Source organism: Diceros bicornis, chromosome 4, assembly GCF_020826845.1.
Source record: "Diceros bicornis minor isolate mBicDic1 chromosome 4, mDicBic1.mat.cur, whole genome shotgun sequence".
Lineage (NCBI taxonomy): Eukaryota > Metazoa > Chordata > Mammalia > Perissodactyla > Rhinocerotidae > Diceros > Diceros bicornis.
Window position 1 is genome coordinate 4,320,144 of NC_080743.1, and position 121,800 is coordinate 4,441,943.

Here is a 121,800-nt window from a genome sequence, read left to right on the forward strand (position 1 = left end):
GAAAGTGTCTTGCTTAAAGGCACACAGCTTGTAGTGATGGAGCTGAGATTCAAACCCAGGCAGCCTGGCTCCAGAGTCAGTGTTCTAAACAACTATACTGTGATTTGAAAAATAGAACCTATTTGTGCAAAGTGTAACCGTAATTCAGTCTGCACCCAGGGCTAGGTGCCAATTAGATTCGTGGTCCTCTTGCAATAACTGTTATGGAGCCAAGGGCTGCAACCTGGAAACTGGTGGACTAGGAGATTTTTAATGTCTGCTTGACTCTAAAATTCATAATCCCAGCAGAATTTTATAAAGGGGGTGGGAGTTAAGGCTCTCTCAACTTCAGCTCCTGGAACCAGAACAGGCCAGCTCACCTCAGCTCCCTTCTCAGCAATGAGCTGAAGAGGCACCCACCTCTGACCTACATGCAGAAGAAATGTAACAGAGGGGCTGTAACCAAGTCTGAGTCTGAGTCTCTAGTGAAGGAACATGTGCTTGAAACTGGAGGACAATGAAACGAGAAACATATGTTCATGCTTTACCATTCGGCCACTTCCGAACTTTTTCCTCCCCACCCTTTTGACTGTTACCAATGAATGAGATGGACTTTTTTAAAATGATAATTTTAGCTTACAGAGGACTCATATACCTGCCATAACCTGTAATTTTTTCCTTTTATTAAAAAAACCTGTTTCCCCTAGTGGTCTCATCCTACTGCTCTGGAAGGGAGTCCAAGACACCAGTTTGACGGACAGTGAACCTCTCCAGAGCTTTCTTCTTGTTGCCGTCCTGTCCGTATACTTACTGACACCTACTGCATGTGGGTGCTGGTGCTGGAAATAGAGACCACCAAGTCACAGCTCCTGCCCTTGAGTGACTCACAGATGAGTAGGGGAGACAGATGTGTACAGAAGTCATTGCAATACGGTGGATGTATTAATATATATACCACATGCTCCATGATATTTTTAGCCTGTAGACTTTTGTACATGCTGTTCCCAAGGCCAGGAATGTGTTTCCTTGGCAGGCTGATTCCTGTGGGACAGAGCATAGAGCGGGAGCCCCTAACCTAGTAGAGGGACATCAGAGAAGGCTTCCTGGAGGAGGAATGTGTAGGCTGACTCAAAGGATTAGCATAGCTTGGATGTCAATGTCTCTGGTCAGTCTTCCCGATCTCATTGGCTGAGTGGGGTGCGCCTCCTTTGTGCTCCCCAACCTCCTGTCCAGACCCTCATCTCAGCAAGAAGTAAATATTTGTGACTGCTAAATAAATAGCAGTCATCAATGTCTTGTAATTGTCTATAACCTAGTTACCTTCTCCACAAGACTGTGAGCTCTCTGAGGGAAAGGAGCGGGCAGGGTTTATCTTTTCATCTTCATCAACAAGGAAAGTGTCTGGCCATGATAAGCTGTCACTAAGTGTCTTCCGGATTCAAGGGTGGATGGAGGCACGGATGGATGGATGGGTGAGTGGGTGGGTAGATGGGAGTACTGCGGAGAGAGTAAACAACTGCCCAAATGGAGGTAAGTGGACAAGATGTGTGGGAGGACCACTGACACGTTCACGGAGGTGATGACTCTGAGTGGCACCCTAAAGAGTAATCTAGTGCAGTGCTTTTCAAACTGTGGTGCACTTAGGAATCACGAGGCGATCCTGTTAAAATGCAGTAACTAATTCTGAAGGTCTGGGAAGGGGCCCCGCCTGCTGCATTCTAACAAGCTCCCAGGCGAGGCTGCTGTTGCTGGCTCTCAGACCGAATTTTGAGTCCCAAGGATGTTTGGAGTGTGTGGGTTTGCGGAGGAAAACAGGAGGAAGGGAGGACGATCTAAACAGATGGAACTGTTGGGAGCTATGCTGGCTCAGCCACAGGGCAAGCAGGGACCTCAGAGGCGCAGACTGGGGAGGAAGATGAAGAGAGAGGCGACGGCAGAGGCTGGTGGACACATAGGACCGTCTGAAGGTGTGGGAAACAGGCTTCCGTGGAGCATCAAGTGGCCTGAGGCCATGGCCATGGCACCTGAAGCTGAGAGGAGTGGGAGGCAGCAGAGAAGAGCACCTATGCTTCCTGAGTATCTGTGTGTCTCTCTCTATCCTAGTCTAGATCCATACCTGCATCTATGTGTCACATGGCATTTTGTCCTCAACAGCCCTGAGGAGATGCAGAAAATGGAGAACCTTCCTCCCTCCCTCCCTCCCTGCCTTCGTTCGTTCATTCCTTCCTTCTTTTCCTTGTTTTAAAGTTGGTTTGTTCACTACGGCATCATTTTCTCAGTGTGGCATAGGCTGCAGCTTCAATCCCTGTTGAAAGTTACACAGAGAAACATTCTTCTGTTGTCTTCATTTATGCCATTGATCACAGAGGAAGAGAATCATAAATCTTAAGTACTTGAAAATAAATAAAATATATTGAACTAAAAAAAGAAAATGAAGATTCAGACAGCTTAGTTTCCTTGTCCCAAGTCTCACGCTAGTGACAGAGGGCTAAGTATGGTGTGAGGACCCAACTAAGCAGACAGAGGTTCAGAGCAGAGCTCTCAGCCCAGTGAGGAATTCAAGTATAACTGAGAAATTTGGAGCCCTTATGCAGTTGCAGAGGCTGTGTCAGTAGGTCAAGATTCTGGGAGGCTGGAATCTGAGGGTGGGCTGGGGTAGGGGCCCAGGGCTCCCAGCAGATTCAGGGAGCAGCCCAATCCCAGATTCCCAGACTCTGGCAAAGCTAGGGCTGAGGTTCGAGGAGCCGCTTCTGTCCGGATGGCTAGAGGACTCCACGAAGAAACCCACGAAGAAACAGGAGAAGAAGCCCACGATGAGGAGTAAGGAGGTGAAGACACGGAGAGGAGTGGGGGAATATTTTATTAACTGGGTAAACATAAGAGTGGGAGAATTTAGAAGCGAGAAAGGGCCTTACTTAAATTTTAATAGATTTTCTGTCTCATGCCATAATAAAATCACAACATTCTTGAGACATACATGGATTCTTTCTGAGCTACTCAATACAAAGGCTCTCCCCACCTCCATCCATTCATTCATTGGTAAATAGAGACTGCCTATTTAATCTCCAAGGACAGCGGCTTTCAACTAAGAAGGATCTAAAATAAAATGTTTGTTTTAGGAAGGGAATTGATTCACTTAATTTGTAATTGGCTGTGTTATTCCAGCCCACTACTTTATGACTCATTTAGTCCCTTTATCCGAAAATCTGAAGACATATTAAAAAATCTATACTTTATAAATAGCTCTGTACAAACTAGGAATAAGTAGGAACTCCCCAAGTGATGTAAACATACACTGTATTCCGTCGAAAGTCAGAACGACAGCGTCTAGAGTGTGCCCCATGCGCAGGAGCTCCCCGGAGTGGATAGAGAACATAAGTCAAGGGAGGAAGAGACGAGGACACTGGAAGAATCAGTGGATAAAGAAGTCACAGAATTAGGATGGGAATAGTGTTGGGGAGAGTCATAGGGCACCAGGAGCTAGCTCAGGGCGCTGGAGATGCCTGCACGAGGAGGTGGGGGCAGCGTGGTCTGGTGACACGAGACGCTACCTGTGCTGGGGCTTGTAGGGTCTTTGAAAAGTCCTTTCATTCCCTTCACTAAGAGGTTTAAAATAGAGACCTGAGGACAAACAATTAGGAGAGTTATATTTATTTTATTTAAGCTTATTGTGAATCAGGCATTGTTCTCGATACTTTTACAAATATTACACCATTTAATCCTATGAGGAAGGATTATGACTATCCGCATTTTACAGACAAGGAAACGTAGACACACAGAGAGCCTAGGTCACTGCCTGAACTTTAAGAAACATGTGATTCTATTGGGACACTAAAGCCCAAAGAGGGGGAAATATTTGTGCAAAGCCAAGGAGAAGCAGGGAGGTACGGGAACGCGTGTCTCTGAGTCTCAGCTCGCTGCTCTGTAAGCAAGACATCTTGCCCCTGGCTCCCACGTAAGGTTTTAGAAACAATAGGGTCACTTCTTTGTCGTCTTCTCCAGTCCTGTGTTGCTCGACTGTCCCGTGCACATGCCGTTTACGCGCTTACCCGCGGCATGCGAATATCTATGCTCTTGTCTTGCCTGCTAGACTTTGAGCTGCTGTGGGCACCAGCCACGTGTCTCTCCTTTCTGTCTGGGCAGCAGCTGAGCGCAGCACTGGCATACACTCGGAGCTCTGTGATGCTTATTGAAGAAGTGATTGGACTCAATCCCAAACACTCACCCTGATTCTTTCCTGACTGTGGGTGCTGTGTTGCCTGGGGTTCATCTTTCTGACGCCGAGGAAGCCTCACCTGGAGGCATCACGATGTCACCTGCCCTACCCCATGGCTCCCGTGCCGTCAAGGTTTCAGACCAGGCTGGTTGCTTGTTCTGGTCCTGGCACTGTGCCGGGGAGATGTCAGACTGGGTAGTCTTGGCAGAGAAGTGTCAATATTCTATTTCTCCAGTTGCTTTAGTTCCTTGGGTTCGTATAAGCACCAGGAGCTTCATATATTCTTCTTTGCCTCCGCTTTTCAGACTGAATGCAATGTCCTTGAGTGATTAAGATGCATATATAGTGGAAGAACTTGAGATAGAACTTTTTTTTGAGTAAATTAACAATTTCTCTGGCCGGCCCCGTGGCTTAGCAGTTAAGTGCGCGTGCTCCGCTACTGGTGGCCCGGGTTCAGATCCCGGGCGCGCACAGACGCGCCGCTTCTCCGGCCATGCTGAGGCCGCGTCCCACATACAGCAACTAGAAAGATGTGCAACTATGACATACAACCATCTACTGGGGCTTTGGGGTAAAAAATAAATAAATAAAATTAAAAAAAAAACAATTTCTCATGCATTTCTTATGTGTTAGGTACCTTGCATCCATCATCTTATTTAATCCTCAGAAAATTTCCGTGAAAGAGGTGTTATTATCCCCATTTTACAGATGCTGAAAATGGAGGCTCAGAGGGGCTAAGTGATTGATCCAAGGCTCCACAGCCAGTAGATGGTGAAGCTGAGATTCTCTGCCACGTATGTGCGTGGCCAAAGCTTATCCTCTTTCCACTACAGCACACTGTCTCTCGAGGCATAAAATTAAAACAAACAAGCCTATTTTACAAAAATAGTTTGGGGAAGACCTGCCTGGCTATGTGCCAGTATTTTTTAAAGTCTTAGTGATTTGGGTGACAGTGAACTCCGGTGAGCTGTCAGTGTCAGGGTGGCGCACTGCCAAGAAAGCTAGCAGTGAGCTAGACTGCCTTAGCCAACTTTGAAAGCATCCAGAATGAGGTGAGAGAGCAAGACAGATACATTCTTTGCTTTCTTGAGCAAGACGGATACATTCTCTGCCATGATGGAGTCTACAGTTGAGTAGTTACTGTTTTCGGTTCTGGCCATGACAATGCGGTTGGAAAGCTGACAAATGGGAGAGTGTACAGAGAAGTAGGACCAGGATGGTGAGAAACAGGAAGGAACAGGTGAAAGAGCTGAGAACAGATAACAGAGAAGATCTAGAGATTAGATATATTCTGAGTGGCCCTTGAAGGTATAAACACGACCAATGGTTCTGCTGTCTGGCTTCTCTTCAGAAGAATTTTCCTTTCAGCTTTCTTCATCTGTAAGCCAGGAGAATGAAGCCCTTTCCTCCTAGAAATGTTATAGGGATTACAAGAAATGACAAAGCACATGGTTGATAGTCAGCCCTCAGGAAATGGGTCAAGTATTGTTAGTATATTGGTAGAGGTGGGAGTAGATGGCCATTAAGTCCCTTCCAAGTACACTCTTCTCTGGTTCCACGTTTACCAAAGAGTTTGCTCCCCAGTGAAACTGTACTAAAATGGTTTCTGAATGTCCATGATTCCTACCCAAATGCCCTGGCTGGGAGAGAGTGGGAGAAGGAAAGGAGAGGAGCCTTCCCATGTGGGCTCTCAAGCCCCGCACAAGCTGTGATGTAGTTTGTTTTGATGTAGAAGAGAGAAAGGTCTGATTCTTTTGGAGGATGCAACTTTCCTTGCTGAGCCAATAGTTCTTCATATTTGTTTTGCCCTGACTTCCTTCCGCACTTAGTATAGCGATGGTCATCCATGGTACTTCTCTAGGGCGTTTACATTTTAGGGAGAAACACCTTCAAACTTGAAGGTAAAAAAAAGAAAAGAAAGAAAAGATTTCTAATGGTGAAACCCAGGGCCTGACCCAATGAACATGCTCCCGTTATGAACAGCAAGGGCCCCAAGATCTTCCTGAGTAAATAGGGCTCTGCCTGTAGGAAATGTGATCTGATTTTTCCTCTTCCTTTGCCATGGAAAAATTCCACTCCCACCACTAGCAGCTCCTTTGGCGAAGAGCCAAGAGGCAATCAGGCTGCCTTTTTCTACTTTTCTCCTTCCCTGGAACACAGAGTTCCGATGGACCATTCCAGAGCCTGGACTTCCACAGCCCTCAGGGCAATCATGCAGCAGGCTGGTCATTTAAGAAGAGATTTATGCAGCCCAGCCAGAGGATTTTAGCCTCCTTTTTTCCCCTTTTTCCTCCAGGGGTACTATTATAACAAGCTAACCAGGGGAGCCTTTAGGAAGAGTCAAAGGGATCCTGCTTGTTAGAATGGCTTTTAGCCTTAAAGCACCAGTTGAGGACTTTTATCTTTCAAGAGGGTATGTGTGTACAATTTGGGTTTTCATTTTGACCTGCAAAAGTAATGCCAGCTTGAGGCAACAAATCAAACATCAGCACTGTGTAAAACTCTCAACAACATGCCCTTCTGCTTAATCCACCTCCCCCTACCATAACAAATGTGGACATTTGGGTGTATATCTTCTCACACCCTATATCTATGAGTGTGTGTGTGTCTATATACACTGAATTGCATATAGGTATGCATATATATGTGTATATGTTCACAGATCTAGATATTTTTGTAATACTCTTTAAAAATGGGACTTGCAACTCATAAAAACAGGGGCTGACCCGGTGGCATAGTGGTTAACTTCCTGTGCTCTGCTTCAGCGGCCCGAGGTTTGCAGGTTCGGATCCCTGGCACAGACATACGCACGGCTTATCAAGCCATGCTGTGCCAGATCTCCGATGTATAAAGTAGAGGAAGATGGGCACAGATGTTAGCCCAGGGCCAATCTTCCTTGACAAAAAGAGGAGGATTGGCAACAGATGTTAGCTCAGGGCTAATCTTCCTCACAAAAACAAACAAAAAAACTTCATAAAAACAACTTACTTTTTTCACCTGTGTTTCATTCAACCTCTCCAGGTAAATACACATTGATTTAACTCATTATTTTTGTGCATGATACTCATTGTTTGGATATGCCATATTTTATTCATGTATTCCCTATAACAAGCATCCAAGTGGTTTCCAGTGGTTTTTTTCTTTGGCCACTTCAAATAATATTGCAAAAAAGATTTGTGTATCTATGTTCATATTTATTCATACTTTTAGTTTAGTAGAAGAGATTTCTAAAAGTCAAACTTCTGGGTTCACCGAAGGATTTTGGATATCACCAGAGAAAGATTCAGTGCCTAGCAAAACACATAGCCCTTTGGTGACAGCTTTTCCCTCTTTATTGGGAGAGAGGTCTGGAAAAATAATGTCCCATTCTCTTCCTTCACCGCACCATTATTCTCCTGCAGTAGAATGGACAGGGATAATATATCCTTTGTAATTCAGCAAGGAATAAGAATGACCAGTTTGCCGGGTTATTAGAGGATACAAGAGAGGCTCAAATTAAATACCCACATCTTTCTCCAGCAAATCTTTTGCTCTTTTTTTTTTCCTTCATGAAAAGGCAGATAATAAGGAAGAGGAGTCAAAAAAAAAAAGATGATTTGTGCATTGCTGGGCTTTGATAAGCAAACAGTTCATGATGGCACCTGCAAAGCCCTTGGCTTATTCCTCGTTCAGGGTCTGAATATGTCTTTCTTCTCTTTGCAGATCAGAGGAGAGAGAGAGTGAGATGAATGACACAAATCACAATAAAAGTCCTCTCATTATTGTTTCTGAGTTTCCCACCTCTGACTCATCAGAGCTCAAGGTTGGAAGGGGACCTAGGCCATCTGGTCTGTTCTCCCCGTGGTGTCTGGCCTCAAGTTGTTCCTGTTTCTGCATTCCTCCTTAATACAGTGTGTTTGGTTATTTCTTCCTCCCCTCCATGTCATCAAAAGAACATTTACTGAATGCTTACTGTGTGCTAGACCCCAACCTAGGCTCTGGGGACAAAGAAGAAAGACACAGACCCTGGCCTCAAAGAGCTTACAAATAAGGGGAAGAAAAATCTGTGGACTTAAAATTATAAGAGAATGCCAGAGATGTGTGCAAGTACCAAGGCAACACAACACTGAGGAAAGCACCTAACGTAGCAACAGCTGGGAGTATGGGCAGTGAGAAGAGGCTAGTGAGATTAAGCTGTGACTTTAAGATTGAACACAAGTTTGCCAGCAATGACTGTACAGAAGGTACAGCATTTTCAAAGGCTTAGAGATCAGTGAGAACGTGATATATTGAAGTCGTGATTATAATTGATTTAGAGTAGCAGAAATGCAGGGTGCTTGTGTGGAGTAATGGAATATGAGGTTGGAGAGGTAGGCAGGGGTCAGATCCCTTGATAAGAGGGTTGGGTTTTATCCTAATGGAAATGGGGAGTATTTTAAGCGTAGAAGTGACAAGATCAGATATACATTCCATAAACATCATTCTAGAGGCAGTGCAGAAGATCAGATTGGGGTAAGAGACTGGAAGCAGGGAGACCAGTTGGGAAGCTGGCAAGTGGGTAAGAAATGGTGGGGGAGGGTCTGCATCAGGTATTTGCATTGGGCATGCAGAACTAGAGAGTAAATAGAATCGAGGGATCCTGTGACTCTTCAGACATGAAGGGAAAAGAAGTGGGGGGAATCTTGGAGACATTTAGGTTTCTGGCTTAGGCAACTAGGTAGATAGTGGTCCCACCAGTTTAGATAGAGAATACCACACTAGAAGCTGCTTTAGGAGGGAAGATGATGAGCTCATCTTTAAACATACATATTTAGTTTGAAGTTCCTGGGAGATATCCAAGTAGAAGTGTGCATAATGGTTAGATATATGAGTCTAAAGTTTAGAAAAGAAGTACGGATTAGAAGTACAAACCTTAGCTCCATCAACACTGAGTGGTAGTTGAAGCCAAAATCATGGCTGAGATCACTCAGCGAGAGGATATAGAATGATAGAAAAGCAGGTCAGAGATAAACATAAAGCTGTAGGAAAATAGGGCCCATGTTTAAGAATTAGGTGCCATTTGTGACAACATGGATGAACCTTCAGGGCATTATGCTAAGTGAAATAAGCCAGACAGAGAAAGACAAATACTATATGATCTTATTTATATGCAGAATCTAAAATTTTTTTTTTTAAAGAAGCCAATTTCATAGAAACAGAGAATAAAATCATGGTTGGCAGAGGTTGGGGGGGTGGGAAATGGGATGATGTAGGTTAAAAGGTACAAATTTTCAGTTACAAGAAGAAGTTCTGAAGATCTAATGTACAGCATGGTGAGTTAATAACACCATATCGTATATTTGAAAGTTGCTGAGAGTAGATCTTAAGCATTCCTCCCCCCTCAAAAAGAGTTAACTATGTGAGGTGATAGATACATTAATTATCTTAATCTTGGTAATCATTCCACAATGTATATGTATATAAATCATCCCATTGTACACTTTAATAATTTTATTTATTTATTTATTTTTCCCTCAAAGCCCCAGTAGATAGTTGTATGTTGTAGTTGCACATCCTTCTAGTTGCTGTATGTGGGACGCGGCCTCAGCACGGCGGGAGAAGCAGTGCATCGGTGTGCGCCCAGGATGCGAACCCGGGCTGCCAGCAGCGGAGCGCACGCACTTAACCACTAAGCCACGGGGCCGGCCCCCATTGTACACTTTAAATATACACAATTATCTTTGTCAATTACTCCTCAATAATGTTCAAAAAAGAATTAAGTAGAGGATGAGGAGCTCAAGAACAAAAGTGAGATGGGACAGACAGAGGAAAAGCAGGACTGAGGAGAATGGCAGAGCAGAAGCCAACAGAGAAAGGATTTTCAAGATGGCTGGAGAAGTCAACAGCTGGTAAATGTCACAGAGAGTCAAACAAGTATAATATTGAGAAAAGCCCTTTGATTGGAATTAGGAAGTAGGAGTCCATTCTCCCTTCTCATTTGGCTCTTTGCCTCGAGATTTTAGCATTTGCTGTTCCTCCTTCTTAAACTCCTCTTAGCCCCAGATGTTTGCATGTCTCACACCCTAACTTTGGTCAGATCTCTGCTCAAATGCCCTCTTTTCAAAGAGGCTTCCTGGACCACTTTGTCTAAAACCGCACCTCTCTCTACTCCCTTATCCAGGTGAATTTCTCATCATGGCACCTATCTCCCCTGGACATTAGAATATTTATTAGTTAATTGTCTGTCAGCCCAATGGGAATGGGAAGTCCGGAAGTATAACGATTTTGTTTTGTTTATGCATATATTCCCAGGGCCTGGCACAGAGTAGACCTTTAATAAATATGGTTGAGAGAGGCGGTAACTGAATGGTCATCTTAATAAGAGGAATTTCAGTGGGGTGATTGGGGCAGAAGTCAGATTGCAATAGGCTAAGGCACGAATGGCAGATAAGGAAGAGGAGACCTGGAGTGAACACAATTCTTTCTGGAAGGGAAGGAGAAGGAGCTAGAAAAGGAGAGAGGACTCAAGTTATGAGAGACTTGAGCTGACATGTATCATTAGAAAGGGAAAACAGTAGAGGAAGAGGTGGAAGATACAAAAGACGAGACAATTGAGAGGATGGGATTCAGAGCAGTGGTGGGCTAATTCACTTTGTATGGGTAAAGGGACTTCTCTTCCCCAAGAAGAGGAAGAATGACATAAAGGTGAGTGTGATGTAGGTAAATTTGGGAGACACGGGTAGTTCTGGAATTTCCTATTCAATTGGCTACCATTTATTGAGCACTTACTATAAGCCAGGCATTGTGCTTCCGTCTTATCTGATTCAAACGTACAACTATGCAAGATTACCATTTCACCTCCAGGAAAACTGGGGTTGAGGAGTTAGTTCATGCAGTCAGTAAGTAGGTGGCCGAGGTGTGACTCAAATTGGAGTCTTCTGATTAAGACTTTATTTCACTTTACAAAGGTGCCCTTTGGTAAACCTTTCCAAAGTTGGCCACTACCACTCCAGAGTCCTATTCTTTATTCCCTTCTCACCTGGTGGGACATCTGCCTCTTCATCCTGGGATCTTTTACCTAGTCCTGACTGTGTCCTGGATCTTGTTAGTCCTCATGGACTCTTGTTAGTGTCCTGTTAGTGTCCTGAATTAAGTCTGGCCATAAAAATGTCCAGACTTCCATCTGAATCTGCATTTGCACCCTTTCCCCCAGGGCCTGGTCCTCTCCCCTGGATGGATCTAGTTCCGGCTTCCAATTCCTCACTACTCTGAGTAAGTGGATTATTAAAAAATAGAAGTCATGGGCCGGCCCCGTGGCTTAGCGGTTAAGTGCGCGCGCTCCACTACTGGCGGCCCGGGTTCGGATCCCGGGTGCGCAGCGACGCACTGCTTCTCCGGCCACGCTGAGGCCACGCCCCACATACAGCAACTAGAAGGATGTGCAACTATGACATGCAACTATCTACTGGGGCTTTGGGGGAAAAAAAAAAAGGAGGAGGATTGGCAATAGATTAGAGCTGGTCTTCCTCAGCAAAAAGAGGAGGATTAGTATTGATGTTAGCTTAGGGCTAATCTTCCTCACACACACACACAAAAAATTAGAAGTCATAATAGCTAGATGTTATAGTGTGTCTACTTTATGCACTAAACATCTATTATTTCTAATCTTGACAATTCCAGATAGGGTATAGAGAGACAATGGTCTTCAAACTGGGGTATGTGTACCCCTGCAAGTCAGGAAGATTTCCAAGGGGGTCACTGGCATGGGTAGTTTTAAAGAAATAAATTTTCAGATCCTGAACTTCCCTATGTCCTGGTCCCAAATTGATCTGCCTAAGAAAGCGACCCAAAGGAGGTGCAAGTCCTCTTTTCCCACATGGCATATCACAATCAGCCCTCTTGCCACTTCAAGAAAACAAAGATATGCATCCCACCCGTCTTATTGTGGTGCATGACTCTAAGGTGTAGAAGATCCAAACAAAGAAGCAATTCAAAGTATAGTGAAGGTGTTGAGAACTGAATGACTCCAATGACTGGATATCAATTCCTTTTTCAAGTCAGATGGTTTCTAATTCTTTGTTTTTAACAAAACTGAAGGAGACCTAATCAAGTGAATAGTTGATAGACCATTAAAATTATTTTTGATGACAGGTAACTGTGTGTTTCTTGACATCCAACTCAGAAGGAGTTCAAAGAACTGAGTGACATTGCCATCATAAAACCCCTTCCATTCCCATCTACTTATTTATATGAACAGGTTTCTCAACTCTTACATCCATAAAAACAAAAAACAGGAATAGAATTGAAACACAATCTTCTCCATTCTACCAATAGTTTATATTCTTCCTTGGATCCATGAACTCATTGAAAAAACGAAAAATAAAAACACAACCAGCTCATTGAAAGGTGGATTTCCAATAAAATTTTGCTTTTAATGTGTAATAATTATTTATCAAAATTTAAATATATATGGTTTAAAAAAGCTATGGGAAAGGGTGATCAACAAATGACTTTCATACATAAAATTAATCACAGTAGAATACAATTTTGAGTGAGAAGTGAAAGAAAAATGTGAGTCCCAGGATAAAAGAGAAAATTTTCAGCCATTATAGACCTGTTCATGCACTTGTAAAATAGATAATATGAATACAAACTCACTTTTGGTTTTAAATTCTACTGGATATATCTTAAAAAGTGATACAGCTCTTCCTCTCCATCCCATACTGAACCCAGTTGAAAGAGGCTAGTCTGGTCTCAAAATGGAGGTAAAACCTCTACCCGGTCACCCCCAGCCAGACTCCAGCTGCTGTCAGAGGTCCGGGAGCCAAGGAGCCAGAGCAGTTGAGAAAACTGTCTGTTTGTGGTCTGAAGTTTGAAACTATAGGTGATAGTTTGAGAACATTTGGAAAAATGGGGCACTGACATACATTGTATGGTGATAAGACCCCCAAACAAAATGTTCCAGGGGCTTTGACTTTGTGACTTTAAAGTTGAAGAGGTGAATGTAGCGATGTGTCTAGACCAGGTTGATGCGCGTGCAGTAGAACCAAAGAGGCTGTTTCTAGAGAGGATTCCCTAAAGCCTGGTGCTATCTAACAGTGAAGAAAAAGTTTTGTTGGCGGTATTAAAGACAACACAGAAAAATATAATTTGAGAGACTACTTTGAAAAGTATGGTAAGACTGAAACCATAGAAGTTATGGAAGACAAGCAGAGCGGAAGAGAGGATTTATTTTTGTCATTTTTGATGATCATGATACGATTGATAAAATTGCTGTTCAGAAATATGACACTATCGGGCTGGCCCCGTGGCTTAGCGGTTAAGTGCGCGCGCTCCGCTGCTGGCGGCCCGGGTTCGGATCCCGGGATCGCACCGATGCGCCGCTTCTCCAGCCATGCTGAGGCCGCGTCCCACATACAGCAACTAGAAGGATGTGCAGCTATGACAGACAACTATCTACTGGGGCTTTGGGGGGAAAATAAATAAATAAAATCTTAAAAAAAAAAAAAGAAATATGACACTATCAATGGGCAAATTGTGAAGTGAACAAGCCTCTTTCTCAACAAGAAGTCTAGTCTGCTGGGTCACAAAGAGGTCGTAGACGGAGTCTGGCAACTTGACGGGTCACGGAGGGAGCTTGGCCATGGCGGTAACCTCAGTGGAAGAGGAAGCTGTGGTGATGGGAGTGGTGGCAGCACAGGTAGTTATGAAGGACACAATAATGGATACAGTGGATTTGGAAGTGATGGTGGCAACTATGGCAGATATGATCCCGGCTATAGTAGTTGAGGGGATGATGAGCCAGGATGTGGAAACCAAGGTGGAGGATATGGTGGCAGTGGTGGAGGATATAATTGTTACAATGGAGGAGAAAATCTTGGCAGTGGTAACTATGGTGGTGGTGGGAACTATAATGGTTTTGGAAATTATAGTGGCCAACGGTAATCAAATTATGGACCAGTGAAGGGGGCAGTTTTGCCGGAGGAAGCTCAAGCAGTCTCTGGGGTGGTGGTTATGGATATGTGGGTAGAAGTGGTGGATATGATAATAGAAGTTTCTAAAAATTCAGCAGAAAAGGGCTACAGTTCTTAGTAGAAGAGAGAATGAGGGGTTATTAGGAAAGTTGCAGGTTTCTTTGAGACAGTTGTCCCAAACATGTTAGAGGAACTACAAAAATCTGTCACAAAAGGACCAATGATCATCAATAACCAGAAAAGTTACTGCAGCTTAAACAGGAACCCCTGTTGTTTAGGACTGTCACAGCCAGTTTGCAAAAAGTGCAGCTAATGATTAATGCAATGTAGTGTCAATCAGATGTACATTCCTGAAGTCTTTTATATGTCGTAGATTTTTCTTTTTCTTATATCAGGCATATTGCCCTGATTTGTAAATTGTGGTAGTGATATCAGGAATAAAAAGTTTTAACTCCCCCTCCAAAAAGGTGATGCAATGGTCTTGAAATGTCAATATTTATAATACCCGGGAAATTATAGCTTTTGAGATTACTTACACTAATGATAAAAAATTCTAGATGTCAACATGAAAAGGTACAAGGTGAGCAAAAACATTTAAAGACCACAGGTAGAGAAGAAAGGGCGAAGGCTTAGGAGCGAGAAGGCTGAGAGGCTGATTGTTGGTTGCGCGTCCTGGGGCAAGTTACTTGGCTGCTCTCAGTTCAGTTTCCTCCTCTGTGTATGCTATCGTTAAAATAGATTTCATAGTAGCACACACTTCCTAGGGGGGCTTTAGCCAGATAAGACACATACAAGAGCCTGAAACATGATAGAAACTCTATAAACATTACTTCCTTCCTCCTTACAACCACGCTGCAAGAAGGTATTGATTGATTCATTCACCAGTTATTTTTAGCACCCATGTGTCAGCCGCTGTTCCAGGAGATCAGAGGTGAACAACACAAACAGGGACTGGAGGACACGGGCCAGAGTGAGGTCCTGGGGCCAGCCTGTCTGGACTTGAATCCACTCTTTACTCGCTGTATAATCATTGACAACTCACTTCATGTGTCTTGGTTTCGTGACCCGTAAAGCAGGGATAATAACAGGGGCTGGAAGGGGCCGTGTGTTGAGCTGTGAAGAGTTAGCCACGTGCCTGGCACATGGTGAGCACTCAGGACGTGTTAGCTATTAACGTTATTCTTCAGGAAGCTTGCAGTCTAATGTGCAGAGAAGGGGGTGAGAATATTTGTCTACATTTTATAGGTAAAGAAACTGAAGTTCAGAGAGGTTAAGTAAACCGCCTAAGTCAAATAGTAGGGGTGGAGGTGAGACTTTGTCCTCTGTTCCACCTGACTGCAAAGCTGCACTCTCTCTGCCAAGCTGAGTGCACTCTTTCCCGGCATGTCTTCTCTAGGACATTCCCCACTACAAATTCTGTTGTTGGGGGAAGGAGTTTTGAAGGGTTTTCAATGAAGGACTTAGAAAAATCCAAGAACACAATTTGTAAGCTTCCGGAGTCCTTCATTATCTTGGCTCTATCCACCACAAAGTCTAGCTTCTATCCCTTTGAGTAAAACAGCATCCCTCAAACCTTAAAACAAGTCATCTTGGGGCGGCCGGTGGCGGAGCGGTTAAGTGCACGCGCTCGGTTTTGGTGGCCCAGGGTTCTCAGGTTTGAATCCCAGGCTCGGACGGACTCACGGCTTGTCAGGCCATGCTGTGGCAGCGTCCCATGTAAAGTAGAGGAAGATGGGCATGGATGTTAGCCCAGGGCCAATCTTCCTCAGCAAAAAGAGGAGGATTGGTAATGGATGTTAGCTCAGGGCTGATCTTTCTCACACACACACACACACACACACACACACAAACAAAAAACAAATCATCTGGAAGGAACTCAGAATGAGTCTCAGGAGACATGCCACACGTTAGATTCAATATAATATCAACTGGCCCTTGTTTGTTTGTTTGTTTGTTTGTTTGTTTTAAATTTTGAAACTGTGCCATGTTCTAGGCACTTTCATACACGAGGAGGACATCAGGTCGAGGAGGACAGTCTCTGCCTCTTCGCAGGGAGTGGAGTCCCACACGTGAAACCAGAAACCCTAGCACTGTGTGCTGTATCCTGTGGTAATGACGACATGGAAACCCAGCAGTGGGACTCCTGGGAAAGAAGTGACTAATGGAGCTATAGGGCCAGGCAAGACTCCAGAGGCATGAGTAGGCACTTTCTGGTCAGAGAAGGGGAAGAAGAATATTTCAGGCACTGAACAAAGATCCAGAAGTCTGAGAGGGAAGGAGAGTTAGATGGAAGGGGCTGGGACACTCTGTACAGGAAGGAATTCTCTTATGCAGCAAGAGGATGGAGCCCCACGAGAGCAGAGGCTTTCCTTGTTCACTCCGATGCCTAAAATGCCACCTGACACATAACTGTTCTCATTAATTACTTGTTGGCCAGTTGAATGATAAATCCTGTATCTACTCCCAGATTCTGACTCAGAGGATATGGGATAGAGCTGGGCACTGGTATGTTTTAAAAACGCCTCAGGTGATTCTAACATGCTTCTAGGTTTGGTATCACTGGAATAAATGAATGATCTGAACCAGTGGGAATGAGAAAATTTATATTTCTAGTTTTCTGTGGGTCAGAATCCTTACTTCTTGAAAACACCTTGGATGAAGGTATGGTGGTACTTTCCTGTTTTGTAGAAGAAGGAAATGTAAGCTGCCAAAGATTTGTTTAAAAATAACCCTGGCTGGTATGGTAAAATACTAATGGTGGAATCTAAATGATGGGTATGCAAGTGGGTTTATAAATTTTTTTCAATTTGCATGTATTTTAAAACTTTTTCTTAATAAAATGTTGGGAAAAATAATTAGTTTGAGCCAGAGATACAATATGCTAATTGAGTCTCAGTGAGAAGTTGACAGAAATTTGAGTGCCACTTAATCCAGCAGTCCATGAGGAGGCAGTGAGGAGCAGCAGAGGCCTTCCAGGTAGAAAGGCAAATGGCGCTGAGGTGGCGCGTCAGTCTCTTGGTGGAGCAGAAGCAGGGGCTCTGCCAAGAGAGCCCAGGATTTCCATCCAACTGGGTGGAGGTGACCTTGGGTAACTGGCGTAATGTCTCTGCAGTTAGTGTCCTCATCCGTTAAACGAGAGTCATATTAATAGCTGTTTTTAGTACCAAACTCACAGAGCTGTTGTGGGGAACAAATGGTATAAATCAAACGGTTTTCAAAGGCAGATACAGAGACTTTCCAAGAGATGTGATGGCGCAGATAATTCTGAGGGAATCAGGCTCTGGGCCTTGATTTCCATGTGTAATTCTGCTAGAAAGGATTTCTCTGAGAAAATGTTGAGTGTCGAGGTATTATGCCAGTTTTCCTTTCTCAACTCCCCTTTCATTATTACCCTCATCCCATTTGACAAAACAACGAGGTATACTTGTTGCCATCTCATTATGGTACCTCGCACTGGATGTAAAACCCGCCAGGGCTCCAAAGAGACCATTCAAAATACTGGGGTAGGCCAAACCTCTTCTGATCCAGGCTTGAATTTTTTCCTGACTTACACAGGACCTGCGAAGAATGGAAGGTGGTGTCTGGAATGGACTATTTTGGCCCCTGTTGGGATGTTTTAAATGCAGTTACACTGTAGAATGGAGTAGGGACATGATGACTGATGACAATTTTTGTCTAACAATCTCAGCCTTTCCACCATCTGATTATTGTCAAAGCATCTATCACTTCTGATGAGTCTTGTGATAGCAAAAAAAACAAAAACCAAAAAAACGAAAGGGAGTACGGATAAAAAATATGAAATAGAATGGTACTTCACAGACTTTATCTCACTCAGGAACAAATTCTCTCTCTCTCTCCCTCTCTCTGAACTCAGAAGTGAGATGGTTGTCATGGGGATGTGTCTTAACATGTTTATTTGAATAGAAAAATGTAGTCAGATCTTTTCTGACAGAGAAAAAAATCTGATTTGGCCGGTCAGTTTGACAGCGAAGGCTGACTTTGCCAGTGAGGTGTTAGGTGGATGTTTTCCAAAAATCAAGTGAGCTAAAAGTACAGCACCAAGATTTTTGAATAAAATATATTTAAGTCACATGATTTAGGAGACAAAAATTCCTTGTCAAAATTTTTATTACCCAAGGTATTTTGAAATTAATAATGTTTTTGTTTTCTAATTCTGTCTGAATGTATCCGGTTAGTCAAAATGCTTCTAGGTGGAAAAGTAACAAGTATGATTTAATAATCACTTGATAATTCTTGAGACAGCCTTTTTGATAAATTTTCCAGGAATCCAAAAAGTGAATGGCTCTCATGACTGAAGAACAAACCCTTTGCAAGTCAGATGCTATCTAATTCTTCGCTTGCAACAGAATTGAGAGAAGAGTCAAGTTTCAGCTAATAGATGACTAAAAAATGCATTTTAATGATAGATTACTCTGTGGTTTTTGGAATATAACTTGGAAGGAGTTCAAAGACTTGAACGATATTGTTGCAACAAACCTGCTTCTATTCCCATCCTCTGATTTACGTGGAAAAGCTTTCTCAACACGTATCTCTAAAAATGGAAAATAGAATGGAATTAATGTCAGCAATAATATTGAATATTATTATGAATATATGAATATGAACTAATTTTTAAAATTATAACTTATCTCAGTAAGAGAGGCATTTATAATAAAATATTAATTTTATTAGTATAGCAGAGCTGTTGGGTCTTCACCCAGATCCTTAAGATCCCCTGAGATCACCTGCAGGCAGTTCCTATGCACGCAGATGGCTTCTTGTATTTTTCTGCTTGAGGGACACCTCAGGAGCAACATTCTACCAACGAAAACAAGTTGGTGGACTCATCCCAGAAAATTCTGAGATGTGTTCCACACAGCCATTCAGAGGGTCCCCGTGAGAACGTGCTCTGGTTGCCCCCAGACGTGACCCACTAAGTCATGTATACTCTATTGGCTTTCCTCTTGTTCCTTCTCTACATCTCCTCCCCCTCACCGTGCTTTCTAGGATCATATTGCAAAGAAACGACTTGCACCCAACTTCTTCTCTCAAAAACTGGGAGAATCCCAAGCTAAGAAAACCAGGTTCTAGGGATACAACGGTGAGCTTTCATACATACCTTCATTATATTTATTATTTTGCATGAAAATAGTAATGTAAGTTGCACAAGGACAGAGATTGTTGTCTGTTTTATTCATTGATGTATCACAAACATCTAGAACAGTGCTTAAATGGTACTGTTGAATGAATAGTGGTAATAGCTAATATTTAATGAGTGCTTACTATGTGTTTGATATATGATTTTTTCAGAAAGCATTTAATCATCAAAAAAATTCTTATGAAATAGGTATTCTTCTTCTTTTTCCTCTTTTAGATGCAAAGGAATTAAGATTAAACAATGGATCCAAATCGCCCAGCTTGTAAATGGTGGACCTCAGTTTCTAATTAAAGTCTCTTTGACACTAGACCCCATTCTTTCTAATTTTTTGTTTTTATTGTGTTGTATGTTTGACTCCCCCATTAACCTTAAAGTTTGTTAAAGGCAGGGACCCTAATTAACTCTGTATCCTCAACACCTAGCCCAGAAACTGGAATATAGTAGGAACTCAGTAATGTTTGTTGAATAAGTAAAATGAAAAGTGGCTTATTTATATATATTTATGTTGAGAAAGAAAAGAAAATGATGTTTTCTGGAGCCAATTGGAAGAAAGCCTTGAATATAACCTGAGACATGGTCTACTCTAAGACAAGGCGTTCTTACCATGCTCCCATTTCAAACTCCCTGAGATTTTTGACTCCACAACCAACTCAACCTGGATGCCATTGGCTAGCGTTTGGAGGTGTCTTCCTTTTTGAATTTTCCTTCATCTGAAAATTTAACCCATATCTCTTTCTTTCATTTAAATGTTTCCTGACTGAGGTATTTAAACCACTTCTGAACCTGAATTTCTTGTATCTGATAATGTGTAAGTCAACAAAAATAGGGACTCTTTAGACTACCATTGTATCCTCAGAGCTGATTCAGTGCCTGGCATGCAGTAGGCACTCGAGAAGTACTGTTAAATGAATGAATGAGGCAGAATTTGAGAGTGGGAGTTGTCTAGTTTCTAGTGATTATCCATGAACAATTTTAAAAAATGCTTCAAGATTTTTTGTCAGTATAAGTTAATACTTACCGGGTTTTCCAAACAACGAACTTCAATTTTAGGTTATATAAAATTTTAACAAACAGTCTTAGTTCTTTAACCATGACGTGAAAAATTGTAACTTTTAAGTTATTCTATGACTAAAATTAATATTTATTATGAGCCTATGTCAGGATGCTTTAACTGTTGGGCAATAGAAAATCTAACTCAAACTGATTCAAACGATAAAGAATTTATTGGGCTAATGTAAGAGAACGTCCAAAAGCAGGGAGGAATTCGGGGTTGGTTTAGAGGCTGAATTATGTCATCAAGGACTAAGTTCTTTTCATCTTTCTGCTCTGCCATCTATGCTGTTGGCTTCAGACTAATGCTGGTCCCCCTCATGACTGTAGGGTAGCTGTCAACAACAGTTGGGCTACAAAGACATCTTGTTTGAAAGAAAGATTGATTGGCTCCTATTGGTTCCTATGAACCTTTCTGGAAACTTCCATCAAATTGCTTTTACTCATAATTGCTTGGAATTGGGTCACTTATCCATTCCTGAATTAATTAATGGCAAGGGCTGATTGAAATACCCTCGGACCAATCAGGTATATTGCTTGAGTCAAGTTCATTATCCAAGCTTCACTGCTGGTACTCAGTGAGGGAGAGAAGCAGTAGCGGCTGGGGAGTCAATACAGCGTCCAACCCAAAACATCTAATTTGCTAGGTGGTAAAAACTTCGTCTCAGTCAATTCGATATCTCTATGCTTTGCTCCCAGTTTTGGTTGAGACTGGGGATTTTGAAAGCGCCATAACTATCCTGGTCTGGTTGTCACCCATCCACATCAGAATTCACTGCAACACTGTTATTTACATCTGGTTTCCAATCGCAGGTGACCTGTCCTCTTTCTGTCACACCACTCTCTTGAGTAAATAGAATTACTCTGCTGAGGCATATGGGAAACCATGTGGCATTTTTTCCTGTCTATATGTCTAGTCAGAGATTTTAAACTCAGATGCCTTTAGGGGCAGGTCAGTACAGTAGGCCAGGTATAAGATAACAGGGAGCGAGCCCTGGAGAACCTAGAGACGGAGTGCTCCACTCAAAGTCATTTCAGATCAAATTGTTTAAAAATCCTGTGCTTGCCAAACTAGACCTGCTTGTGGACCTGATGCAGTCTGCGATACACTTTGCTCTGGTGTCTTGCCACTTCTCTAGGTCCTACCCTATCTCCGTCTAGCAAAAATACTCATGTGAACTCATCCTTTCCTGCATTTGGATCCTCCTAATCTCTCTGTTGTGTCTCTCACCGTCCCTGCTGGGCTGAGTCCCGGGAAGTATGCAGGCATGCAGGTCCTCTTTTTTCCAGGGAATCATTTCCACTTAAATTCTCCTCTGACTCTTCCCTCTACCTAGCCCAGAGGATTTTTCATAGTCCAGGGTCTAGGGAATAGAAACCATTTGAACCATTTGCAGACTCTCAAATCAATTGTATTGTCTAAGCACAAGTATTTTTTCCATTTCTTCTGAGGGCTTAGCCCAAAACTCAAAGCCAAGAAAAGACTCTTGGTTTCTCTGTTTCTCCTGCATTATCTCTTCCTTCAGACAATGGGCATAAAATTCCTTAGCTGTTGCATGAAGAGGGAGAAGGATCATGGGGTGAAATATGGGAAGAAATATCGTGTCCAGAACAAGGGACTTGTTCATCAGACTGCACCCGACATGTCTTATGTGTTGCTATGTGTCTCACCTTGGAAGGAATATATTCATCCACAGGAGACCCAGAGGGTAAAGGGATTCTGAGTCACATTATACGAGTATAATCAATAAGACTTCTGTACAACATCCAGCATCCAAGGCTGAGCAGGTAACAGTCAAGATAGGCTAGCTTACACTGTAGTAATAAATGACCTCAAAGATCTTGGTGGCTTACAACAATAAAAATTTATTTCTTGCTCATGTTACATGTCCATCATGGTTCAGTCTTTTCTAGGGAGGTGATCTTTACTGTGGGGCCCAAGTCATTTGCTGACTATTGTGGCAAAGAGGAAAGGGATGAGGGGAACGCTGGCTCTTAAAGCTTCTGCTTTCATTTGCCAAAGTACATCACGTGGCCACTCCTGAGATGACAGGATGGGGAGGGCTATTTCATGAAGGGAAATAAGAATATTTCATGGACAGAAATATAATCTACTATGTAGGAAGTCCTGTATCATCCTCTTTAAGGATCCTCTGTGGGTCATCTAAGAACCCCCAAGGATTTGCATAGTTCAAATGAGGTCTCGTACCTGGCATAGTAATAGTCAATACATATTAGCTATTATTGTTATTATTATCAATATTCCATTAAGAAAGGAAAATTCTTTCCATGTGTTACCTATCTATAAATCTTTTGAAGATGAACAAGAGAACTTTCCAGTGTTTCTTGCTTAAGCAGCAGAAGACACACTGGTGTGCTAGTCTCCAGCAAGATACCATATTACATAAGGAATGGCTGAGTAATGCAGAATATTTAGCACGAAGAAGAGAAGCTTCAGGTGGGACAAGATGGCTGTTTTCAAATATATGAAAGCCTTTAGGTGAAAAAAATTACACAAACAACCCAAGAGGTCTCAGAAGACAGCCCTGGTAGTGGAATAAATTTGTCTGGCATGGCTTAATTCTTCCAAGAACCTGCCTTTTCTGCCATAAAGCACATTAAACTTTGTGATGGTTGAAGAACCAATAATAATGAAACTTACACTGATTCAGTGCTTACTACATGCCAGGTGTTGTTCCATATTTACATATACTAACTCACTTAAGCTCACAACAACTCTGTGAGATAGGAACTATTACTATTCCCATTTTTCAGGTGGAAAAAATAAAGCACAGCTGAAGGAACTGCTAAAGTCACACACCTGGTAAGCGGTAGCGCCAACGGCTGGACTTGTCAGTCTGCCTCCAGATCCTTCCTCTTAACCCTTGCACTCTATTGCCTTTCTATACTTGGAATTCACTTGGAAACCCTCATTTAATCAGTCTGTCTTACAGCTGGTCATCACACCTTTGATCTTTGTTTCTCCTCGGGGTCTTCTTGCAACTCTTCAACAAGACCCACCTTTAAATTATACTCTCTTTCTACCCGTTTGGTTTGTTTCTCAGAATGACTTGTCCATAGTGACCTCTCAGACAAGTGGGGTCTATGACCTGGCCTGGGGATGTGGGAGCCAAGTTTGGGACTGGTGTGGTAGAGAGGTGGTGGTGGCGGGGTGGGGAACTGGACCCTGGAGTTGGGAGGCTGGCCCGTGGTCACGGGGTGAAGCACAGAGTGGGAATGCCATTTGAGAGCCAGATCAACAAGGAGCCAAGTGTCAGGTCAAAGGGGTCTGGCAGCAAGACTAAAACCTGGGACACAGCAATGATTTGGCAACAGGTTGGCAGCAGGAGGCTGACAGATGAGCTGGCAGGTCCAGCAGGGATGATGTAAGCCAAAACCTGTGGAGATTCCTGAGAGGGAGGGCCTAGTGTGAAGGACCCTGGTTGTCTCACCTGGCTGTGGTGGGGGCCAAGCCAGTTTGGACGAGAGTGACTTTCTCTTCACTGTTAGTATTTCTCTAGAGACCAGCAATCTGGTGCAGAGCTCTCCTAACAGAGTCTTAGGAGCCTCTTCACTCAAGTACTGGGGACACAGGGTAGGGTGCAGTGGTTATGTGCTTTGACCCTGATGCCTGGGTTCAAATCCCAGCTCTGCTACTTACTGGCTCAATGACACTGGGGGATAAATTGCCTACCCTCTTAGTGTCTTAGTTCCTTTATCTGTAAAATAAAAAGATCACGGAGTTACCCTAGAGGTCTCTGAATCAGCATAGCACAGTGATTAAAGGGCATAGGCTCTGGAGTCAGGATGCTTGATTTATGTCCTTAATCTTCCACTTATGTCTAGGGGACAGTTACCAGATGTCTAGCTTCAGTTTTAAGGTCTATAAAATGGACACACAATAATAGGCCACCTATGGCATATGACCATTGTAAGAATTAATATTATATATAATATACAATAATAATATAATATAATTATATAATAATAAATAAATAAATTATAATTATAAATAAATAAATAAATATATACAGAGAGAGAGAGAGAGAGAACTGGCCTGGCAAATAGCAAATACTCGATAAATATTAGTTATCATCTTTACTGCCCTTATCGGAAGACCAAACTTAGCAGGCCCCCACAGGGGGAGCCCCTTCACCCACCCAGCCTTGATGAGCTGGACTCGGGCAGAATAAACTCAGTATTCAGTTCCAGTCCCTTTATCCAGCTGGAGGGAAGAAAGCCGAACCCCCCGGGCAGTTAACTTTGCACAGATGACAGACACACCGAAAGGCATCTGATCCCCAGACATGCCTACCAACCCCAGGCAACTTCTAGAAGGAATTCTGCTATTGACTGTGGTTAGGAAGGTGGGGTGAGGAGTGGGAACGACACAGTTCCGTCCATCCTCACTACCAGATGTACAAATCAGAGCAAAGTTCTGAGCAAGACTCATTATATCATTCTATTTGGAGAGTAGAGCACAAGGGACTGGTACCTGCTTTCCAATGTTTCACGGAGAAAAGACCTGTGGTGGGAGCTCGACATCTTCATATCCGGAGAGAGCACCTCCGTCCCAGACTGTTATTCCAGGAGCGAGTTGTAAACAGTCTGTTGCTCATGGAGAATAAGGGGCCCATGCCAGGTAAACATGAAGAATGTTGATTTCTTTCCTCCCAGTTCCTTTTTTAACTGCTTGGGAACTTTTTTTTTTTTGTCTGAGAGAGCAGGCTTGTAAAATAAATGCTACTGCCTCTTTTCATGACTGTTAAGATGTTATAGGTTAACAACCATGGGAGCTAGTAACATTTGGGGATAAGATGATTCTTTCACTTGTAAAAACGTACTATTGTCACAAATAATGCCACATAAGTCCTTTATCCACCATTGATTCTTCTCTCAATACAACCTTTTAGCTTCTTGAGTATGTAGTGAGTGCCTACCGGGAGAAGGGAGCCCGGCACACTGGGACTGATATCTTGTCCTTTCTTATCCTGTCATTTTCCAGCTTTCTTTTCTGAATCTTGCCAGGTCCAAGTCACTAGCCTTTCTTCTGTCTGTCCAGAAAAGCTTCACAGAGGGCAAAGAGGGAGATAACTTCCTCCACTCATTCATTCAGCTGGAGGCAGTCATTCAGTAACATTTGCTCTCCGTGTCTGGACGCTGCACTCAGCTGTGAGGACACTATGATGAACAAGATGAAGTCACTGTGTTCAGGGAGCCTCAGTCTTCATCAAACACAACAGAAGTAAGTCTGAAGTGATGACAGAAAGAGAGTGACGGAGAGGCGATGGCTGGAAGAACGGAGGTTCATTTTTGAAGTGGGATCAGGATCCTATCTGGGAACTGTGGTTGGGGTGATCACATTGTTAAAAAAATTCCCGTAAGTTGTATTGAATTACATTCCAAAAGTGCACTTTGAAATACATTAGGGTATGCGACATGCATCCCTGACGATGTGAGAGATCATCTGACATGGTGCTAGAGATGATTCTAGGTGGTGCGCGGATCTGGCTAAGACAATATTAAACTGACTATTGAGGAAGTATTCCCTTTCGAATTCTATCCTGAGCTCTGTGATTACAGATAAAGAGTCCATTGAGATGCCGTCCTTCTTAAACACCTCTCTCACACTTGTAAGCAATCCCTTACTTTTTTTTTTTTTTTTTTGTGAGGAGATCAGCCCTGTGCTAACATCCGCCAATCCTCCTCTTTTTGTGCTGAGGAAGACAGCCCTGGGCTAACATCTGTGCCCATCTTCCTCCACTTTATATGGGACGCCGCCACAGCATGGCTTGCCAAGCAGTGCATCGGTGCGCGCCCGGGATCCGAACCAGGGAACCCCGGGCCGCCACAGCGGAGCACGCGCACTTAACCGCTTGCGCCACCGGGCCGGTCCCACTTTTTTTTTTTTTTAAGCAAAGATAAAGCTCAGAAACTCAACAGGCAGACAATCAGTAGGTTCCAGCTGGAATTTGGTAACCTTTTTTTATTTTTCTTGTATTTATTTTAGTGTATCCTTTTATTTATGGTTAGTGAGTTATATACAGATTCTTTTTCAAATAAATTATTTAGACAAATTGAGTCAACATACAGAAACATGATAAGCAAATAAGAGCCAAGGTGATACAAGGTTATGGCAAATGGTGAAAGCAGTATGGAAATAACTTAAGTTTAGTAAACAAGAGTGCTATGCTCATGTGAGAAAATCTGGGTCTGAGTCCCTGTTGCCCCACAGCTAGCTCTGTGACCTTGGGCAGTTCACCCAACCTCTCAGAACCTTGGTTTTCTCCTCTGTAAAATAGGAACAAGAATCTCTACCTTCTTTGCCAGCTTGTGACACTCTGATGAAGACATGTGTGAAGTGTTATCCAGCGCAGACTTCGGATTACCATCTGGTGAAGTTGCAGAGGCAACAAGGCGGGATGCTGAGTGTGTGGGGAGGAGGAGGGAGAGGGGCCAACATGCAGAGTATTTATTACAGGCAAAGTGCTATATATTTTTGAGGATAGAAAGATGAATAAAATTTGGCCTCTGCCCTCAGAGTTTACTTTGTCCACAGCGGAGACAAACACAAATGTATATTATCTCGCAGACTGAGATAAATATTATAAATGGGTTTAAAACTCTAGGCAAAGGAAATAGGAAGATGATTACGTGAGTGTATGTGATAAGAACAGCTACCGTTTATGGAGTACCTTCCAAGGGCCAGGGAGCCTACAAGGTACTTGGGACATTATCTCATTTGTTCCTCACCATTTGGGAACTGAGCTCAGAGAGGCTCAATAATTGGCCATGGTTAATAATGGTGATGATGTTCATGACCCAGTACTTATGATGTGCCCAGCATTGTTCTGAATGCTTTCTATCCATTGTCTCATTTAAGCTTCCTCACAAGCCTGTGAGATAACTGTAATCTCCTTTTACAGATAAGCAAACTAAAGCTCACACAGATCGGGAGGCTTGCAGAGGTAGTGAATGGCGCTGGCGCTGTCGCAATTTGATCCCAGGGGTGTTTGACTCCAAAACCCATTTCTTCCACTTCCTCTGCTTCCGATCAGCAGCTGAGCTGCGGGACCCTGAGGTGGCCCTGCTCGGGGAAGGTCTGTTGAGGACTCTTTTGTGCAATGCCGCGTTCCAGTCCTGGCTGGGTTTCTCTAACGAGTTTATCTATGTCACAACTCCTTTCTTTGTTTCATAATCAAAGCTCCTAAACTCCTAAAGTGTGAAGTCCTAGGACCATGTGAGTAGCTAGCCCTGCTCATGATACTATAAGCTGATGTTGGTAAAGACATTTCCAAAGTACTCAAAAGAACCGGGCGATAGGGCAGGTGGGGTACAGTTCATCTACTCTGTGAGGTAGGACCTGTATTTCCTGTGGGAACTTACAGAATCCATTCCTGATAGCTACAAAGGGACCTCAGGATGTACTAAAGCCACCTCCTCATTTTAGAAAGAGAAGAGGTTGAGGGCCAAGGTCCTACAGCAGGTAGAGGAATCTAGACCGCACATCGCCCATGTCTCAGTGCTTATTTCACCAGAGCACTGGTTTTCAGTGTGGTCTCCGGGCAAGCAGCCTCAGAGTCACCTGGGAACTTGTGAGAAATGGCCACCTCAGACCCACAGATTCAGAAACTGTGGGGTGGGGCTCAGCAGTCTGTTTTAACAAGCTCTCTGAGCGATTTGGAAGCATGCTCAGGTTTGAGACCAACAGCAAAATATTTGCTAGATATACTATAGTTATATAGCATATATTATACAGCATATACGGCAGCAAGAAGATGGGAGATTTAAGTAGCACCCCGTCCCCCCAACATTAGAAGCTCTTCTCCCTCCTTGTTCGCAGGTGAAGGGCTGAAGGGACTCAGTGCAACAAACTCCTGAGGTCTACAGCACACTCTGAGATATGTTAGACAGGGGAGGAGCCCATGGCACAGACGCTGGCCTGGCATTGGTGGCCTGGGTGTGCTGCCAGGTAGGCAGAGACTAGGCGCTGTCTGGTTGTCTGTGTGAGGAGGAGGCAGTGGGGGAGAGGGGCTGCGCTGCCAGGCTTCCCCTCAAGCCACCGCCCCGACACAGACAAGCAGCCAGGAATTTAGAAGAGGCTCTTCTCCACACTGTCCCCACTATCTGTGTCCCTCTGCATCTGTGAGCCATGGGTGGTGACTTTCAGAACTGGGCAATGGATTTCCCCAGAGGCAGGAGGCCTGTGGAAGGAGGGCAGAGGAGGGGAGCTGGTGAAACGCAACGGTGTTTGGAAGGCACCTATCTATGTGCCCCTGCTGAAGATTTTTACGTTATCCTGAACCGGGACAATATGTGAGGCGGGGAGATAATAGGAATGGACTTGCACTTCAGCAGTATCTCTGGCAGCTGCATCGAGGATGGACTGGCTGAATCCGGAGACTCATGGGTGGTTATCGCACTAGTCTGGGTGGGAAATAAGGGCTGTGTGCAGGCGGGAACAGATTTAGGAGGACACGGATTGGAATGTGCAGGGAAGGGGAGGGAGCAGACAGCCCTATTTCGGCTTGGTGAATTGTAGGTGCAGTGCCAACACGCTGGGCCCTGCCGTCCTGGAACCACCTGGCTATAAGGTCCTGAGTGCAGGTGAATGATCGTCCCCTCCTTTCTTCTTCCCCAGGAGGGGGCTTTGGAGTCAGGCAGATGAGGGTTCAGAACCCCCGCTGGAATGTAACCCCCACGAGCGCAGGCTTCCATCTCTTTGGTTCACAGCTGTATGCCAAGCGCCAGCAACAGTGCCTGGCACACAGTAGGTGCCCAAGAAACACCTGCTGAACGAATGAGTAATGGATGAGTGGCCCTACTCCAGCCCCCGTTCCTCATCTGTGAACACCCTACCCGGAAGGGCTGCTGCATAAAGAAAGCTCCTGGCCCCGGACTCGACGCACAGTAGGCGCGCAACAAGTTGTATTTTTCCTTCCCCTTCGCAGTAGGCGAAGAAGAGCCCCTAGGCGACCGCAGAACAGGGGCTTCTGTCCCTCGCGCCTTCTGCACCTCCCTTCGCCCCGGCGGCCGCGGCTGGGTCTGCGGAGCACGTGGGCGGGGAGGGCCGGGTGGGCGCGGCGCGGCGCCGGGGGCGGGGAGGGGGCGCGGGGCCGCTCTCCCCGCTGACGTCAGGCGCGAGGCCCGCGCGGCCAGCCCCGGCTCGGAGCGGGGGCGGGCGGAGGCGGCGCCGCCCAGCGGGATCCTGGCTGGACGCCTCCGGGAGCGCCGCGTCCCGGCCGAGAGGTGCGTTTTTCTGGCCGCTTGGTGGGGGAGGCTCCGGACTGCGGCTCCTGGCGGCGGGGAGCGCATCCGTCCACCCTCGGCGGAGGTGGGCGCTGGGCCGCCTGCGCGGGCGGCGGGCAGCGTCGGCCGCGGCGACTCCGGGGATGTGACAGCCGCCGGGGAGGGGCTGAGGCGCGGACTGAACGCTGCCCACGTGCGGGGACCCGGGCAGGGGCTCAGCCCCCGGCCGCCAAGGCGCGCTGGCAGTCGCCGCCTCTGCCGCTTCCCCCGCGCGGTGGAGACGGCGTGGGGCGCGATGGAGGGAGGGGTCGCGTGGGACTGGCCGGGCCGACCTCTGAGCCCGAAGGCTGGCCTCGCCGGGGGCGGGGGCTCGGAGTTCCCCGATCGCGGCGTGGGGGCGAGGAGGCGGGGAGGTGTAGCTTGGCGCCTTACTCCGCCTTCGAGCCGGCCCCGCGCGGGGCCGAGGGGAGGGGTTGTCTGCGAAGTCTCTCCTTCCCCTGCAGGGGCGGCCGGCCAGTCCCGCGCGAGCCCAGGGTGTCAGCGGCGGGGCAGAAGGAAGAAAGTTCCTGGGGCTTCTCCGGGGCTGCTGTCCGGGTTGCCTGTCTGGCCGCCCCCTCCTCTCCAAGGCCATGGCTTCCAAACTCCTGCGCGCGGTCATCCTGGGGCCGCCCGGCTCGGGCAAGGGCACCGTGTGCCAGAGGATCGCCCAGAACTTTGGCCTCCAGCATCTCTCCAGCGGCCACTTCTTGCGGGAGAACATCAAGGCCAACACGGGTGAGGGGGTGCGGGGCGAGGGGCGGGGGCGAGCGGAGTGGGATGGGTTTAGGCCGGGGAGACGACCAGCCGGAGGGGCCGGGGCTCCTCTGTCCCCGGGCACCCTTCCCCCTCCCGCGTGTGGTCGCGCAGGCTCCTACGTGCCGGGGCGCATGCAGCCGGTGGCCCGCGCCCGGGCGGCTTAACCGCGCCCGGGGAGGAGGCCAGGGCTCGCTGGGAGGAGGCTGGGAGGTGCGCGCAGCTCCTCTCTCCGCCCGGGGTCCTCCTGCCGCGGGGAAGAGCCGGTAAGCACCCAGCTGAGGGAGCCAGAGGCGGGCACTGCCACCCCCGAGCTCCCCTCTCGCCCTGCTTCCTTAAGGCAAAGCCATCCCCCGCCCCTTTGCCTCTCCCCGCTGCCCGCGTCCCTGGGAGCCGCGGCGCCCCTTCCCCTCCCCGAACCCCTGGGCCGAGCGCCGCCCACCTGTGGGAGTCGGCCCGGCAGCGCGCTCGGGAACCTGTGGCGCCGCGGGGCTCGCAGCGCGCGCCGTTCCAGCCCCTCCGCGCCGCCTCGGGCCTCAGGCTGAGCCCTGGGTGGCTTGAAAGGCCTGTCTGTTCGCTGCCGCCTTCTAAGGTAAACTCACACTAACTCCCCCTCCTCCCCAAGCCGGGGGCTGGCCGTTAGGAGACTAGTGGGAGACTCGATCTGAGAAATTACGTTGAATCCAGCTTCCCTGGAAACGGCTTCTTGAAAATGCCTCCCTTGGCTCGCGTGAAGAATCTGGGGATATAGGTCACCGGATCTCTTAGTCTCTCCGTCCGGCCCTTCTCCCCTCTCTTTCCACCCCACGTTCACACCAGTTCATAACGAATTGGCATTAAAAGGCGCGAGGTGGCAGTGGGGCTGCTGCGAGGTACAGAACCCTCCTGGGATGCAGATGCTCGCAATTAGCAGCTGCTTTATGGAAACTTGTGATTGCAGAGGGGTGCTCTCCCATCGCCGCTGTTCTCACCCGTGTCCGGGGTGGTTATTGCCCATTATGGGCTAATTATCGAGGGATCTGATCTTCCTTACAGAAGCACAGATGAGTTTGAAGAGGTGGGAGGAGGACTGCTGGAAAACAGAAAACTTATAAGCTAGGAATTAAGAAGTATCTCAAAGGCGGAGTTTTATTCATTATCTCTTAAGCCGGTTGCAAAAGATTTTACTTTGATTTTCAAGAATACTCTCCCCCTTCCCCCATCTCTCAGAAGGAAGAGTTCTGTGTACCAGATTGCGCCTCGAATTTTCTCTTGCCGGTATTGTTACCTCAGTTGGGTCTATTTTAATTTTAATGCCACATGCAAATGCATTTTATTCTTTCTGTGTTTGGAATGCAGCTTGGGAGGAGAGCTGTGTGAGGGGGAAGGCTGGCTCTCAACCTAAGGGTTTTGTGATTGGGTCGGCTTCTCCGTGGTGGCGAGAAGGCGACGTAGTGAGGGGAATTCACGCTAGGGTGGGGCTGAGCCTTCTCTATACCTGGCGCGGTGACTTGTTTTCTCCTGGCAGGAAGGGCTTCACACCATCCATCCGGGATCGGATTAGTGGCTCTCTCCATCTTTAAAGAGAATGTGATGGGAAGTGGCTTATTTCTGCACTTTCTTAGAGGTTTTGAAAACTTTCCACTTGCTGTTTTCCCTTCTCATTTTTTTTTTTCATTTTAACTTTCCTTTGTTCTGAATTTTAGTTTTTGTTCTCTTTAAAATGCCTTCATTTCCCCCCAGTGTTTCTCCCTGGAGTAAGAAGTGATTATGAAATGTTTAGATTATCTTTTTCTGTTGAGAATCAAGTAGTTTCTGCATGAATTTAAAAACTGTCGGAAAGAAGAAAAATAAAGGACAGTGATTTGTTTTGCAAGTGGCTTGTTTCTAGTGGCCTTGGAGGCTGCTCTGGATTATTTTTCTCTCTCAGAAGGTCTAAGAGTCTTACAGGCCTGCTGCCTGGTAAATAACACATTCCACAGTATTTATTTTCTGTTACCTGCTGTTTGCTTTTAGCTAATTTCCTGGTAGAGAAGCACAAGAGCCCCGCTGTCTGTACCCTCTACAGTTGGAGGTAAAGGAGATGATGAAGCACAGCAACACCCCAGGAAGTAAAACCTTGGTAGGCATTTGAATTGGAAAGTAGCTCAGGCCATCTGCTCCAGCCTGGATTCCCGGCACACGCCTGTCCACATGGCTCCCCCGAAGCCACTGCCTGGTGAGAAGCTGCTCCTCCAGGGTGAGGCTGCTCATTGCTTCTGGAAGTCTTCCCTCACCGGCCCCGGCAGAATTCCTCTCTTCCCTCTGCGCATAGCTTGTGGATTCTGTTGCTGCTGTTGCATAAGCTTAGCATGCAGTACAGCAAATGTCAGTCAGATTCGTCCCGTAGATATTTACGGAGTACCTGCAGTGTGTGAGTGTTCTAGGTGCTAGGAGCTAGAGCAGTGTTTAAGATAATCTTGTGCCCCTTGTTGTCCCTTCTACCTTCACCGTGTTTCAGTTCCCACTGAGAGACTTAGAGGACAGGGATCTGGCAAAGTACTTAACGCATATAAGGAGTTCAGCAAGTCTGTTGAACGCATGGATCGTCAACTCTGTCTACATCTTACCCTCCCGGCGATCAAGTCCATTCTGCTTAATTAGCTCTGATTTATGGTCAAAGTTTGTACTTATTTTGGATCTGAGATTAGCCTCATGAAAGCTGTCACCCATTGGCTCTGCCTACTCTGCCTGGAGCAGGGCAGGCCGAGACTTATCAAATATCTTATTTGAAGACCCACCCCCACATCTTTGGCTCACATTTTCTTTAGCACTTTGCATGAGTAGATAGAAGGCAGTGTTCTCTTAGGTTGCCAGGAGCTGGGTCCTACACTGTGTTGTAAGGAATATTAACTTCTGTGTGTGTGTGCATGTGCGTACATATGCATACAAACACACACGCACACACACACACAGGGCTGACATTCAGTAGTGAGTCCCATTAAACCTTTTTATATTTAGTGATGGCTTCTTTTGTTGAGTGATGGATGACTGAAACCTCCCTTGAAGGATGTGAGAATCCTGTTTTGAGGGTTGGACAAATCGTGGTATTTTAAAAAATCACATTCTTCTGTACTGGATCTACTATCTCAAGTGCAGGAAAATCGGCAGATTTTCATATGGAAGCGTCCTGGACTCGATTGAGAGAAAAGACGTTCAAGAACAGACCTGTTTCGGCTCTTAATTAAATTAACTGGGGCTCTTGCTGGGGTTTGCTATGGGACTAGCATTTCAAATTAGACTATGGGCTGAGCGTCTCTCTGAAAAGATGACCTAGTTCAGAGGGCTCAGGGTTTTTTTCGGTGCTCATTAAGTATAAATGTGTGTCTTTTCTTATGTAAGAGTGAAAACTTCCGAGAATTGGAAGATGGAGAGGTTATGTTAGACTTGAGAGACAGTTCAACAGTGTAACTAAAGCAACTTTAAATAGTTACTCTTTTTGTAGATCATACAAGGTCTTGGCTTATTACAGGATTTCTAGAATATGCTATATTCCATTTTTTTCCTAGCTTGGTGAGATTTGGCATATAGCCTAGGTCAAGGGTTTGACCAGTTTTGAGGCATCTCTCTGGTCCTCAGGTCCACACCCATCTATTTTTTCTGGTTTCTTTGTCTGAAGGTTTTCACGTGTATTTGAAGAGAGCTGTTTGTGACTTGACTAGGGTGTCCCATGAGAGTAAGTCTGTCTTAGCCACATGCATAGCCGAATCTGAGCATTCTTCCAGTGTGGTAGTTTTTTAAAAGTTGCTTTTTCTGATCAAAGTCATGCCTTATAGAAAATTTGGAAAATGTGAAACTGTGGAAGAAACTGAAGAGGCAGATAAAAATTACCCATGATACCACCCTAACACTTGAAAATTCTAACAGAAGTTATTTTGTTTTGTGCTTTTCTGCATATTTGCCCCACTACCCCCCAACAGACTAACTTGGCATTATATTAGTTGATAACCTTTCCCCTTCCCACTTAGATATGTATTGTGAGCATTTTCCTGTGTTCTTAAAGCTTCTTCAAAAACATTTTTAATTTCTATGTAATATTCCATTCATTCACTGGATACTTTTTGAGTACCCACTCACATATTCCTTTGTTCTTAGAGGTGAGCGTCCACAGCGAGGTGAGGGGACGAGGGGTTGAGGGGACAGAAGCTGAGCGCATATGGAATGAACAGGATAGTCTGCCATAGAGGTGCACGTGATGAAGGAAATGAAGCCTCGATGAGTGAATGACCAGGGCCCCGGGGGCTGTCCTAGGTTGTGTGATGAGGGAATACCTCTCTGGGAGGTAAGTAGTCACGAAATGCACACGTACTGATCTGGGAACAGAGTGTTCCAGAGAGAATCAACAGCAAGGGCCAAGGCCCTCAGGTGAGAACAAGCGTGACTCATTTGAGGAACAGAAAGAAAGGCAGTGTGTTCGGAGCCTAGGGAGCAAGGGGCATGTGGACAGAGGTCAGGAGAGAGAGGAGCAGGTAGAGCCTTGAGGGTTCTAGAAAGATTGGCTTCTGTTCTAAGGGCACTGGAAAGCTGTTGAAGGGTTTTACATAGGACAGTGACATGAATGGATTTACCTTCTACAGATCCACCTTTGGGATGCTGTGTGAAGTGACTCCACGTGAGCCAGTGGCACCGGGGAGACCAGTGGATGAGGAGAGTGGACCATGGCTTGGACTGGGTGGTAGTGGCGAAGGGGGAGAGGGATGACAAGCTTTAGGATGTGTATGAAGGCAGAGCTGCTTGGACAGAAGGAGTTGGGTGTGGGTGATGGAGAGAAAGCGGTCCACAATGAGTCCTAGGATTTTGGCCTGAGCGCCTGGGTGAACGTGCCTTAGAGTTGAACTAGGGTGTGTCTGACCAAATGGTGTGGAACATTTGGGTTATTTGTGGTTTAATAATGCTCTTATGAATGTCACTGTGTGTAAATCATTGGATACATAGACTTTCCTTGGGATAGGTTACTAGGAATAAAATGACCCGACCAGAATAGTTTTTAAACCGCAGCAGAAGAAGGGAGTTTTAAATGCATCTTGTGAACATCCAGTCAAGGTCTGGGTGTGAGAGCAGCTAACGCGTGCGGCCTTATTCACGCTCTTCTTGATCTTACTGTTTTATTCGAGTGTAGACATAGAAACACACACATTTGTATGTATGTATTTCAACTCTTTCCTTGTTTTTCTGATGATAAAAATAGTATGTGTAAGTTATCAAGAGCTTAGAAAGCCAAGGGCCAGCCTGCTGGTGTAGTGGTTAAGTGCGCGCGCTCCGCTGCTGGTGGCCCAGGTTCGGATCCCGGGCGCGCACCGACGCGCTGCTTGTCAGGCCATGCTGTGGCGGCGTCCCATATAAAGTGGAGGAAGATGGGCACAGATGTTAGCCCAGGGCCAGTCTTCCTCAGCAAAAAGAGGAGGATTGGCATGGATGTTAGCTCGGGGCTGATCTTCCTCATAAAAAAAAAAAAAGTTTAGAAAGCCAAGAAAGATAAAGAAAACACTTATAATCCCACTAACTGGAAGGGAAAAAGACTGTTAATACTTTTATATACCGTATGTCCTTCCAGACTGTTTTTCAAGAATATGCTATGTATTACTGTTTTGAAAATTGCTTCCTTTTTTCCACCGTGTATCATTTAACATTTTCCAATGCCATTCCCGTCTGTCCTTTAATGTGAGTTTAATACCCTTGTGTTATTTAAATATAATTTTTACTCTGTTGTTGATTTTTTTGGAAAGGTCATACATGCATATGGTAAGATTTTCAAAGAAGACACGAGGAGTGGAGTGGGGGGGTCTCCCCCTCCCTGGCTCCCCAGTTAGGCTGCACAGGGGTGCCTGCTTTTTGCTTTTCTTGGATGTTCATCCAAAGAATTTGAGCATACATATATATATGGTATGTGTATGTATAGCAGTGCGTCTTTAATGTACACATTTATCCTTCGTTTTGCATTTATCTTTTTAAACTTAGCAGTGTGGCTTAGGCATTGGTTTCCACTACCATGTATCAGTCTACTCCATTCCTTTAAAAATGGCTGCGTGCTCTTTTATTGTACAGCTGGACCACAGTTTCTTGTTTTGTTTTTATTTATTTCTTTTTTGTGAGGAAGATCAGCCCAGAGTTAACATCCATGCCAATCCTCCTCTTTTTGCTGAGGAAGACTGCCCCCGAGCTAACATCTATCGCCAGTCCTCCTCCCCTTTTTTTTTTTTCTCCTTTTTCTCCCCAAAGCCCCAGCAGACAGTTGCATGTCACAGTTGCACATCCTTCCAGCCGCTGCATGTGGGATGCCACCCCAGCATGGCTGGACAAAGCGGTGCATCGGTGCGCGCCCGAGACCCGAACCTGGGCTGCCAGCAGCGGAGCGCGTGCTCAACCACTAAGCCATGGGGCCGGCACCTGTTTTTATTTTTTATTGCAGTGACATTGGTTTATAACATTATATAAATTCAGGTGTACATCATTATACTTCTATTTCTTCATAGATTACATCATGTTCACCACCCAAAGACTAATTACAATCCATCACCACACACATGTGCCTAATCATCCCTTTTGCCCTCCTCCCTCTCCCCTTCCCCTCTGGTAACCACCAGTCCAATCTCTCTCTCTCTATGTGTTTGTTTGTTGTTGTTTTTATCTACTACTTATGAGTGAGATCATATAGTATTTGACCTTCTCCCTCTGACTTATTTCACTTAGCACAATACCCTCAGTGTCCATCCATGTTGTCACAAATGGCTGGATTTCATCGTTTCTTATGGCTGAGTAGTATTCCATTATGTATATATACATCTTCTTTAACCACCTAGGTTGCTTCCAAGTCTTGGCTATTGTGAATAATGCTGCAGTGAGCACAGGGGTGCATGTATCTTTACGTGTTGGTGTTTTCATGTTCTTTGGATAAATACCCAACAGTGGAATTGCTGGATCATGTGGTAGTTCTATCCTTAATTTTTTGAGGAATCTCCGTACTGTTTTCCATAGTGGCTATACCAGTTTGCACTCCCACCAGCAGTGTATGAGAGTTCCCTTCTCTCTACATCCTCTCCAACACTTGTTGTTTCCTGTCTTGTTAATTATAGCCATTCTGAAGGGCATGAGGTGATATCTCATTGTAGTGTTGATTTGCATTTCCCTGATAGTTAATGATGTTGAACATCTTTTCATGTGCCTGTTGGCCATCTGTATATCTTCTTTGGAGAAATGTCTGTTCAGGTCTTTTGCCCATTTTTCATTTGGGTTGTTAGTTTTTTTTTTGTTGAGATGTATGAGTTCTTTATATATTTTGGATATTAACCTCTTATCAGATATGTGGTTTGCAAATATCTTCTCCCAATTGTTAGGTTGTCTTTTCATTTTGTTGATGGTTGCCTTTGCTGTGCAGAAGCTTTTTAGTTTGATGTATGTTGATGGGCATTTAGGTTATTTACAGTCCTTTCGTATACAAGCATGCTGCAGTGAATGTCCTGGTAAATATGTCTTTCAACAAATGATTGAGTGTCAGGCAGTGTTGGCTTGTGGGATCCGAAGAGGTGAGACGAGGTCTGTTCCCTAAAGGAGCTGCTAAGTTTACTGGGAGAGGGAGGCGGGCAAACAAGTGTAAAGTAATGGAGGCTGCAGGAAGTGTGTGGTAGGTCCTGGGGGACCCAGAGAAGAGGGGGCCCACCCAGCGTTTAGGAGGAGGTGGGATTAGGAAAAGCTTTTTAGGGGAAATGACTCCCAAGCTGAGTTTTGACAAGTGAGTCCAGCTACCAGGTGAGGAGATGGAGTGGTCGTTACCACAACACACCTTGAACTCCTCTTCTGGGACTTGTTTGTGGTCTGCAAGAGATCTTTGCTTTTGTGGCTTGATCACACCTTGTGTGTTACCATTTTAGTCCTCATTCATCTCTTAATTATACCGTCAAAGGAAAGGGTTATTACACCTGCTCCGTGTTCCCTTTTCCAGCTTCTACTACCTTTGTTTACCTTTAAGATGCAAACAAATGTAGTGGCATCATAGTTTATGAAACTTTTAAACTTCTACTTCAGACTTCCTGGAACTCAAGTGATGGCAGCGGATCATGAAACTGGTAAATTGGACATGGACTATTAGCTATAAATCTATGCATTATGAAGGGCATATCGAATTGCCTGTTTCCTTGAAAATTGACCAAGTAAATTGTTAAATGGTATTACATTATGCTAGTCTGCTCTTTAGCACTCTGTGTAATCCAGGTTGTGAAAAGATTTAAGTACTTGTAAATTACCCTTTTTTGTAAAGTTTTAGATAGCATGCTTCCATAGTGGGTCAGATACCTCAACCCTGTGTTGCCTATTAGCAAACTAGATGCTTTTTGAAAGCCTGAGCAGATAGTAGAGGCTGTGGCTCACTCTGTGCCTTTCCCCCCACCACTTGGTGTTTAGTTCTCAGGTTGGCTTTTGAGATGTGGTACGAAAGGGCTCATTCGTACAGCTCCATGAAGTCCAGTTAGACGGCCGACGTTATATTTTAACAGTCTCACTTCCAAGTTCCAAGACTTCTTGTACTAGTTAAACGACAGATCCGGCAGCAAGCATCCTTTCCTTTGCACTGAAATAATGCAGAGTCACTCCTGCTCATCAAATTCCCAAGAGGCTACAAATCAACTATTTTCTATTCTTTACCACTTTTTTTTTTTTTTGTGAGGAGGACTAGCCCTGAGCTAACATCCGATGCCAATCCTCCCCTTTTTTCTTGAGGAAGACTGGCCCTGAGCTAACATCCGTGCCCATCTTCCTTTACTTTATATGGGATGCCACCTCAGCATGGCTTGACAAGCAGTGCGTCGGTGCGCGCCTGGAATCCGAACCTGCGAACCCCAGGCTGCCGCAGCGGAGCGTGTGCACTTAACCGCTTGCGCCACCGGGCCGGCCCCCACCACTTTTTTTTATTGACCATGGACCTGTGACCCTGGCCCTTTGTAATTCTTGGGACTCGGTCATTGGAACTAACGTTTGCGGGGGGTCAGGCGTGTGCCAGGCCCTGCACTAGCTAAGGTATGCATATTGTCCTCAGTCCACACACAGGTTGACAGAGCAGTTGTTAGTACATCATTTTACAAATAGAGAAATGCCCTCAGAGAGGTTGACTTACTTGCCTGAGGTCAAACACCTAGGTAATAGAGAAGCTAGCCTTCAAACTCGGGACTCCAGAGCTAGGTTAAACTTCCCATTGTGTCATGCTGCTGTCCGGGTACTACAGTACCTGTGACACATCCACTTCATGTCTTAGAAATGCCACACTGGGCCGGGGGTGGCAGGGAAACAGTGCAGCTTAGTTCTCCACAGGCACACGGAGATTTAGCAGGTGCTTGAAGGGTGGGCTAGAGGTATGTGGTTTGTTGTTGTTTTGTTGTTCTGTCTCTAAAACATTAAAAAAGAAATCTAAAAAAAGAAACACTGACTTCTCCTCCCTCCCCAAAAAAGACCCCAAAGGTCTAAAATGCAAACCATATGTAATTGTGAGGAGGTAGAAATTGGTTTTCGTCATAATGGTAAGAGTTCTAGAATCACAGTTGAACTTGTTTCCTTACTCATTTGCCAGATGTTTCTGTGCCTGCGTAGGGTATTGGAGAGGCATGCACAAGCACCGTCGGGGTGCGTCCAGTCCAGGGTTCAAGTTCCAGGTTGCACGTTAGTTCCCGTGTGTCCTGGGTGGGGAGGTGGGGTGTGGGTGCGGTGTTGAGGTTGTGGACACGGCGGGGAGGGCGCTGTTCAGATGGGCCTTTCCCCCGGAATGCCTTTCGCACTCTGTTCATCTCTCCAAGTCTGTTTTTGGTCTCACCCGTGAAGCTTTTCCACGGCTGTTGGCAGCTGCCTGTCATTTTCTAATATGGCGTCCGTTGTCACCTCCCTGTAAGACGCTTTGATTCATGACCTCAGTTAGAGTCTCTCGCAGTCTGAATAGTAAATTCATTAGTGTCAGTTCAGTTCAGCGAATGTTTTGATAGCCTGTTACGGAAGGAGGCGAGACATGCTATAAACAAGGGAGAAATAATCAAGAGAACCTTGTATACCGCAGGCCCGATACCTCATCTCTCGTGTAAGTACTGTGCAGACCACATGAGGGTGCAGTGAGGGAGGGTGACTAGATGACTGCGTTAGATTGTGGAGTGGGACAAGGCCGCTCTGCAGAGATGATGTTTAAGCAGAGCTCTGCTAGCTAGGAGCCAGGTGTGTGAAGATGTGGGGGCAGAGGGAACAGCATGTGGAAAGACCCTAAATGTAGGAGAGCTCTCCATGGTGGAGAGGTGAGGAGGCAGGTGTCTGGAGCACTGTGAGTGAGGAGGAGGTGGTAGACGAGGAGGCCGGAAAGTAGGCATGGGGCCTTGAGGCATGACCAGGAGTTTGGGTTTCAATATAACTGAATCGGAAGGGATTGGGGGTTTTTTGGTTGTTGTTATTTGTGTTTGTTTTTTATGTGTAACAGCTTTACTGAGACATAACTTGAGCATACAATAAAGTTCATCCTTTTAAAGTGTATAAATAGTGGTTTTTGGTATGTTGTATAGAGTTGATGCTGTGCGCATTAGCAGTCACTCCCTGTTCCTCCCTCCCTCCAGCCCCTGGCAATCACTGATCTACTTCTGTTTGTGTGGATTTGCCTACTCTGGATATTTCATATAGATGGACTCACGCAATATGTGACTTTTTGTGTCTGGCTTCTTTTACTTAGTATGTGTTCAAGGTTTAACTATGTTGTGGTGTGAATCAGTACTTCATTCCTTTTTATTACCAGGAAATATTCTGTGTATGGCTATATCCCATTTTGTTTATTCGTTCATTAGTTGATGGACACTTGAGTCCTTTCCTGCTATGAACGTTAGTGTACAACTTTTTGTGTGGATATATATTTTCATCTCTCTTGGGTATATACCTAGGAGTGGAATGGCTGAGTCATTTGGTAACACTATGTTGAACATTTTGATGAACTGCCAGCTGTCTTCCAAAGCAGGTGCACCATTTTACATTCTTACCAGCAAAGAATGAGAGTTTCGGTGTCTTCACATCCTTGTCAACACTTGTTATTGTCTGTCTTTTTGATTTTAGCCACCCTATTGGATGTGAAGTGGTATCTCATTGTGGTTTTGATTTGCGTTTCCCTCAGGACTAATGATGTTGAACATCTTTTCCTGTGGTATTGACCATTTGTATATCTTCTTTGGAGAAATGTCAGTTCAGGTCCTTTGTCCATTTTTAAATGGGCTCATTTGTCCTTTTATTGTTGAGTTCTTTATATATTCAGACTACAAGTCCTTTATCAGATATGTGATTTGAATATATTTTCTCCCCTCCTGTGGGTTGTCTTTTTACTTTTCTTGATTTTGCTCTTGGAAGCAGAAAAGTTTTTAATTTTGATGAAGTCTGGTTTATCTATTTCTTTTCTTTTGTTGCTTGTGCTTTTGGCGTCATAGGTAATAAACCATTGCCTGATCCAAGGTGCAGCCATTGTTTTTAAATATGGGAATGACAGCCTGATTCATTTTCAATAGATCACTCAGGCTATTTGGAAACTGGATTGGAAGGTTCTAGAGTGAAACTAGGAAGAAGAGTTAAGAGGTTGTTACACTATCCACGGACAAATGGGTAGACTTGAAACATCAGTAAGTACTTGTTAAATCAGTATGTTCCAATAGCATCCTATTAATAGGAATAAAAAATGGTCTCCCCCTTTAAGGAATTGACAAGGTAAAACATACACTCAGTTATTTTCTAAGCCAGATTATACTGAGTGCTATAAAACAAGGAATGAATTTTTTCTATAAGAACAATGAAGAGAGAAGTTACTTGTGTAAACCTTTATTGAGTTCATTTTTATATCTCCAATGTCTAACATACAGTCAGTGCTTAATAATTGTTACACTTCTGGAGGAAAGAGGAAAGGAAAGCTGTAGGAGAGATGGCTTAGGACCGAGCCTTGAAGGATGGCTCAGGTGCTGGCAAGTGGAAAAGTGGGAGCAGGGTGTTTTCGATGGAGGATCATGTCTGGGAGTAGGTGATTAGAATTAGGGGTATTTTGATTGACATCTGGAGCTGGAGGAATTATAGACCGGGAAGCTGGAAATGGCCCTTGGGGCTTACATGTAATTCCGGATTGAGTTTATAAATAGGCAGGCTGTGGGGAGTCAGTGCCTTCCTCAAACTCCTTAAAGGCATGATTGTTCTTTTTCATAGCAGTGTGGAGTGGACTGTATTGGAGACAGAGTGGAGCACAGCTGAAATTGTGTCGCAGCAGTGTAGATCAGGTGTAGGGTAAGAGGAACGTTGGGCGAAGTTGAGGTAGTGATGACGGTGCCTCATAGGACTGTCCATGGATGGGGATGGTGGGGAGGGCTGAGCCAACTGCAGCCGTTTGAAGGGTTGAACTTCAAGGATTTTGAGGAAAAGTGGCATCGTTGAACAGAAGGAGGACAGTCCAGGGTTGGGGAGGATAACGAGTTTCACGCACCTGGGGAAGTTCTGGGTGGCAGTATCCAGTGGGTTTTGGCGTAGAAAGTGGTAGGCACAGGTGTTGGCACTATGGCATAGAGGAAATGTAGTTGGACTTTGGAATCGGGCATTCCGCCAGCTCAGCCTCTTACTGGCTTTGTAAATTTGGAGGGAAGTTAACTAACTTGATTTCCTCCTTTGTAAGCATTCCTTCCCCACAGGGCTCTGGGGAGGGTTGGATGGCGTCATCTATGGAGAACGGAGAACGCCTGGCGAGTAGGAGGCTTCTGTCTGGTTTGTTCCCTTCTTCCCTCGAGTCATAGGCTTTGATTTCATTTAAAATCTTCCCCCAGTGAATGTGGTGCTTTGAATAGAATCACTGGCATAATCCAGTGGGGTTTAGGCAATGTGTGTGTGTGTGTGTGTGTGTGTGTGTGTGTGTGTGTGGTGTACCACTCAACCACTCAGCAGGGACTACAAGCACTCTCTAACTTTTTAAAACTCTTTATTAGTTTATTTAATTATAATTAAATTAATTTATTAATTAATTGCATTGTCCTCCTATTTTCCTTTGATTTTGCCTTGTTTGCATTCTTGTCCAGACAAAAATATTTCCATTAAAGTCTTAAAGTTCAGTGTGTAACCTGACCTCATTTGGAAGACCCTCTCAATCCAAAATTGCTTTAAAAAATTGTGTTGTCTTGAAGATGGACAGTGTTCTAACTTGACCTGTTTGTCTGGATAGATTTTCTCAAAGTCTTTTAATGTCCTGGGCTGCTGATCTCTCTGATTCGACTTTTACTTTGCTCTGTTTTCCTAAATTCTAACTCAGCTGCTTCTGTATTTTTTTCTTCTATATGACCCCTGTAGATCTTGCTGAGAATAGCCAATGTGGTTTGCAGGAGAGCTATATATCAAATATTGATTGCCTGTATGAGTACAGTTTCCCAATTTTCTTAAATGGTGGTAACTATAGCTACCATATCAGGACATAATTTAGTTTTTCCAAAAAGGAGATTGATTTTTAACTTGCATTATATCAGTGGCTTAGTTTTTAGGAAAATCAAGAATCTTGCTTGGAATAAGATGAAAGTACAAGACTTCCTTTCCATTGAGATCACAGGTTTTTTTTAGTTTTCTGGGGTTCTTAGGAACTGAACACTGTGCATAACAATAATGTGTTAAGTTTCATTATTTGTTCCATTTCTTAATGTCTTAGAATTGGAAGGGATTTTAATGCCTTCTGTCCAAGTGGCCATTCTGTGCTAGATCCCTTCTATAGCAGCTGACAGCTAGCCCGCCTCTGTTGGAGGCTGGCTCTTTCACTGCTGGACAGGTCTAATTGTTGGAAGATTTTTTTCTCTTATACTGAGATGAAAGCCAGCTCCTTGAAACTGTTATCCATAAACTGTCATCCACTTGTCTAACTTGAGTCTTTGGTGTCACATAAATTAAATCCACTAGCTCTTCAGATAATTGAAAATAGTTGCTAGGCACCACTTCCCTGACTTAAGTTGTCTTTTTTCCCGCAAGAAAAATAGCCTTAGTTCCCTCAACCATTCTTCCCACGATATCATTTCTAGATTCTTTTTGAGTCTGGTTTCACCATGAACCTTTCAAGCTGCAATGGCCACCAGCAGTAACTGGCTGAAGGTGGTGGGACCACTGTAGCTGTGGTGGCATTACTGCTGAATTCTACTCTCTTTCTAAGTGAACACATTCTTTGGGAGTGTTTCTGAACACGGTCCTGCAGTGCACACTGCAGCTCAGTGAGCCTCGTACAGCTGACAGCATTTGAGGGTGTCTCCCAGGGTCATCTTGGGATCTGAGTGCAGACACTGGCTGCTCCAGGCTACTCAGATCTGTAGTCCTGTGCTTTGAGTGAGAGGCCAGATATCATCTCTCTCGGCTCATTCGAGGGTTAGGATGGCTAAAGAATTGGGGACAAATTAGAAATATTGCAGGAGTTTTGTGGAATTAACACTTAGCCTAAATATTGTAGGACATTGATCAGTGATGAACAAGTCATGACTAAATTTGCCCAAATTGTCATCAATTATAGTTTATTTAGATTGTTTTCCACGTATTATTATTTTCTAAAATCCAGGACTATATAGATCTGTGTGGAATGCCTTCGTGATGCAGAGCTTGGAGACGAGTATGCTTGTCTTTAAGAGTCTGGCCTCTGAGCCGCAGAGCTGGGCTGGAATCTGACTTGGCAACCCTGGCTCTACGATCTTGGGCAAAGTAGCCAAAATTTTTGGGTTTACTGCTTTATGAATGAGAGTAACGATAGAACCGCCTTCCTAGGGTTTCCTTGTGAGCATTGAGTGGATGTGTGTGGGCAGAGCTGAGGCTGGTGTGAGGTGAGTGTGAGGCACATGCACATTCCTCGAGGGAAAATATGTAAAGGGGCACCAAAAAACTCAATAATCAAGATAAATAGTAGTTTAATGCAACAAAATACCAAAATTTTAAATAAAGACCAGATGCAACGGGGTGGAGATTAGGGCAAGGTGGATGAGGGTGAGTTGTCAAGTGCAGGGTTGGAGACTGTCTTTATTTAACATTTTCACAGATTTTCATCATGGATTTTTTGCATTAATTTTGATATTTTAAAATATTGAATTAAAATATTATTTATTTTGATTACTAGAGTTTGTATTTTGTTGTGCCTTCTTCATTTTCTGCCTAAGGTCGGTGGGCCCCTCATCTTGCCTGGGTTGGAGGCCTCTAGGTTGGTGTGTGTTGCTAGTAGTTGATTGCAGTGATGTTAGTTTTGCAGAGGAAATGAATTTTAAGAGCTTGTGGAAGGACTTAGTATTCCAGCATAGATATTTCTGTTAGGTTGCCTGAGAGTGTCAGTCCAAATCCCATAATCAAGGTCAGTTTTAGGTTTTGAATGTCATGTTTCAAACTCTGCTGGAGCCCAAACCCCAGAGGATAAAAAATGCGTGCACTTCGCTTATGTCTAGAGGAAGCTAGCCAAACCAAGCAGCCCTGAAACATGGCTTCTCCTCGACGGCCAGGATTGTGAAAGACACCCACAGATGGTGGCTGAGCCGGAGCTGAAACCACTGTGAGTCGGCACGAGACGTTCTAAGTGACAGAAGCCAGGAACCCATTGGTGGCGTGGGAAAGTGGTGTTTCCTGAAGTTAAATTATGGTGATAGAATCTTTCTGTAATTCTGGTTCTGCTCCAGTTTGCCTATAGTTCTATAGACCTGATTATAAACATGGCTTGGAAATCTGTTTCATAGTTAGTGGCCAGTGAAAGGCAAAAAAAAAGTTGCAGAATCATTTTTTTAAAAGCTTTGCTGTTGCCACTCCAAGTGTTACACAGGCAGGACGCCTGTGTGTTACGGCATCTCCCGGGTGTAGTAGCCTTTCTTTCTTTCTTGTTTTGGTCTTTTTTCTTTTTGATACAGATTTCTCCAGTGTTGGTTTCTGCATAAAGTAGTAGAAATAGTCGCTCTTAAAGGGTCACATAAGCTGGAGGTTGTGCATGTTTTGCATAAAATACAGAGAGCTGAATAAACGAGTAATCACCATAGCAGTTATCCTTGGCTTTGCTTAGGTTTAAATTTACCTGAAGGTTTTATTATTTTGTTTTCAGATTGCAAAGAAGTGGAATCCAGTTATATACTTGAGAAGTGGGGTGAATTTAAAACATAACTTTACTTTGTCAGCTGCTGCCAGACATTGCTGCCTTGCCAAGGTTTGATCATTTTTAGAGACGCCAGGTATCTTCCAGCTTAGCATTAAAAAAAAAAGGAGATGGGAAATTCTTATCTCAAAAGAATGTTTGTCACCTTCTTGGTACCAATTTTTAGAGACCAGCTGTGGCAGCTGCTGAACTGTATACGCCTGCTTTGTTTTCCTCCTCTCGTTTGGCGGGCAGAGAAAGCGTGCAAGTTTTAAAGTGAGTCTAAGATCAGTGTATGTGGTGGGGCATTCGATTTCATGTATATGCTATTTGGAATAGCAATCTTTAGCAGAAGAAGATGTAGAGACTTGGGTATAGAATAAGCTTTGAGGTTGAAATTGAGGGGCCGTATACTGCTGCAGTTTGATTCATGGGAGAAGCAGCCTCAGATATCTAGGAACTCATGTTGGAATGGAGGCACCTGTGGGACTAGATTGTCTTGCCCTGAAAGTGATCCTTGGTTTAATGGGCAGCTTGATGTTTCCTATTGGGTAATTTTCCAGCTCATCTTTAGGTTAGTCAGTGAGTTGAGACTTCCAGAGTCACAAGATGAACTCTAGAGCTTTCTTCTCTTCCCCCTCCATATCACTTCTGTGTCTGGGCCCACTTGGACTGAGTTTTAAAGAGATCTGGGAACCACAAATCCTGGTCGTTAGTATTGAGTCATTATGACCTGTGGCAGGGGAGAGAGTGCACTGTGCTCTCACAGTGGGGTGACTGGTGACACTGGGTAACAGGCTGTGGCACTTGGCTGGTCCTCCAGCGTTATCTGTTGAGTTAGGAAGACTCGGGCCCTCATCACCTGCTCGGTGGGTACACGGCACTCCACTCCGCCGGCGAGGGCACTGGCCACTCTCCCTAGTCACCTCTTTCTCAGATTTCGTGCTTCTCTGGAATTCTTCCTTGCCTGCCCTTCAATCTTGTCTTGTAAGGGCTGCCCTTCTCTACGTTCCTTCACCCTGTATTGGCCTCTCCCTTTACTCTTCTCTCCCAGAGGAGTCCAATGTGAGGTGGTGGTGTTGCAGGTTTGGGGGTGATGAGGATCGGAGGCTGGCACAAGCAGCTGCTGGGCCTGGCATGTTAGACGCCCCTGTCCTACACACCCTCCGGCCCTGCCTGCCACTCCCCTTGCTGAGAGCTCAATCTGTTACCTTCTCGCTCTTTCTTTTCCCTTCTGGAGAGTTTGCCCTTTTCTGTCTCCCAACTTTCAGTCCTCCAGTACCTGTTAGTTTCTTATCCAGAATGGTTGACCTCTTCACCATCAACCCCCCAAAATAAATCCTAGCCCTGACTTTGCTGACCTAAAAACTCGTTAAATTGCTGTCCCTGAACAAGGCACCGGGAACAAAGCATAGACAGGTGCTTCAAAACCTTAGTGGGTGTGTTTTTAACCTGATTAAATTTTTAGGTAAAGTTTCTTATTTCCCCTCAAGTATCTCTCAGAAAGAGAGGAGTGTTATTAAGACTTAGTTTCCCTTGGCCTAGGACAGACCAAGTGTCAGGGTTTATTATTTTTTTCTTGCTACATTTTATTTTGCTTTTCTTTTTCTTTTTTTTTTTTTTCAGATCTCATCTTTATTTATTCACTTATTCAACTTAAAACTGCTTGAAGAAATCCTTTGCTCCCTGAGGCTTAGTTTAAGTCACTCAGCTAAATTAAGACCTGCCCTTGAGGTGATCTTGGTTTAGAAGGGGAGAGGGCAGATGGTTGAATGAAGGATTCCAGTGTGGAGGGATGGGGAGGGAGTGGAGGAAGGCCTTGGAGGCAGGCTTGGGAGGCTGCTCTGCAGGGCGTGAGTGCAGGTCTGGGATGGCACTGCCTCAGAAAGCCCTCTGGCAAGTTGCTCAAGTGCTTTGTGTCTCTAGTTCTTGATTACAAACCAAGAATAATGGTACTGTCTCCTCCATTGTAAGAATGAAATGAGGTAATGTATGTAAGGGATTAGAATAAGGCTTGGCCCAATGTTTAATTTTTTTTAGTGTGACCCATAATAGTATTGAAATAAATTTCTAGACCCAAGATGGAACCACTCCTGTCCAGGGTGCCATGTCAGCAGACCAGAACTTAGGTCACTTTTGTGTCCCTGTAGATGCTCTGCTTGACCACAAACACAGTCGGTCCAGTTGGCCAGTCCCCGCCACCAGGCCAGCTCTGGGCCTCCTCAGCCCAAACGGCAGTGACTCTGGCCCCAGCCAGTCAGATATTTTCTATTTTTCTCTTCCTCGTTCTTTATTCTTTGTCCTGTAAAAGCTTCCTGCCTTCTACCCCATTTGGGAAGTGTTAAATGAAGTTTGTTTGTATCACCTAGATTGTCTTCTTTAATTATTTTTTAACAGTAGGAATTAGTTTGACCTTGCAATTAAGTTTATACATACAAATACATAAAACTGACACACACTTTAAAATTTACAGTATTCTCCCCTTTTGTGTACAAAACACTTTTTAGTTTCAAAAAAACAAAACAGTGACCTTAACAGCAGTTTGACAACCACTGGTCCAGCACTTAATAAGTATTTAATGCCTGTTGCCTCTGGTATTTTTTTTTCTCCATTTTACTCTATTTATTTGTTTATTTTTAAGTGACCTGCTTTTATTTATTTATTTTTGATTGAGGTATGATTGACATACAACGTTGTATTAGTTTCAGGTGTACAACATAGTGATTCATTATTTGTATATATTGCAAAATGATCACCATATTGTTAACATATGTCTAGTTAACATCCGTCACCATACTACATAGTTAATAGAATATTTTTTCTTGTAATGAGAACTTTTAAAATCTATTCTCTTAGCAACTTTCAAATATACAATACAGTATTATTAACTATAGTCACCATGCTGTACATTACATCTCCAGGGCTTATTTATTTTATAACTGGACGTTTGTGCCTTTTGACCCCCTTCACCCATTTCGTCCACTGCCCAACCCCATCGCCTCCCTCTGGCAACCACCTCCCTGTTCTCTGTATCTACGAGCTTGTTTTTTTTTTTTTTCGTTTTTTTAGATTCCACATGTAAGTGAGATCATATGGTATTTGTCTTTCTCTGTCTGACTTATTTCACTTAGTGTGATACTGTTGAGGTCCGTCTATGTTGTTGTAAATGGCAGGATTTCCTTCTTTTTTGTGGCTGAATAATATTCCATTGTGTGTACATACCTCACTTTCTTTATCTATTCATCTGCTGGTGGACATTTAGGTTATTTCTATATCTTGGCTATTGCAAATAATGCTGCAGTGAACACGGGGGTGCAGATCTCTCTCTGAGTTAGTGTTTTCGTTTTCTTTGGATAAATACCCAGAAGTGGAATTGCTGGGTCATATGTAGTTATATTTCTAATTTTTTCAGGAACCTCCATGCTGTTTTCCATAGTGGCTGCCCGCTGGTATTGTTGCTTTTGTTCTTGCTGGGTGTTAAAGGATGATTGCGTGTCGGCCTGCTCAGTGGACCTTATGACCCCACAAGGAGCCCCATCAGAAAAGAGCCTCAGCGTCAGCTGTTTCCCTCCTTCTCTTTCCCTTTGTTCTCAGGACTGTCTGCTACCAGTCCTGGGAGGCTGGTGAGCATGGCACATCTTTGGTGTTCTTGCTGTGGTTCTCCACCAGAGTGTTGCCAAAAAGCTGTGACACAGGGAGGGAGGGAGGAAGGAAGGCAGAGGGGAGAGAGAGAGAGAGAGAGAGAGACAGAGAAGGATCCCCCATGGACAGCAATGGCAGTCCATCCTGTTTGAGCAGATGGTACTGGAGGAAACAGCAGCTTCCCTTGTGCTGATCTGCAGCCAAGATCCTGCACAGAGAGGCAGCTGACAAGATGCCTGGCACAGCCAGATCCACACCCTGGGCCTTGTGCAATGGGAAGGAATTCCTTTTTATGTTGCTTTAAAAGTGAAATTCCTCCCTGTCCTCTGAATGGGGCTGGTAGTTAGGCTGTGATAAGGTTACAGGGGAGGCAGAGAAATCTAGAGAGCTCATGAGATCTGAAGTATGAACCTCCTCCTCAGGGCTGGAAGTGCCCGCTGTGCTGGGTGCCAAGGCAGACCCGCAGAATGTGAGCTTGAGGAGTCGGTTAAACACTCTGGGTCTAAAATTCGTCTGTGACTTTGGCAAGCCTTTCAGATCACTTGCCTTTCCCCATTAGTTCCCTTGCCTGACTTCTGTTGCCCCTGTCCCAATCTGCTGTCTCTCCTCTGCTGCTTACATAAGGCAGCAGGTGGTACCACGCCAGATGTTCATGGTGTGTTTATAAATGCATGTGTTCCTATCTGGGGCAAGAAGGTACTCGTGATGTAGGACGTCCAAAATTTTTTGGCTTATGGAACTCCAGTATCTTTTTCTTTCATGATTTATTTAAAGTCTTAAAATGAGGTTACTGCACTATTTTATTCTTTGAATCAGTGTGGAGGGTCAGATAATAATTGATCTGCTGGTACGATAAGAGAGCTTAAGGGTGAAGAATCTGCTGGACATCTTGGTGCGTGGACACTGGATCACCTTCTTTCTCAGGGATGCCAGCCCCTCCCCTACCCAAAGTCATGGCCTTGGTCCGTGCATATTTTTATCTCGGCTATTAGAGAAACACACCAAATGCCAACACATTTCTGGACCCAGGGTACAAAATTAGACTAAGTGAATGTAAATATCCAGTCTGGCTAGAGAGAAAAGAGCAGAGGCCAAACAGAGCAATGGCCCTTATTCCCAGGAAGTCTTCTAGGCAAGGTATGACAGAGAGCACCCTAACCGATGACTCAGGCCTGAGTTCTGGTCCGGGCTCCGCTCCTCACATCTAGGATGGGTGTAATGCTCAGTGCCTTGGCTGCCCGTGAAAGCAGGGAGCCTCTCCTGACTGAGTCTCTGAGGTCCCACACCTCACCTCGGAGGTGGACTCTCAGTGGTTGAAGGGGCGCTGGTGTGGTTTGAGGCATATTGGAGAAGCCAGTCCTCTATCCCTAGATATGTCACACAGCTAGCTAGGTACAGGTAATGAAACATCTACCTCTGAGATGACAGAGGTAGAAGAGTCTAGCTCCCTCATGCAGATGAGGAGCCTTGAGGCCATGGTAAGTGAAGGACATGGATGTGTTTAGCTCTGTGGGCAGTGACTTAGAAGCAGAACTAAGAGGGGCTGGCCCCGTGGCTTAGCGGTTAAGTGCATGCGCTCCGCTCCTGGCGGCCCGGGTTCGGATCCCGGGCGCGCACCGACGCACCGCTTCTCCGGCCACGCTGAGGCCGAGTCCCACATACAGCAACTAGAAGGATGTGCAACTATGACATACAACTATCTACTGGGGCTTTGGGGGGAGGGGAAGGAGGATTGGCAATAGATGTTAGCTCAGAGCCGGTCTTTCTCAGCAAAAAGAGGAGGATTAGCATGGATGTTAGCTCAGAGCTGATCTTCCTCACAGAAAAAAAAAAAAAAGGAAGCAGAACTAAGAGCCAAGACTCCTGACTCCCAGCCTGTTGGTCATTCCTTGTGTCATATTGGCTCTTTGCCTCATTATGAAGTGATTCCAGTGTTTTAAAAGGGTGTTGTCTCTTGATAGAAATGCAGATATCAAGAATAAATCAAAAGTATGATCTCACTTATCTGTGGACTCTAAAAAAAAAACCAAAAACCCAAAAAACAGAAAAACCCTGGGCTCATAGATACAGAGAACAGATTGGTGGTTGCCAGAGGCGGGAGGTGGCGGCTTGGGCAAAGTGGGTGACAGAGATCAAAAGGCACAAACTTACAGTTATAAAATAAGTAAGTCCTGGGGATGTAATGTACAGCATGGTGACTATAGTTAATAATACTATGTTGCATATTTGAAAGTTGCCAAGAGAGTAGATCTTAAAAGTTCTCATCACAAGAAAAAAAATTTGTAACTATGTATGATGATGGATGTTACTTAGTTTTATTGTGGTGAGCATTTTGAATCAACAAATATCGAATCATTATGTTGTACACCTGAAACTAGTATAGTGTCGTATGTCATTTATATCTCAATAATAAAAAAAAGATATCACATTACAAATCCTTTCATTTTTAATCTCACAACTAGTGGTAAAGCGATGCACATTTGTACTTTATATGAATTTGGGTTTAAATCTAGGTTAAAAGAAAAATTTTTTTGCTATTAACTTTCTTTTGACCTGGGGAGTGATTGATTATTTAGATCACAGATTCAAATAATTTTAGCTACAATTTCCTTTGGTTAAAACACCAATAATAATTGTCCTCATGATGAGCTGAATATTGTGCCCTAAGACTAAATGGCAAGGGAAAGGTTTTGAAGACAGGTGTACTCCGTGTGAAGTCCCTGCTCCTCAGGAGAGACGTGTGGTCGGTGACTTGATCCCACCGGGATCTTAGTCTGATGGTGTCTAAAGGAACAAAGAATGAATAGGATTAGTCTTACTTTATAGTTTCAAAGTTTTGTATTATTTTGTATTAAATAAGTTACAAAGCTATCTTGGTTACGTTCTTTAGAAATAGTTTACAGTCCCTAATGTCTTGTGATTTATCAGGAACCCTTTAGGGTAAAGCTTATCTGTGTCACACTGACACCCAGAAGAGCAGATAGCTCCAAGAAGGGCAGCGGATTTTTGGCGGTCCAGCCTAGTATAACCCCTCACTTGGGGTCACTTCCAAGTACCTACATGTTACTTTGAAAATGGTAAGTTGTTTCCTTCGTGCTAAACTTTGTACTTCTATTAGAGAATATTTTGGAGCCTTCATCTTAGAAATCTTGGAGTGAGAAAGAGTTGACTCAGACATGTGTTGTAGGTGGAGGATGTCAGATTGCTTCAGGAGCTGCAAGCGTCCACTTGTAGAAACAGATTCTTTCTTGTTAAGAGGTCAGGCTTGGAATCCAAAGGCAACCTGTGGTAATGATCTTTCTGCACCAGCTTGAGTAGACTGAAGCAGGAGTTGTGAGAACCATTGACAAAAACTACGAAATGTCCGTTTATGTAGGCTAATGGGATAACAATGCTTTAAACACAGGGATAAAGAGAACAGATTAGTGTTACCAGAGGGGAAGGAGGGGGTAGGTGAAAGGAGTAAAGGGGCACATATGTATGGCGATGGATAAAAACTAGACTATTGGTGGTGAGCACGATGCAGTCTATACAGAAGCTGATATAATTTTTAAAAAATTGGTTCACATTCCACAATAAAATTTTACAACCGAAAAAAGAGAAAGAAAGTATCCTCCCACCTTCTTCCCCCTCCAGGTGGAACTCAGATGTGGTACTGGTGAGCCAGGCAACCGCAGAGAGCATGGCAGAGCAACAACATGGAAGGAGCCTGGGTCCTGCACTGTGGGGCTGCTGTCTCAGCCCAGGGTGCACATGCTCAGACAATTCTTGCAAGAGAAATAAACTTATGTCTTGTTTAAAAAAAAAAGGATAATGTTTTGCTTAATTCAGTAATTTATTTTACTCAGTTATTCAAGGCTTGCCAAAAATTAGACTATAAGATAACATTTAAAGGAAACATTGCTGCACATAATTCCTACTGTGTGATTGAGATTTTTAATTGCCTTAAAGTCATGACTGTGGTTATCAGGACAATACAATAGATATAAGATATGGTAGGGGGTGTAGTGAGAAGAAAGTTCATCGAATAATTTATAGGACCTTCAGGATGGGAGGATGGACAGTTTAAAGATATGATAGTTCTTCATCTCAAGTAGAGTGGCTCTTATTGATTGTTAAAATAATATGATCTCTGGCCTCAGGGGGTTATAATCTGGTATGGAGGTTTTGTCAACAACCCCCATTCAACAAGAAGAGTGAAATGTAGATAGAGGTATAACCTCATAGGGGGTTGTACGGGCTGTGGCCTGCACGGGGTGTGTGTGGGTTTGCAGTCCAGCTGCGGTTCTGTGCACTGAGCTGTGTTCCCTGGCATTCAGCTGAGCCAGCCTGGAGGAATGGGCATTTGCCTCAGGGGACATGTGTTTTCTGGTCTGGTCAGAGGCGCCGTGTGGACCAGCCTAGGTGCAGGTGGAGTATGGAAGAGGCGATGACCGCTCTGAAGCTGGTAGAAAATGCGTGGCAGGGAGGTAGCTGGTACACGTAATACTGGAAGGGTGGTTCTTCCAGCCAGCTTTTGGTAGCCCTTCAAAGCCCAACTCCAGAGCGGAAAGCTTTCCTTGGGCCTGAGGTCAGATTGTGGTGTCCAGCTGTGTGTCCCTGTCCTGGGCACATCTCCATCACAGCACTGTCTCTCTCCTGTGCTGCGTGTCCTCCATGAGTCTGGAGACTGCTCGAGGGAGGGGACCACAGTCTCATGTGCCTTGTGCTGGCACAGAGCAGGGTCAGAGGTCGGGCAATAAAGGAACTGCAGTGGGGGGTAGGTTGGAGGATAGGTCCTAGCCAGATCAGAGACTTTGGATGCCCTCCTGAGGAGTTCCCATGTTATCCTGTAGGCAGGGGCTGCGTTGTTGGCGTCGGAGGAGGAGGGGACTTGTGCCAACTTGTGTTTTTGGAAGGTCCCTCAGGAGTTGTGTGAAGGATGGGTCAGAGGAGGGAGGGGGCCTTGTGGGAGGAGGAGGCTGGCCGGTTAGGAGATACGGGATTGCAGAGTGCTTAGAGCTTGGTACGAGGCAGCTGCACAGAAATACTTGCTGTAGGTCTTTTATTTATTTAGTCAAAGATGCAGCACCTATTGGAAGCGAGGAAATTACCCAGAGCAGGACGGGATATTTCCCCACAGGGTGTGCTGTCACCATGAGCGCTCCCGAGTGGGCAGGCTTTGCCGGAGTGCACAAAGACGCTCAGTTCCTACTATGCTTCTGTCCCTTTCCTCCAGGGGCTGGCTTCGCCTTTCCAGAAGAATGTACTCTGATACTCACAGTGCTTCTGTTCAAGGAAATGCTCCCAACACTGAGAGGCAGTGTAGTATAGTGGTTAAGAAAATGGACTCTGGGGCCAGCCTGCCGGAGTTTGAGTCCCGGCTCTGCCACTTATTAGCTGAGTTACTTTGGGCAAGTTACTTAACCTCTCTGTGTTTCAGTTTACCTGATTATGAAATGAGGAAAATAATAGTGCTGACCTTATAGATATTTATGATGATTAAATAGATTCTTGTGCATAAACTGCTTAGAACAACACCTGGTATATTGGAGCACATACTTATTATCTCCATGTTCTCGAATGAAATTTGCAAAGAGGCATTATTCCAAGTCCTGTAACATTAATCACGTACAACTTTCAAAACAACCCTGTTCCCATTTTATAGATGAAGAAACTGAGGCACAAACACACGATGTGACCAAAGTCGTTACCTTCAAGTGGCAGTGTCAGGATTTGAACCCAGTGGTCCGGCTCTGCAGTGTACACTCTTGACCATCACACCAGGTTCAGAATGTTCTTCATAGCCTCCAACAGCCAGTTGTCAGGGAGTGACTTAAAACCATTTTAAGTCTTTTAGGTGTAGACGTGGAAGGAAGGGAGCCTGCCTTTGAGCAAGGCCAGCTGAAGGGTGGATACTGGACATCTGAAATGAGTCGTGAGAGTGAGGTGCCAAAATGCCTTAAATTTATGAGTTGCTTCCATAATTTCTGCTTCTAAAGGACTTGATATCTATTTTTTTTTTTTTTTTTGAGGAAGATCAGCCCTGAGCTAACATCCGTGCTAATCCTCCTCTTTTTGCTGAGGAAGACCGTCTCTGAGCTAACATCTATTGCCAATCCTCCTCCTTTTTTTTTCTCCCCAAAGCCCCAGTAGATAGTTGTATGTCATAGCTGCACATCCTTCTAGTTGTTGTATGTGGGACGCGGCCTCAGCGTGGCCGGAGAAGCGGTGCGCTGGTGCGCGCCTGGGATCCGAACCCGGGCCACTAACAGCGGAGTGCGCGCACTCAACCGCTAAGCCAGGGGGCCGGCCTGATATTTATTTCTTAATCAAGATATTTTTAAAGCTTATTTTCTTACTAGAAGAGATTCATCAAAGTGATATCAAGGATAAACAGCTTATCGAATGAAGTTTTTCTTTATTTTTTTTTCAAGTAACTGCTTCAGTGCCAAAATATTCTTAAGAGTAGGGGGATAAAGAACTTGTAGTTTGCAGAATCACAAAGCTGCAGTTCATTTTTGACCGTGTCTCGTGTGTGTGGGGGGTGTGTGTGCATGTGTGTGCGTGTGTGTGTCGGCATTCTTGATGCTGCTTTGGAGCAGGGGACGGTCCTGGGGGTGGGCAGTGGTTTCTCCTGGTTCTGCACAGCTGTGTGAGGGAGTCACGCTCTCTCACGGGATCGTTCCCTCTCAGCATTTTCTAGCTGAAACGATGAAAAGAACGTGAGTAGTTATCTGTTTCTGGTGACTTCGCCAGGCATCTTGGGAATTGGCTGCCTTGTGGACATTTGTCCAACTCTGTCTTCTGTATCCAGTTTGCCCTCACTTTATAGGCAGTCAGAGCAAAACAAGGATTTGTAGGGTGATTATGTTTTCAAGGATAACAGTTGTGTCCCCACCACTGAGACTCAGGGAGAACCTTCCCAGGCCCCTGGAAGCCCCACAGGCCTTGTGTCCGCTGCCCCAAATGCCCTCCTGCCACTGGTAATTATTATACTTTTGCCATATATATCAATGTATCCCTCAGTAGTACTTTGAGGAATGCACGAGTTTAATTTTATCTGTTTTAGACTTTTGTAAAAGTGGGTAGATTCTTTAGGTTAAAAAAACATAAAATTAGACCTTCTTTATTTTTATTTCTGGATCGTGCCGGGAAAAGATAGGAGACCATTCTTAGAACTTGACTTTGTTTTGAAATAGGCCAAGTTGTCAACGGTTTGATGCCTGGCCAAGCTGTCAGAAGCGTGTAACAGATAACTTGGATGCTCCCCCTGTTGTTTCCCTGACATGTAGGGAAACGGGCCATAGCCTAGTTGCTCAGTAAAGATTTTCTATGAATGCCTGCGTTGTGACAGCAAGGTCAGGGAACTTCACTTACGACAACTTCCGCGTAGTTGTTTTTGATATCTCTTTGCAACTGAACAGAGCGTGGATGTCCTAACTGGGAAAGAAATATCCCAGTGTAAATTCTTAATCTTGCACGGAGATTCGTTGTTGAAGTGTTTGTGCACAGATCTGGGTGGTTGGTTCTGTCATGGGTAGCTACCTCTGTTCCGAAAGATTCAGTTAGCCCTGGTCCTCTAGGGAATGAGTGGAGTGGGAAAGACAGTCAGTCTTCAAGAGCATCTTGAACATCTGCTTTATATCGGGACCCGTTCACGGTGCATCAGAGACAGTGGTGGACCAGACAGACATGATCCGTGTTGTGTGTGGGGGATGACTGGCACGAGAAATAAAATACAAGTGTGATGAATGTGCAGGGTGGGAAGACGTGAGGCCGTGGAGCATATACAGGGGACCTAAGCTCATTCAGGGGAGCTGAGGGAAGAAAGACCCGGGGCTGGAGAGAGGAGATGGAGTGGGGCGGGAGCAGGCGCGTGAAGGGTGAAGAACCACGAGGCAGCTGAGGTGGGCAGGGGCCGGATCTTGGAGGGGCTTGGAAGCCACTGAATGGGCAGTAGAACCCACCGAGGCGTTCTAAGCAGGAGTGCGGCACGATCGGGCGTGGGGCTTGGCCCCCTCTGGCCTCAGGGTGGAGACGGTGGCAGGAGGTTGTGAGGTGTGGTGGAATAGTGTTGGAGGAAGCTACTGAGTACAGTTCAGGTTGTCCTCCCCCAGTGCTGTTCCTGTGATGGTTTTTGCTCCGGGGAGCTGCTGTCCCTCCAGTCTTCGGGCAGCGGTTTGCCTTGTGTCCTCCCCTCTCTTGTGGATCCAAGGTGAGTCATTGATTTTTCAGTCTGTTCAGCTTTTTACTTGTTGTTAGGACAGAGGGGCGACTTCCCAGCTCCTTACATGCGGAACCGCGGCAGACACTGTTTCACGCTTTGTCCGTGGGTCTGTCCCCATTAGGGTGCTTCTTGTGTTTGCATCCGTAGCGCCTTGCCTGGTGCCTGGCACGTAGCAGATGCACAGAAAATTTGGGTGGATAGTGGTGTGTTCCCGGGGAGAATTCTCACCTGTAGTTTTGAGTGAGTGGAGTGATTGGGGTGGACTGGGGGTAGAAGGGGCCGTCTCTCGTAGGATGCTGGCAGGGTCACTGCACAGCTGATTGGAGCCTGTGCCACAAAACCCGCTGGTCCTGGTTGAACTCATGCTGGCACCTTCTGGGTTACTTATTGAAAAAAGTGTCTGACAAAGGGAGAGAGAAGAGGAATATTCAGATAAAAGGACCTCATTGGCCTTTGCTTAAAGTATTAATAGTGGTTGAGGTTTGATCCTACCAGGCTACCATTCAGTCGTGGATTTTACTCGACTGAAGTTGACTGTCTTGAAGTCTTAAGCCTCACCTTTGTTAAAACAGATCTCTTTGTCTCCAGCGTCAAGAGACCAAGGGAGCCTGTTTGTCTCTCTGCAACTCTGGACTAGGATTTTAGGAATAACTCTCCAGTGGTCAGGGGTGAGTTAGCTGGCAGATTCAGGGTTTGACCAAATGCTTTCACTTAGTCCATGACCAATAATCTATTCCCATTTCGTAATATATTTACATGGCACTTCATTGGCAATGTAAGAGCCTGTCTAACTTAATTGTGATAACTACTGACTGTTGAAGTTTTCTGCCTGACAGAGTAAAATTCCATAAAATTTTGCTATTGAAAGCTTTTGGTGGGTTAGCGCCCAGTCCCAGCCTTTAGACTCTCAGCTCTGGGACAGGCCTCAGATCAGGTTGGTGCAGGGCCTGGCACAGACTAGATGCTCAGTGAATATCAGCTAAATGAGTATTTATGGATTCAGAGAGTATTTAAACCACAAAACCAACCATACCCTAACTTCGCTAAACTAACACAGAACTAACCGTTTCCCCACCGATTTCATGACAGTAATCTGTCTTTCCCATTTTGGATTTATTTCTATTTGAAAGTCATTCAGACTCTGGAATGTTTAAGCTGCTGTCCTGAGTACGTAGGCTGGCTCTAGAATGGATTTTGTACCTCCTGCATATCCGTGTGTGTGTGTGTGTGTGAGTGTGTTCTCATGGTTTTTCTAAAGAAATGTTAGTTGCTTAATTGGCTTTCCTAGTTATTGGGAGAAAGATATTTTCTTTTTAGCCAGTCTTAAGATAATTCACAACGTGGGTCCAACATCCTCCCCCCTTGAGCAGCTGACAATGTTTTTGCCATATTTGCTGCCCTGAATACAATCATCTGTGTCAGTCTGTTAATGTGAAATTGGTAAACTTCAGTGTGAAACAATTGAGGCCAATAAAAACATCTTTTCCATAAACTGGAAGCATGAATTTTGGAGAGACAACCAACTTAATAGGTAGTCTTAAGTTCTGTATTATCTTAAATTTTTAAGCTTGGTATTATCTTAGATACACAACTTAATAGGTGAGTTAATAGATAGTCTTAAATTCTGAAAATTTGTATATTATCTGATCTGGTTAGAAATTGAAAATATCTATTTCTCACAGTTGCCAAGATCATATCTACTTTAATTTATATTTAGTGGTAATTGAATGAAATAGTTTGTTAAGATGCATTGCCACGAAATTTATATTGTAAAATAGGCAGTCCATTGATTTTCTTCTAATATGTTTAACATTGAAGATGACAATATATATCTATACATATACACACGTGATTTTGTAATATATACCATTTTGTAATCTGACACTTAATCTTTCACTTTCTGAGGAAAATTTTTCCAAATGTGGCCTGAATCATTTGTGTTCTGTTCAATCTCATAAACACATGATGGATTTTCTTTTTGGTTGTTGTGAAGCTTAACAAATCTATTGGCCTATTTTTGGCACTCTAAATTTATTGAGTTTATTTTTGAAAGCTTCCTGGTGATTTATGAATTATTTGTGCACGTGTGTGTGCGCATCTGCATACAGGTGTGTGCGCACTAAGGACGCAAAAGCTGTGTAAGACATTGTATGTGTGTCCACAGCCTTTCTTTGGAATTAAACTTGAGAAATTGGAGCAGGTATGTGTTTTATCCGAACATGCTAGCATTAGCATTTAATGATACTGATTCTCTTCCAAGCATGCTGACAAGGGCAGATGAAGGTCCAGTTTTCTGGAACAGGCCTCTGTCTTCTGACCCATGTTTTATTTCAGTTTGCTGTCGCAATGAGGTCTTCCTTCAGATGCAGATGCCTTGTTGAGTCCATTTTGCTCTGACTGTTGACCTTTCAGGGTTTTCATGGTGGGGACTGAGAGATGTGGTGGAAGTTTGATTTGGTATCGGATTAGAGGACGTGTTGTCTGTCCTGCTCCGGGAAAGAGCTAAGGCTGCCAGAAATAGCCAGCAAAGTATGTTGCGCTTAGATCTTTCTCTTAATTCGTAAATTGGGTTGAGATGGTTCTGGAAATCCTCCACAGAGTTATTTTAAACTTGGAGTTGCACAGTCTGCGTTGGGTTAGCCCAAGGTACTCTCTCAAGGGGCAGAAGGTCTTCTAAGGTTGCTTCTGCTTTGGTGCAGGCCTTCGTCTCATGCTTGGATTGTTGTCACAGTGTCCTTTGCTTCCACCATGCCAGCTCCATCCAAATGTCACGTTGCTGTGGGCATGCGATCTGTGTACTCACACAAGGCCCTGCACTTAGTTTAACGCTCTGCTGTTGCCATCTTGAGGTTTGTAATGTTTGAACAAGAAAGCTCCATATTTTCGTTTTGTGCTGGGCGCTTTGCAAATTAAGTAGCTGCTCTTGGCTGGAGGAATGGCGTTTCTAAAACTACCTGTTTCTTTTTAAATCCTTCAAAGTCCATCCTGCTTATTCTACCTGTCCAGCTCTGTCTCTCATGGTGTGCTTTTCTTCAGATGTCACATTGAAGTTCCTCCAGGTATGCCCGGCAGCCCCGTGCCTCTGCGACATTGCCTCATGGTGTTTCCTTCTCCTCATTTGCTTACCGACCTGGTTCATCTCTATCCGTGGTTTGAAATGCTGAAGATATAAGACTGAGCTATGAAACCTAACAGGGCCATCTCAACTAGTACTGATCACACGTCATCTCATATCTCTCTTGAAAAAGTTGATATCTGGCGAGGCTGCCATATTTGATCTGGGAGAATGGTTCTGTGGTAACTGTCCAGGAAAATCAGGTTGATTTTTACCAGGGGGGAAAATTCTCTATCATCTTTAAGGTGTTCATTCATTCATTCATGCAACATTATGGAGCATCTAATACATGCCAGACTGTATTCTAAGCACTGAAGATATGGCAGTGAACAAAATATTTCCTTTTTTCTCAATGAGCTAATCATATTCTAGTTGGGGAGGCAGAAAGCAAGTTAACAAATACATCAGTAGAAAACAATGCAAAGTAAGAGATGAGACTAGAGGGTGATGGGGTGTGTGCTTGCGGTGTGTTACTCAGGCTAGAAGGCCTGTTTAGGTAATACTTAATCAGAGGCCTGATTGAAGTGAGGGCTTGACCCATGTGCAACTCTGGGGGAAAGAGTGTTCCTGGCAGAGGGAACAGCGAATGCACAGGTCCTGAAGGGGGCACATGCCCGATCTTCAGGAAACTGCAAAGAGGCTGGTGTGGCTGGAATAGAGTGGGCAGTGAAGAGAGAAGTGGAAGATGCGGTCGGGGAACGAGGCCTGATCCCACAGGGCCTTGTAGCCAGGTGAGGACTTCGGCTTTTACTCTCAGTGAGATGGGAAGTCACAGGAGGATTACGTTGGCTTGCATTTTAAAAGGATCACTGTAGCTGTTGTATTTATGCAAAGGAGCCATCTCAAATGCTACGGAGAAGTGAAGTAAACTAAGAATTGAGAATTGACTGTTTAGGTAATATAGTCATTCTTTTGGTTGATGGATGCGCAGAAGAACCCAAAAGCACTCTTTGGGTTTTGTAGCAGGTCAAAGATTGCTGTTGGTGAAGGACCCACTTTGATCTTAGCTGTGAGATCTTTATCAGTCTGTTGATTCTTTGGCCAGTTGTCTCTTCTTTGCTATATGAAGACTTTGTAAACTAGGTTTTGGAGTCTCACTCCCTCCCTCTTTCTTAGTCTGCTTTCTGATAAGCCATCCACTCATGGTAACTACATGGCAGTCCAGGGCCGTTCCTGTGCCCTTCTCTCCTCTTGGTGACGTGGCTTGTCCTGCAGCCATCCATCCACATAGTTTGCTCTTGTTTGTTCACAAGTTACTGCTGCACTCTTATTTTTGATCGGTTGCCTCGGGTATAAGAGACATTGTGGAAGTAGAATTTTAAGAACTTCATGCTCAATTAGATATAAAGAATGGGAGAAGTCGAGAAAATCAAGACAAGTGCTATTTAATCTTAGGTGACATCTGAGGAGAGTCACGTTGTTAACTGAGGCGGGAAACACCAAGGCAAGAGCAGAGTGGGAGGGACGGTGTGATTCTGGACATGGCAAGTCTGGAGGGTCAGCGGGAGGTACGTATTGAGCCATTTAACAGATACTCAGAGGCCTTAGGGGCATCATTTCGCATATTGTTCTTCATTACATTAGTGAATCCAAATGTATCCCAATACCATAGGTCCCCCATCTGAAGGGACGTGAAACAGTAATGTGGTCCAGTCCCCAATCCAGTTTTCAAAATCCCTCTACAATATCCCTTCTAGTCACTCTTTGAGTCTCCGTTCAGACATTTCCTAAGGCAACTTTTTCTGTCCATTTGTAATTCCCACCACTAGTCCTGATTCTAAACCCAGGGGATTGAATAAGATAATGCCTTTTCCATGAGTCAAGTGTCAGGTTATGGGTGAATTGTCATCACGTCCTTCTCGTGGTCTTCTCCTTTCCAAATGAGACATTTCCTACTCTTTCACTGTTTCTTCATGGGACAATTGGAGCCAGTTCATCTTGGTCTCTCACCTTGGAAGATGTTTATTTGTTGTTTATATTTACCTTAAAGTTTGGTGGATGGGAAAAACTAAGCAGATTCCCTGTAGGGAGCCAGAGTTTCTAAGAACAGGGCTCTAGGGCTGGCCTGACCACTGCAGACTAGGACAGCACCAAACTTGTCAGATACTCCAAGCATACTATCTGACAGTGATTTTTCAGATATAAAAACACATACCATACAGGTATTACCCAAGAGAACTGAAAGCATATGTTCACACCAAAACTTGCACATGAAATGTTCATTGCAGCATTATTCATAATAGCCAAAAAATGGAAGCAACCCAAATGCCTGTTAACTCACGTGTGTATAAACAAAATATGGTGTATCTATGCAATGGAATAATAATATTCAGCCATGAAAATGAATAAAGGACTGATATATGGTACAACATGGATGAACCTTGAAAACCTTATGCTAAGTGAAAGAAACCAGACATAAAATACCACATATTGTGTGATTCTGTTTATATGAAATGTGCAGAATAGGCAAATCTGTGAAGACAGAAAGCAGATTAGTAGTTGTCAGGGGCGAGAGGGAGGAGGGAATGGGGGGGTGACTGCTAATGGGTACAGAGTTTCTCTCGGAGGTGATAAAAATGTTATGGAATTAGTTTGTGGTGATGGTTGCACAACATTGAGAATGTATTGAAAACCCCTGAGTTGTACACTTGAACATGGTGAATGTTGTGGTGTGTGAATTATTTCTCATTAGAGCTGGCATAAAAAATATGGGTGTTATCTCCTATCTGAAGGTAGGATCTTGTGAGGGTTAAATGAAATGACGTATGATGTGCTTAAAGCACGGTGCCTGGGACCTAGTATGTACTCAGTTAGTGATTGTTACTGTTGCTCTTATGAAAAGTAATACTGCTTAAATATCAGTAAGCTGCGATCTTCTTCACTGCTACATTTGTGGAATACTACCTGTGATATAGTGTGCCATCAGTAAATACTTCTGGAATGACCGTGTTTTGTTCCCGTTTATGTTTAGCCACATTCAGGAATGTGATTGTCTTTTGTGTTCTCTTTCTTGCAGCCTGTTACTGAATCTGCATCCTTGGGCCTGACTTGGAGCTTGTTGTCCAGTAGTGGTGATGGGGTGATAGAGAGCTCTTCACAGCCCACATTTCAGTGTTGAAGAAGTTAGGAGTGTAGACTGTCTGGGGAAGGAAAGGTTCTACATTAAATTCAGGGTGAAGGTGGGAGCAAAATGATTCTTGAGCTTTTTTCCAGTAATATAATTCTGCTTTATGTTTTTATAAAAACTTAATTGGCCTGTAGAGAGTGTAGTTCTTACTGGTTCATTATCAGTTCCTTGGAGAGCAGAGGACTTCGTCTTCATTAGAAAAAAAATTCAGTTCCTAGAAATTTAACAGATTTAAACTGACAATTTGTTCTGCTGAGCCCAACTCACAATTTCCACACATTGGAAATTGTTATTTTAAATTAGGATAGAAGCATTTTTTCTCTGAAAAAAATATGTATTTTTAAATTCACATCCTTTTATGAACTTGGCATTCCACTAATAACACTGAGTTCCCTTTACAACTGCGTCGGCAAGGTGCCGTCTGCTTGTATCGAGGCTCATGAAGAGAAAGAAACCTGTTGTTTGTATTACCCAGCCTTTCTTCTAGAAGGCCAGTGGAAGTTTTTTCCTTTGGTCTCTAAGGAATGGTTGTGCTTCTCAGCTTCCTTTAGTCTTCTGTACACCATGGACCAGGTGGTTGACTCCGTTTCCTTGTTATCATGACTGCCAGGAGGCTCAGCACCACTGATGGTCACCTCCGGGAGGTCCCCAGGACTGCTTTCCTGGCGGTTTGTGCACCATCCTCCTTCAGACTCTGACTTTGTTTCCTGCTCTTATTTTCTCTTTGCCTGATTTCTATTTTCCTTTTGTTTTTCTGTCTGTGCATATCTTCAAGAGCTGCTTTTGTAATTCTTTGGGAAAATAGGAGACAGTGGCACCATTATTGAAGCCAAAATTTAAAAAATTACTCTAAAAACATTTACCTGTATCTTTCCCCCCGTACCAACAGGGAGGAGTGGGAGAGAAGGTGAAACTGTCAGAAGAGAGTTGGTAAGCTTTTGTTGTTTTTGAAGCTTTTTTGAGTGTCTCTTTTTCCTGTCTTTTTAATAGCAGTTGGTGATCTGGCAAAGCAGTACATAGAGAAAGGTCTCTTGGTTCCAGATCACGTGATCACCCGCCTCATGATGTCAGAGCTGGAGATGCGGCACAGTCAGCACTGGCTCCTGGACGGTGAGTTGAACTTGTGGGTAAGCTGGACTTCTGTGAATGGTTGGTCACGGTCTCCTTGCACACTCCCTTAGTTTCTTAAAGATTGCAAAATACGTTTTTTTCTAAACTTGCAGTCATTTATTTAGGCCTGTTGCAGTTTGTCAACATGACAGAGACCTGCTGTGGTGAAGCCTTTTAATTCCCCTCTGCAGACGACAGTCCCGAGAGCCACTGACCACCAGACCTTGGTGAACTCTTGTTATGGTTCCAGGTTCGGCGTTGCCTTTTGTTTCCACCACTAAGTCCTCATAAGTATAACTCATCTTAAATCAGAGGGTCTTTTATTCATAATGGGCCACGCAAGTTAAAACCATGAGTTATCATTTTTCACCTGTCAGATTAACAGATAGAAAATCTGAAAATCTTTTATTGAGTGTGTAAGAAATAAGTATTGTTGAGATTGTAAATGGGCAACCTTGTGGGGGCAGCTTAGCAGTCTTTATACTTTTTGATTCAGCAATTCCATGCTGGATTTCTTGCCTAAAGATACATCTTCAAGGATGTCTATTTTCAGCATTATTAGTAAATAGCAAGACCCTGGTAACAACCTAAGGATCTATCATAGGGATGCCTTAAGTTTTGGTATGTTCATTAATAAATCATCTGTACTTGTGTGTTGATATGATAGAACTCAAAGACAGGCCGCCAAATGAAAAAACCTAGGTGCCGTATAGTGTGGATCATATATTATTTGTGTAATAATGGAGGGGCAGTATAATATTACTATATACGCTTACAAACACATGCATGAGCTATTTTTGGGAGGATATAAAAAACTGCTACCAGTGGTCGGCTCTGAGTAAGGATTAGGGTTGGGAGAGAGCCTTACCTTTTACTATGTATATCCTTTCATACTGTTTGATTTTTAATATGTATTTAAATAATATGGGGGCCTGATTTAAACACTCAGTTAGTGGTTCCTAAACTTTTTAGGCATTGTGGACCCCTTGATGACAGCTGTGATATTTCACCCAGGAAAATGCATACAGATGCTCACACACAAAATATTGTACAAGTTTGTACTCGAGGAAGCTGGAATTAAGAATCTTCTGTTTTAAGTTTGCCCAGTTTAAATCTTTTGATTTATTAAAGGAAGAAAGTAGACTGGTGGATTCTTTGTCTTACTCTTAAATAGCAAGATTCCTCGGTGCAGTGAAAGTAGAAACCTGGTGAACATACTGCTTTCTAGGAACACAAAATGCAGACAGCGAGATTTATCTACAATAGAATTCTTTCCACTGCAGAGTGGTTTTCTTAGTTCACCCAGTGCACCCATTCCTATCTTAATTTGGTGATACTGAAGCCTCAGGAAGCGAGACAGTTGAAACCTTGATGTTTGCCAGCCACAGAGAAGCCGGAGGAATTGTCCGACATTCAAACTATCAGATTGCCTATATTTCTCTTAAAGTCTGGAACCATGAATCTCCAAAATGACTAACATGGTGGAGTGTTTATTCTATGTCAGCGTTTCTCAAAGTGAGTTGTGTACAATGTTAGTAATTTCTAAACAAGAAAACAGACTTTGTGGCCAAATAGGTTTAGAAAATGCCAGTTTAAATACTAAACGTTGATAGCATTTATTGAGCACTTACTGTGTGCCAAGCATTATTCTAAACACTTGATGTTTATTGTCTCATTAAATCCCTACAACGACCATATGAAGTAGACACTGTTATCTCCATTTAATAGATAACCGAGGCAAAGTAGGATTCAGTACCTGCTCGAAGTTAGTAAGTGCCTAAGTTAACCACTTTCCTTTACTTTAGGATTTTACTGAACCTTTAATATGATAGTATGACTTGACTCTTCATAGAAGGAGACATCATGAGGCATTTTCTGAATTTATTTGATCACAGACTCTCTGACCCTATCTCTAACACCCACGGAGAACCTCCAGGATTGTTCTATGGAGCATTGTTTGTGAACTCTACTCTTTAACACATATTCCTCACTTTGTAGGTGTTCTGAAAGTTGACGATAAAGTAGACCATATCTTTCTAGAATGCCTTCCATTAAACAAATTTGAAACTATGTCCTCATGGGGCTGGAGGGAACCAACAGACTGAATTGAAAACTTTTGTTGAGAGAAAGGCTACACAGGCCTGTGGAAGATATGCATTTATTCATTAGGCAATAATGATGAAAGCTCCTACTGTGTGTCTGAACCAGTTAGGTGCTGTTGATAAAATGGCAACACACTGTCCCTACTCTTTAATGGGGCTTATATCACAGTAGAGGAGTCAGGTGTGTGAAAAATTAGGTACTAACTGTATAATAGAATCATATATATGTGGTACCCTGAGGACACAAAGTAGAAAGTTATCTGTTCTCTTGGTGGGCGGAGGGATTGGAACAACTTCATGGAAAAAGAGATGAATGGAGAGTTGTTCTGCAAGTTGATGAATAGGAGTTGGGAAGGCAGATTTTTTCAGCAGAGCGGTGGTGTGAACTGGACAAGAGAGGAATGACCTAGCCGAGTATTTTCTTGGGCCTGCCAACAGAGGGAGGCAGGGGAAATCCTGGGGTGTACAGCTTTTGATTCTATACAAAGATGATGGAACTGGAAATTGTTGGCTTGAGGGACCATTGAAGAGTTGTTAAGTAGAGGCATAGCATGATCAGATGGGTTTGTGTCTCAGAAAGACTGCTCTCTTAGTGGAGGAGAGATGAGGTGCTGTGGTAGGGAGGAGGTGGTGACTGGAAGCCTCATAAGAGATTGTTAGAATAACTGGACCAAGGTTTGTTGAAGGCCTGAATGTGAACAGTAGCAGTGGGACGGGGAGGAGGCGCCCTTCGTGAAGGAAGGGATTGAGGAGAATTGGCAGGAGTTGTGATGTCTGGAGTGGCAGGAGTCTGGTGTTGGTACTACAGCCCTGGGGTTTTCTCTTATGCCTCCCGAGCTTTGGAGCTTCCCTGCCGTCATCATCTTCCCTGCCCTTCTCCAGCTGCGTTAATTTCTCCAGACTCTAAACATTTAGCTCACAAAAGTGAGCCCCCAGTACTTCTGTGTGGGTGTTTGTCATGACCGGTAAACTTTGGCTGTGCCACCACCTCACAGTAACTGCTCTAGTTTAGATTCTTTAATTGGGAGGCTTCTTACCCTGTAAAATGAACTTGTGCAGTTTTAGTAAACTTAAAAATTGTTTAAAAAAAGGATCATCTATGTTAAACTCCTTGGGAAAGGTGGTTGGTGTAGTAACCACCCCAGTTCGTGCCTGACCGCCCGTTGGAATCCCAGCTCTGCCGTTTACCGGCTATGGGTGTGACCCGGGGCGAGTTACCGTACCTCTCTGTGCATTTTATTCCTCATGGAAAACAGGGATTAGAAAAGGGTTGTAAGGATGCAGTGAGTGTGTGCGAAGTGCTTAGGAGAATGCTTGTCGTATAGTGAGTGCCGTACAGTAGGAGACTGTTATCATTTGTCCACGTGATGTGCAGGTTCTGAACTTTTTTTTTTTTGGTAACTACATTAAGCGTTAAGTTCAAAAGTAGGTTTAAAAATATTTAGCCCTGCGAAGTTGAATAAGTTCAGTTATGGAATGTTTTATCTATCTTTTCAACGCTTTGCTTTGCCGTAACTTTCCCCTTCAGAGTGAACAACTGAAGTGCTCTTACATCACAGGCCTGGTTTTAGTAAAGTCCGTCAGTCTCCTCACGAGTTTAGTTTGTACCTTTCTCCTTGAAAACTCATCTGGTCACTTTCTGTGATTTTTCTTTAAAGCTCCAGAATAAATCCATTGGGCGAAGTGAAGAGTGTCAGGAAAGCCGAGTTCTGTGCTCAGCTTTGAACTCCTTCTGTCGCAGGGCACGTGCCCTGCGGAGGACGTGCCTATTGAGTGTGCTAAAGGTGATTCATGTGGGAAGGTCAAGAAAAGAATTCTGGATGAGAGATGACGCAGCATCTTGGTCCATATGGCTGTAGAGAGGCATCCTGCAAATGGTGGGTGGAAATGAGCAGAGTGGATTCAAGCCCAGGGAACGCCTAGCGGGTAGATGGGTGGTGCGTGCTCTGTATTTGCTCAGCTAAGCCCTTGCTAAAGATAGATCAGCACTTCCTCGCGTTCCCAGTACTTTCCAGTTGGGTAAGAAACACTCTTTTATGTCTTTGTATATATGTGTGGTTTTTTTCCTCCTCTTTTTTTCTTTTTTTTAATTTCCTTGGAAGTTTAATGTGTAAGAGCAGTTTTCTAAAAATGGTTTTATTTAATTTTTAAGACAGATATTCTACCAAAGGTGTGTAATGCACAAGCCTTCTTGTTTTGTTATAAAACTGTGTTTAGTTTCACGGAGAGGGTATTTACTGCTTACGAGGTAATCTTAAGGTGAAATGGTAACTAGGGAACAATAACCAGCTCTTTAACAAATACAAATTCTTCACTTTTTAAAAGAGGGCCGGCAGTGAGGTGAGGCCAGTAGGGAGGTGTGTTAGTAAGAGATTTTTCTCATTTCTAAACTTGTCTGCCGACCTGTGCATTTAAACCGTAACCTGCAAATTCTCAAACTCGGTACTAATTTGTCTCCTGGTAGCAACGTGTAACAGAATTGTCTGCCAGGTGATTTTAGGTGTAGGTATCAAAATATTTTGAATTTGTTGTCAAAGTTTGGTTTCAGAGAAAGCAGCCTTAAATTTTGGAATTATAAGTGGAATATAATTTAAGCCTTTTCAGTCGAGATAAAGATACCGTCAGAACGGGTGTCATCCCTCCGTTTGTGGGTGTGTGTCCACTGGTTTCGTCTGGGCGGTGTTGAACTGGTACTTTCTGTGGGTGATTCTGGCTTTTTTTTTTTAGCAGAAGTCAGAGCTTTTTGAATGAGTGCAGTGTCTGGTGTGTTTGTTTTCCCGGAGAGTTCAATGACCTCAGATCTGAGATATTCCAGGGAACAAGCTCCCTCAGAACCCGTGGCATCCAAGTGGAAGGTGGATGCTGGGAAACGAGCTTCAGATGCAGGAGCTGGGGTATTTCGTCCTGATTTCGCGAATGTGTTTTACCGTACTACCGGACTGGCACTTAACTGCTCTGACCTTATCCCCTTGGTATTTTTCTTTCTGAATCAGACCTCTGAAGAGTGTTACATCCCACTGGGCAACATATGCCTACAGAAAAAAAGCTGACAGTCACAGATCTTTTGAATCACATCTTTTAAGAAATGCCAAGGGCAATTTTTTTCTGTTGCCCTTGTGAATGTAGGGTATGCTTCAAAAATAAAATGTATAATAGGTTTGTTTGGAAGGTCACTGAAGATATTCTATTTGGAAAGAAAAAGAATCACACTTTCTCTCTCCTCTGTTTTGTGTGTTTGCGTGTGTGCATATGTGTGTAAGAGGATAACATGTTATCTTACCTATTTACCTTCAAATGTTTAGTCTTGAAAAAGTATTGTCAGATGACCTTTGATCTTAGATCATTCTTGGGGCAAGGATGTGTACTCTGATACCTTGTATGTAAGGTTTGAAGCAGTTGGGGTGATTCCCAGCGAATGGAGAGTAGTTACAGAATTGATGGGACTCTTCGCGGGTGCTGTGGCAGCTTTCACGCCCGCCAGGCATGGACTGAGCCATCAAAACCTTTGGTGCCTCACAAGCCTTGTCCTTCTTGACACATTCATGACTTGCCTCTCACTGTAGCACTTTTCGTTCAACAAACATTTATTATGCATACCTAATGGGTGAAATAACAATTATGTCCTGGGTATTTATAAAGTGAATAAAGTACAGGTATGGCTGACTTTGCACTGGGATAGTGGCAGTGAAGAAAAAAGGAGGAAGAATATATCGGAGAGAGAGTGTGTAGAGGTAGAGTGAGCTTGTCAAGGTGCTCCTAGTGACGGAGGAGGGGAAGACATGTCTCCAGCCAGCCCTGGTGCGGGTGAGATGGCGTCTGTGTGCTGGGAGGTAAGAGGAGAGCTTTCACAAGTATGTAATGGTATTCTTGGTGAAAATGGCAGCGTGAACAAAGATGGGTGTGTGTATCGATTAGTCTTGGTGCCACATTCCTGGAGACGGCATCCCTGCCCCAAGACAGTGTAAATATGTCTGACAGTTGTTTTTTTTCTGCATCCAAAGTTCTCGTTTGAGGGGACAGTTTGGATAGCAGCCCTTAAATGAATGTTGTTCTGCTCATTTTCTTTGTGGGCACATTATTATTATTATTATTTTGGTGCTTTGAGGGTAGAGTTTGATCAAGGATCTGTTTATTATATGTTTGGGTTTCATGAAGGATCAACAACTATTTGCTAGGTTTGGTTGATTAAAAAAATTACTCTTACAGCTCTATAGCCATAATAGTCTTCTCTGAAATGGTACATCTTTGTGTTTTAAAACAGACGACTTTTTTTTTATCATCTTGGAAGAAGGAATTATAAAACCTGAGACCCATGTTTGGTTATACTTCCTAACATGGTTGTTAAGTATTCGGATATTCTTAAATGAAATGATTTGTAGACATGTCATCAATTTCAAATTGAGTAGTGTACTGAAGGAGAACAAATGATTCACCAGGAAAGGTGGGCAAAAAGAAATATTGTATCTACTTTAAATAGGACCAGGTAACAGCTTTCTAACCAGAGCAATGTTGGTGGAGTTACATAGGAAAGACCGTTCCTCAGTGGGGTTAGGTTATGAAGAGCCATTTTGGTGACATGTGAGAAAGTTCAGTTCAGTCCCATCTTACAACACGCTTCATCCAAAGTGCGTGGCCTGTTCAGACTTTATATCTAGCTATTGATTCCATTAAAGCTATTGCAACCCCTGTGTTAATGGTCCCAGGAGGTTGTGCAAATTTCTTTTGGTTGTGAGTATTCATAATTTTTCCTACAGCTGAGTGTTCGTTGAGCACCAGCTGTGCCGGGCACTGCCCAGACACCACAGCAGAGCACCCCAGAGAGGGCAGGACCCGGCCCTCTGGGCACTTAGGATCTGGTGGTGATTTGGCCTGTGCTGCCGTAGGCAGTGAGGTCGTCTTCGGTGTCTTGATTTACATCCAAACCATAAGACCTTGCTTTTTTATCCCGTGACTTTTCCTAGGTTCAGTGCCTTGGTGTGACTGTGAGCTCAGAGTATCTGACTGAAAAATGGGTGAAGCCTCGGGCTCTTGCCTTCTTCATTTGGTTGAATTCTGTCTGAGACCCTTCCTCTGTGTCCATTTCTGGTGGCTTTCCTCTGATTGCTCTGACTGCTGCCTTGGGGTGAGGGACAATCTTAATGTAGTAGACAATCCTGATTTTGTTTGTTCAGTTTGTGTTTTCAGAGAATGACCAGATTTTAACGTGTAAGCATGAGGGGGCATATGGAAAACATATGGATACAGATATTTGAGCATACTCTAGAAAAACTTGGTTCAGAGATCAAAAAACATATTGAGTATACATTTTTTATGTGTCCCCAGGAGCTTGGCATTGGTCCATCTAAGGAGGGATTCGCACACTTCCTGACCTCATGGTCCAGGAGGAGCCGGTGCTGCATAAACAGTTGCAGTGTCAGATCTTGGGAGCACCAGGTGAGGGGGTGAAAGGTGAGAGATAGCACAGGGAGAAAGTGACAGACCCTATTTTTGGGGTTAGGGAGGCAGCTACTAGGAAGGCTTCCTGGAGAAGGTGACACTGAGAGCTAAATTTTGAAAGTAGGAATAAAGTACATTCTAGACTGAGGGAACATTATGTGCGAAAGGTATAGAGGCATGAAACCACATGGTATGTTCTGGAAACCACGAGTAGTTGGGTAATCCTGTGGTCAAAAATACGAGCGGATGAGGCTGGAAAGGTGGATGGTGCAAAAGTTAAACATTTCATGGAATTCAAAAACGGAGTTGAATAAGCATCCAAGTTAATGTTAAAAATGAGTTAGAAGTTTAAAATTTAAAACTTTGAATTTGAAAGAGGGAATAACTTATATTTTAACTGCCTTTCCAACTAAAATTTAAAAATTAACTAGTTTTTAAAAATTTTAAATTTCGACATTGAACTCCGCTTCCCCTGTGGTGGGCATGGACTCATCATGTGCTTGCAGGGGCAGCCGGCCCCTTTCCCATTGCTGTTTAATTAGGAGTCTGTAAAGTAAGGCACAGGGTGAAACTGTCTTCGAATCTCATTTCAGATGTTAGGAGAGCCTGCTTCCCTGAGTTATGAAACAGGTATTTTGGGAATTGGATGAATTGAGAAAATTCATTGCAAAGCTTCGTCCAAAGCATCTGAGGTCTACTTTGCTGGTTTAGTAATAAAACAGTTACTGTGTGCTTACTGTGTGCAAAGCGGCGTGCTAAGAAAACACCACTGTGGTGGGAAAAGCATGGACGTAGGAGTCTGATCTGATTAACTTAGGAGCTGTGTAGTGTTGAGAAGTAAAGGTACCTTTCTTGGATTTTTTTCTCATCCATAAAATAGGAGTATGTAAGGCATAGGTTTGCGAGGATTGGTTAACAAGTGTAAAACTCGTAGTGGAGTTCTGGAACATAGTGGATGGTCAGATGATAGATATGTGTTGTTATTGTTATCAGTGTTAGGCTCATATATATATATATATATATACACACACACACACACACGTACATATAGAGAGAGACACTGATACAGATGTTAGAACTTAGCATTTTAATAATAAACTGCTGAGAAACTTAACAAAAATTGTTGTCGTTCTAATAAATAAGGATCATCCTAGTCACCCCTAATTAAGTACACCTGGGGAAAGCTAGATAACTAAATAAAATCATTCATCTTCCATTAAACCTTACCTAGTAATGTAAAACAAAACAATATAAAACTGTTGATTGTCTTATAACTAATAAATAAGAAAACCCAGATTTTGGAAAGATGAACAAGTTGATTAGGGTCAAAAGTAGAATGAGATATGGAGAAATGCAGAGAATTTAATTTTATCTTTTTACATTGTTTTTGTGCAAATGATACGTGATCACTATAAAACATTCAAGTCATATGGAAAAGTGCAAAGAAAAGCAACAAATCGCCTACAATCCCACTAGGCAGAAATAATGAGGGTTGACAACTGAAAACCATCATTCTAGACACCTGTCTATGTACATGTGCAGATAGAAATGTATAAGTGCCATCATACTTTACATACTTTTTAAAAGTATTTAGTTTTACTCAAATTTAACAATAACAAAAGCTGAAGTGAACCTGAAGGAATTATTACTGAATTTCAGATAAAACTTTTTTCATCACCAGGGATATTAATTCCTGTGAGAGCTCTTTAAGATTATGAAAGCCATTAGGAGGTTGACATACTTGTTTTTTTTTAAATTTCACATTGCAAATTTAGATTAGAGATATTCTCTCTCTCCAGTGAACAGTAAGAGGATTAATATACTTCCTCTCACCTCCTCTCCCCTTCTTCCTTCCCAATTTTTGTTGGCTTTTGTTGTTAAAATTTATTATAAATTTTCTTCAGTAACTTTAATTTCCTAGTTTTATTTCTTATATTTAAAAAATTTAAATGAATTCTGTGCACTGGTTTTCTTATCCACTACTGCTTCTCTGTTCATTTCGTTTTTTTTTAAATTTTTTTTATTTTGTTTTTTATTTTTTATTTTTTTATTTTTTTTAAATTTTTTGTTTATTGCAGTAACATTGGTTTATAACATTGTAAAAATTTCAGGTGTACATCATTATACTTCTATTTCTGCATAGATTACATCATGTTCACCACCAAAATACTAATTACAACCCATCACCACACACATGTACCGAATTATCCCTTTCACCCTCCTCCCTCCTCTCTTCCCCTCTGGTAACCACTAGTCCAATCTCTGTCTCTATGTGTTTGTTTGTTGTTGTTATTATCTACTACTTATGAGTGAGATCATATGGTATTTGGCCTTCTCCCTCTGACTTATTTCACTTTGCATTATACCCTCAATGTCCATCCATGTTGTCACAAATGGCTGGATTTCATCGTTTCTTATGGCTGAGTAGTGTTCCATTGTGTATATATACCACATCTTCTTTATCCATTCATCCCTTGATGGGCGCTTAGGTTGCTTCCAAGTCTTGGCTATTGTGAATAACGCTGCAATGATCTGTTCATTTCGTTTTGATTAATTCCGTGGCTCTGTCTCTGTGGATATGCTAGAAACCATTGAATTGTATGCTTTACGTGAGTGAATTGTATGGTACATGAATTATATCTGAGTAAAGCTGCACTGCTTTTTTTTTGAAGAAGATTGGCCCTGTGCTAACATCTGTTGCCAGTCTTCCTCTTTTTCTGTTTTCTGCCCAAAGCCCCAGTACCTAGTTGTGTATCACAATTATAGAGTTGCCGGCCCAGCATGGCTTGATGAGTGGTGAGTACGTCTGTGCCCAGGATCCTAACCTGCGAACGCTGGGCCGCTGAAGCGGAAGGCACGGACTTAACTGCCACGCCCGTGGGCTGGCCCCCCTGCGCTACCTTTTAACACAACTTTCCCACTTATCACTTGGTTGACTGAATCTCGTTGGACATTTTTCCTTCCTTCTTTCCTCCCTGTGTTCTGTCCGTCCCTCCCTGCAGGAGGGCTCATGAGGTGTTCTAGTCCACGAGTTTTCGTGTTTGAGAATGTCTCCGTATTGTTCAGTTCAGCGGACTGTGACATCCTTGCATGGTCCTCGTGTCCTTCAGGACTCCGCAGCCGTTGGTTCATGGATTGCTGCTCTGCTGTGGAAGCCTGAAGCCAGTCTGACTTTTCCTCCTTTTGAATAGGATTTTTTCCTGCATAGTCTTCCTGAAGAACTGTTTCTTCCTACTTGAAGTAATAGAATATATCAATGTTGGGTTTTTTCTCCTATGTGTGGTGTGTCCTGTTGATCGGCAGTTTGAGTCTTTCCTTTCAGGGGCGTTCTCCTGCATTCTATCTTTTTTGTCTATTGGCTTGGTTTTTCTGTTTCAAGAATGCCAGTTATATTGGATAGTGTATCGCATATTCTTTGTCTTTATCATATTTTGTTTAAATTTTTCTTGCTTGTGTATTTCCTCTTGCCTTCCAACATGTTCAGCCCTTTTATCCTGAGGGCGGGAGAGAGGGAAACTTTGTGTCTATTCCCTCCCTACTTCCTGATTTCTCTGCCTTCGTGTGCCGCACACGCTGGTGCTGCCCGGCCCTCGCCCTCTCCCTGCGGTGCTCTGCCTCCACAAGTCCCTGTGAATCGCTAAATTCAGATCCCTACTCAGACGGCCCCGCCTCAGTGAGTCCTGCCTGTGCCATCCTGTCTGCCCGTGCCGCTCTTTCTTCTTAGCTTATAATCACCTGACATTACATAGTTATCTGTGGATTTGATGTTTCTAACCTTCCTCATATCCCCACTCCCAGTGTAGGCCTCAGAAGCAGAGATTGTGTCTGTTTTGTTCATGGTTGTATTATGAGTACCTACAACTGGGTTCGACACGTAGAAAGGCTTATAAATATATGTCCAATTACAGAGAGGTCTCGCCTGCAGCCTGCAGCTGAGCCTACGTAGGGGATACTTGGCTTCTGTTGTTTTGCTTGGAGCAAAAATATGGGCCTGTGCTAAAATCGCTTACAAATTCCTTTTGTCTCAGTTGAGACACAATGGGACCAATTTTTCCCTAATTTGTTTATAGAGACTTACGTTCAAAGAACAAGGAGGCAGAATTCTTAAACAGAGGAGCCTTTAAGTGAGGGATTTGCAGATGACAGCTCCTTCCTTTTTTTTTTTGTGAGGAAGATCAGCCCTGAGCTAACATCCATGCTAATCCTCCTCTTTTTGCTGAGGAAGACTGGTTCTGACCTAACATCTATTGCCGATCCTCCTTTTTTTTCCCCAAAGCCCCAGTAGATAGTTGTATGTCATAGTTGCACAGCCTTCTAGTTGCTGTATGCGGGACGTGGCCTCAGCGTGGCCGGAGAAGCAGTGCATCCGTGTGCGCCTGGGATCTGAACCCGGGCCGCCAGTAGCAGAGCGCGCGCACTTAACCGCTAAGCCACGGGGCCGGCCCAACAGCTCCTTCCTGATGCAATATGCATCTTCCCTTACTGGGGAAAGGCCTCATGATTTTTTTTAAGAACAAGTGTTATAAGCTAGTGTTTCATCCTTGTCCTTAAACAGGAAAAATCATCACGCTGATGCCAGAGGATCTCAACGCCATTGGGGAATTTCCCCAAGTATGCCTGCCTGTTAGGAATTCATCTTTTATTTCACTGAGCCACTTTGAAGGTCCAAACTTGTGGTTTAAAACCAAATTTTCTGTAGTATTTATCTGCTGTTTATCAGTGGATCCCTAAGTAGTGATTATAGCATATCTAGGTTTTTAAATCATTTACCACTAACCTATAAATAGTACTTGAGAGCAAAACCCACGTATTGCAAATTTCTTAAGCTCTAGGATATATAACAGAGGAGTTGCAAGTGTCCCTGGAAGGTTTCAACTCGCAGGAAGGAGGTCCTGGGAGCTCCCGGCGCAGTGGGGGCTGTGGAGCTCACAAAGTGATACAATGTAGCCATAGGCTCCATTCCCAACATCTGGAACCCAGCTGCTGCTCATCCTTTTCACCATCTGTTAATAAAAACTGGATGAGGGGCCGGCCCGGTGGCGCAAGCGGTTAAGTGCGCGCGCTCCGCTGCGGCGGCCCGGGGTTCGCTGGTTCGGATCCCGGGCGCGCACCGACGCACTGCCTGGCAAGCCATGCTGTGGCGGCGTCCCATATAAAGTGGAGGAAGATGGGCACAGATGTTAGCCCAGGGCCGTCTTCCTCAGCAAAAAGAGGGGAGGATTGGCAGATGTTAGCTCAGGGCTGATCTCCTCACAAAAAAAAAAAAAAAAAAAACTGGATGAAGTGGAATATGGAGATCTTAGATACGTGTACACATAAATGTTGTGCAAACAGATAAGGTAATTATAAGATATGAGAGAGAAAAGGTTTTCAGAACAGGTTTTGATAGTGATTAATTTTAACTTGCTACTAAGGCTTCTGGTTGGTGGTATGAATGGTTTGAATGCCTCTGGGTTAGGACAGACGACGGAAGAATAATTTGCCTGCTTTCAACTTTAGTGGATTGATTGTGGTGAACAATGGCTTGCCTTTCTAACTTGGTTCTTGCTTTCCCAGTGACTGGGAAGAGATGGGTCAGAAGCAACCATGTTGGCCCCAGATCCTAAGGGAGGTAGGAAGGGACCTTTTCATAAGTTGCTGGTCCCAGGCGGATGTTGGAAGCTGCCCTTCAGAACTGCCCCATAATTTCCGTCAAGTGGAGGGCTTGTGTTTCTGCCTGGGAATGTGGTGGTGGACTCAGTTCTGTACCCTTCCTCTGGAGTGAATGCACTCCAAATTAAAAGAACAGGAGTGTTCTCGTTCCCTCTTCCCCTTCACTGCCTCAGCTTGTTGCTGTGGCACCTCCTGCTTCAGCTGCCCTCCCTCATGCTCTTGGCCTGGCTGAGAAGAGCAGGTGCCAAGGCCCAGTGGCCAGCACTGCTGGAACACAACACCAGGCAGGAATTTAGCAGCATCTCCCTACAGCTAGTGAATCTTTTTGAGGATTTAAAAAACAACCTGTAGGCACCATAATTAGTGATATAGCATGACAGATTCTGGGAGGAATTGATCTCCATAAAATTTCAGCTGTCACTGTGGATTGCTGTGTGAACAGGAGAGAGCAGCTTTTCTGGGCTGCCTTAGGAGACAAGGGCTGGGGAGAGCCCAGTGTGGAAGTGAGAGGCAGGTATTCCGTGCTCCCGATGAGAAACTCTGTGACGGGACAGTCCGATCTGTGTAATTAAAGGGAGAGAAGCAAGCTTTCTGTACTTCAGTCTGCTCTTTCTCTTACTTATTGGGTTGTCTGGTTTCCTCAACAATTAATGGAATATAGTCACTGGGAATAGGCTGTCTAAGGAAGCTGGAGTACTGCTGGTTTGTCATTTAGAAACCGTGTCTTTGAGGATTCCTTTCAGTAAAAATAAAAGCATCCCACAACTGTGTTGCGTTTCTTTCTGAGTGGAAAATTTATGAATGCTGCCACCTGTTGACAAAATTTGAGTGTGCATCTAGTCCTCTTGGTCAGCAGTCCCTGCCCCCCAGAAATAGCACGTCCACAGGGAATCCAGCTGCATCCTGGGCACTTCAGGAATACACAGCCCCAACCCGCAGAGAGCTCCTGATTTTAGTAGGGGCTACGGGGCTACCAGCAAGCCAGTGTAGAGAAGAATGCACACCCGCAGCTGGAGCGGGCAGTTCTCCTTGGGCCACCCGATGTCCTCGGAGCCTGCCTAGTCTAAGTCACTTAATTAAGAGGAGATGACCTCTCAGTCAGAAGGCCCTTAAATACTTACATATTCATTTAAATACTTTCATGTTCAGAATGGCTATTCTCATTTAGATACAGATTTTCTGTTGCAAGATTTCCGCAGATCATGTTGTAACACTCCATACATCTGCTAATTATTTGTTTTCTTACAAATGCCAATATCCTAGCAACTCAGTATTGAATACCGAATGTTAACTAACTGTATTGGAGAGCAAACTGCCCACATCCCCCCGCCACCCAAAGTCACTATGAACATGTCCTGTCCTGACACGGAGACATTCTTGCTTGATAGGTTTCCTCTGCTGAAGGAAAATCCTTAGGTGCTTGTTTCTCTCCTGTCTCTTCCGTTATTGAGGAGACACTTTCTCCCATGAAAACATCATGTTCGGTGGTGGTATTTTTCTGTCTCCCCTCTATCTCTTTCATACTTTTATAAAAGCTCAGATTTATCTTCATCCCTCATGTCTTTCATGTCACCAGAACTGCTCTCTGTCTTTCTGCCTCCAGTCCCACGTTGCTTCTTTTCTCCCAGTCTTGGCTCTTGGCTCCATTCGCCACTCCTCCTCTAGCAGTTTACGCGGTGCCAGCCGTCATTCTGGGATTTATGTAGAGTAACTTGCTTATTCCTCACAACTGCTTTCTGGATTAGGTATTGTCATCCTCATTTTATGGGCACAGAGACGTTAGGTAGCCAGGGTCGCAGAGAGAGTAAGTGCCGTAGCTGGACCTCAAACCCAGGTGGTTTGCCTCCGGAGTCTCTATTCCTGTGTGCTAAGCTGTTTTTCCCTAGTCGTGGGTGTAAAGTCGTGTGCGATGATATGCAGTGCAATAAGATTGGAAACCATTTAGATGTCTGTCGGTAGGGGCGTGGTTAGACTATGGTACATCCAGACGATGGAGTAGTCTGCAGTTATTAAAGAGAAGGAGAGAGCAATATGTACTATGTAGAAAAAATCTCCAAGCTGTGGTAGGAGAACAAGGCGCAGGACACGTGTGTGTGTGTGGGGAAAGATTCTGGCCGGTCTGTGCCTGCAGCACCAGACCAGGCAGGGTCCCTGAAGCCGCGGAGCTTTGGTTTTCCGGTCATTTGGGAAGCAGCATTTCTCCCCATCTGAGAATTTACTTCTCACAGTCTGCGGTTTCTGTTCAGGAGGAAGAGAGCCTGGTGTGGTCTATGGTGCGTGATTCTGGACTCAGATAGCACTTGGTTCAAACCTAGGTTCCTCGGTTATTAACTGTGTGGTCTTGGGCAAGTCACGTCACTTTTCTGAGACTTAGTTTTTACAGCTTTAAAATGAGGATGATTCCTGCCTTGCAGAAGTATTGTGACTTTTGAGATATTGATTCATTCAACAAATATTTTTTCTGCACCTACTGTGTGCCACCGTTCCAAGCACCAAGGAAATAGGAGTAAACAACTTTAAAAGCTCTGCCCTCGGGCAGCTTACATACTGGTGCGAAGAGAAGCACTCAAAAAATAAATTGTATTCAACAAGTGGTGATAAATACTATGAAGGGAAAAAAGAAAAAGAAGGGAGGGTGAATAGGGTGTAGGGGTGGGGTGGAGGCGCCGTTCATCAGGATGGCTGGAGAAGGCCTCACTGACACGGCACAGTTTGAGCCCAGACTCGTGGGAGCTGAGGGCGCACACGGTGTCTGGAGCAGGAGCGTTCACGCGGAGGGAACATGAACTGTCAGTGTCTGCGGTGGGAGTGGGGCTGCCTGCGTGAGAACAGCAAGGAGCTCAGGGTGGCAGGCGCAGTGGTGGGCAGGGAGATGCGGCGAGAGGGGAAGATGAGCAAGAGTGGGCCCTTGCAGGCCACTGCAAAGCTTTAGCTTTTCCTCTGCGTATAGTACATCTGGTGCGTCCGGGTTGCTCAGGAGGTAGAAACTGTGATGATGAGGATGCAGCCATGATGCTCTGCTCTTTTGGTAGAAGAAAGATAGATGGGGCGACATTTAGGATTCTTTAATAATGATTGTTTTGTAGCCCTGGAACAGCAGCCTAGTGGAGTGGAAAGCAGTGAAAGCCCCCGACAGTGGGGCGCGCACTGGCGGGAAGACGGCAGAGCTGCGCCTGTCTTGATTGGGACTCTGTTCCAGTCAGCACGGCCTGCGTGTGGTCAGTTCCTAGAAGCTGTGTCCTGTTGCTGCCTCACGGTCCCCTTGTACTGTCAGCAGCTTAAGGCTGAGTCTCTGTGCTGAATTTACCAGTCTGTTTAACCCAAATTAAAGCTCATAGTGAGGTGTTGAACTGCATCAGGAAGGTAGATTTAAAGAGCTTTGCTAGTTACAAATGAGCTAGGTGATGAAAGGGGCAAGCAGATAACAGCGGAGTGGGAAGCGTGCGGCAGTAGCTGCTCTGCAGGGCCTGGTCCTGAGCGGTGCCCAGTGAATTCCCTTGTGGGTGGGTGGAGACAAGAAGGTGGGGTCTCTGTGACTAGTGACTAGAAGTGCTGAGCTGTACTCGTGGCAGAGAGCTGAGATCATCAGTGACTCCCAAAACTTTAGAAAATCTCAGACAGGGAATTAAATATGAGTGAGTTGGCAGATGGGGACCTTTCCTTCCTGCTCCCTTGTGATAGGATTGGGAAACCCGCTGAGCTCCTGGGAGAGCTCTGCCAGGAGAACACCAGCCATTTACTGAGTGCTCACTCCATGCCCGACGCTTTGCGTCTTAAACATTTTGCAAAGGATTGTCTCTTTTAATCCTCGAAACTGCCCCATGCAGTAGGCATTACTCTTTGTTATGAGCTGTGTCCCCCCAAATCCTTATGTTGGAGCCCTAACCCCAGTACCTCAGAATGTGACTCTATTTGGATATAAAGTCTTTAAAGAGGTAATTAAGCTAAAATTAGATCATTAGGATGGGCCCTTATCTACCCTGACTGGTGCCCTTGTAAGAAGAGGAAGTTTGGATACAGACACTCAGAGGAAAGACCCTATGAAGATATGGGAGAAGGTGGCCACCTGCAAGCCAAGGACAGAGGCCTCAGAAGAAACCAACTCTGCCGATACTTTGGTCTCAGACTTCTAGCCTCTGGGACTATGAGAACATAAATTTCTGCTGTGTAAGCCACCTGTTCCGTGGTACTTCATTATGGCTGCCCTAGCAGATTAATACACCCTTGTTTTATATCTGAGGAAACTAAGGATCAGAGAGATTACCACAGTTGTGGAAGTTCTCGCAGTTATGTCTGGGAAGAGGTGGCGTTGAAATCCAGGTGTGTCTGATTCCAAAGCTTGTTCCCCTTGGAACCACTGGGTTATACTGAGTCCTGAGTGTGTCTGGGTTAAGGCTGCTTCTCCTTGCTTTTGAAATTGTACTGGCGCCCAGCTCTTTGACTTCTGGTGTCCACTGTTCTCACTAATATACCGTACTTTCTGCCCTGCCGCACTTTCTTTAGGGGTGATATCGGACCTCAATCACATAGACAGGTGACTTGAGTTAGGGGCTTAGTGAATCTGGAAAGATTTGCTTCTTTTTGGGACCTTCCCTCCCAGTCCTCCTCCCATGAACAGAGGCAAAGGAGACTCACTCTTCGCGCCTTAGAAGTGATGTGAAACTGACCAAAAAATGGGGCAGATAAATACTTAATATTGCACTGCCACTGTTGCTGTCACTGAGAGGTTTGGTGGTTCTTAATCAATCAGGAGTAAATATTAGAATCACCTGGATAATTTTTAAAACATCCCTAAGTCCCGATGCTCCATTCCTGGATGTTCCATTCTAGAAGCCTGGGTTGGATTTGGGTGTCCATCACCTTTCTTTTTTCTTTGAATTCTTCCCTAGTCATTCTGATGTGCCCCATCAGATGGAGAACCTTGAAGTTGTGGAATGACTGATTTCTGCTGTTGGTACTTCTAAACCATTGAAATGTTTGCATTCCAACAATATTAACATCTTAAAACTGACTCTTCTATTTTAGCTTTCATTATCTACTCATAGACTTCTGTATTTTCCATGGTTCTTTCAACTGTAATCTATTTTGAGGTTGGGAGGACATATAAGATCCATTGTCCTAAAAGAAGACCTCTAAGCCACCAGAATTAATTACTCTCTGTGGTCGTTAGCAGGTCTGAATGTGAGAGCCCACTAGGTAGGCACTACCCAATATGTATATATATATATATTTTGTGTGTGTGTGAGGAGATCAGCCCTGTGGTAACATCTGCCAATCCTCCTCTTTTTTTTTGCTGAGGAAGACTGGCCCTGGGCTGACATCCGTGCCCATCTTCCTCTACTTTGTATGGGACGCCGCCACAGCATGCCTTGGCAAGCAGTGCGTCAGTGCACGCCCGGGATCCGAACCGGCGAAGCCCGGGCCGCAGCGGAGAGCGTGCACTTAACCGCTTGCGCCACCAGGCCGGCCCCCCATTAACCGCTTGCGCCACCGGGCCGGCCCCCCATTACGTTTTTGAAATCTCTTCTTTCAGAGTTCAGTTTATTTTGTACACAGTTGCGTTTTCCACCGTTCCTCCAGAGGGCCCCAGAGTGTAGAGACAGTTACTGGGGAGTGGAGCCCCCTGGCTTGTAGCCTCTTTAGATATGGAGACGTTAGCCAGGGAGATTTGAGCTTGTACTTGTTGGAGGAGCTGTTACATTCTCTTTTAGAGCTCCCTAACTTTTCCTAGTGCTTTTTTCAGCTCTCGACCTCTATCCAAAGGATAAAGAACAGTCTTTTCTTCTCAGGGTCGTGGCTGGTGACAGTAGAACGCAAGGCCGGGGACTGCGGCTGAGAACTCAGGTCTTGAGGGGGTGATCTCTCAAATTCTTTGTGCACATTTACCAGTTGAGTTTACATCTTCAGTGTATGGATATTTATGTATAAATTATGTACACATACAATTTTATTAATATGTACCTTATAAAATGTCCCCTCCAAAATAGAAGCTTAAAAGGAATAAGCAAAAAAACATAATGAAAGTTTTGTTGTCTCCTTTCTGTACTCCAGTGAGGGTCACCTTGGAACCCACTGCTTTAGGTAATGGCCTTTCCTTGGAAAGGGGTTTGGGGAAGAGCATAGAGGTGGACTGGTGGGTTGTTGTGGCTGCAGGCATCTTTCTAATTTCCGTGGTCCTCTTGAAGCTTTAGTGAAGAGTGAGTCATGTGGGGAATCAGGACCTGACAGTCAGTGAGAGCATGCCTCTGTGGAAGGCTCATTGCCCTCACTTGGCTGGAATTTCAGTGCAGAACGTGGCAGACTCAGTCCCAGGGGATAGCAAGGCGGGTAAGACACGTCGTAAGTCCCCACTTCGGGAAGCTCATCTTCTAGGCCTGACTCTGGGACAGTGTACAGGAAGTTTTAATAGACTTAGCCTAGTGCCCAGGCCTGCTGCTGAAGTTCTCTCCCCAGGACCCCCAGTATGATGTATAGTGAGCTGTTGTGGGGAGGGAGGCGGGGGAAGGATCTGGCTGAGGGTGTGAGTAGTATTCAAAAGGGAATTTGGTGGGAAAGATAAAGGTGGTGTGGTTTTATCTGGACTATTCTGAGACTCTATCCCCATTCTCCCCAATCTATGTAGCATAGACTGCATTGAGCGCTGAGGGCCCACACAGGTCCAAATTTTGCTCTGTGGCCACCCAGAGAGCATCACATTGTTATCTACCTGATGGCTGTCACATATTTGGGGCTCCAGAATACACCCAGGTGCTATGAAGGCTCAGTTCTAAAATTCAGTTTGTTTTTTGAACTTAATCAAAGAGAAGTTGCTTACTCAGTGGATAGTGAAGCAATTGAGCCGTTCCGTAACGGAAAGAAGGTTATGTATTGAGTTTACAGAGCTCAAAAGAGTCATATAATTTCACAGAATTAAATTGGGATTTTAAAATAAGGCGACTGGTCAAGTAAGTCTGGTCACTGAATGGAAAACCAGAAGATGACCACCCTAGGGTTACACATAAGTGCTGGCCCGCAGTGTGCCGGGCACTGCTGCCTTCCAAGGCTGAGGCCAAGGTGTCCGCAGTGCACTTGATCTCAGGCGGATACGATTTGACCTTTCACCTCCCCAAATGTGAAGTAGTCATGGCCTGATCTAACAGAAATTCTGTTGAGATTTGAAAAAAATCTAATCAGCAATCTTTGTTTAAAGGCAATATTTTTTTCCATCCCGACAATACTATCTGCCCAATTTAAAAAAAAATTAGAAACTGTAGAAGAGTAGAAAGGAGTCACCCACATTCCCGTTGCAAAAGAAAACCACCATGAACTCCCTGCAGCATAATTTCCCAGCATGTGGGTGCCTTTGGTGAAGGAGAGCTTAGCCGGAGGGTCTGTGTGGGAGGAAGGAGAGGATTCAGCTGTGTGGCTGTTGGCACAAGAGGCAGTACCTGGGCTGCAAGATCACAAATACCTGTTTCTCTGTTGAAGCCAGCCTGAATGCAAGATGGGTTGCGAGAGGACAGGCTCTGGGAGTGTGCAGGCAGCTTCTTCTGAAGCTGTCTATACTGTCCGAGCAGGCCTTTTACCTGGTGGGAAGCCGTGTTTCCCTTGGGTTAGGCACGTGACAGCCAGTGACCTGGGATGTGCCCTGCAAGATGAGCCTTTCCCACCTCTGTTTGAACTTGCCTTCTCTTTCGCTGTCATAAGAACAGAGCTGCAATGGGCTCCAGGTTTGGTTCTCTCTGTTCTTGTGTCTTTTTGGAAAGAGATGCCATTTAATCTATATCCCTTCTGTAATGAACAATATCAAATGTTCGCTGCTGGGGCCATTGGATAATTTCCCTTATTGGAGAAATGAGAACATAAGCTGCGAGGGAAGCCTAGAACAACTGTTCTCAAACTATCTGTAGTGAAAGTCCAGTTTTAATTTTTTCTCAATCCATTGCAGAACAATCCTTTTGTCAAATACAATAAAAACAAATTACTAGAAAAATTAAAAGAAACCAGAGTCAAGCCCAAATTTTAGATTCAACAGACTTAAAATTACTCTGTTGAATTGCTATAGCATTCCTCAATGCTTTTTCTCATTTCTGTGCTTCCTGTGACCCTGACTTGTGCTGGACAGCAGACCACAGGTGGAGTTTTGTAAGATGTAGGGGAACTTGCGCATTCAATGATAGAAGGGAGCTAGTGAGCCCTGCGGAGAGCAATATTGAAAGTAAGTTGATGTGGCCAGAGTTGCCCGTGGACAAAGGAAGAATAAATTAGGAAAGTGTAGATGAGGAAAATGGTGTTGTGGGCAGCCCAAAGGTGAAGCCGTGGGAACAGGGAGTCAGGTTGCACCTGGGAAAGATGCAGGACCCAGGAAAACCAGGAATCTCATCTGCGACTCAGCCCGGAGACCTGTGTATGGAGAGGAGGGGAAAAGGGGCCTGTTTCTCCATGGAGAACGTGATGGAGGAGGAGCCTGGGAGGGAGGGGCTTTGGGGAGAGGGGCCTGGCCTCGTGGAGGAAGGCCTTGAAGAGAGCACTGGAGAGAGTTTTCAGCAGTGGGTGGCAAGCAGCGGGCCCTGAGGCAGGGGCACAGACAGCCTTTGGGTGGGCTCTGCCACGTTCAACTCGGCTGGGCATTCCTAGCTCTGAGGGGTTTCTGTAGAGTGCAGCTCGCCCGACGCTGGAACCGCTGACTTCCTGCGGCAGGAAGAGGAGTCTTGGAGCGAGAAGTGTCTGGGCGCCGTGAAGACCAGCTCACACTGTCATCTTGATACTTCCAGTGATGAAAGGGTGGGGATGGGCTGGTGTCCTTATCTGAGGTGACTCAAGAGTTTCTCCTCTGAGGGTTGCACCTCCTGTTATACTTTCCTCCCAGCTCTCCATCCACCTGACTCTTTCACCTAACTAGGATGTAAAGGACATTTTTAAAAACGGGTATGAGATACAGTAAGGTTTTCACCAGAGCAGACAAACGGGAGTGATCTATTTAGGGAAAAGGTACTACTGTGTCGTCCCACCCCAGCCAAACCTGGAGTTACCTTTAAAGCAGATCAGTCCCTGCGGAAAAATATAATTTGGCATCACCTAACTCCCAAGGTCACCTAGAGTTTATGGTTATAGGAGAAAGGAAGAGATGCCCATAAGCCCAGATTTCAGTTTTGCTGTTTATTTTCTCACATTTAGAAAATGAGGGTGAACTCATAAGTTTTGCAGTATCCAAGTAGTTTTAAAAGCACCAGTTCTTTTTGAATTTGGACTTTTACTCACCCTGTTAAGGTGTAGGCTCAAATGAAGGTCTGAGTGAAGGATCTGGCTTTAATTGATTTAGACTCTAAAAAAATATATATGTATAATATTTATATATTTAATTATATATATGTTATGTTATATAATTATATAAACATTATATACTAGGTTTATATTTTATATTTATGTATTACATTTGTATATTTATTTTATATATATATAAAATTGTGTCTGGTAGCCTAAGAATAATACAGTCATAGGCTGTTAGAGCTAAAAGGGTACAGAGAATATTTCGTCCCTTTGCTTCTTTAACAGAAGAGGAAACGGAGGTGATGTAACTTGCTCAAGGTCACCCGGGTCATTGAGAGCAGATCTGGGACTAGTCTAGTGATTTTTAGTTTAGTGCACTTTCTACTTTTATCATGTGACTCCTTAATCTTTGAGTATTCCAAATGCCGAAGCTAGGTTATAAAGTAGCATATTTTCTTCTAATATTAAATGTGTGGAGGTAGGTATAAATTTCTGATTACAGCTCCTTTCTGGGTGCTATATGTGCAGATTTGATTATTCTGTCACTGAAAATATTGCAATGACTAATTAGAATTAGGACATGCCTTGCATTTGATATGTTTTGTTTTTGGCATTTAGGTTTTCCTAGAACGTTAGTTCAGGCCGAAGCCCTGGACAAAATCTGTGAGCTGGATCTAGTGATCACTTTGAACATTCCATTTGAAACGCTCAAAGATCGTCTCAGCCGACGCTGGATTCATGCTCCTAGTGGAAGAGTGTACAACCTGGACTTCAATCCTCCTCATGTACATGTAAGAATATACTTTCACCAGTTGACAAGAGAGAGACAAAACATTTCAGTTGAGAAGTGGGTAAAGGATATGAGTAGAGTTTAAAAAAAGGGAAAATCTACATGGTCAACAAATATTTTAAAATTTTCATTCACTAGTAGTCAAGGAATGCAAATTAAAGTAAAAATAGACTATCACTTTGGATCCATTGGACTTGGCAAAATTAAATAGGTTATAACATCTGTTGCTGGTGGGGATCTTGGAAAAACAATGCTCTTGTCTTTATTAAGTATGTAAAATATTTATAGTCTTCTAAAAAAGCAAGCTAGCAACATACATTAAAATTTTTAAGTGCGTTTTTCATTCCACCGCCCTCTGGGAGTACAGTCAATGGGAATGAAGCACTAGCAGGTAAGGTCGTGTACACAATAAGGCTTATTTCAGTGTTCTTTGTAGTGGGAAAAACAAAAACAAAAAACAAAACTTGAAAACAAAATGAATGTGTATCTATAGAGGATAGTTAAATTAATTAGAGAACATCCACATTTTGGAATATTATGTAGTCAGTAAAAAGAATAACTTAATGACTTAGTGCTATACTCTTTGACCTGGAGAAATATTTCCTCTAGGTATTGCTGAATGATAAAAGCAAATGGAATGATTCCATTTTTGTAAAACAGTGGCCAATCTTCTTTAAATTTATCTGTTTGTGTGTTGATCTGTGCTCTCTAGCTTCGTAAGAGCAAGGATAGAGATAAAAAGGATATATCCTGGGCTGGCAAAATGGTTGGGGCTGGGCCTGAACAAGGAGCTGGGTCAGAGCGCGGGGTCACGTGAGTGGTGGGAATGAGGAGGTAAGGGGACTAGGGAGGATGAAGGGAAAAAAAAAAGTTCAAATATAACATCTATACATTTGCATAAAATTAAATACATGTAAAGATATATGTTTAAAGAAACTTTTTAAATTAACAAATTCATTTAAACAGTTATTGTTCTTTCTGGTAAAGACATGAGTTAGTTCAATCTGATCCTTTTTTTTTTTTTTTTTTTTGTGAGGAGATCAGCCCTGTGCTAACATCCGCCAATCCTCCTCTTTTTTTGCCGAGGAAGACGGCCCTAGGCTAACATCCGTGCCCATCCTCCTCCACTTTATATGGGTCGCCGCCACAGCATGGCTCGCCAAAGCAGTGCGTCGGTGTGCGCCCGGGATCCGAACCAACGAAACCCGGGCCGCCGCAGCGGAGCGCGCGCACCCAACCGCTTGCGCCACCGGGCTGGCCCCTCAATCTGATCATTTTTAACTCCAGTTATTTGGTGGTAGATAGCATTACTTGTCATCCAAACATGAAAGGGATGGCAGTTGTGTCTTACTGGGTTAATGTTTATGGAATAGGTTAGACTTGAATATAGACAGAGTCAGTAATTCCTACAAAAATGACTTCAGTGGGGTAAGGCTGCCTTCCCAGCTCCTGGTGCCACAGCTTCAGCAGAGTTCCAGTGAGTCTTTTTCATTTGGACTAAGCACTAGTCTCCTTTTGAAGTCTTCTTTTTAAAATGTAAGTCGTTCTGGAATTCCTTTATTAGATCCCTTCCTCCTTTCCATCCTAAGAAGCTGGTATAGGGGAAAAAAAGGATGCAAAGGAAAAAAGCGCTCTGAAAATGCAGATGGGAGCACTGAAGTGCAACACAAATGCTTCGCATATTGGCTCTGTCTAGACCTGCTGATGCAAAGACTGTCATAAACTTTGAGAAGCTTGAACGCTGCCTTGCTTTCTAAAGGATGGTCATCCCTAAAAGAGCACCTGCAATTATAGTGTTACTTGCAAAGACATCAGTGAAAGTGCTCCACCAGCTGCTGTGGCCAGGCTCCCCCAGAAGGAGGGATGCTGTTGCCCTAGATCATTCTAAACGCTCGTTCTGGAAGCCGTTGCTGTATTTGCTGGGGCTCTGAAGTCCTGGAAATGACTTCTTAGCTTTGCGTCTATTAGTAACTAAAGGAGAGGGGAAGGTAGGAGATGGACAGCCTCCTCCCATCCCCGGCTCCCCTGTTGTGTGAGGGTAACAGCTGTGGGATACACACGTGATAACTGTGTGGCTCACCAATAGAGCGTAAGTGTGAGTTATGTCCCAAAGGCCCTGAGCTGTAATGGAATTTTAGTGCATTTCAAATTTATAGCCAGTTTCTAATTATCCAGTTGAGTTGCCAGAGCCTTTTGGTTCTGCTCTAGCCTGTCTTTTGACAGATTTACCTCTTGTAACTGTCTCCCCTGGCGGGTAATAGCCATGGACACGGGAGGCAGATTTCTGATGTGTCCATTTTGCTGCTCGTAAGTAGGTATGGTTCCTGAGGCTGTTAAAATACATCGAAAATCACGATTTTTTAAATTGCAGTTTTTCAGTTCTCAGAATGTTTGTTCCTGATTATCATGGATATATGATTCATGCCTATTTTAATTCACCTTTAGATAAGTCATTTGATTTTGTAAAATAACCTTAGTAAGATGAATCTCGGAAAAGCTACATGACAGAATTGGAAAGCTAGCAGAGATGGGACAGCAATTCTCCTAGATGAGTATTTTTCCTAAGTAAACCAGTTGGTTCTTTGAGACATTTAATTTTCCATATTGGGAGCTCAGGCTTTAGAAAGAAGGCAGTTTTAGGAATATTTAGAGGGCCAGAGTGACATTGTCTGAAGGTTGTTTGTTTTTGGGGGAGGGTGGGTGGAGTTCTAAACTGTGAATTGAAAGTATCATTTATCGATAGCACTGGAACGTGTTTGGAAAGATCTGGGAAGTGAGTAAAGATTTCATGTCAGGGCCGGCCCTGTGGCTTAGTGGTTAAGTGCACGCGCTCTGCTGCTGGCGGCCTGGGTTCGGATCCCGGGCGTGCACCGACGCACCGCTTCTCCGGCCGTGCTGAGGCCGCGTCCCATATACAGCAACTAGAAGGATGTGCAGCTATGATGTACAACTATCTACTGGGGCTTTGGGGGAAAAAAATAAATAAATTTAAAAAAATAAATTAAAAAAAAAAAGATTGCGTGTCAGTTCTCATGAGATAAAGGTAAGATACTGTTAAGAGTGCTGGTTCTTTCTCAGCAATCTTCACCGTTGCCATTGTCACCCAGGCCTAACACAGCATGTGGTCGGAATCAAAGGGGAATGCATGGTTTGCACAGGGAAGTTCTTACCTGTGGAATGGCCCAGTGCTGGCCATATTAACTGGTTTTCCTGGTATTTGTAGGGGATTGATGACATCACTGGTGAGCCGTTGATCCAGCAGGAGGATGATAAACCTGAAGCAGTTGCTGCCAGGCTAAGACAGTACAAGGACGTGGCAAAGCCAGTCATTGACTTATACAAGTGAGTGTCATCAGCGTTTCCCCGGCAGACGGCCATCTAGAGAGGGGTGGGGCTGGTGGGATGGACGTTGGGCTGAGGCGGGGTGGTGTTCCTTTAAGCTAGGAAAACCCTACAGGCCCAGCCCCTTCCCAGGAGTGAAGTGAAACGCTAGAGTTGTACATGGGAGTTGACGCCCAGTGCTTTTATGTTGAAATTCTTATAATGTAAGGTCCGAAACCTGATCCTCTCTGTTTCTTTGCTTGTAAAATTAGGTCTAGAATTATTTTCATTTTTCTTTTTAAGTGACTGAAATAATGGTTACATTTTGATACCCCCACATGTAAATAACTGATTTGGATATAGAAGATTTGAAAGGACTTTCGGCCTAGCCGTGTCTGGAGGGTGTTTAACAAAGAAAAGCTAAAACTATAAACCACAGATTGCCACTTCAAACGGCTCCAGGGGCCAGGCCACTGTGGACGTGACTGTCAAACCCGGTGGGGGATGTGTGAGTGACAGCTGAGCCGATCCGCTCCTGTGCTGTTCCCACAGTTGCTCCAGAGGGGTACTCAGGCCCAGTGTGGTCAGTGACCCCTGTTTTTCCAGAGAAGCAGAAATCTGGCTTTCTGTGTGGAAAAAAAAATCTCAACTTTTACATTGGCAATAAATTTAAAAAATTTTAATAGCATGCAAGCCAAACAAAACCCATACGTGGACTGCATTCAGGACAGCGGTTTACAGCCCCTGCTGTAATCTGTTTCTGACCTGTAGATCAGAGGTTCCTGATTACGTTATTCTGATGCATCCTGTGTTTCATGATCTATTGTTGTAAGTCATAAGGGTTTTAGAGCACCAAAGTTTGTCAGTGATTTGCTTTTCAAAAGTGTGTATGGAGGCAGATTTGGGATTGTCCCTATAATGTTACTCTTTGCTGTGTTTTAAAGGGGAGCAGAAAAGGTGGCCTCACGCAAGCATGCCAGAACTGTGAAGGCTCTGGCCTATTTAGATGTCCCCAGTAGTGATGTCGATCCACTTGAAGGGGCTGTTTGGGCACTTAGTGATGTGTGACGTAGACCCTGAGATGGCGCTGCGTTCATCCCATGCTCTTCGTCTGTCCTGACACCGTGCTAAAGCAAACCTGAAACCCTTTGTGTGTTGAACTTTGTTTTTCAGGAGCCGAGGAGTGCTCCACCAGTTTTCTGGAACGGAGACTAACAAAATCTGGCCTTATGTTTACACGCTTTTCTCGAACAAGATCACACCTGTTCAGTCTCAAGAAGCCCACTGAGCCCGCCCAGTGGGAGCACCAGGAGGATGTGGCCATTCTTGCAGCTGTACATGTAGCGTTGGTGCGTCCCAATTAGAAGCTAGCCGAGATAGCTCACAGCGTCTTCTCTAGTTTAAATGGTGAACTGATATGGAAACTAATGAACACAATGAGAGTTAATGAAGAGGCTCTTCTCTGCCTTTCAAAAGAAGCATCACGCACACATGTTTAAGATGTCTCTGCACGTGTCGCAAGCCCTTCACAAGAATGCGAGTACAGGCTGATTTCAAATGGTGTAGAACCCATCACTAGCTGATTTCTGACAGTCGTGTTGTTGCCGGAGTAGCCTTTTCGCACACAGTAGTGCTGGTCTTTGGTTCTCCCACGCCCCCAAATGAACCTAGCACCAGAGGGCCTGAGAATGCCAAGGACTGTGGCCTGGGCTCTGACCCAGGTCCTCTGGTGTGTGGCCTCCTGGTGACCATGGGATTGAAACCAGTTGCTCTCGGTGGTCACTTCTCTGGCCTTGAGTGGCTGTGTCCACGATTCATTTTTTCTGTTGGGAGTGACCCCTTCTTTTCTGCATCCATGCTCCATAGAATCTCTCCTTTCAGACGTTCTGGAATGAAAGGATTTGGCTTCTGCTCTTTTGATTAGACTGTATTTTTTTTACATCTGTTTTCTCCCTTCCTAGGCCATTAAGTAATATGGGTAGTCATTGCTTCTGTCCTTTTCCAATTCCTTTCTAAGAGCTGAGAGCTAGGGGACGATGTCTAAATCACTTCACGCACCAGGAACTGCGCTCTGTGGAGGGTCCACTTGCACTGCTGGTCTGACTCTCATGGGCTGACACTGCTCCTCTCTTTTATTACAGAAGAATAAAATCCTCAGAGTCTTTTGGGAATCCTCAAAAAAATGGGAAATATTTGCCTCTATAAATGTTAAAAGATCATATCTTAATGTAGAGAAGTAATAAGACTGCATGGAATTACTGGACTAAAAGAATAGTTTAGCTTTGTATTCAAGACAAAAAAATGTCTTTTAAAAATGCTGCTAAGTATTGATGCTGAGGGTGTTTTTCTCTCGTGAGCGACCCAAGCGTATTGTAAATAGTTGGTAAAGGGGATCTGGATCCTGGGGGTTAAGGAAACGTGTTGCACTAGCTGTGCCTAGGCTGGGTATGACAGCTTTACGATGAGGAGAAAACAAAACCGTAATTTTTTTCTGTTCCAAAGATGCTTTCTATAGGGTGGCCATTAAATCTAGAAATATAGATAATACTGTTTTATCAATTGTAATGTAATATCAATAAACCATTTATTAAGGATTTGCCTGGTTTCCAGACTTGGTGGCCACCTTGTATCATTCTTGCTCTCCTCTGGGAAGAACAATGAAATTTATTCCTGTTGCCTTAAAAATAAACATCCCTCTTCATGCATCCTGACTGTCCCCAGAGAGGGTCCTTTATTATTCCTGGGAGTGACTTCAATGTCATCATTGCCTTTGGAGTTTCCGGGAGAGGTACAGGAAATGGGAAATGGCCTGATCCCTGATTCCATGCTCTGCTCCTCCGTCCTTCCCTCCTTCTCCCTTCCAGCAAAACAGACATTTATAGCCAGCGTTGGAGTCACTCAGTATGTCTCAACAGTGGTTGCTGTTTCTGGGATGGCCCAGTGGTGAGAGTCCTTTGCTAGGTGAGACCAATAAAAGACAAACACCTTTTCTGTGGTCTTTGAAAGAGGATGCTTGTTTCATGTTCAGTGGCCTAAAAAATCTATTTCTAGTTTTCTTCAACAAACTAGTTGTTCCTTCAATGATTTTGTAAACAATTAAATTTTCTTGAAAATATTTTGACAAAAGTAAAATTAAAAGGCCGTCTTTTCTTGGTTTTCCTTCTGCTGCCCCACACATGGTTCCTTCACAGTTACACAAAAAGAGGAGATCAGGGGTCTCTGAGATTCCTCCTGTCCTCACAGTCTGTGACTCTTGCCAGCTCTGAGTTCATTTTGCTCTCCATTATCCTGACGGGCTTCCCACTTACTTAAAAATGTTGCTGTGTTCAATACCCTAGAACACTAAGGCAAACAGAAAACAGGGACATTTATTGTAGGCCTGCTGAGAAATGTATGCAGTTTTAGGACCTTTATAAAGGTCTCACATAATCTTTCAAGCATCCGATGGGATAGGCCTGATCCCACGTTTACACACAGAGAAGGCCGAGGTCGGGGGGCGGGGAGAAGCATCCTGCCCTGCTCTTGTTGCCAGTAAACAGGTAGCCGGGACTCACACAGGAGTTCCTGACTCTGCCTGCTGGGTTTGCTCCTGGATATTAATCACCTGTGTCCTGTCTCGGGCAACCCAGGGTGCAAGCCTGCTTAGTTTTGCTTATATTTCTGAATGGCCTCACATCAAAAATAGCCGAGTTCCCTCTGGTGACATTCAGCTCTGTATGAGACGGCTCTCTTTTTTTTAACCCTTTGCTTCAGCAAAGGAAGCTGCTAGAGGAGAGTCTGAGCTGCTGATCCTCCTCCTTAACTACTCATTTATAAATAAAATGAAAGGCTGTGGAAGTGGGCTGGGCTCGGCTCCAGGCTAATCTGGAGGAGGCAAGCTCATTTGGTGTCCATGGTGTTGTCCCCCTGTGGGGACCCTTACCCTGGGGCCACCCCCGCCATGGTGCTCACACATAGGCCTGGGCTCCTGGGAGCATCCAGACACTACTCCCTTTTCTTCCCTGAGATCAGAACAAATCACTCTGTCGCTCCCACCCCCAAACAAGGCCCTGATAATAAACTGACGCTTCCTGGAGTGCTGGCAGGTGAACAGATGGTGACTGAGCCCCTAACACGGTAACCCTTGACTTCTGTACCGTCTCCCTGTATCACATTACACATCAACGTGATTCTGAGTGCCACATTCACACCTTTGCCCGCCATCTGGTGTGGTGACACTGCTTGTCGTGCACAATTCTGGCAGAACCAGGGGAGACTGGCTTCCTATCTGCCTTCCCAGGGTCGCTCCCCGCCACCCTCCAACAGCCAAGCTCAGGTGAGCTCCAGCTCTACCCAGGTGTGCCCCTCTCTTGGGAGGGAAGGGAGAAGGTCAGAATAGCCATGGGTGCGGGAGGATTCTTGGAGAGAGGTGCTGCTGTGGCTTTTCCTGCCATTTAAAATGTAGAGACAGGATAATTTTAGATGGAAAGATGCCAGTGCAAACCCATAAATAGGGCTTTTATAAAATTTAGTTCACTGGAACCTGAGTTCTTTATTTGACTTTAACTATTTGTCTAACAGTTTACCAGACTGCTGGGGTCTTTGTTCAAATTGTAAAGACTGCAAATTTCCAAATGTGTAAGGGGATAGGCGTTTTTAGTAGTTATTGTTTACTGGCACTTCATGCTAAGCACATTACAAGCATTGTCTAATTAACTCTTTAACAATGGCCCTCTGTAAAAGATATATATTTTTTTTTGTGAAGAAGACTAGCCCTGAGCTAACATCTGTTGCCAATCCTCTTTTTTTTTTTTTTTTTTTTTGCTGAGGAAGACTGGCCCTGAGCTAACATCTGTGCCCATCTTCCTCTGCTTTATATGGGACGCCGCCACAGCATGGCTTGACCAGCGATGCATTGGTCCGCACCCAGGATCCGAACCTGAGAACCCCAGGCCACTGAAGCGGAGCATGCGAACTTAACCGCTATGCCACTGGAGCGGCCCCTGTAATAGATATTATTATCTCAATTATCTTGCCTCCTTGTATTTAAAAACTGAAATAATCTCGTTTACTTAAACTTGTGTTTTTATGTACCTATAGGGATTAATCAAGAAATTCAAAAGGGCCTTTTTGGTACTTTCCCTACTTTGAGCTCTCCATTCTCATTAATAGGTAAAACGATGTATTTGCTTCCACCTGGAATCTTTGCTTTTGGTGCTCTGGTGCTGAGACAGGAAATGGGCATTCAGTGGGTCCTAGTGGTAGTTGCACACTGTATGTACAGAGGGCGTACATGTCTCATCTGTACTCTGCTGGTTAGAGGATCTTGGGAGGCGTTCATGTCTACCTGATGCACTTTATTACCCTTCATTTAACAGACAGTATCTTTTCTTGCTGCAGTGAATTTTGTCACAGAGGCAAGTCGTAAGGCAGAGTCGTGTCGTAGTATGAATTCGTTCCCCTCCATTTGTACTACTCAAATGGTGTCTCAAAAGAAGAACCCAGTAACAGAGACTCCTTCTAATATGGGGTTGTGGTCCGGTCGTAAGTTAACATCCCTTTCCCTATGTAACTGACCCGTTCTGGTCCTCGGAGGAGAAGGAAGAGTGTAAGTCCCGGATGTTGGGAAACCGTGAAGCTGTATTTCAAGTATGTGAAATATCCTGCATCTGTCGAGAAATATAATTACAGTTGTTCATAAATGCCATACCTTATCTTTCTTTTAAAAAATTGCACAATTCCTGCCAAAATAAATGCCATTATCTGTATGCTTCAGGGAATTCCCCAATTTGATCAGTGTGTGTGTGAGAGAGAGAGAAAAAGACAGAGATGGTAAGACATTTCCAAAAAGGTAGCTGCTCTTGTGTAGCTTGGTTGCTCATTCCTTCCTTGGTGATGATTAGGCTGTTCCAGGAAGCACAGTGTTGTTCTTGAAATAAAAGATCTCCCGTTTAACACTTCTCAAAGGAGCCGAGCATCTTGAAGATCCTCCCCAGGGTTGGTGTGTGTCTGACTCCATTTTGTAAAACCTTTCTTTTCATTTGAAAGCTTTGGCTATAAAGTCAGAAATGTACTGCATAAAAACAAACTTGTCTTTAATTTAGAGAAGAGGAAAGGGAAGAAAACCGAGAATTCAGCCCTGATATAAGCTCCCGGGTGTCAGGGCTTGGGGGCTTTCCTAGTTTCTGAGAATTTGTACTACTGATTTTTATATGTTCTTGTTTTTGAGATGAACAGATCTCTGGGGAAATGGTCTAGTTACATGGCATTTCACTGTGATCCTCCGAAGCTGAAGACAGCTCTCTACCCTAATGACAACTTGTCTCTTTGGTTTACTGTCCTGTGAGATGTCAGCCAGTTTCCCAGAAGTCGCGTGTTTACGATGAGTCAGCGCTTCTTCTCGGTGTGGAAGTCTCGGCCCTCTTGATTTCGGTGTGTGTGCTTCATTCCAAGAATCTAAAGCTGTAGTCTAATCTGTATATGCTCTCCTAACTGTTAATTGTATTATTGATTATTTTATCTTGCTTGAAGATTGAGTCATACTTTTTAATTTGATAGAAATAAAGGTTTTTTTCCTGCTTATCCTAGTGAATTTATTTAACATTTGTGTAGCTTTTTACACTTGACAGAACATGTCTTCACAGATATTCTTTGTGCCACTCTGCAGCTACTCCATTATCCAGTGTTGTCTCTGATTTGCAGATGGGAAAATAGAGAAAACACAGTGCTTCCTGGATAAGGTGACAGTTGGTGGCAGAGCAAGATCCTGAGCCCGTGTTAGCTCAGGGCCAATCTTCCTCAGCAAAAAGAGGAAGATTGGCAACAGATGTTAGCTCATGGCTATGCTTCCTCACACACACACACAAAAACCTGAACCCAAGAGTTAGAATCCCCAGGCTCATTTTTTCCTGCTACACCAGCCCCCGTGATGAGAGGGAGGAGAACGCCCTGGCTTCTCCCAGCCTCGCACCCTAACGCCTGAGGGGGCTTCCCGTTAGCTGAATCTAGCCGGAAGGCAGCTGACAGAGGAGCCCGAGGAACATGTCCTACAGGCTCCCATGTCCCTGAAAGGGGAACTGAATCTGATGGCAATGTGGTGGATTATGTTCAACTTCAAGACACTCACCTCTTAGGGGAGTTGTACATCTCTGCCCCACTGGCTCCGTGCTTGGGCATGTGATTCGCTTTAGCTGATGAAACGTGAGCAGAAATGAAGTGTGCCACTTCTGAGCAGAAGCCTTACGAGCCGGGCCACGGGCATCTCTTTCCCTCTGCCATGAGACTGGATCGTGAATTGAAGACGTGGACCAGGGTTACAGCCAGTCCATGATGGATGGGTAGTGTGCATGAAAAATTAACAGTGTTTGTAAGCCACTGAGATTTGGGTGGAGTTCAGTACCACCCAATAATTTAGCCCAAGCTGACTGAGAGAAATGGACCCAAGACTAGTATATCATGTCATCCAGTTATAACTTTGATTCTCTTATCAAACACTGTTAGGCTCTGGGGATGTAAAGATGAATAAGACCCAGTTTTTGCCCTTGACTTCCTCCCAGTCTCCTGGAGGGGATGGACATAGGATTAGATAACTCTACACATAACTGTTGGAATTAATCGCTGGATTGTAATTGAGAGAACACAGAGGTAGTGACTCTCTTGGCTGGCCAAGTAGAGACCAAGGAAGGTCTAATATTTGAGTTGAGTGATGCAGGAAAGAGGGAGCCCTGCAGAGGGAATGGTATGTGGGAGGAAGGATGAGCATGCACGCCAGGGGAGGCCAGAGCAGTGTGAGGCAGGACTGGGGAGACAAAGGTAAGATGGAGCTATACTGGGAAGTTGTCTTGACTGGTCTTAGCTTTGTTCACGGTAGGCAGCACAGACTCTATGCCCGAGGGTGACTGGTCAGATGGGCATGATACAACTGTGGTCGTCCTACAGGTCTGAACTAAGACGTGGTGATAGAGTTTAACAAAAAGGGATGGTTGCATTATAACAGGAGGGAAACAAATGCCTCCGGGGGAGAAGTCAGGAGCAAAATGGGTGAAATGGGGGTGAGCGAGAGGCAGTAGGGAGGGGCAGGGACTGAGGAACTGGGCTGCACTGCTATTCCTAAAAGGGGAGTCATTGCTCAGCTCTGGCCAATTAACACCTTAGGAATGCTGGCCCAATGCTGCCCAACCATTCAATTTGTTAAGAGAAGCCAGAAATCTGTATCTTTTGTGTGAAATCTTATTTTTAAATGTTTGCAATTTAAATTTTTAAAAAACATTGCAGAGGCCAAACAGCATATCCTTTCAAGCTCATTTGGGACTTCTGGATTAGAGAGAGACACAGGAGGTAGGAATGAGGGTCTTAGTGGCTAGATAGGTATCTATGAAGTAAGGAGGGAGGATATGTAAGGGCCAAAGAGTGGGAGGGGAGAATTTTCTAGCTTTGACGACAAAAACAATGCATAGTTATATAGAATCCTGCTTTATCAGAAAACACTGCCTATTCAAATAAATCCCTTCAGTTTTTTACCCCAGAGTTCAACTGAGGGTGATTTTTTTCCATATTCATTTCAGCCAATGACTATATAAGCATCCAATAATTAAATGAAAACCATACCCATACTTGAGGAAACCTACCCAAACTGTATATATGTGTGTGTATATTTGCCTATATGTATATGTGTGTGTGTAAATAGAATTATATACACTTATATACATAGTGCATATGTAGTAGAAAATAACAGTTAAAATTTCTTGAGGGTTTCCTCCAGGGTGCCAGGCACTAGGCCAAGCAGTATACACCAGCTACAGATAAGGAAGCTGGGGCTCAGAGAAATTCAGTTATGTGCTCACGACCACCCACCCAGTAAGTGGTAGAATGAAGACACCAACTCCAGTGCTCACTTATGATTAGTCAGCTGTTCTTCCTCATTCTGCCTCTCACTACCCAAAGACCCAGAGGGATCACAATTAAGGGCCCTGCAATCAAGGCACCTTTGGCCTTGGGTAGGACTTCAGGAGTCAGGGTGGAGAGCCCTGCCACTTGGAGGCAACTAGGACCTGAGCAGTGTTGAGCCTCTCCTGTGGCCAGCTTGTCTCCCAGCCAGGATCCCAGGGCCAAGAAGCCTAGAAGACCTCCAATGGAAAGATTAGATCTCATATCCCATTAGGAGTTGACACCTTGCACGGCCCCATTCTAGGGCCATGCACTCTGAGAAAAGAATAAGATTTCCTGACAAGAAAAAATCAGGGATACAAAAATGAATGTTCCGACAAAGAAATGGAAAGATATTCTGGGCTCTTAGATTGGAAGAATTAACATAGTAAAATAACCATGCTTCCTAAAGCCATGTACAGATTCAATGCAATCCCTATCAAAGTCCCAACAATATTTTTCACAGAAATAGAACAAAGAATCCTAAAATTTATATGGAACAAGAAAAGACCCTGAATAGCCAAAGGAATCTTGAGAAAAAAGAACAAAGCTGGAGGTATCACACTCCCTGATTTCAAAATATACTACAAAGCTACAGTAACCAAAACAGCATGGTACTTGCACAGAAACAGACACACAGATCAATGGAACAGAATTGAGAGCCCAGAAATAAACCCACACATCTATGGACAGCTAATTTTAGATAAGGGAGCCAAGAACATACAATGGAGAAAGGAAAGTCTCTTCAATAAATGGTGTTGGGAAAACTGGACAGCCACATGCAAAAGAATGAAAGTAGACCCTTACCTTACACCATACACAAAAATTAGCTCAAAATGGATTAAAGACTTGAATGTAAGACCTGAAACCATGAAACTTCTAGAAGAAAACATGGGCAGTATGCTCTTCGACATCAGTCTTAGCAGCATATTTTCAAGTACCATGTCTGACTGGGCAAGGGAAACAATAGATAAAATAAACAAATGGGACTACATCAAACTAAAAAGTTCTGCACAGCAAAAGAAATCATCAACAAAAAGAAAAGACAACTTAACAATTGGGAGAAGATATTTGCAAACCATACATCTGATAAGGGGTTAATCTCCAAAATATATAAAGAACTCATGCGTCTCAACAACAAAAAAACCAACAACCCAATTAAAAAGTGGCAAAAGACCTGAACAGATATTTCTCCAAAGAAGATATACAGATGGCCAACAGGCACATGAAAAGATGTTCAACATCATTAACTATCAGGGAAATGCAAATCAAAACTACAATGAGATATCACCTCATGCCCTTCAGAATGGCTATAATTAACAAGACAGGAAACAACATGTGTTGGAGAGGATGTGGAGAGAAGGCAACTCGCATACACTGCTGGTGGGGAGTGCAAACTGGTGCAGCCACTATAGAAAACAGTATGGAGATTCCTAAAAAAATTAAGGATAGAACTACCATACGATCCAGCTATTCCACTGCTGGGTATTTATTCAAAGAACATGAAAACACCAATGTGTAAAGATACATGCACCCCTGTGTTCATTGCAGCATTATTCACAATAGCCAAGACTTGGAAGCAACCTAGGTGCCCATCAAGGGACAAATGGGTAAAGAAGTTGTGGTATATATACACAATGGAATACTACTCCGCCATAAAAAATGATGAAATTTGGCCATTTGTGACAACATGGATGGACATTGAGGGTATTATGCTAAGTGAAATAAGTCAGAGGGAGAAAGTCAAATACCATATGATCTCACTCATAAGTAGAAGATAAAAACAACAACAAACAAGCACACAGAGACAGAGATTGGATTGGTGATTACCAGAGGAGAAGTGGGGAGGGAGGACGGCGAAAGGAGTGATTAGGCACATGTGTGTGGTGATGGACTGTAATTAGTCTTTGGGTGGTGAACATGATGTAATCTATACGGAAATCGAAATATAATGATGTGCACCTGAAATTTATGTGATGTTATAAACCAATGTTACCAGGATAAAAAAAAAAGGAAGAAAAAAAAATAAAATGAATGGTCCATATCCAGATCAGTAAGGACAGATCAGCCACTTGTGTCACAGTAATGGCTCACATATGCTTACCACTCTAGATCCACTGACTATGTCATATAGATCAACCATCCTGGGTGCACTGACCATTTCAGACTACTTCAGACATATTGACCACCAGGACACACCAACTACCCTGGACACATTGATCGTACGCATTCATCACAATATGGAAGCCTCCTCTCAGTCTAACAGGGTCAGGGAGAAGGGGGTGCAGGCTACAATTGCTTAGAGACCTGAATGAACCATCCTCTATATTTTATCTGTATAAAAAACGTTGCTGTGTTTCCCCCATTTGAAGCCAATAAAACAACCCAACTATCTAGTGCTCATATGAAAGTCTTACTTAAAAATATATAATGTTGGCATTTATCAATTGAAGTTAGACAGTGAGGACTCTTTGAAGATAATGAAAGGTGCCTAATCTTAATCTTTTTACACATCGTCCAAAAATCATACAGATCAAGGACAGCAAATAAAATCACAATTAACTCACCACATAACAATTATATCTACCACATAACCAGCAAATAGAAGACTGCAAAGTCCCACTTCATTTAAGTGGAGGAATATGCATCTGACATCAGTAGCACCAGCTATGGAGCCCATGTGGAAGTGAGAGTTAGGCAGGAACTATTTGGGGAAAGGAGAGTGCAGTGGGGTCTCAGAGAGTCCCACACTAAGTGGAGAAATACTGAGGACAGAAATTAGAGTGCACACTAATGAAGAATTGAAAGGAAACTGACTTCAAAGTACATGAACTTAAATGTGTAAGTATCAAGAGCGCACATGTTCTGGGAGAGAAGGGGACTTAGAAGGAGGAGGCATCTCTTGGAGATCTGGTGATGAAGAGGGAAGAATAAAGAAGTTGGTGGAAATTAGATGTCCTGCAGAAATAAGAGTTTCATAAAATCTAAGACGTATTAAACTCTCCACAACCCTCCTCCTCCACCCCCAAAAGAAAAGATGCTCATTAAAGAAATTGCATTTCACTATATCAACTGAAGAAGGCACTCTTGAATTAAGAAACTAGCAAGCCACTCAAATCCTTCAACCCCATCTATAAAAACACCTGGTCCAAGAAAATCCAAAAGTCTTTAAAATGAACAGAAAAAGACAGTCAACACCCACACAAAGTTACTTTAAAATGGAAATAAATTGAGAATCAAAATTCTTTGGCTGATGAAAATACTCAAGACCCAGCCTTGAAAAAGAAGACTCTGTGGCACAACACCCCAACATGAGTCGAATGTTGTTAGACAAGCAATAACAGATATGAAAAAACACCACAAATCAGAAATTCACAAATGCAGAAGAGAAGTGGGCACAGAACAAAAATATGTGAAATAAGAATTGACTGAACACAGAAAAGAAAGGGAAGGAAAAAGACAATGATCCCCAAAATTAGGACTAAATTACAAGATGCACAAAAGAGGAAAGAGTCAAAAAAGTATACAAAAGAAACATGGAGAAGTGAAATGAAAATATCCAAGAGAACTAAACAAAATAAGAAAAAGTGAAAAGCTCATAAAGAAAATAATAGCTATAGAAGATGAAAAGATCTAACACACCTATAATTGAATTCTCTAAAGAAGAAAAACAAAACAATAAATCAAAACCAACATTTAAAGCTATAGTCCAATAAAAACTTACCAAAAAATAAATAAAAGAAATCTTGAATCTATATATTGAAAAGAACGCTGTGGAACTGTGAAAACTGACTCAGAATAGTCAACTTTAAGCCGTATTCTACTATGTTCAGGAAAACTCCTGAGCCTCCAGGCAAAAAGACCAAGTGATTCAATATACAAATCAAAACAACAATGGAGCAACATTTTCATGGGAAAAAAGTGTGAACCAAGGATTTTATATCCAGCCAAGCTGACCTTCAGTTATCAAGCAAATGTGGCAAAAATGTTTATAGTTGCTGACTCTGGGTGAAGGGTACCAGGGGTATTATTCTTTTAACTTTTCTGTAAATGGGAAAATGTCTAAATACTGAGTTGGGAAAAAAAATTTTAAGTTTAGAAAAGTATTGACTATTTACTGATCTCTTAGTTCCTGCTTCTCCCCAGTCCCTGGCAACCACTAATCTACTTTCTGTCTATGGATTTGCCTGTTCTGGACAGTTCCAGAATAGAAATTTCTTATGTAAAAGGAATTATCTAAGTGGCGTTTCATGACTGGCTTTTTCACTTAGCATAATGTTTTCAAGGTTCATCCATGTTGTAGCATGGATCAGTACTTCATTCCTTTTTATGGCCAAATAATATTCCATTGTATGTATGTGCCACTTTTTATTTATTTGTTCATCAATTGATGGACAGTTGTGTTGTTTCCACTTTTTGGCTATTATGAGTAATACTGCTATGAACATTTGTGTACAAGTTTTTGTGTGGACATGTTTTTAATTCTCCTGGGTATATACCTAAGAGTCAAGTTACTGGGTCAGATGGTAACCCTGCATTTAACTTTTTGAGGAACAGCCAAACTGTTTTCCAAAGTGGCTGCACCATTTTACATTCCCACCAGCAATGAATGTGGGTTCCCATTTCTTCACATCCTTTGCAACACTTGCTGTTATGTCTGTTTGATTATACCCATCTTTGTGGCTGTGATGTGGTATCTCATTGTGATTTTGACTTACATTTCCCTAATGATCTTGAACATCTTTTCATAGTTTATTCTTAGCCATTTGTGTATCTTCTTTGGAGAAATGTCTATTTAAATCCTTTGCCCTTTTTCAAACTGAGTTATTTATATTTTTATTGTTGAGTTGCAAGAGTCTTTGTATATACTGGATGCTAGACTCATCACATATGAGATTTGCAATATTTTCTCCTATTATGGAGGGTTTTTTTTTCACTTTTTTGATAGTGTCCTGTGAAGCACAAAAGTTTTTAATTTTGAAGAAGTCAAATTTCTCTACTTTTTCGTTTATCGTTTGTGTTTTTGGTGTTATATCTAAGAAACCATTACCTAATCCATGGTCACAAAGATCTACCCCCATGTTTCTTGTAAGAATTTTATAGTTCTTACATTTAGGTCTTGGATCTATTTTGGGTTAATGTTTGTACGTGGTTTGAGCTAGGGGTCCAGCAGTTCTTTTGCATGTGGATATGCAGTTGTCCCAGCACCATTTGTCAGAATTGTCTTGGTACCTCTGTTGAAAATCAACTGACCATAGATATATGGTTTTATTTCTGGACTCTCAATTCTACCCCATTGATCTATAGGTCTGTCTTTCTGCCAGTACCACACAGTCTTGATTACTGGAACTTTGTAGTGCATTTTGAAATAGTAAATGTGAGTCCTCCAACTTTGTTCTTCTCTTTCAAGAATGTTTTGGCTTTTCTGGGTCCTTTGCATTTCCATAAAAATTTTAGGATCAGCTTGTCCTTGTCAATTTCTGCAAAAAAGACACTTGGGATTTTGATAGGGATCATGTTTAATCTATAGATTCATTTGGGGAGCATTGCCATGTTAACAGCATTAAGTCTTCCAACCCATGAACGTATGATGTCTTTCCATTTATTTAATTCTTTGTCAATTTCTGTCAGTGATGTTTTGTAATTTTTAGTGTGCAAGTCTTGTGTTATTTTTAAAAATGTGTTCCTAAATATTTTGTTCTTTTGATGCTGTTGTAAATGGAATTGTTTTCTTAATTTCATTTTCAGATTGTTCAGTGCTGGTGTACAAGATATACAATTGATTTTTGTATATTGACCTTATATCCTGACATATTGCTGAACTCCTTTTTTAGCTCTAATAATTATTCTTTCTCATGCTCAAATTGTCCCAAATTTGGCAAGGAGGATCCTCTTCAAGTTGTTCTTGTTCCTTTTTGATCTCGCTCCATCAGTGTTTGAATACTTAATTGATTTTTGGCATAAAATCTCCCAGAGTCATCTTGTACTTTCCCTTCCAAGACTGGGAATTAGCCATTTCTCCACAGAGCTCTGGTTTCTTTTAGTGGGAGATGGTGTTTAGAAACCACTAATATCTTGGCACCAAGTGTTCTCACTTTTATTGTGGTGACCTTAGACAGAGTTAAGAACTATATATATATATTTTTTTTTTTTTTTTTGAGGAAGATCAGCCCTGAGCTAACATCCATGCCAATCCTCCTCTTTTTGCTGAGGAAGACTGGCCCTGAGCTAACATCTATTGCCAATCCTCCTTCTTTTTTTTTTTTCCCCCTTTTTCTCCCCAAAGCCCCAGTAGATAGTTGTATGTCATAGTTGCACATCCTTCTAGTTGCTGTATGTGGGACGCCGCCTCAGCATGGCTGGACGAGCAGTGTGTCAGTGCGCACCCGGCTCCGAACCCTGGGCCGCCAGTAGCGGAGCACGTGCACTTAACCACTAAGCCACGGGGCCAGCCCCCAAGAACTATATATTTTAAGTTATATGTTCATACTGATATTTCAAATCCAAATTTAAACATTACAGGATTTTTCCATACCCTTTTTTTTTATATCTTTCTTCTTGCACTGAAAATCATAGTTCCTATTAATGTTAACATATTTGTTTATTTGCTTTATCCCGGTGCTACTTCTGGTGTCATGTATCAACTCATTGTGTTCTTCAGAAACCAGGAAGTTTTCCTTTTTAAAACAGTTGCCAGTTCAGTAGTGTGTTAGCGGTCTAGTTGACTTACATTCGGGTGCTAACTCCTCATCTTGACGACCAGGAGCAGCTGGCTGACTGGCAGTTGGCTGTTGATTTTTGTGTGTCAGTTTTATATTCTGCTATGTTAAGGAATGCTTTTATTATTTCTTTGTTATAACATTGATTCTCTTGGGTCTTCCATGTATAATAGCTGTACATGGAAATAGTTTTACTTATTTTCCACTTCTTAATTCTGTTTTCTCTTGTCTGACTGCACTGTTTAATATTTACAACACACTGTTAAGTTGTGTGGAGCCATGGCATCCTCACCTTGTTCCTGACCTTAGAAGGAATGCCTCTCATGTTTCTCCATCAACAAGAATTCTTAAATTTCCTCTGTTTCAAAAGTTAGCTATGTCTCTTTCACTGATTTTTTTCTAAGAAGTTTTTAATTACAGGTCTATGTTATATTCCATTGATTTGTGTTTTTTTTTTTTTTTTTTTTTTTGCTGAGGAAGATTTGCCCTGAGCTAACATCTGTGCCAGTTTTCCTCTCTTTTGTATGTGGGTCACCGCCACAGCATGGCCATCGATGAGTGGTGTAGGTCTGCACCTAAGAACTGAACCCAGGCCACTGAAGTGGTGCATGCTGAACTTAACCACTAGGCCACAGGGCCAGCCCTTGATTTATGTTTTTATCTTTATTATCTCCTATTCCGTGTGCTTTCTTTTAGTTCAGTTTGTGGTTTTTTTCTAGCCATTTGAGTTGAGAATTTAATTCATTTATATTCATTGTATCATTTTTATCTATATTTCAGGCTGTGAATTTTTCTCTGATTATTGTCATAGTAATATCTCACAAATTCTGAAATGCAACGTTTTTCATTATAGTACTTTTAGAAATTCTTCAATTTTGTTTTGTATATTCTCTTTCACACAAAGGCTGTCTAATAGTTTTTCTTTTAAACTTCTGTGTGGGAGGGCTTTTGTTTTTTTATTTTGATATTAATTTCTAGTATTAGTGCATTATGGTCAAAGAATTTTTTTGTATTATTTCTACTTTATGGAACTTTTGAAGTTTTTCGATCGAGTTTTGTGACTTTCCCTGAATGCTTGCAAAGAAAATGTATTCTCTGTTATCACACATCTGCATTTAAGTTATGGACAACTATCAAAGAGTTCAGTTATTAAATTCATTAAGTGTTGTATCTGAGAAAATTGAGATTGTTAATTGGGATTACACTGCAATATATTGTCACAAGATTATCTAATAACTTTTTAGATCTACTAGAAATCCGGTTTGGCTAATCACTTTTTTTGTGGGTGTGAGGAAGATCAGCCCTGTGCTAACATCTGCCAATCCTCTTCTTTTTTGCTGAGGAAGACTGGCCCTGGGCTAACATCCGTGCCCATCCTCCTCTACTTTATATGGGACGCCGCAACAGCATGGCTCCACAAGCAGCACATCAGTCTGCGCCCGGGTTCCGAACCTGCAAACCCCGGGCCGCCAAAGTGGAGTGCACGAACTTAACCTCTACACCACCGGGCCGGCCCATGGCTAATTGTTTTTGTCTGATAGAAGTCTGTACTTCTTGAACTCCTAAGATGGGTTGTGCCAGTTGGCCAAAGCTGGAAAGAGGAAGAAAATTTCATATTTTACAATTACCCCGAAGTGTTTTTCTTTTTTTATGCTCATAACTTATTCTTTGGTTGTATTTTTTCTGGAGTCAAAAAGACAGAGTTCAAAGAGAGACGTGAGGGGTTTTTTCACATTTTAAAAATCATAGGGCCGGCCCCGTGGCTTGGTGGTTAAGTGCGCGCGCTCCGATGCTGGTGGCCTGGGTTCGGATCCCGGGCGCGCACCGAGGGACCACTTCTCCGTCCATCCTGAGGCCGAGTCCCACATAGAGCAACTAGAAGGATGTGCAGCTATGACATACAACTATCTACTGGGGCTTTGGGGGGAAAAAATAAATAAATAAAATCTTTAAAAAAAAAAATCATAGAAATGATATCTGCTTAGTAAAGAAAAATAGGTGGGTTATAAATTAGTAATATCGCCACTGTTGATAGTTTGGTATTATCCTTCCAATTTTTTCTGTCTGTGTATACATTTCTCTTACATATAGTTATAATAATATTTCTTATGGATTTATAGCTTCTTTTTTTGTTGACATTGTAGGATAAGAATTTCCCTCCATTAATATATTCTCTTCCTAAATATTGTTTTTAGTGGCTTCATAGTTATCCATCATGTGGACATATCAATTGTTCTATAATTGAATTTTTAACTTTTTTGCTAAGTGAAAACCTGTTTTTCTGATTTTGAAAAGAATACAATTTGATATATAAAATTCACACAGTACAGAAAAATATAAAATGGTGCCCTTAGTTCTTTCACCTAGTGGGTGAACTCTTAATGTTTTGGTGCCCAGTTTTCTGGGTATCTCCTTACTTAGTCATAGATACAATCGTAGTTTACTAATCTATGCCCTGTTTTTTGAAACTCAACAGTACTATTAACAACAACAATGACAAAAATGCTCCAATATTATTTTATGCCAAAGAATGTTCTTGCATAAGATAACAATTTTGTTTTAGGAAAATTTCCAAACGTATGTAGTGGTAGAGAGAGGGAATGGTTCAGTGCATTCCATGTAACCATCATCCACCTTCAACATTTACCAGCTCTCGGCCAGTCCTGTTTCCTCTTTATCCTCACCCACTTCTCCACTCTCAGACTATTTTCAAGTGAATCCCAGGCCCAATGATAACTGGGAATTTCATAAAGTAGCGTGCATTTTTCAACATCCTTCACGTTCTGGTCCTAACTTTCCAGTTGCATCTCTCGCCATGTCCCCATGAGCCCTAAACTCCAGCTATTTCAATCTAAGATGTGGCCACATCATTCTTCAAACATGCCTTGCTCTTTTGGGTCTTTGTTTATGCTATTCTGTCTTCCCAGAATGTGTCTTCTTCTCTTCCTTGTTTGTCAAAGCCTTCTCTGTCTTTCACGGTCCAGCTTACATCGCCTCCACCCTGCAGGCTTCCCTGACTCCTCCTATGAGTGTTCCTGTAGCACTCTGTACTATAACTTTTGCCCTTATCTCACACACAGTCTGAGTGAGTACTCCTGCAGGGTGGGGACCCGCCTGCCACAGTCCCTGACAGAAGGTAAAACTTGGTAAACAAAGTCCATTGAAAATTTTGAGAAGTATGCTTTAAATTGACTTAAATATTTAAATCTGTAATGGTATTAAAAGAAAATGTAAAATACTTAGTTTTATAATACTGAATTTAAAAGTCATTCATAATTAAGACATTCATAAAATAAAAGATCAACAGCCTTGACTACATAAAGACTTAAATTTTATGTGCAGGGAAATATTCTAAAGAGTTAAAAGAAAAGTGACTGACTTGGAGGAGAATTCCCTAGTATATATAACACAGAGAAGATTGGTATCCATCATGTATAAAGAGCTCCTACAAATCAATGAGAGAGAAAGTCAACAGAACCATGGGTAAAACATATGAACAGAGACCGATAATTCACAAAAGAAATACAAATGGTAAATAAACACATGAAAAGTTATTAAACCTCTCAATTAGGGAAATAAAAATAAAAAGTACAATGAAAAACATTTTTAACTATCAAATTCTCAAAAATTAAAAATACTAACAGTATTCAGGATTATGAGGTTATGATGTAAAAGGAAACTTATATACTATCACAGGATATACAAATAGATAGAATCATTGATGCCAGTATGTATAAAAATTAAAAATTCACATGTCCTTTGATTCTGTATCCTATTCATTTCAAGGAATCTTTCCTAAAGAAGTATATATGTGCACAAAGTTATACACATAAGGATATCCACTGAAGTCTTTGTTGAAACAGCAAAAACTGAAAACAACCTAAATATCTTGCAGTAAGGATATGGCTAAGTAATAAATAATAAATCATAGTCTATCCATATATGGATTACTATGCATTGGAAAATTTTCCAGATATATTGTTAATGAAAAATATGAACAATATGTAGGTCATGATACAATTTGTGTAAAAAATATTGTGTGTGTGTGTGTGTGTTTGTGTGTGTGGTGGATGGTAAATCCAAAACTCAAGTGTACAAGAAATAGGACTTCTCTTATTTTTCTATAATTCAGTCTAATTTCTGTTTTGAATTTCCACCGTATCAACTTCGTAGATCTGCTCTCAATGAATTTGAAGTTTCTCCTCCAGGGCTGCATCTGAGTCCCAGGGAACTGGGAGATGGGGACAGCATTGGGTCCATCTGATACTTGAGGTTGTCTGTCAACAGTGGCAGCTGCCAAGACATCCATCTTCCTTTCTGATTCTTGGTCATCGGTTCACACAGGTGTTCTCGTCCTGGCAGCCCCAGAGTTTCTTCCTGCTTCTTCTCCATCTGCCCATGGGCACGGAAATCATTCTTCAGGCCCAGGACTTGTTTTCCTGCTCCTGCTCCCTACCAGGCACGGGGATGTCTGAGGGACTGTCTACAGGCGACTTCTCAGGATGCTGCCTCAGGCAGGCTGCGGAGTCCTTCCCTTCAGGATCCTCCAAAATCTATGTCCGCACCACTTTCTCTCAGTCTCCCTGCTCCCCACCTCTCAGGGGAATATCTGATGGTGGGGAAAATGACAAGTGGGCCATCCCTTGTCCTCAAATCCTCTACTTTTCTTATTTAGTGCGTTTCTCCAAAGGCTTTGTATATACCAAGATTCATCCTCGTTCTAATGGTTTTAGACTTTTGAAAACCAAAGCCAGGAGGAGACTCTCACAGCCCCTTCTGCTTGCTTGTTCTCTTCCTCCCCTCACTGTGGCAATGAGCACAGAAGAGCCAAGCTGTTTGAATCAGAGTTGTGGCAAGGGAGGAATTTGGTTAATATTTCTAAATATTTTCTTGTGATATTGTTTGCTCTTATTTTATTTATATGTGGAAATGCAGAAGAAAGGCCTGGAACGGTACATGTCAGTTAACAGTGGCTGCCTCTGGGGAAGGCGTGAAAAGTGAGGAGCTACAACATCACCGTGCGCCTATAGGGAGACAGCACTCAACACCTGCGAACCTCATTAATGCTGCACACGCTCAACGCTGAGGTTCTGAAGAAGCAGCACGCACAAGGGATGCTCCTCTGTCCCCTCCTGGCTTGTTGATTCTTTACAGGGAGGCTGGGTGTCGCCTCTCTTTCATCTCCTCCTGCCTGGGGATAATAAATAATGCATTCTTCAAATGGGTTTCTGACCTATATTTAATTTCCAATTGGAATCTTCAGTGGACCTCCAAATCCTATTCTATCTCTATTGTTTCAGAATCCTCCTGTGTTGAATTTTGGTTTTGTCACCAAAGCTGTTAAGGAGGTGTAAACCGATACATCCTCTCCTTCACCATGCTTGACTGTCTTTAGACTGTTCAAGTCTAAACAGGGAGACCTCAAATGGAGGAAGGGGAATCAAAGGATCAGGACTCAGTCTTTTAGCCCCATAACAAGATTCCTGCCAAGATCAGTGGAAGCTCCATATCCATGGATTTGGAGCAAGGTCACAACTGTTTCTTCGTGTACGGGCCTCTGTTCTTGGCCTGGGATGCTTCAGTGACTTAGATGGAAGTAAAATCATATTGATTATATTTACAACTGGCAGGGATCACTATCTGGATAAAAGACTCGAGATTTCAAAAGACCTTGAGTCTAGGTCAAAACAACAAAATGCAACTTAATGGAAAGGAATGCCAAGTCCTACATTTAGGTTTGAAAAATTCAGTTGCAGAAGTATAGAATGGAAGGAACTGGGCTTGATAAAAATTATTGTGAAAAAAATCCTGAGATTTTTAGATGGCTCTATAGTAGCCCAATCTAGTGTTAAAAAATTCACCCCCAAAAAACAACTGATATAATCTTAGCACCTATCATAGAAATGCAGTATTGCATTCAGATTAATGGAGGTCATCATATCATTGTACTCAGCATTGGAAATATTTCCATATATACTGTTAATGAAAAATATGAATAATATGTAGACTATGATACCATTTATCTAAAACGTGTGTGTGGGGGGGTGGTATATATGGACTAAGTCTTATATTTAAGTTTCAAAATTCAGTTGCAGAAGTAAAACCTTCATAAATGATTTTTAAAATGAATTTTCAAAGTGTTAAAAAAATTTTAAATGAATCCCTCCTCATGGCCATGTAGCTTGGTAGACATTGAATGTACAGTATTTGGGCAATACCTTAGTACTTGGGAAGGTTCTGGGTTGTACTTTTTAGAAAGATATTGTCAAAGAAGAAAATATTCAGAAGAGAGTGACAAGGAGAAAGAGTATTAGGAGGATGCCAAGGTGAAGGCTCTGGGGCTGGGTGAGGGGAGAGGAAAAGAGTGCACATTCTTCAGATATCGAAAAGCAAAAATGAGCAGCCCAGGCTGAACTAAGATAATGACTAAATGCTATAAAGAAGATAGATCTGGGGCCGGCCCAGTGGTACAGCGGTTAAGTGCGTGTGCTCCACTGCGGCGGCTGGGGGTTCGGATCTCTGCCGCACACCAATGCAGCGCTTGTCAAGCCATGCTGTGGCGGCGTCCCATATAAAGTGGAGGAAGATGGGCGTGGATGTTAGCCCAGGGCCAGTCTTCCTCAGCAAAAAGAGGAGGATTGGTGACAGATGTTAGCTCAGGGCTGATCTTCCTCACAAAAAAAAAAAAGATCTGAGATCAGTGCAAGGAAGGCCTCTAACAGTTATTATTGTCCCATAATGGATAAGGCTGAGTTCCCCTCCCACTGTGTTCACTGCCACCTGGGAGGAGGAGGAGGAGGAGGATGATGATGATGATGATGATGATGATGTGAACAATAATGGTTACCATTTATTGAGCATTTACTAAGTGTTCTTCACACATATTCTCGTTTAATCCTCACAACAGTGCTATGAAGCTCAGAGAGGTTAAGTAACTTGCCTGAGGTTTGAGTGTTCACCCAAAACCCACAAAAGAAGGGATAGTCCAGTACGTCCATATTTCAAACACTTGTTGCTCTAGTCATCTAAGACTTTTTAGCAAAAGGATAATTCAGCCTACTTCAATGACCAGCACAGAGTCTGACAACAGTAGATGTTCAGTGTACATTAGTTGAATGAGAAAGAATAATCTATGAATGGGAATGAAGCATGGTGCAATAAGAATGGGCTTTGGAATAAAAGGCACCCAGGGCTCTGCCGTGGTTATACATCTTGAGATGAGCCCCAGAGGCATGAAGTGTGTCTCTAGAGCAGTGCTGTCCAATAGAACTTCCTGCAACCGTAGAAACGTTCTTTCCCTGTGCTGTCCGGTGCAGGAGCCACTGGCCACAGGTGGCTATTGAGCACTCGAAATGTGGCTAGTTCAACTGAGGAACTGATCTTTTAATTATTTAATTTTGCTAATTAAATTTAAATAGCCGCACGTGTCTACCGGATACTGGATTGGACAATGTAGCTCTAGAAGCTTTGATTTCCCTTGCATTTTGGGCACATGCCTGCAAGAAGGGTGCGAGCCTTGCAAACTGTGTGAGGAGGGCATCCAAGGGTAACGATTATGCCGACAGTGAGATGTCATCTGGGGGGCGTGTATCAGGTTGGCTGAGGGATCAGAGGCAGCATCAGCAACACTCAGTTCTCAGGGCAGCAAGAACTTTGAACCCATTGGCAGGATGCCGAGGTGGCTCCCAAGGCAGATCAGCCCAAGGGGAATTGCTCACCTCCTAGGGAGGAACTCATGGCTGGTTAATATATGTGAAGGACTTAGATCCCTACTGGGCACATGGTAGGTATTATGGACGTGTTGGTTATTAGTAAGAGTAATAGTACTCCTCATACGTTGGTATTTGTTTCCTGTACCTTGAATACTTTTCCCCTGGACACTCCTGGTCATCCTGCAGGTCCCAGAGTAAATGTGATTTTCTCAGGGAGACTTTCCTTCTCAGTGAGCTTAGTCATCCTCCCTTATGTGCTGTAACAGTGCTGGTGTGCTGGGCTTTCCCTTCCCAGCACCTGTTCCACTTGCAGGATTATCTGTTTGAGTGATTGGTGGTTTAATGTCTCTCTCCTCCATTAGACTACAAGCTCCTTGAGTAAAAGAACCACAGTTGTTCAGAGTCGTGTCCCACAGTTGTTCAGGGCAGTGTCTGTTCAAGTTCATTGTTTAATGAAGAATTCATGGAGGCATGTCAGTATCATAGGAGAAGGCAACCCCATCTTTCAAAATGAGCTCATAGAAGCAAGTTCTCTCAAATAGTTGTATTGTCACACCCTTTTCTACTCTGTAACACCTTTCACTCTATCCCCCTGGTTCAGTTCTCTCCATCATCCTTAACAACCCACAGTTGATAATAAGAAATGTAGGTAGTTGTTCTTAGAAGAGGAAAATATAAACCAGCAAATGTAATTCAGAGAAATTTGTCCTCAGAGGTTACGTCAAATGATCCTAGTGGCTTTTTGTGGCCCCTTGGGAGATGTTGATATGCAGCTCCAGCTAATCTGCCCTTGGAAGTGTCTGTCTGGCATCCTGTTGTCAGGGACACCACTCAGACAGAGTCAGGGAGTTCTCCCCCCACATGCAGCCTCTCCAGGTGTCACAGTGAGAGGATTCTAGCTGCGTAACAAACAACCGCAGACCTCAATGGTTGGACGTGGCACAGCTGTTTCTTGCTTGCATCGCAGTCCAACGGGATGGGTGGAGCAGGGGAGGGGTTTGTTTCCTGCAGTCGTTCAGGGACCCAGGCTCCCTCCGTCTGGCAACCCCACCCTCCTTCAGGACTTCGAAGTCGGCCACTGGATCATCGCCTCCAGCCAGCTGATGTGTGAAGAAAGAGAGCTTGGGGGGGGGTCCTGTGAGAAGTTTCAGAGGCCAGGCCTCTGAGTGGTGTGTGTCGTTTCTCCCCCACTCCCTTAGCCAGACTCAGTCATGTGGCCATGACCAAGTGCACGTTAGGCTGGGCATGTAGTCTAGCTGTGTGCCAGGAGGGAGAGAAATGGTGGACATTGGTGAGCACCGGCCAGCTGCGTCACAAAAGCAAATGCATACCATGATAACAAAGATACACAGCAAATAGAGGGAGGGTAAAAACTCCAATTTTAACTATATTATTCCTCAACCAAAAGAAGGAAGTATGTACGCAGTCTAAGTTTTAAAAGCATGCAGGCTTTCCCTGGAGGAAGCACATTGCAATCCTAACCGTTACAAAGGCGCCCCTAGTAGAACAGAAGAGGTGAGGGCTGCAGGCTACGCCGTGGGGCTGGTCTGAGATGGCCACTGCCGTCCCCTGCAGGAGCAGCAGAGTCCCCAGGAGACCCCGCCTTATTTCCAGCTCCCCATCACCCCCAGTTTAAAGCCTTCCCAACAGTCATCTTTCTCAGTGGGCCTAACGACAATTTTTTCTTTCTTATTGTACAAATAATATTCACTCATAGAAAGTTTGAAAAAAGAAAAGAAATAGAAAGACCTGAAGAAAAACACCACTTATCACCATATGATTGGGTTGTCCTTTTCATAAAGGTCTCTGACAAGGAGATTGAAGAAGGAAGCGAAGGGACTCCCAAATCACCCTCCCCCAGCTCCTGTCAGCCCTTCTCATGGCCCTGTCCTCCACCTTGAAGGCTACCCGACTGAGCATCTATAGACAACCACTCACCATGTATTACATTTCCCATCCACCAATGCAACATTTAAATCTGAGCCATGGGGCAAACATTTCCAGAAAGGTGTCTTGCCCTTTGGTAGATTTTCCAGTCTCCACATAAAAGTTTTTCTCTAACAGAAAAGAGTTGAATACAAAAACCTTTTGTGACAGCATGTGCTGTATACTTAAAAGGCGGGGGGGGGGGGGGGGGGGGCGAGGATTAGCATAATTTGAACATTTGTCGTATGCCAGACATGCCTAGATGCTTTCTAAATCATCTCACATTTCCTCTTCAGAGTACCCCTCTGAGACAGATGTCAATTTCCCAATTTTACAGAGGAGACAGCCAAGGAACAGAGAGGCTAGTAACATGCCCAGAGTTGCCCAGAAGTGATTGATTCTGTGCTTTTAACTACCCTTCTCCACTGCCCCTAAGCTCCAGATGTTATGGGGAAGATAGAGAAGGAGCATTTCTGGAAACGCTCCTTGGAAGTGGGGGATCTCTGGGCTCTGTTGGGTGCACATTAAGTTACAGATCAGAAGATATTTCTTGAACATCTCTGGCAGAGGCTGTTTCTTCTCCTAGGCGTCCACTTGATTCAGCTTCTGCCTGGTGACCTGAACCCCCAGACTGGTATAAGACCTTCGCCTTCTGCCCTTCCAGCCTAGAGTGGGAGTGACTTTCTACTGCTGCTATCTCTGGACCGCCTCCTGATCACCACCCCTTGCAATAAAGCCCTTTTGTTCTGATGTAAAGTGAAACCAGAATAAACACACTTATTGAGAACCTCCTCTTTGCCAAGTTCAGTGCTGAGTGCAGAGAATCTGTGGTTAATAAGCTAGGTGTCAGATGCAAAAATAGGGAGCTTAGTCTATGGAGGAAAGACAGATTTTTAAGTGTATATTTTCAGCACTCTGTGGAAAGAGCTATGACAGAGCTATGGGTAAGGTCTTGTGAGGACACAAGATCGGAGGTCAATTGGCCAAGCAAGAGTGCTGGCCGTCTCCTCCACATCTTCCAGGACTTTCAGTCCATCTGTTCTCTGCGGGCCAGTGAGTGAGAAACCGTAGCATCGAGACCTTCGGGATCATTGATCCAATGCCTTCAACTTACAGAGGATATGCAGGCCACATTTTCCTCAATGCTGACTTTCCCCAGCCCCTCTGCCTCAATCTTCTGTGCCCCATAAAAAGGATGAGAATCTTTAGGATAGTAATCCCAACTCTTCATTTACTAGCTGTATAACTTTGTGTGGTTGTCCCTGTTTCCTCATTAGTAAACAGAACAGTAGCAGTTCCTCTCATGGACCACTGGCTCCCATCCCACTCAGAGGGCAGTGACAGCCCAGCATAGACCACCAGGCCCTCCTCGGTCCTCCGCCTGCCAGCTCCCAACCTCTCCTCCGACAGCAGCCCTCCTTGTTCACTATTCCCTCCTCTCTTGTCTCCCTGCTGTCCTCAAACCTACCAGGCTCACTCCCAACGGAGGGCCTTCACTCCAGCTGTCCTTGCTGCCCAGAATGTTCTTCCCCTGGGTACCTGCCTAGCTGACTTCTTTCTCTTGCTTCAAGTCTTTGCTCACATTTTCTCTCTCAGCCAGGTCTACCGTGACTACCGTATTTAAAACTGCAACCTGCCCCTGCTCCTCCTCCCCCAACCAGCATTCCAGGTATTTTTCATTTATCCATAGCCCCCTATAGATAATGTGTCTTACCTATTGTTTAGTGTCTGTCTCGCCCACCCCTGATAGAAGGTGAGTTCCAGGAGAAGAGGTATCTTTATCTGATTCATTCCTTGTGAATCCCAAGAGCCTACAATAGTATCTGACATACGGTAGGTGCTTAGGTGATGCTCATGGAGTGCTGTCGATAAATGTCTCGTGAGCTCTTAGCACAGTGCCCAGCATGGAGTAGGATCAAAACAATAGCTCACACTTACGCATCGCCAGGTGCTGTTCTGAGTGTTTACACATGGTAACTCAGCCCTCACCACAGTCCTAAGAAGTGGGCACTTTTTGTCCCCACTTCCAGATGAGAAATTGAGGCACAGAGATGTTAATGCAGCTTTCTAATTTCCCTCTGCCAGTAAGTGGTGGAGTCAGGATGGTGTGGCACCAGTCTGTGCTTTTAATAGCTATGCAATACTGCCTCTCTCAATAACATCTTTTATATTTTTAGGTCAATTTAAAAATGAAGCAGCATTTTTGAAGGCTTGAATTAGTACTATAACAAGGTACACTGTAATAACATAATAATGCATGAGGGAGGCACACAAACTCCATTCTGGACTTTCTGCTCTTCTTCTTCTTCCCACCTCACCCCATCTCTGCACCTGACACCTGCCATGACAAGTCTGTATCTCAAGCTATGGGTGGATTCAACCCGCCCCCATCGTCCCCACCAGCTAGCTTCAGGCACAAATTTGGCAGAAAGTGAGGTCTAGGGGTTTGTTCTCTTTAAAGTTCTGAGATCTTAAAAGTCAGTGCATCATTTATTCATAGACCATTTGCAAAGTAGTTTCTCAGGTTTTTGTCAACAGAGTACATTCACACATGCTTTCAGGGACTCGCCCAGCTTTCCAGGGGAGTTAGAATCACCCTGCTGTGAACGGGGAAAGGCAAGAATTATTACCCCCAATTTACAGATGAGGAAGTGAGGCTCAGAGGAATTAAGTGATTCTGTGCAAGGACATTAAAATAGCAAGCAGAGAAGACTCAATCTGGGTCTTGATGCCACGGCTGGTGCTCTTTTCCCATTACTCAGTGGGAGAAAGGCACGAGGTCTAGTTTGAGGTTTTGTTTCTCTCGGTGCTCAGAAAAGTGTCTATGGGTTTTAACCGGTGATATTATGATTTTGCCTTCGAATGAGTGCCCTCTTTCTGTGTCTGTTTCCCATTTAGTGGGCCTCTTGCAGAACCCCAATTTCTTCACGGTGAGGAGTGTTCATTCATTCAGCACAATCCTTGTAATCCCTAATTATGAGACTCTGGGCATAACCCCACCTGCTGCTGGTCGGGGTTACTCCTTGGCTGGTGGGGCCTGTGCTAGCCAGTCCCTGAAGATGACCTCAAACTATTCTGCCTCTACTTGGGTGCACACCACTCCTCCTGGCAAGAGCTGGAGCTTACGACGCCTCTCTGGAACAGCTCAGCCTGTGACTGATTCAACCAATAGAATGTGCAGGAAGTACGTTCTGGGGACTTTTGAGCCAAGGCTTTAAGAAACCTCCAGTTTCAGCTTCCTCCCTTTTGGAACCCAGCGCCATGCTGTGGGGAAGTCCACACAGCCTTGTGGAGAAGAGTCAAGGCTCTTGGCTGAGCTCCCAGCTATGGCCAGCACCATCTTGTCAGCCATGTGAGTGAGCCATCTTTGAAGTGGATCTTCAACCCCGAGCAAACCTGGCTGACATCACGTGGCTGACATCAGAAACGAACTGTTCCCTCTGAGCCCTGCCTGAATTGCAAAGTCATTAGCCAACAAATGATGTTTGTTGTTCTAAGCCATTAAGTCTGGGGGTGGTTTATTATGTAGCAGTAGATATTTGAAACAAATCTCTTGGAAGCCCTGAACACATTTTCTATGAGCAGTTTCCCCTCTTCTCACACCAGGTACTCCTGCTGAAAATGTTGTGGTTGGGAGGCTTTCTGAGGTATTGCTCTTTAAATCTTGTTATATCATAATCTTGTAAACTTGGAGAACTTCAGATTGAAAGATAAGTTTAAAGTGGAGACTGTCCTTAATTGTTTCCTGTGCTAATAACAGTCCAGTTGGCATTGCTACTGGGGTAACGTGAAACAACACCATTGGTTCCAATGGTTCCAAAGGCACTTGAGATGCCTTTAGGTTATATAGTTTAGATTATATTCTGGAACTCTCTGTAAGTGAGGGTGGGTAACAGGACCCCTCAGGCATAACAGAAGAGAGACACAGAATTAAATTATTGAAGTTTGAAGGATATGACCGTCACCAAAAATCAAGACCTTCCCATTTCTCTCTCTTTAAACACGCACACACACACATTTGTTTATTCATTGCAAAAGAAGATGCTATTCTTTTCTATCTGTCATTGTCTCTCTAAATGGACATAGTATTATAATAAACTACCACTTATTGAGCCTATTAGATCCCGTACATATAATAGGAAAACTTATCACCAGCCTGTGAGGGAGGTCCTATTTACTATCTCCATTTTACTGATGGGAAAACTGAGACTTGGAGAAGTTAGGCAAGTGGGGTAAGGTCACAGTTAGTAAGTGGCAGAGCCAGAATTCACACAGCTCTGCATAGCTGGACATCCTAGGTACTTT

The 121,800-nt window shown here is 43.8% G+C and overlaps 1 protein-coding gene and 1 pseudogene across 6 annotated transcripts; both read left to right on the forward strand.

Moving 5' to 3' along the window:
- Positions 1-11,851: 11,851 nt before the first annotated feature.
- On the forward strand, positions 11,852-28,950 carry LOC131405031 (heterogeneous nuclear ribonucleoprotein A3-like; annotated as a pseudogene).
- A 675-nt stretch (positions 28,951-29,625) lies between these two features.
- Positions 29,626-118,295, forward strand: AK4 (adenylate kinase 4). 6 transcript variants are annotated; one of them, XM_058538227.1, is made up of 6 exons: positions 29,635-29,669; positions 30,088-30,358; positions 65,565-65,684; positions 88,742-88,914; positions 92,137-92,255; positions 112,793-113,089. In XM_058538227.1, exons 2-6 carry the CDS (start codon positions 30,214-30,216, stop codon positions 112,941-112,943), a joined length of 708 nt encoding a protein of 235 aa, XP_058394210.1. In that variant the 5' UTR covers positions 29,635-29,669; positions 30,088-30,213; the 3' UTR covers positions 112,944-113,089. The 6 variants fall into 6 exon arrangements, with proteins under 6 accessions (XP_058394215.1, XP_058394210.1, XP_058394211.1 ...); XM_058538228.1 differs by lacking the exon at positions 112,793-113,089 and adding an exon at positions 93,179-93,391 and having other exon boundaries at positions 29,636-29,669; XM_058538232.1 differs by lacking the exon at positions 65,565-65,684 and having other exon boundaries at positions 29,626-29,669; positions 112,793-113,093.
- The last annotated feature ends 3,505 nt before the right edge of the window (positions 118,296-121,800 follow it).

Bases quoted from the DNA above. Each gene is read 5' to 3' on its own strand.
- AK4 (XM_058538227.1), top strand. From the start codon at position 30,214: ATGGCTTCCAAACTCCTGCGCGCGGTCATCCTGGGGCCGCCCGGCTCG. The intron at 30,359-65,564 runs GTGAGGGGGTGC...TCTTTTTAATAG, and splicing joins GAACATCAAGGCCAACACGG to CAGTTGGTGATCTGGCAAAG. The intron at 92,256-112,792 runs GTGAGTGTCATC...GTGGAAATGCAG, and splicing joins CCAGTCATTGACTTATACAA to AAGAAAGGCCTGGAACGGTA.